We start from the raw sequence: 114,827 nt of genomic DNA, 5'->3' as shown, positions 1-114,827 counted from the left end.
GCCTTTCCCAGCTGATCTGGCACTCGCAGTCCCGCTACTCGTGGCTGCCTCTCCGCACACCGCCACGTGCCACCGGAGCACCACCAGCCCCGAGCTGCCCGCGGCAGGCGAGTGACATTGCCCCAGGAGCTGCCGTCCCGCCATCGCTGCCTGCATGTAACCCCGCCACCCAGCCGCGCTGTACAGGCTTCACCTCTGTGTGTACATACGCAAACCCTTGGCGGGGACGGACCGGCGCTCCTTCCCGCTGCGGCACTGAGCATCGCATGAAGCCCAGGGCACAGCGCTGAGACCGGCCGGGGGATGGACCCACAGCAGCTGCCTGGTGTGCCACTGCCTGGCTCCCAACGGCCCCGCACGCGGCCACGGCTGAGGACCTCTGAGCCACGGGCTGCTCCTGAGCCACGGCCAGCATCCAGCAGGGAAATCAACTATCCAGCATCTTTCCATAGCATGGCAGAGGGTCACCATCCAGGTGTTGGGGCTGTGCTGCCAACGTGCTCCAGCGGCGCTGCAGTTGTGCTCAAAAAGGCGGTGGAGAGCAGCTGCCTGCTGCTGGAGCCATGCGCTGGCCCCACGCGCAGAACGGAGGAGCATGGGGAGGAAGCGGGACACTCCACAGCCACGGGAAGGGGGGTCTGGAGCATCACACCGGAGCCAGTCTTTGGGCCACGCAGGGCTGGGGTGTCTGTCCTGTCACCGCAGCCCTGGTACAGCCGGCCCAGAGCTAGCCCTGCACTGGGGGAGCTGCAGCCACCCCCCAGGACCAAACTGGTGGGAGCCACGGCAGTGAAGGGGGAGCAAAGGCGTTCCCCTCTCCCTGCCTTGAGGCCCAGCTCAGTGCCACCACCCAGAAGGGCTGTGCTTGCCCCCACACACCTGTACCACCAGGGAGAGGGTCCAGGGGCAGCTCACACCAGCTGGAGGCTGCTGGGCACCCACCAGCACCCACCCAGAGCTGGGGACAGGAAGGGGACCACAGCCTCCAGGCTGGCGCATCAAGCTAAAAGAGTGGGGACACCCCAAGCCAGGCTCCCCTCATTCACCTTCTGGAGAACAACAAAACCCCCGGCTTGGGGCCCAGATCTTGCAGCAGCCACAACATCTCTAACGCAGCCCCCAGCAGAGTCCTTTAAATCACCCAGGAAATCGCCACATCCCAGACCTGCCTCCCCCCCAGCTCTGCAGCCCCACAGGCCCAGCCAGGCCCTTTGTGTCCCTGCACAGAGATGCTCCCTTGCCTGTGGGAAATGGCTGTTTCACAAGTGGAGGGGGTGGCCCAGGGCTCCCCCCAGCTTTTCTCCAGGGGAGAGGGGCTCAGGGCTGCCACGCACCGTCCGACAGCCCCGCCAAGCCCTGGGACACGCTCCAGCCTCTCTTCCCGTTGTGACCTCTGAGGACTCCACACCCCAGGCACAGGCCGTGCCGTTTTCGGGCACCGAGTGGCACCCAGTGTTATCCCTCAGACCCAGCCCTGCACGCCTCCGTCTCCATGGTCTCACGTGTTGTACAGGGCCAGGCCTGGGGCCCGCAGGCAGGGGCTGGAGCCCCCCCAGCCCCCGCCGGGCTGCCTCAGCGAACCGAGGGGAACTTCTCATTGTCTCGTTTTTCCGTGTGATGAAATATAGCTGAGCGAGCCAGCGCCACAGCACCACCTGTGTGTCACCTTCCTCCTGTGCGCCTCCTCCCCAGCTCCCCTCCACTGTGCGCGCTGGGGGGCAGCTGGCCCAAACCCAGGGGGTGGAAACGGGGCTGAACACAAACATGGGGCACTGGGGGAGCATGGGGGTGGGTTACACCAACACCCCTCCCTGTGTGACACCCAGCTCTGTGACCACCACCCAAGCTATGCCAAGAGAGCTGCTGCCAGCCAAGCACTGCTCACCTGTCCTTCCCAAATGTGGGGGTGTCACCACTGGCCGCGGTCAAGCCCACCAGGTCTGCGCACACCCAGGAGATCTGCTAAGAGCAGAGATCGCTTTGGGCTGCAGCCCTGCTGCCCAGCGCAGGGGCTGGAGAACCCTGTGCCACACCCGTGGCATTTGTCCCCGAGGGACCCGGGTCAGACAGGGCACAGGAGCGGTTTTGGGCAGGAGACGAGCTGGTTGTATCACAGAGAGAGCTTTTATTGAGTTCAGGAGGCCGAGAACTTCCTCAGCGTGACGACAACCAGGGCAACAAGCACACACGTGCCCAGGAGGGAGGCAATGACAATGGCACCGATCGCTCCGGGCCCCAGTGAGCCTGCAGGGACAGAACAAGGTGCGAGGTCAGAGCTGGTGGGTCCCAGAACAGGAGGGCAACAGGGATCAACCAACTCCCCCCCCCCCCCCCCCCCCCCCAACACCCAGCCCGTGCCCAGCCATCAGCCACACTCCTGCCCCTGAGCTCCCTCCCCGGCCATAGCAGCCTGCTCACTTGTCCCCTCACAGCCACAGCGTGGTCCTGTGCCCAGCAGCATCGAGCCCTTGGGCAGGGGGCCAGAGCCAGCCCCGGCTGCCTTAGCCAGCTCCCGGTGACAGGGATGGCTGCCCCGAAGTGGGACATGGGCACTCAGCTCCCCAGCTCACACCCACAGCTCCAGAGGGGCTTTGCTTGCCACAGAGCCTCTGCCCAGCAGGCGCTGGCTGCGGTTCAGGAGCCAGGGATGGTGCCGACGCTCCCCGCTCAATGGGGCACTGGGTACTTGCTGCAGGTGCCCGCTGTGACATCTTAGCCCTGGGCAGGATGTGCAGCCTTGGCGGAGGCGACAGGCCCACAAGGACCCAGGACATCCCAAGCCACAGCAGCGGTGACCCGCGGTCAGCTTGTCACACAACCACGTACCGTCCCCAGCATCCAGCCGGTGCAGGTGGGTGGTGTCCTCGGGCTCCAGCTCAGAGGTGTACGGGGGGAAGGCGGTGGCGTCCGAAAGCCGAGTCGTGGTGGTGGCGGCGTCGAAGGGGCCGGATCCGGAGGGCAGCTCGGGCGGCTCGTTCCAGAGGGTGGGGATCGGGCCCTGCGGGTACTCTGCTAAGAGATGAACACCCAGAGAGTCACCCACAGGCACAGCGGCCCCGGCTGCTGGTGACAGCCACAGCTTGGCAGGGTCAGGGCTCCAGGGGCCTGCAGAGTATCCCCGGGTAGGTGGAGGGAGCCTGAGAGCAGAGAACCCCAGTGGGGCAGAGCTGGGCTCCCCTTGGCAGGACACCAACACCCAGAGCAGCCACAGGCAGCACCTGCGCCCCGGGCTTTTGCGGCATCGTGGTAGACACGGCACACACGGGACAACAGGGAGGTCCCCAGCACACACACCCTCTGCTCGTGCACAGAGGGGTGCAGTGTGAACACCCACACCTGCAGCCAGTTTGCTGGAGGGCACCGTGGGGAGTGGGCTGGGAGCGGCTGTCACACCCCTGCAACAGGCAGAAATCTACATCTGTGGTCCCCTCTGCCCGGCACCGGCAGCCTGCACAGGGCAGGGTGCTGGAGGCACAGGCCCTGTGCAGGACACGGCTCCCCGGGGCCGGAGCCCCAGAGCCTGGGCTCCCTCTGCCCTCCCTCCCCACCGTGCCAGGGAGATGAAAGCCGGCCTGGGCCCTGTTTGAAGGTTCCGTTCACCTCCTGTTATTTCTTCCCCTGTGGGGTCAGGGACCAACCCAGAGCCCTCCCTGTCTGCGTGCGGCTGAGCCGAGCGCTGCCGGTCAATGCCCGGCTTGTTCAGGTGGGCTCTGGCGGGAGCCGGAGACATTCCACAGCTCCCTGCAGAAACCACTGGGAATGTTGCACTGGGATGGGGGAGGGAGAAAAAAAGGAGGAGGGGAGGAACAAACGAACAGCACCCAGCACCCCCACCCACCTGAACTCACACGAGGGTTATGGGGCATCAGTGGAGCCCGAGCCAGCAGCCCGGGCTCCCTGGGGTGAGGCACAGATGTCCCCACACGCCCCAGTGCTGGCACAGTCTCGGTGTGTACTGTGGGCACTCTGAGGCTCATCCCAGGCTCTCCCTGGCCCAGCAAGAGGCAGCAGCAGCACATCTCAGCAGTGCCAGCCCCAGCTTTAAGGACCCAGAACCCTTCTTGCCTCCCGATCCCAGGGCAGCTGTGACTTTGTGGGAGGAGATTGAGTTGGGATCAGGATCAGTGCACTCACCAGGGAAAGGCGGCCGCTCCCAGGAGCCGTAACCAATGTGGGCACCATCCAGAGAGCCCGTAGGACCAGGGCAGGGTCTCTGCAACTCCCTGTTCTCAAAGGGATGAGGAGGGAGGTGCTTCCCTCTCCAACCATAGCACAAAGGCTCCTGCTGCAACCAGGACCACGGGGCCCAGAAAGTCTCCCCTGTCCCCGGTACATCCAACTCCTGAGGAGATGCTTTGCAGCTCTCGTGGGGCAGGCACAGGGCTCATTTCTGACAGACAAGCCAAGAGGAACCCATGGAATTTAAGCTCTCAGTGATTTTTAAGTCCTGGATAGAGTCCCGGATGGCTTCTGGATACACACCTCATTAATCCCCCTTGTCTGATTAAAGCCCGTGTTCAGCTCACCCTCACAGAGGGGGCAGAGGATGCTGAATATGAGAGGCTGGGGTTTTTTGTCCCGAGTTCTTGAGGTTTTCCCTTAACAGCACTTGGACCAAGGAAACACAACCCCCTCCATCAGTCCCGTGCCCCGCGACTGGGAGCGGCCAGGCCGGGAGCAGCAGAGCCACGCGCCTCTCAGAGCCAGGCTGTGCTGCTGGCCTCCCCTTCAGCTGCTGGAGCAGCTCCAGGAGCCCCACAGCGGGCACAGGGGTGGGGGAAACACAAAGCCAAGGCCAGCACTGTGCCCAGAGCCAGCTGCTGCAGCCTGGGAGAGGGACGGTTGGCAACCTGCACTTGGCTTTCCAAGACCTGCCTCTGATTGCTACCCCGAAACTAAGAGCCCGTGTCCTCACGTGCCCCTGATCCCACACACCGGAGCAGCCCGGCCACCCACCCAAGTAGCCCTGCACAACCAGGCAGAGGAGTCATGCCTGCTCCCCTCAGCAGCCTCTGAGGGACAGCTCCAAACCAGCCCAGCCTTTCGCAGGGAAAGGATGAGTTAGTTACACACAAGTTACACACAAGTTACAGGGGACCCCTCGGCCTTGGGCAGGGCATGGCCATTTTCACTTGTGCAGCCCTGTCTCAAGGGAGGGCACGAGGGAGAGTCACAAACCAAGGGCAAGGCAGCACATGGCTGCCCTGCTCACCCCAGAACTTGGTAAAGAACCACCAAGAAACCCCCTCCAGACACGTCATCCATCACAAGACCAGATGTTTAACATCTGGGAGAGGGCCACACTGAGCCGGCATCACCCTTGGGATCAGCCCTAGGTCTAGGACAACCCGCCTAAGATGCACCAGGCAGGCAGAGGATGGCATCTCTCCTGCCACACGCTGAGGGTACACATCACCCTACCTCAGGGACAGCTACACACTGCCCCACGTGTCCTCCCACCCACCCTCCAGCTCAGGTCGTTACAGCTGCAGCCAGGGAGAGGGAAGAAAACCTCAGGAGTTACGGCGTGGTGAAGTGGTAACACCAGGAGCTCTCCAGGTGAGGAGCCCTGCAAGGCCTGGGAAGGATCACAGGATGTCCCTAGACAAGGTCTCCTCTGATCATTCCCCCTGAGTGCATCTCTTGCTCCCACAGGCAGCCTGACCCTCTGCTCCAGCCCAACCTACTTCCACTGCAGCTCCAAACAAGGAAACTCCCAGCCCCCCATCTAGAGTTTCCATACCAAACGCAAAGGGGATTCAGGAGCCAAGGCCCTGCAGCAGCTGTGACTGACCTCCTGCAGCTCTGGGTTTTCTGGGAGGGGAAAAACTAGACCCAGCTCTTGCAGTGCTGACTGCCACTTGGGTCTGGGGAGAGAGGAAGAAAGGGTTTGGGTGCCCAGAAAGTGCCCAGACAGGCTCCACTGCCTGTGGCACCAAGATCAGGTGGATGAGGAGGGTTCAGGACTGGGTCGTGTCCCTATTTCCGATACTGGGATACTGGGAATTGCTCAGGACCTCTGAGGAGAGATCCATGCTTTCTCCAGTCACAGAGCCCTGACAACACCATCCAGGAGACCAGGCTGGCTGAGGTACATGACCCACTGGCACCCCAAAAGCGCTCTGAGTGCTGCAGCCAGGTGGGAAGCCCAGCGAGTCCCTTCACACCGTGCCCACTGCGGAGCGGATCTGGCACTCGGCAGCTCGGAATCACCAGGGAGCCAAAACCAAACCCAACCAAGGAGGGAGGGCTCAGCCCAGCCCTCGGGCCAGCACAGGTGGCGTCACCTGCAGCCCTGTCTGAGGCAGACTCTGGTGCTGCTCAGCACTGAAGGCTTCGCCACGGCACGGCTGAGGCCTGAGGGCAGGGGCTGGGTGAACCCTGAGGCCAGCAACGGGCTGTCCAGCCCCAGGTAGCCACAGCGGGCGCCGGGCCAGGGCAGGGATGAAAAGAGCCCTTCATGGGGAGCACAAAGGGCAGCCTGTGAGGTGTGAGCACCGGGAGCTCGGGCCCGGAGCGCTGCGGTTCTCCTCAGCGGTAAATCAACTTGTTTACGGAGAGGCCGAGCGGCGTGCGCGGAGCCCAGGGCGGGCGACAGGCTCTTCCCCTCCTTTGTCTGCACAGGGCAGGAAATTTCCTCTTCTAACAGCGTGAAAAGCAGGAAAAAAATTCCACTGTGGGCTGACAGCCCCTGTACTGGGGTGGGAGGGTTGTACTTCTGCAGCTCCTAATGTGGCAGAACATTGTCCCGCTCCGGGGATGGGGTACAGGCAGGTCACCCCAATGCCTGGCTCTGAGGCAGCAAAGAACAAGCATCTTGGAGGCCCCAAGCCTCTAGATGTCACAGAAAAAGGACAGGGCCTCTCAGATGCTGTGGGACCTGCACGTTGCCTTTGTCAGTCCAGAGCTCCTCCAGGGCTGCCGGCCCTGCTGCGTGAGCGCAGCTCGCCCAGGGAAGGGCCACAGTGTAACTTGGGGGATTTCAGGGGAGCAAAGTGACCTGGGGATGCAGTGACAGGGACAAGCTGTAGCTGTACTGCCAAGCCTAGAGCAAGCATGTGGGGAGGTCAGCAAGGTGGGTGGGGGGACAGGGCAAACACAGACCAAGTACTGGAAACTTCAAGTGGCACAGGAGAAGTCCCAGCTCAGAGAGGAAGCAGACCAGATTTTCCACTGGAAACGAGTGAGTCTCTGCAGAGCAAAAGACCATTAATGGCCCAAAGACCTTACCTGGGCCTGGGGAGGAGTGGTGCCGCTGCTCCTGGGAGCACGAGTGAGCCCCATGCTCAGACTGTCCCAAAGCAGCTCCTAGTCTGTACCCAAGAACCAAAGCTCAGGGCTCAAGAAGGGAAACGGCCACTTCCCAGTGCTGCTTCCTAGCTATGGGCTTCCCAGCACCCCCGAAGGTTCCTACAAGGGGAGGGTCTGGGGGGAGACACCAGCTGCAGGAACGCTGCTCTCAGCCCTGTGGATGGCCCGCGGCAGCAGCCTCCCTACATGAAATGGTTCTGCCTGGTGGGCTCAGATCTCATCAGAGGGATGCAGCCACCCAGCCCTGCTTCGGGCCTGGAAGGCAGGAGAAGGCCAGGAAAAGCACTCAGTGGGGAGCTCAGCCTGAGCCATCCCTTCACAGCCTCACCTGCACTAAGGCTTTGAGGGAAGCAGGAGGAGTTTCTCCTGTGTGCTCAGGGCCCGTCTATGGAGTCAGCCCGGCAGCCAGCTCCCCCTCATTCACAAGCCCCTTCTGAGGCCACGCAACCTTGAGGGCTGGCTGTGCCCTCAGAGGCTGGCTGTGCCCTCAGAGGCTGGCTGTGCCACAAGCAGGAGCACGGCAAGGCTGGAACTGGTAACCACCTCCCCAGGAACCAGCGTCTCGCCCGAGCCCAGCCCGGCAGCTCAGGGGACACGAGTGGCAGCTCCAGCCCTGGGCAGCTGCTGCTGGCTGGGCTGTGCCCAGCTCCAGCCAGGAGCTCACCCAGCTCGGGCGCTTCCCGCAGCCCCTGAGCGAGCCAAAGGCCTTCAGAGCCCTCGCTGGTTCTACCTGCGGTGCCGAGTGCCCCCGGGGCAGGGAGCACCGCAGGGAACAGCAACGTGTGCCCGTGCTCCAGCCAGAGAAAACCTCTCCCTTCAACCGCAACGCTTCTCCCTGCCGCTGGAACTGATGGGCGACCGTCCCACCAGCTGCTGAGAGCACCCCCCGTCTGTCAGCCCTAGCACCCAGGGAGCCACCACTGCCCCTCAGCTGGGAGGCTGGAAAGGATCTTCTCTCTTTTCCCCCCACCCAGGAACCCAGTCACAGCATGGAGAATATATTCCTACTCCCCACTGGCCCCAAAGCCTGCTTCTATTACTCAGCTTAACTCGGTAAATACTTAGGGATGGTTATAGGGGAGAGGAGGTGAGTAAAGGCAGGTTAGGAAGAGCTCCCTTTCCCCTGCTTTGGGGCTTTAAATGCAAATAAAGCTCCTTACCTGCCAGCACAGCAGGGAGTAGGATGCTGCAGAGCGTCAGCAGGGCCAGGCGAAGGGCTCTGTGGCAGGGCATGGCTTCCCTCAGGGATTCTCAAAGCTCTTCAAAGCACGAAGCAACGTGGAAGTGCCACTGGGAGAATAAAAACCTCGTCCAGCCAGGTTAAAAAGAGAGTATTTAAAAAAAAAAAGAAAGGAAGAAAGGAAGAAAAAGAAGAGCGGAATTTCCTTCCCAACAGCAAGTGACCAGAGAGCGCAGAGCCGGGCAGGGACTGCCTGGCTTCCCCAGCACACCTCCTCCCAAAAGCAGCTCCACCCACCCGCTCAGAGCTGTGCCCAAAACCCCACAGCAGCCCGGCCTGGGGCATCCCCCACCGGCCAGGCCAGCCCCGCAGCCCCAGGAGCCACGGGGCAGGTAGCTCCAAAAACAAGCTGCCCCCGTCGAGGGCTGGCTCTCCCCTCGGCACGCAGGGCAGCGGTGGCATCGGGCTGCCGGGTGGGCACAGCAGGGCTGAGGGACTCAGGCTTTGGAGGCTGAAGCGCTCGGGAACGGGGCTGGAGCGGCTCCGGGTCACCCCGTGCTGGAGCCTCTGGGCACAGTACTTACTGTGCACGGGCTCTGGGGGCAGCTCAAAGCTCTTCCAGGAGAGGTGCCTTCGCCAGGCTAAGCCAGCACCCTGCTCCTGGGACTGCAGGGACACCACCTCTTCCTGACACCCCTGCCACTCCGGCCCTTCCCTTCCACGTGGGCTCAGGGAGAACTCCACAGGGCACAGACACGGGGTTTGCTTCCCATCAGGCTGGCAGACAGGGCAGAGAAGGGGTGAAAAGGCTGCAAGGGGGAACCACCGCTCCAGCTGGTGTCAGGGGACAGGAGAACTTCGTTAGGGGTAAGGTGATAACGAGGATAAAACAGCCACAGGTCCCAGTCAGAAACGAACCCACCCAACACACCCAGCACCAGGGCTCCGCTCTGCAAACACCAGCAGCCTTGTCTGAGGCCAGGCTTTTCCTGGGAAGGGGACTCTGCCTTTTGCCCTTCCCTGCCAGGCAGGGTCAGTCCTTGCCAGTGGCTCTCTGCTGGGTGAGAGGGGAAACAGGAAAGCCAGAGGTCTGAGCACTGGCCCTGCAGCCACAGGAAGGGTTTGGAAGTTTCTCCAGGTAACAGGCTGGAAAGAACCCCCAGCCATCCCCAGCCACCAGAAGGAGCCCTCAGCCATCCCCAGCCACCAGAAGGAGCCCTCAGCCATCCCCAGCCACCAGAAGGAGCCCTCAGCCATCCCCAGCCACCAGAAGGAACCCTCAGCCATCCCCAACATCACATTTGGCACTCAAATCCCCGTTAGCTTTCCAGATTAATTGCTGCAAGGAGGAGCTGGAAGCACACAGACAGACACACACCCAGCTGCAGGCACAGAGCCGTGGCTCACATTTTTCCCCATCCCTACTGATCCAAATGACCTTTGCTACCCAAACAGGCACCAAACTGGCAGAGAAGGCAGCGGGCAGGCTCCTGAGCACCCCCCCTCACCCCTGTACCCATCACAGAACCCCAAACACTAGACCATTAAGGAACAAGATGCTCCCCACAAGCTCTCAGGAGCAGAGTGGGGCTCTCAGGGTTCAACAGCTCATCACACACCTGCTTGCATCTCTGCACACCGAGGGCTTGTTCCCTTCCCCACGCCCCAGCTGAGCTGGAGATGAACAGGCTTTGGCTTCTCTGTTACATACCACAGAGCAGCCCAAAATCAGCCTGTAGAATTGGATTGTACCACGACAGAACCAGAGAGCACTGGTGAAGCAGAACACCTCACCCACTAATAATAAAAGAGATGGAAGCAAAATGGAATTACCAAGTCTGAACTCTCTGAAACATCAGCTGAACTAAGGCAGAGCTACTCAGTTAGGTCTGAGGATCTGACTGCTCACTCGCCCCGGTCACACAAACAGCAGGAGGACATTTACCAGTCACCTTCACTGGGATTTTTCCACACAGAAACAAGGAAAAGAAGGTTCTGTCTAAAAAGGGAAGCCTACCAGGTGAGGGGAGAAATAAATCCTCTCGTTTTGGGAAGGTAATCCCAGTGGGTGGGTGGATACCAACTGGCAAAAACAAACCCAAAAGGCTCCGTGGCCAAGGGTTTGTACCAACAGAGCCAGCCAGGGCTGGCTGTCTCCTGCATAACCACCACAGGCCTGAACACATGTGTTTCTGGACAGAGAAGGGGGGGAAAATTAAAGCTTTCTTGTCAGAAATACCCAAATCTCAACCCACTGGTGTTTATTTGAACTCTAAAATTAGGAAGGAGAAAAAAAAACCCCACCAGTATTCCTCACCAGGGCAGAAATAAAGCGGTGGTCGTTGTTCCACATCCACATTTGCTGGTTGTTCCTTGATGGAAAGCGATGGGAGTCGAGTTTTGGGTCAGTTCTAGCACCAGGAATTAGCTCAAAACTCAGCTTTGACAAAGGCAAGCAGAAAGTTTTCTCTCAGATATAATACAACCAGGTTTTATTTAAGTTCTCTCTTTCCCCCCCTCCCCCCCCACACTGGCAAAAGTTCCGAGGGAGTTTAAAGTTTTGTAAACATTTGAACTACCCCTCTTCCCCCTTTTATGAATTTACAAAGCAAAGGAGACAGGGAGACCAGATTTGCAACAGTTCCAAGTCTCTCCATGCTATTGGAATCCAAAAACTATATACAAGTCTGCAGCAGTCTCTGTATAGTTACTGTACATGTTGGGGGGGCAGGGGGAAGAGAGAGGAGGAGGAGGAGGAGGAGGAGGGGAAGGTGACCCCAAAAACTGAATAAACCAAACGAAATAAAATCCAAAGCCAAACTGCTCTTGAGCAACTCGAACTGTTTTCTTTAGGCAGTGATGACAGAACAACAGACACCGTTCCACAGCTCCAGCAACGCTGCAGCCGGCTCTTCCTCAGCAGGTTGGAACCCTCTGGGAACAGGAGCTGGGGCCAGGGGGTGGGGACTAAGTGCGTTTGGCAGTTTCCCTTGTCCTTCTCTTGAGGTGCAGGTGGGTGGGTGGGTGGGTGGGTGGAGAAGGGTGCTTATCTTTCAGTGAGGAAGGAAGGTTACGATTCCATAAATACTTAAAGAGATTCTGGATCCCAGTGAAGGTGCTCGATAGTTTTAAGGTGTAGAAGACAAGCAGGGCCGGCATTGCACACACACAGCTTCACCCTCCAGGGTCTCTCTTGGCGACCAAAGGGCATCTCTGCTCGGTAGCCTAAGCGCTGCTTGGAAGGACAGCTGGCTGGGGCTTGGTGGGGACATGTCAGAGCCAGTGTTCACCCCCACCAAAGACTAAAGATCCACATGGGAAAGATCCTACTGCCTCTTAAACGAGACAAATTTGCAGGAAATGAGCTCAAAATGAACTGCTCCTGACCCTCCAAAGGTAGCAGTTAGGGGACAGATTCAGCCTGAAAGAAGAGATGCCACCCCCCTTTTTTTGTCCTCCCCCCCCAGAGCAGAAGTCCCCACTTGTCCAGGAAGGCTGGAGCATGCTGACAGGGAACAACTCCACCAGCTTCAGCATCACCACCTAATGAAGACAGACTCGAGCTTTCCCTCCAAAAACAATGTGCTGAGAAGGGCTGGCAGGGGGGTGTGCAACTTCAAACCAACCCAAGCTAAACTGTGCCCGCCACCGCCCCTTCTCCTGCCGTTGCCAGTTCTAAGGTTAGCTTATGAATGCAACTCCTGGCTGGGGAGAGCACCTCTTGCCCTGATGGAGCATGGAAGTCAGTATCTGTGTGGCATTTCGGTGTTGACCAACATCTGTTAACCACAAACTCTCTCACTCTCTCTCTCTCGCTCTCTCTCCATGACTGCACGTGTTGGATGTGGGAAGAGTAACCAGGAGAGGGAAAGCAATGGTTTGCAGAATCCCAATTGATTATTTTTTTTTCTCTTTTTTTTTTTTTTCTGGGTATGTCAGCAGAAGGAATCACAGCACAGTGAAAGCTCGCTGCCCACATCGGCCTCGCTGGGGACGAATCCTATCTCCCACCCTCCCAGGACTCCGAACAACAGTCCGCTCCACTCTAGGCTGACAGCAGGAACAAGGCCTGTGCAGTCCTGGGCAGACAGGGTTTGCTGGGGCTAGAGGAAGTAGCCTGAGATGATTTGATTCTGTGATTCACTGCGAGGCGAAGAAGAACGCACGGTGGAGAGTACTGTGTCCGGAACGGAGAATCCATGGTTAACAGAGGCAGGAGAAGCCAGCTCGTTTGCACATGCTCAGTAGTCTTCCAAAGTCTCTATTTCTCCCATATTGAGCCGCTCTGATGAAGCATTCACTGAAAACCCTGCAAACCAAACAATAAAAGGCTCCTGTTACATCATTATCCCAGCCCAGGTTTTAAGACAGCAGCAGCACACGTGAGCTAAGGCGAGCAACGCGTGTCGGAAGACTCGGGGGGCAGGTCAGTAAGGCTGCAACACTCCCCAGACCGGCAGCGTTCTTCCCTTCATACACCCAGGGAGATCAGTGGGATCCCCAGGGAAGCAGCAGCACCACCCAGGGAAGCATCACTTGGTCCCTCACAACACCTCAGCACAGGGCTGGTTTCACCCACCGTTCCAGTCGCCACCCACAGGGCTGGTACCAGGCACGGTGACACGCCGGTGACATCCCTGCCACGTCTCTGGAGGGAGCACATCTGAGTTGAGTGGTGCTCAGAAGTGTCAGTCACCACTGTGCTGACATGGTCTGAGAGGCAGCAACGTACAGGGTGTGAATTCAGAGCCTGAGTGTGGACTCATGCTCGACACTCCCGGGGCTGGGAGCAGTCCTGCCCCTTGCTTTAGGGGCTGAGCACAGGTACCTGTGGAATCTGGCAGCAGGGCTGTGTATCTCTGGGCTTTGGCTGGGGGGGTTAACCATCTGTTCCCACAGGGGCACCACACACAATCACACAGGCAGGCAGGATGATGCAGATGGTGCCACGTTTCTGCCCCACCCAACCTTTCCTGAGGGCATGATGTGTGTGAGCAAGTGCAGGGAAAGGCAAAAACCACTCAGGATTTTCCACAAGGACGAAATCTGACTTATCCACAGCTTCCCTACTGGAATTCAATCCTTACAGCTGCACAAAGCCTATGTGGTGTATGAGAAAGGGAAGGGTTCCTGTGCAAGGGCACTGAACACAAACCTGATGCTTCACTGTCCTGAGACTGCTGCACCAGGCTGGCTGGGTGCTAGAAACCAACCCACTTTCACAGTCATGGTACCCTCAAGAGGCTCTGCTCCAGGTTTAAGGACGTTGTTCTGGCTCCCTCCAGTGGCAGCAAGCTACCAGAAAGGTTTGGGAATCCTGTAATAGGAGGGGGCTGGTTTTCAAGCAGCTGTGCCCACCACTTGTGACAGTTGAGCTATTTCTCCCTCAGTTACATGAGCAGGTTCTTAGAACTATTCAGCCCAGGTGTGACTGGCTGGATTGGCACCCAGGGGTGCCAAGTCAGGGTTCCCCAAAAAAAGTTCAGTATACTTCGAAGAAATCATGGTTGAGAAATCCCTGATACCACTGAAGAGAATTGATTTTGTTGAGAACAAAAAGGGAAGATAGAAGACAGAAGGGCTCTTGTTAGAGCCTTAAACCCCAGGCTGCTTTACATGGCACCAGCACCATGAATGCCAGCCCAGTGTGGTGCCCTAGTTCCCTTTTTCCCCATGGCACACACACAGACACCTTTCTCCTGCAGCAGTGCTACAGCAACACGCTGGGTCCCACACCACTCACTGCTGGGGTGCTCACACCAGGCCCTTGGAGCTGAAAGGCCACTTCAGAGAGACCTTTCCAGCTGGGGCTGTTCACCATCCTCACACAAAAATTAAGGTAGAGGAAGAGAAAAAAGCACTACTAATGATGTCATCATCACCACTGCCTCCAGCTAAACATGTGTGACCACTTTTCAGACTCCCTCTCACCCCCCATAAGATGTTTGCCACCCTTCCTGACTGGGGTAGTTGCTGCCTGTACCAAGGCAGGAAGAGAGAGGCACGAGCCTCAGGAAGCTGTTCCTGACCAAGACACAGAAAACAACGCACAGCCAAGCCAGAGGAGAGGCAGTTCAGCTCAACTGAGCCACCTCAAGGTTTCCAGGGAACAGCCAAGGTTTCCAAGAGGCCTTTTCACAAGGGAAACGTTCAACCAAAGTTTTCCATGAGAGAATAGTACTGAAGTACTAAAGACACTGCAACAGCCATGCTGCTTTCTGTTCAAATCCAATATTCCCATTTAAGGTTAACAAGACCCCTGGAGTGCTTCAAGACTTCTCCCAGATGAGACATGAGTCTCTCCCAGTGACACTGACCTAACAAGCTGGGGTCTGCACGAACCATTTTCTGTTTCTTCTTCTTCTTGCCACTCTGCACAGCCTCAAAGTTGGATTGCTGGTTGTTGCTCTGGTTGGTCTGAAAGACCGAATGTAGCGAGCTGTGGTTCATGCCCCACACCGAATCCTAGAAGACAAAGCAGGTGCAAGGTTCTGCAGTGTGGTTACCTCTGGGTTACTTACACAGAAAGCTCTAAGAGCCCCACTGCATGCTGTACATCACCACGTGTGGCAGCACTAGGTCCCACACCACATCTACCTCACCTTCCTACAGCAAGCCCTGGATCAGCACGCCAAGACACTGTTTGATCTACAGTTGTCCTCTACTGTTGGGTATGAAGGTTGGGTATGTGTGGCCAGTAGGTCTGGGGAGGGGATTGTGCCCCTGGACTGGGCACTGGTGAGGCTGCACATCGAGTGCTGGGTCCAGTTCTGGGCTCCTCACCATCAGGAGGACATTGAGGTCCTGGAGCAAGTGCAGAGAAGGGCAGCCAGGCTGGGGAAGGGGCTGGAGGGCAAATCCCATGAGGAGCAGCTGAGGGAGCTGGGGGTCTTCAGCCTGGAGAAGAGGAGGCTGAGGGGAGACCTTCTCCTCCACTGCCCTGCCAGGAGGGTGCAGAGAGGTGGGCGATGGTCTCTTCAGCCAGGGGACAGGAGATGGGACAAGGGGAAATGGCCTCAAGCTGTGCCAGGGCAGGGTCAGCTCAGATGGGAGGGAAAAGTTCTTCCCTGAAAGAGTTGTCAGGGCCTGGCACAGGCTGCCCAGGGAGGGGGCTGAGTCCTCACCCCTGGGTGTGTTTAACAGGCGGGGAGGTGAGGTGCTCATGGATCTGGTTTGGCTTAGGATGGGAATGGTTGGACCTGATGGTCTTTTCCAACCTTGTGATTCTGTGATACTCACTGCAGAATCAAGTATCTGACATCTGCTTTATTCTCTGCCATTCTCAAGCCCTGCTGCTCACCCTCCTGTCAATCCAGCCAAAGCACAGGCTCTTCAGACTCAGACAGGGTCTCTCAGGGACCGTGGGCAGAGAGTTACCTGTTGCTGCTGCTGTTGCCGCTGCTGACTGGCTTTCTGTTTGGCACGGCGCTCAAGAAACTGCTTGGCAAACTCCTTGGCCTCAGGAGTGTCTCCAAGATAGGCTCTGATGTAATCATGGACCTCATAGGGAGACTCCACTTCCTTCAGGAAAGAAACAAACGTGGGAACTGCAAGAAGAAGGCAGACCATGAGGGAATGAGCGCTGAGGTGTGAACAGGTGCACGCAAACAAACAAGCTCTGGATGTGTGTTTCAAATGTCTGCTAATCTGGTAGGAACAGCAAACAGCCCTTCCAACTTCCCCATGGCAAAGCCCTACAATGCAGTGCTCCACCTACTCTGCAGCCAAAGTGAGGTTAGGAAAGCTGATGTGGCAAGGAAAAATAAACTGCTGCTCCTGAAGGTTCGTCAGCCCAACAGCTTTGATGCTCAGATACAACACCAGGCCCAGGCAGGAAACACTCTCCTCAGTGCTGTCATCAGTACAGTCTCTTTTCAGCTGGAGCACACACCAGATCACACTCCACAGTGGCTCAATCCCCACTGATCTGTTAGTGAGCCCCATGAAAAACACACAGAATGTAACACAGCCACTTCTTCAGGCCACTACTTAATGCTGCTGTTCTGCTGACTGCATTAAAAGCATCACTGAGACGTCCTAACCTTCCCTCAGAACTATTTAGTCAGGAAGCAAAGTGGATACAGTTTCTCACAGTGGATCATTTACACCCCTCCCCACCTCTTACCATCTAAGTTGTTGGCTGTGTTGAGTGCATGAAGCATCTGTTCACACCACTGAGTGAATCCATCCTGGGCTTTGTTAACCCCCTGGAACAGTTTCAACAGCTTCTCCTCTTCTTCCACCTTCTTGCTTTGCCTACTTGTAATACCTACAGATTTACTGAGAGAAAGAAAACACATAATTAATGATCAATTACCAGACTCACTGACAATTCAGCATCAGCCCAGCCATTACAGGACTCACTAGTTTACACGATGCAAATGGTGCTGAAGAGCCAGCTCCCTTCCCAAGGAACAAACTGGGAGTGGTCACACCTATTAGCTATTTTTGTCATCAAAACAGATCCCAAGTCACAGGAAAACACACCCAAAGAACACACAAGATGACACTGTAACTGCTGTGTGACCACCTCAGGAGTACTACAGGTAGCCTTTGTTTGCAGAAGGAAGCCTCAGGGTTCCTACCTGAGGCTGGCATTGCTTTTGTTTTTATTGGTCGAGTTACGAGGTCCCACTTCTTTCACTGCATCATCCCAGAAACCCATGTTGGAGTTTTTGGTATCAGCATTACTCCAGATGCTACTGACTAGATCAGATGCCCACTGGTTGCTGGGATTAGTGTTTAGGGAGCCCCACACTGAATTCCCAATGCTGGTGTGCAGGTTAGAGTGCTGTTGAAACACAACAAAGAGATCCTTGGTTATTAGCACCAGAGCTGGCAGAAGAGCAGGGAGCAGTCACAGGACTGCTGCACGCTGCTCCCTCTACACACTGGTGAGGCAAAGACCTGACCTACCGTAGTATTTCTGACTCTGTTGGGCTGCTGGTGCTGCTGCTGCTGCTGTTTCTGCATCTGCCTCGCCTCTTCCTGCTGTATCTCCAGCAGGGACTTGGTGGTGCCTGTTGGTTTGGTGACGTTACCCCAGCCTGACAGCTTTTGCTGCTGTTGCTGCTGCTGTTGCTGGAGGGCCTTCATTAGTTCACGCTGCTGACGCCTTTGCTGTTGCATGCAAGACAAAAATGCTTGGCTGTACTTTCAGGAGACTGGCACTGTGCAGAAGCCTGGCTAGGAAACTGGTTTTAGAGCAATTTCCCTCTCCTCTGGAGGAGTCTGGCTGACCTGGTAACTTTCTGAACCCTTACAGCACCTCTGGGAAAGGGAGATACTAAATAACCAGTAAAAAGTTGCTCGTTAGCCTAGGAGAGCAGCAATGTGCCTAATTATGGCACATCTGCCTAAGCTGCCTCCAGGGTCTTGGAGGAATACTTGCTCTCCTAAACACTACTTGTGTGTCACCCCCCACCCCCCAGTGCCCTGGTCTTGCACAGATCTGCAAGCTAATGACAGCACAGATGTGAAATAATCCTATATGGCTTTGTGAACATGTTACACCCCTACCCAGGGTTGAAAGGAAAGGGTGCAGTTCCCCTCTTCCCAGCTATGCATACTAAGCAGCTATAAAAGCCTTCACACAAGTACTTGCTGAACCTATGCCTGAAAGACATCATTTTACCCAAGTTATGTCAAGAAAGCATCCCTCATCCTCACTGTTCAGTTCCACAGGCCCACAGCTGAGGCCACCCAAACAGGCTGCACTCTGGGGGGTATTTACCTCTTCTCGAAGCTGCCGTTCTCGCTCTTCTTCCAACTTCTGGATCTCTGCCAGTGACAGTGTGGTCTGGGATTGGCAAGCTCCTGAATTTGATTGCTGACCCCATGTTGAAGATGAAGGGAGCTGGGCCAAGAAAACACATCATTAGGCATTACAAAAATGTTTCTGAGACTATTGGTGAAGTACAACCAGGAGAAATCAGCGTGAGCCACAGTGGAAAAGGCAGGCCAGCTTTAACAACACATTGCAAGTCTGATGTGGGGTAATTCAGTATTAAAAGGTCTGCTCCAAGTAGAAACTGTGTGTTTCTCTGAACTGCCCTCTGATGTGTCAGTGTGAAAGATGCAGTGTACCAAGAATGAGGTAACACACAACTGCCTGAAGAACATCACTCGCCTGATTTCAAGCACCTGAGAAGCTCCAGGCTTTAGAGACTGCCCCAGCCCTCGCTCCCTGCAGCAGAACGAACACCTGCACTCATCTGTGAGCCCCATGCCAGCACAGTTCTGTCCTGCCACTCACCCTCCCCTCTTGTTTCTCCCATCACTTCAAGTCAACTACTGACCTTCCTGCCCCTCTCCCGACAGCTCACCCAGCCCAGACACCCCAAACCCAGCTGGGGTTCTCCTCACTACACTGAGCCCAAGGAGGAGCTTCCACCCTGGAAGGACGTTACCTTCATCTGTGCAAGTTGCTGCTGTTGCTGCTGTTGCTGCAGGCGCCGTAAAGCCTCCTGCTGCTGCTGCCTCTGCCTCATGATCTCCTTCTGGCGCTGGAGTTCCAGCTCCTTGCGCTTCCGTTCCTCCTCCTCCAGCCGCTGCCGGGCTGCCTCCTCCTCCATGCGTAGCCGACTCTCCTCCAGCCGCCGCTGCGCTTCCTCCTCTTCACGCGCCCACTTGGCAGCCTCCTCTTCCTTCCCAGCACACAAAGAAGAGTCAAGTCTAAGCAGACTTTGATCTAAATTACTTCTCCTCTGTGGTATTGAGACCCTGACAGGGTGAGAGGGGCCTTTCTCCCTGTACTCCCTGCTGTTGAGGTTGTTTATCCAGCTTCACACTTCTCAGAGCCCAACAACACAGTCTGTAGCCCTTCCAATTCCAAGTTTGCCATTGCTCCACCAAGGGAATGACATGTCCCTAGCTCAGCCTGGCTAATTTCACACCACTCACCTTCTAGGAGTTATGCACCCCTCAAATCTGAGCATCTACCTGCTTATACTACTGGCAGTCAAGCACTGATACACCTTCAGCAGAACAAAACCTGACAGGAATAAAGAGAAGAGGTGTTGGCACGAAAGAAGAAAAGGGATTACAAATAATGTGATGTAACTGCTGATACCTCACACCTGTGTGCTGACAAAGGAGATGGCTGCACGCTGGGACAGAAACCATGGTCAGTGTCTGACCAAGGAGGGTCCCAGAGGGGAATTTTTAACATAGTAACTGGAAATTCTTAACTGGACCTGGAAGTCAATGTGAAGCCAAGCGTGTCTCAAGCTTGATTTAGGGATTGTGACAGCATCAATTAGGGGGCTGGAAGCTCAAGTACCCCACTAGGGCTTCCAAAGCTGACCCCAAGAGAAAGAGTAAGCTAAGGGAAGACACAAAGCTGCAACTCTGATAGCAGGTATAGTCTTGACATAGTAGAGAAAGACTGGAAAAAACAATCGTCCCTGATGATGTTCAAGGTAACAATTCCAGAGTAAAGGCTCAGAGTGACAATTCAAACCCAACTGTTACCCTGGAACCATGCCCTGCCTTTCCTCTGAAGAAAGGATTAACACCTCCATGCTGCAAAGCCACTCTAAAAGGCTCAAGCATGAAGGAGAACACCCATTCATCACAAATCTCTTTTCCAAAGGGCAGATCAGAGGGCTATTGCTTCATCTGAAACCAGGATAGGGCCAAACAGCCCATTAATTCACCTGAGGCTGTCTACAAGCTTTGCCTTCCTCCACCACAACTCAAGTGCCTCTGGCATGGATGCCAGCCTCAAAGCTTGCTCACCCCAGCAGCCTCCTGAGGTCACCGCTCCCTCCTGCCATTTCTCACCTGTTTCCGGATCAACTCCTCTCGCTGCCGCCTCTCCTCCTCCTCTCTCCTCCTCTCTTCCAGTCTCCTAAGTGCTTCCTCCTGCTGTTGCCGCTCCTCTTCCTCCCGCTGCCGCCTTAGTGCAATTTCCTGCTCCCGCTGCCGCCTCAGGGCTTCCTCCTGGGGTTGGGGACAAGGTGTCAGTCCATAAATGCCCTCTGATGGATGCACTGCATCAGATCAATCACATAACTGGCTCCTTAGCTCCAAGCTAAGCACTGCCAAAGCAGCCATATCAAACACCACACACCCAGTTTTTGGATGCAATGGGTATCACATACACAGATTAATTTAATTAGAAACAAATTAACTAATTGCCTGTCTCTGATTTTAAAAATAATGGTGTTGAGAATGAAAGCAAAGGGAGAGACTCCTTTTGCTAGCAGGCACTAAGTGTGCTTGAACATGTATTTGAACGTGACAGCTTCAGGAACTCCTCTGTATTTTGGGTGTCAGTGGTAAGCTGGAAGCTTTCCTACTTACAGGGGTTTCTGAACACTACCTGCTCAGGTGTGCTACAGAGCTCACACCACATCTCCTGGCACCAGGAGGAAGCTGAAGCAGCTCAACACGCTTCAGGACCCTGGAAGTCCCAGAGATGGGGGATTTCCTGACAGGGCTTTGACTGGGTGATGAAAGGTCTGAGGGGCTTTGAGCTCGGGCTATCCCTAAGTTATTAAACAGCTTCCAATCATTTATGGTTTGCTTTTCAAATAGCAGAATGACTGATTCCAAAATAAGCATCAGCACCCTTGGGCAGTTCAAACAGAAACTTTCCCATTCTGCCACTTGCTTTTTGGAAGGCTGGGACAAAGCCAGCCTTCTGCTGGCCTCCTGGGTGTTGGTAAGGAGTCTGTGTGCAGCGTTTCCCCCAGTTCTGACTTCCCCTCACATAAACAGCCCTGCTTTTTGCTGCCTCTTCTTACCCCTGAAGTCCAGCTACTGTGCTGAGGCCATCCTGCTTTTCCCCCCCTCCTATTTCTTCTCTGCTCCTTCTGACTCATCCTACCAGCTCAACCCAGAGACCCTACTTTTTGGACAAGAACTTGTTCATAAGCTTTCATAAATGCATTTTTCTTGCAAGTGATCAATACTGTGCAAACATGCAAGTTGGGGGGTTTTTAGTTACTAAACACCAGGGATATAAAGCTTGAATTCTAGCAAATCAAAGGAAGTTCATTCTGAAATCTGAGACCCTCTGACTGACTCTGCTATCAGACCTGCATGTACAGGCAGCACAAATACACTGCAGTACAGTTCAGGTTTCTCTCTGGCAGTGGCTGATTTCAGGTGTTTACAGTGCAACAGTCCAGGAGTCAGGATAAGAAATCCTCTGGAACTGAAGAGCTGCTGGCTGCAGGCCAGGGAGTAATGCATAGTCCTGTATATCACCTCATGGGTTTAGTGCTGAAGGGAAGTGCTGTAGGTCTTTATTCCTCTGGCTGGACATAAAGCAGTAGCCAGGGCATCATTTTCTCATTAATCAAGTCCTTGATCTGTGATCCTCACAGCAGCTTTAAGCACACCACACCCCACCCAGGCCATTGCCACTTGGGCTGGTAACTGAATTAATTGGACACATGTGGTCAAGTCACAGTGATCAAAGTGTCCCCAGTGCAAGTGCTGAAACATCTCTGGATGTTTCTTTGGCTGAGAATTCTCCTGAGGAGGCTGGAGTGTGCCAGTCTGTTTTGCTGGACCAGAGACCACACACCAGGGGCTCGGCTGGGGGTGTTCAGCACCAGCCCTTGGCATGACACACAGTACCTGAGGGACAGGAACAAAGCCACCAAGGCCTCCTATGTGACAGCAGCTCATTGACATCTCTGGCCTGCTTTCCCTGTGGGAAATGAGGCTAGAATTGCCACTGTTAAAGCTGTAGGGATCTCCTCCTTGCTCAGACATGCCAGGAGAGACACTGTTGAGTGACAGCAGTTTAAAAGGCACACAGCACTCCTCTCCCTGCAGAGCTCCAGAGGAACAGTGTTGTACCAACATGAGGGGAAGAGCCTGCAGGCTGGGAGCAACATGGCTCATGCCATTTTCTTCCCCTCACCTTTACAGCTCCAGCAAAGGGAGCCTCACTGTGTACTTCTCCATCTTACTCAGTGGGTTTGAGCACTGTGACCAACACCACTGACAGCTCTCCAGCCTTCTGCCTCTGACTTGCAGGGGAAACAAGCTCCTTCCTTTGACTCTTCCTGCTCCCACATTCCCAGCTTCCCAGCATCTTCTCTAGTAACTGCTCTCAAACTCACATACTTTCAAAGAGCTGAAATAAGTTGTCTGTACAGCAACATATCTGTACTGCTGCAGAACACCCTGCAGCAGCCAGCCTTGTTTCAGTAGATTCTTAAAGTTACAAAGCCTTTTCCAGCTGGGAACACCTGGAATTCTGCTCGTCTGTGTCACCAGGGCTTACAAATCTTTTAGTTTTGTGGATCTGTCTTTGAACCAGGCACTGTACAGGGAGCATTAAATGTACCATTCAGAGAAAACCATCGTTAGCCAATTATTACACCTCAAATTTTGTTCTTGAGAGCGATGGATCATCACAAAACAGAAGGTATCAGACCAGGAACAAAAGAGAAACACAGGAGCTACACAAGCTGGGCATTACTGTTGGCAATTCTACAGTGCAAGTAATTGATGAAAACTAGGAACAGAACTGGATTCAACATTTGGAATGACATTTCATCCTACAGAATTGAAGTTCTATTAGTTATTTTTTTTTATTTAGAATTCACCATCAACAGCATATTTACTAACCTTATATACTAGTCTTTTATGCAGTATTACATCAAAAGCCTTCCTGAAGTCCAGGCAGATTAAGTCTACTGCTTCACCCCTCTCAGCTCTCACTGTCATCTCCTCAAAAGAAGTTAATCAAATTTGTTAAGCATCATCTCCTCTGTATAAATCCATGCTAATAAATCAGTTCATCCCTGATTCTACAATGCCTTCCAGCACAGAAGTCAGATTCAAATATTAAACCAGTTGTGTTGTGGGTTTTTTTTTTAAATACAGAATACAGTATTATTTTCTCTTTCCAAAGAGGTTAAACTCTCTGTTACCTTTAAGACATTACTGCTCAGAATCAACCATTGTGGCAATTATTTCATTGGTAATGAGCTAAGATAGTTGCTGTTACTACTTTTCAACCCCATTCTGCTCACTCCTTTTAAATAAGGATTTCCTGTAACATCTCAGAAAGGGAGCATCAAACTCTTTACTGTATAAATCCAAAGTGGACAGAAAAATGTTGGAATTTAATGGACATTTCTAAGTAGTTAAACACAGCAGCAAAACTGTTAAGCCTGAAAAGAAACAACCCAAGTCCATTTGAGGCCACCATGGATGAAACACGTTGAGTTACCAGGTGATCAGCTGAAAAACCAGGTATTGTTAGAACATATCTGAAGCAACTGAAGTCAGATGTTAAACCCTGGAGTGTATTATTGCTTTAGCTGCAGCAAAGCTTCAACTCAAGCAGAGGATGCTCTTCCACAAAGCTCTGTACCTTAATGACTTGCTGTACACAAAGTAAATACATGAAAGCAAGGAGCCATCTCTAGACTTGACTCTCTCTGATACCAGGAGGGCTGACTAAACTGCCCATCACACTGCAGGGTGCTGACTGAGCCCCTCAGTGACACAACCCAAAGACAGAGTGAACTGAGGTCTGCGACTCGGAAATAAAACTACAGATTCTAGAGGCTTCCTCAGGCCTGTCTGATCCTTCCCAGCATTTCCAGCTGCCTACCAAAGCACACACAAAGTATTATAAAGAACCAAGCTATTTATTGCTTTCACCTATTATTCATGTGCTGCTTTCCAGGGCATTTATTGACTAACCCCTCCATGAACAAGCTCAGCAATGTGCTTGCCCTTACCCTGCACTTGTGGGGTGCAGACTACCGTCCCCATCCTTCCCTCCTATGACACTTAAGGAGCAACAATCTTTCTTCCCTACGGAATTCAGAAGTAGATGCTAGAAGCATCAAGCTCTTGTCTCCATTTCGTGTCCCTGTATGCTTAAAAACATGCTACAGCTTCCTTCTACTGCAACAGAGATCACATCATTCCTTCTAACAAACCCTCTCATCCAAACTACATCACTCCCTGTCCCAAATACCAACTCAAGAAAATAAAGCTGGCAGACTCTACAACAGAACCCAGATCATCTTTTAGTCAAAAAATTATTTCCTAAGTTAAAAAAAAGGGGGGAAAAATGAAGCTGTTCCATCCACTGCAGCCCTCCACGTTTCATCCACCTGAAACTGCTGCTCAAGCTCTGGTCTACTCCAAGACATCAGCTTATCAAAACACTACACTGCATGAACAGTCAATAAACATTAAACAGACAGTGACTGGGCACCTAACTCCAGTCTAATCCTGACACTAAGAAGCTGGAGGGAATATTCCACGTGGAATAAGGCCTCTCTGCTCACAGACAGGAACCTATCTCTAAGTGAAGCATCAAAGCCCATGTCTCAGGTTGCAGTCTGGGCTCCTCAAACCTCAAATCAAGAACAAAAGAATCATCATTTCATATACTCACATGGAAAAAATATTAGAACTGTCTTCACACACACCTACCAAAGATTAATTAGACCCCACAGGATTCTTAAAGTGAGTTTTATAAAGTATTAAAATTAAAGATGAACTACATTGAGGAAACTCACTTGCTTCCTGCGGGCCAGTTCTTCTTCTTCCCGTCGTTTCCTCTCATCTTCCTGCTGCCTCCTAAGTAGCTCTTCTTGTTGCCTCCGAAGCTCCTCCTGCCTTTTCCTCTCCTCTTCCTCTCGTTTGGCCCTCATTTCCACTTCTCTCCTCTCTTGCTCTAGCTACAATTCACATAAAACTATACTCAGATGCAGGTAACGTACTCCTACACCATTTCTTAGGGCAACTCTGCTGAGATTATAGTGACAAGGTAACAGATGAAGCCTCTGACAGATGCTCTCCCTTAATTGCAGTTTTGCCTAGCTGCTGGCTGCCTACTGGGGTCAGATTCCTGAAAGTCTCCAACCCTTTCTGACAATTTCTGACCTGTAGTGAACACTGGTTCTCCAGTCAGTCTCTACATCAGCTCCCTAAGTACCCTCTGACTGTGCAAGCGAGGAACGAGTTGCGCTGCAGTCGTCATAGACTAATCACTTTCAAGACATGTAGAGGATCATACAGGTTCAAACTGGCTCTGGTATTATTCTTTAAAGTGTGAAGCAACCCCAACAAACAGGAGTCTTATGATTCCCCAAACTAATTCTGGTGAAAGGATGTGAGAATTAAGAGATTGACTACCTGCTCCTAGTCAGGGTTTGGCATGACAGCTCGTTACGATCCCGTTTGACAACAGAGGTGGCTAGTGAAGAATTTATAATCACAACTGTAAGAACACATAACCTCTCCTTCAGAGGTCAGGAGTACCACCACAGCAATGGTTTCCAAACAGGAGTCCACAAGGATTTCATAACTGGTTGCTAGAACCCATACTCTCTTTATGGCATTTTCCACCCAACTGGTACAGAGCAGTCTGAAGATTGAAGAGCTACGAGTCCTCCATGGGCTCAAGGAACAGGGTTACAGTGCAGAACAGCAATCCCAACTTCTTACAGTACAAAACAGTTTCTGACCTTTGCAGCTTTGGCCTTCTCGAGCTGCTGAAGTTGTTCTAGAGCTGGTCCCTGAGCTGCAGTATCAATGGGGAGATCCCAGACACTGCTTCCTTCCCAGACTAGATAGTGAAAAAACAAACATTGACAAGCACAGATAAGAACATCAACAAAACACAGCTGAAAGGGGAAAGGCTTGCATATGCTGTTACTACATTTCATGAACTCAAATAGTGGTAACACATTAGTCAGCAGAGGGCCACCTTATCTTCCTGTAGAACAAGGCTTGTCCATTACTGAACCAACGCTGGGTTTCCTAAAACACCTACACAAGAACCAGCGATTCAAACTCCTCCCATCAGAGCAGAACACTTATTGTGTAACACTCAACCCCTCTGGATCAAGGCTTCCCATAACCACAGGGAACATCCCCACATTCTTCACAGCTCAAATGGCATTTACACTGCAAGGAAAGTAGCATGAACCAGTGAAAAAAAATCTCCCCCAGTGTCAAAATGGAAGTGATCATCTCCAAGATGCTAACCCAGGAAGTTATCTGGCCAGGTGTGACAGGTGCCAAGCCTCTTACCTGTAGGCTGTGAAGCTGACTGTAGTTCCCATATTGAGCCAGTGTCCGGCACTGACACAGACCTCGTTACAGGTGGCATCATGTTCTGCTCAGATATTCTGCAACATCAACAGAAGAGTCAACAGGCCCCTTCCAGGGAGAGGAGTGCTCTGAGCACACCTGAGAGTCAGTAACTTGCAACACACTCTTTCCTTCCACACCTCTCTTCACAACAACAATACAACGTGGGCAATACTAGCTGCTTGCAGAGCTCTTGCTAGTCTCATCCCTGCTGCCAAGTCCAGGGCTAAGACAGCTACTGCTGGGTTTGTGGCTGCTGTTGCTAGACCAGCAGAGGGGAACAAGCACCTGGTATTGCCCAGCTGGCAGAGCCATCTGGTTACCAGCCCCACAGACCTGGCAAAATAGCACGATTTCAACCACCACCTTTTCTCTGTCCTTTCCATAAATAACTCTGAGGCAAAGGCTACATGTACACAACAGCATTTGACACCCTGCAGGGTTTTTATATTCACAATCTTTAAAATACTTAATGCTCAACTGTGAGCAACCTCCAGCAGGACAGAGCACTGACAAGATAGTAACTGTCACTATATATGAGTTAAGAGTGCAGGAAAAAACAGTGTTCAGTTCAAGTCTGGGCGAACTCACCTCATCTTCAGGGCCTGGAACTGTTGCAAGAGAATAGCGAGCTGCTGCTGCTGCTGGGATGAGAGGGCTGCCTTTTGCTGCTGGGCCAGCACCTGTGCATACTGTTGTCTTCAAAAGAGAAGCAGAGAATCACTGGTATTTGTTCACTTGCCTATTTGTTGCACAAGTCATGCACAGGTTCATTCTCCAGGACTAATGCCCACTGACCTACACAAGGTACACACTGAACACTAGAGGAAGCCACAGAACAGGGCCCAGTGTGTTGATTCTTTCCAAGAACATAAACTGGCCAGCATGAGTGGAAACAAACTTCTCTCCACCCCCACCCACGTCAGCTGGTGACTGCTGTCCCCTGTTTGTCTTGTTAGCTGTGCAATGCTACTTCCCTTTTTCTGCAAGTTACATAAAGACTGCTCAAGTTAATCTGGCTTTGGTGACTGCCCACCTCCACAGACCCATCTCCACCCCAGGATGTCAAGGCATCCCTGGTACAGGTCAGGCTCTTCCCTTATCAAATCAGCATGCAAAAATCATCATCACAACACATGGTTTCAGGACCCCCTGGAACTAGCCATCTTATCTGCCTGCTTTCTTTCCTCCAAGCTCCAACTAAACAAGTTGTTAGGAACCGCCCAGAACTGAACATCCAACAACTTTGGCAAAAACAGATGCAAACAGCTTTCTGCAGCAGTTACCATCCGCTGTTCTTCAAAAAGCTGAGCAAGCAGGCCAAAAATAAGCTCTGCCTTCATCTCCAACTGAAAAAAACAGCTGTGCAGCCTTCCCCTGACTGCAAAACATCCCAACTGCATTACAAGGGCAGCTGGGATTTGCTCAGGCAGCTACCTACAGCAGGGCTCACTGAAGCAGCTACACATGACACCACAAAGACTCTGAGAACTGTGCCTGAGGAGGCCACCCTCTGTCCTAATGCTGTTGGCTACTCAGCCTCTGGGGTGCTTGTGGAAGCAGGCTATTGCTGCTGGAGGTGAAGCACTCCCAGCCCCAGTGCCCAAGGAAACAATGCCCCAGGAGCTGAACCCAGCTGATTAAAGCTGCCAAGGGGAGCACAGCCAGGGGGAGATCCCTGGGACACCAGCCTTACTGTATTAGAAGATGCTGATACTGGAGGTGCTGCATTTGGATCAGGGCCAGCTCTTGCTGTCTCGTCAGCCGCTCCTGGTCCAGCTCACCCTGTGTTTCAAAGAGACTATTTTAGTAACATCTATAGAACTCCAGCAGGGTACTGCAAAGGCAAGCAATGCAAGAGCTGTGTTCTGAACTGAAATGACAAAGGCAAGAGAAAAAATAAGATAGAGACCAACAGGTACAAAGCCTGTGGTCAGGGAACTGTGAAATACACAGCGTTTGTACACATGGCAGGACCAAGCCTGCTGCCCCAGGAGAGCCAGAAGAAACACTCATCAACTGTCTCTTCTCCTCTTAGAAAGGTAACTGACCACAGAGACCAGCTGTGGTACCCAGAACCCTGCAGCTCCAAGAGGGAGCAGCTGGCACATAAGTATGTCAGTTCCCATTTGTTACAGGGCTATCAGAATGCTGTAACTGTCCCATCATTACCAGATGTGGAAGCGGTGCTGGACCTGGAGTGAAGGGAACCCTGCCCCACATCTTCATGATGTCCCCGAGCGGCTGGAACGTCTCGTCACAGGCTCTCTTCACCAGCAGCGACATGGTGAAATAGCCAGCCTGGAACCACTCTGCCATCTCCTGATTACTGAAAGGACCTGGAACAACATCAACCCACACACAGGGGGAGGGGGAGCAAGGCCAAGTTGAGCACACTGGAAACAAGGAGCATGGCGCTTGTTAACGTAACGCGGTACCAGGCATCAGGTGTCCTGTCCGTCTCACCCACCTGTCCAGACAGACTGGACACCCAAGGCCAGAGTGTCAGTGCACATAACTAGGTCTTACAGCATTCCCCAGACAGTCTGTAAGTGTGTGATGGCTTTTACCCCACGTTGGAGGGAGATGATCAGCTCCCAGACAGAAGCCAAGCAGACACAGTGGTGTGGAGCCTGGCCCAGCTAATACACACCCTACACCCTCCTTCCAGGGAAGCTCATGCTGACCAGAGGTACAACTTCCAGTTCAGACCTTGGTGGTATCCACTAGCTGACAGTGCTAAAAAAGCACAAGCACTCCTTTCCTCACCCCACACTGATAATCTGTCTTGTTTCACCTCCTGCCTTCAAATCAGAGGGATTCATATGTTTTATAGAAGTTCTGCTGCCTGAACTGAGCAGACCAGCAGACCCATCTCTGAAGGAACAATTACAATTGAGATGAGGAAACCACGTTGTTTCCTTGCTCTAGAAGCTATGCTGCTTCTCCTCCTCTTTCCCCTGAGAAATATTTCCAGTGAGGACACCTGTGATGATTTTACATCTCCAGACAGACACAATGCCAGGATACAAAGAGGAGGAAAGTGAGAATGTGCAGTAATCCTTGCTTTCTCTGTAAGAAAGAAGGCAATTCCTCCTGGAGAATATGAAACCACAAGAGGTATCCCAAGAAAAAAACCTATGTGGGAACATTTCTTTCTGGAGGCCACATTCAAGGAAGTACTTAGTACAGTAAAAAACTGTTAGATCATCACCGAACAATAACCTCAGCAGCAACTAACAGGAGGTTTAAGGCACACTGAGCAACACTTTATGGTTCACATCCTTCAAGGGAGTGAGGAGAAAACCCTCAAGATGTGTAATACCTGCAGACAAGAGACTGGTACAGATGTCACAAGTAACACCCCCAAAAATCCTCTCTAGAGCTCATGGCTGAGGAAGCCATTCACACTAAACAGCGCCAGCAACTGCTGCTCAGTGCAATACAGCAAGGAAATTAACTGCTTAGCTGCATTTCTGGGAGGCAGCTGCTGAAACACAGCCCTGAGCCCTCCAGAAAAGTACTTTCTGAAAGCCAAGATGCAAGGATCTACATGAAATCCCTGTTCCAACCTCCATCAGAAACAAACCAACCCAAACTCTAAGCAAAAGCTGCAGGCCTGGAAAGGAATTATATGAACTAATGCACTAGCTGACACTGCAACCTAAAGTGAGGTTAGGCACAAGCACTGGCTTGTCGAAACGTGTTTCCCCTTTGCTTCAGATTCCAAACAAACCACCCTTCCCTCAACACTCAGTGTCTTCCAGCTGTGACAAGAGGACTGATTTCAGTGGTTCTCACTGAATCCTCACCAAGCTACTGAACGGGCACGTTTCTGTTTTGTTTCCATTTATCTGGACCCTGAGTATCTATTGGATGCAACCCGGGCTCTAGGCTGACCCCAGCTTTCAGAAGCAGGAAGTGGTGGCAAACCCCGGCCACCGAGAGTAACTGTGGACATGAGAGGTGCTGGGCTGACGGGGGCAGTGATGAGCAGCGGATCTGCCTTGGAAACCTAGTTCTAGGGTGGTAAACGAGCTGCTTCTGTATAAACAAACACCGGTATCTGTTGTTGGTCACTTGTGAAGAATTCCTTACAGTTCTGTGTAACAAAAGAGGAAGTGTAAAGGGCACAGACCTACCCTGAATTTCTCCCTGTGGATCTTTGTAGTACCACTTCTGCATGGCTTCATGGAACAGTGGCATAGAGGAACCCTTTGCTCTGTGCTCTTGGATTTTTGCTGCTAGTCTTTCATCATCCAGGGCACTGTCCTGCAGGTATGCCACCATCTTCTCTGCTTGCTGCAGGAGACATCAAAACCAGCAAGGAACACAAGAGTGAGTTGTGTGCTCACAGCTTTGAAAACAAGCACAGCAAATACAACCGCCTCCTACTACCCAGTGCTCAGGAGTACACCAGGAGTTACAGGCAACTCATGGACCTGTGTAACCACATCACAGACCCTGAGCTCAGCCCACCACCTTGGCAGAATTATGAACAAACACTGTTCACCTGCTCAAGTAAAGCTCTGAAACAACCTGCCAAGAAGGCTGGTCACCACAGAAACTGCCTCCAGGTGTCCTGGTGCAAAGGAAAACAGGTATGGGAGCAGCAGTCACTAACTCTCACAGACACAGGCTGCACTTGGTTATGTATTTTTAACATATTGAGCATACTGGTTTATGGTTTCTCAAGGCAAAGAGAAGAGCTCTGTGGAGAAGGACCTGGGGGTCCTGGTTGATAACTTGGCCATGAGCCGGCAGTGTGCCCTGGGGGCTCAGAGAGCCAAGGGGATCCTGGGGGGCATCAAGAGGAGTGTGGCCAGCAGGTCACAGGAGGGGATCCTCCCCCTCTGCTCTGCCCTGGTCAGGCCCCACCTGGAGTGTTGTGGCCAGTTCTGGGCTCCCTGGGATAAAACAGGGATCTCCTAAAGAGTGTCCAGAGGAGGCTACAGAGATGATGAAGGGTCTGGAGCATTTCCCCTGCGAGGAAAGGCTGAGTGAGGTGGGACTGTTCAGCCTGGAGAAAAGAAGACTAAGGGGGGACCTTATGAATGTTTATCAATATCTTCAGTATGGGATGCAGGGGGAAATGGCCAGCCCCTATTCAGGGCTCTGTGGGGACAGGACAAGGGGCAATGGCTACATGTTGGAGCATAGGAAGTTCCACACCAACATATGGAAGAACTTTTCCCCAGTGAGGGTGAGGGAGCCCTGGGACAGGCTGCCCAGGGGGTGTGGAGTCTCCTTCTCTGGAGAGATTCCAGCCCCGTTTGGACACCAGCCTGTGTGCCCTGTCCCAGGGAGCTGCTTTGGCAGGGGGTTGGACCCCATGGGCTCTGGAGGTCCCTTCCAGCCCCTATGGTTCTGTGATTCTATGTAATGTCAAGGCTGCTTGACACCCATGGTAAGCACCAGCCTCTCCAGCTCTGTGACACTGGGTATGGTACCCTTATGCAGAAAACTACTACACAGGCTTGAATTATTCTCCAAAAAAATCCTGGAGAGAAGCAAAGTAGCTTTCAGCACACCTTGTGGAGTATAAAGCTGCAGCTGCAGTTCTGGGTTTATGGGCTTCAAATATTTGTTGCATTCCACATTCCTGCAGTCTCACCATTGTCAACACACCAAAGGAATGTGAGAGGTTGTACCTGCTCTAGGTGTTTGAGGCCCTCTTCATCATCTGGGTCAGCAGGAATGTTGCCCATGCCTGGAGCAGCTGTGACAGGTGTCTGAACTGGCCGCAGAGCGGGATTGGAATTGGAAACAGGAGGAGAAAGATGAGCAGGAGAGGCTGTATCTGCAGAAATCTGTGGCAAAGGTTGAGCAACAGAAGCCAAATCTAAAGGAAAAAAAAACTATAATTAGTTATCTTAAATAGAAATGGAAATGACTTAAGAACTTACTGTAGAAAACATTCAGCACCTCAAAACGAGCTCCAAACCAGAAGTATTCTCAGATCTGCCTGTACATACAACCACACATTGGTACTGTTCACAGCACAGGCACCCAACCAACCTCAAGGGAAAGGTGAATTCTAACAGCACAGACCAGACCTCAGCACAGCTCAGCATGTGTATGTGAAATCCAGACTCAGCCCTACCACAGTGAGGCCCACCCACAACCACCTCACATCTCCAGACCATATCACAGTGTGAAGCACCAGCACACTGCAAGCCTCTGAGATGGCACAGCCAACAGAGCTGGTACTTCCAGCCACGTTGGGGAGTTCTGGCTTTTCGTTGCCAGAATCCAGAGCCCAAGACTAATCACAGCAATTAATGGAAATTGACTGAGTTCATCTATTGAGTTTGTTACCTTCTCTGTTGGACATTTTGGCTGGGGGTGTATTTTCTGTTCGATTCTCTTTATCCTCTGGTTTTTCTGTCCTTTCTGGTGCAGATTCCTCCTTCCTTTCAAACAGGCTCGCCTGCAGCGGGTCCGGGGGCTGGGATTTCGGTGGGGTGTCTGCCCTGGCAGCTGGTGAAGATGTCTGCAGTGCTTCTTCCACTGCTTCTGTAACATTGCACGGTTCTACGTAACCGAATTCAAAATTCTAAGCTTCAGCATAGAAGATATGCAGGAGCAGTCCCCCTTACCTGCTGCTACTCTGTCTGTTTTCTCCCCCTCTTTCTTGGTGGTCTTTTCATGATCTTTGGCTTCTTCATTGTGGCTGCCTTCAGAGTCAGACCTTTCTTCCCCTTCCTCCACCGGTCGGAAGTCCATCTCCTGTTCCTCAGGGATTGGCTCCTTCTGCACCTTCTATCAAGTCAACATCGTCATCCATCACCCACCCACCAGGAGGACACTCGGCTCCAGGGGAACAGAGAGGGCAAGAAAGCTTGTTACCTTTAAAGAGAGAAACGCCCCAGAGGAGTCAAACGTTCCCATTTCCTCCTCTGCATCTTCCAAGCACCACTCAGGGAGGCTGTCCCTGTCGTCGTCCATGCTGCCGCTGCCGCAGCGCACCCGCCGGTAGCCCCGCTCATCGTCTCGCTCCCGGAAATCGAACTCAAACCGGCGCCGCCGCTCCATGTGCTCCCGCCAGCCTGCGGAACGAGGCCCGTCTGAGGCAGGGAAAGCAGCTTTACCACACAGCCCTGGGGCAGCAGCTAACTTGGAGGAGTCAAGGGGTGGGTAAGAGATGACAAATAGGGGCAGAAACGGAGAAGGCCCCAACAGGGTACGATTCCCCCTACGAACAGGCACCAAAGGGCAGGGGAAAGAAAAGGAGCATCTCACCTTTAAGCAAAGGACTTGAAACACTGTCACTGTACATCCCCACATTGCAAGTGACATCAGCAGCATTAAAAGCCATGTAATCTATGGCTATGTAATCTAAAACATGCTGGAGCACCAACATGAGACTAAGCAACACCAGATGCTGGTCAAATTTATGAGCCATCAGCACCCCCCACCTTCCTCATAAGAAATATCAACACATCAGTATCAGGACTTCCTTGGGAATCAGAGGGCTTTTCCCAAGGATTGAGTGTGAGAGGTTGCTGACAACCAGGCTGCATGTCTGACTGAAACCACAGGCAGATATCTCAGTACAGCCAGCAATGTCTGCATCAGGTTTCCTGCCATGTGGGAAAACAGAGCTACAGCCTGAACTTGGCAATGCCGTATCCAACAGGTTGATACACCTGTCTGTGCTCACCCTGGGGCTCACAAACAGCTGAGCCTCTCCTCCTCAGCTCCCTCTTGTAGAAAAGAGGGCAATTTGGTATGAAGAGCTTTCCACACAGCCACCAACGGGCCATCCTGAGACCGTGCACTGAGAAGCACCAAGCTTCTTCCTGCACGGTTCCCATCCCCACGCCAGCAGCATGGTGGCCAGGCAAAAAGAGGAGAAGAGCAGAGCAGGCATCAGCCCTTGTTCCTCAGGAACAAGAGGAGGTTATTAAAAGCCTAGTGAGAGTACAGTGAGCAGCTCAGGCCTGACATACAGGGCTGCCCATCTCTAAAGCAGGCCAAAAGACACATCTTAAATTCTTACCTAAAGCTTTTTAGCCAACAATGCTAAATACCAAACTAAAGAGTCCCAAATACTAGGCAAGAGACAAAGGAGCACTCCACATCCTGCTTTTGGGGCACACACTGGGTATGTATGAACCTCCTCTTTATTTGGCTCAGTGTTAGAGCAAGACTCTCAAATGCACTTTTGCTGCATTAAGGTCTTCAGGAAGCACAATGCCCAAGAGAAGTCTGCTTGCTTCACAGCAGCTGATACTGGAAATTGAGCAAACCAAGATGAATTTAGAAAGCATTTTAAAAAAAGCAGAACCAAGAAAATCTCTGTATGAGATTACTGACTGAGGCCTCTCTAAAGTACTGCTCAGGAAAAAGATCTTCATAGAACTGTTTCAGTGAAGACACAAAACCACATAAGGCAGAAATGTTAGGCAAGAAGAGGTGATTTCTATTCCTGAAGGATGACCTGGTAACCAAATACAAAGCCACCCATACATCATGTTCACTAGTTTCAAGACCAAAAAAGTTTGTGTGTTTCTGATAAGATGGACTTACTCTGCAAATTTAAAGGGCAATGGCTATATGAATGCAAGAACTGGAGCAACAAAAAGAAGGGACTTTCAAGGTAAAAGATCTCTATTATAGTGGCCTTCCAGTCCCTGAAAGGTGCCTATATAGGAAAGCTGGGGCAGAACTGTTCCTGAGGGCATGGAATGATAGGGGTGAGGGTTTTAAACTGGAAAAGGGCAGATTTAGGTTGGATATTAGGAAAAAGTTCTTCCCTCTGAGGATGGTGGATCACTGGCACAAGTTGCCCAGAGAGGTGGTGGAGGCCCCATCCCTGGAGACATTCAAGGTCAGGCTTGATGGGGCTCTGAGCGTCTGGCTCTAGTGAAGATGCACCTACTCACTGCAGGGGTGAGACTAGATGGGCTCTGAAGGTCCCTTCCAACCTAATGCATCCTGTGATTCTTTGATTAAATAGAATTTAAAATTGACTAGATTAAAAAAAAATTATAAAGCAACCAAGCAAGAGAACTTTGAAGCAGCCAGGAATTTAAAGTTCTGGTCACATTCTTCTTACAGATACCTAGCCCAGTCTAAAGACCCTATTTCACATCTACAGTAAGAGCAGTACCACATCTACCCAGAACAACCAGCAAAGCAACCTTCCCATTGCAAAAGCCAAGGGAAGGTGTCTTCCCATTAGGCTTCCAGTCCTAGTGCAAAAGCAGAAACCCCATCAGGTCTGAGAGGAAAAGCCTGGTGAGACAGTCCAGGCAGGTTTCAGGCTGTGAAACCACACACATTCACACCCTTCTGAACTAAGGAGTAGAAGGGGGAAGGAAAAAAAGCATTAGGCTGGTCTATTTTAAGGAGAAGTCTGCCCTATTTGCTGCTTCACTTTAGCCATACTCAGCAGCTCCCACTCTGCATCCAAGGTATGGCCATGGAAGAGGAAAAAGCTTAGACACAGCTCGGACACGTGACGGAGCCTCTCAGCTCACTCAGGGGAGGGAGCTTTGGCTGCCATCAATCAGAACCTGGGAACTATACACAGGGGCAGGAGGCTGCTCCAGCCCATCCTCCTGCTCCTTTGTGCCTACTAAAAAAGCACAAACCCAGCAGATTTAGGTCAGCCATCCTGCAGTAAACACAGCTGAAGGAGCAGGAGGAATTCAAAGGCTGGCCAAAGAAGGGTCTGTGGGAATCACAGAGGATTCCTTGCTTAAGGACAGGAGATGAGAAACTGGAGCCTGACAAGTGACATGTTCTGCTCAGCTGTTCTCACCCAGAAAGAAAACAAAATAATAAGTATCAAGCAGCATACAATCTGGTAGCAAGCACGTGGAGCCAAGCCAAAGGAAGGTCCAGCTAAACAAGTGACGACAATGCTCTGAAGACACCTCTCTATTTTTAGCAGGACACATGATCAGTTCTATTACCTAACAGCAGAGGAAGTACAAAGCAGCACTTTAAGCCATGCCAATTTGAGTTAAACTCATTGTTCAGAGCCAGGATGTGATTAGAATGGTTTTGATGGTCCTGTGGCTAGTAGAAGTCAGATATGGCTCTGAGCAAAGCTGTATCAATTGTTGGCTCTGCCTCAGAGTTAGCTACTCCTCTGCAGAGTGGCACAATCCTTACAACAGTGTTATACCTGCTCTGTCTTCACTGACCAGTGCTAAGCCAGTTGTCTGCTAGAGCAAGAATTCAAATAAGCTGCACTACTTCCTATGATGGAAGCGAAATGAATTTCCAGAAGCCTCCTCAGAACATCTTCCAAAACAGTTCAAGCCAGGAATGAACTCCTGAACTTTGAGGTCTGTGCTTCCTTTTAAGCTAAAGCATGCAGGCTTGTACTTGTAAAACACTCTGCTCTTGAGTAGCATGCTCATCATGAGGTACAGTCGGAGCTGGCCTGATGTCATCTGAGCTGTCTAACAAAGCAGCAGTGTCTAATGAACAATCACCACCAAACACTGGGGAAGAGCAAATTGCATTCTTCCAAACTTGCCCCTCAGCCCTGCTCTAAATAGAAAACAGCTGATAGTAAACCCAGCCCTGGGCTCATTGCTGAGATTTAGTACAAGCTGACAGTTGTGTGAGGGCAGAGTAACACACAGCTGTGGAGAGGGCCAGGGACAGAGGTAATGCAACAGCAGCACACAGCCATCCCAGGGCTGAAAAGCCTTTGGGATACTGACAAGGGTGACAGACCCATTGTGAGAGCAAGTGTGACTCTTCACTGAAGAAAAGTTGTCCACTTCAGCCCTAAAGATGTGCTGAGCTTCCTTTGCTTCCCTACAAAGATGTAGCAGAGTCACCAGGTTGGAAAAGCCCTTTAAGATCGAGTCCAACCGTCCCTGTCCTGTGCTGACCCAGCTCCCTGAGCATCTCATCTACCCCCCTGTTAAACACACCCAGGGGTGGGGACAACCCCCTCCCTAGGCAGCCTGTGCCAGGCCTTGATGACTGTAACAGTGACAGTAGGAGAGCCACAATCTCACCCTGATTTCCCCAGAAGCCTTTTGCAGCCAACAGATAGCCCAGGCCAGGATCTCACAATGGGGATGACTGGCTAGCAGGATCTTCTCCAAGCTGAAGGCTGAAGAGTTTCAGGCACCCTACTCAAACACCAAGCTCCACTCTGTGCTTCTCTGCACCTCTAGCAAAGCACTGGTGGAAAGCTAGTGAACCAGACAGACAGTCAGCCAGGGAAGGGGAAGAGACACTCAGCAGATGCCTAAATTATTGAGACAGGGCATCTTGTAGCTGACTACAGGACACAAGAGCAATGTGTTCTGAGATTTCCCAGGGATGCCTCTTGGCATCACAAACATGTTTGGAACACTACAGAGGCCAACAGCCTGAATGGCTTAGTGTCAGCGTCACTCCATCACTCCACAGCCTTGGTGTGTTACCTGAGGGGGTAATTTCTCCCTCAGCATCACAGCCACAGGGAACAGCACTGGAACACACACCCCCCCACACCCTGATTTTACCAGGAACACAGCACAGGGAAACACACACAACAACACTGTTCCTTTCAGTATGTTAGGGTATCCCACTCTGCTCAACACTGGCCAGGCCACACCTGGAATTCCATGTTCAGTTTCAGGCCTTGCTAAATAAAGAGATGTGGGCAGGCTGGAGAGGGTCCAGAGCAAGGCCACCAGGAAAACTGAAGGACTGGGAAGCCTGCCATATGAGAAAGGCAGAGAGAACTGGGTTTGCTCAGCCCTGGGATAAAAAGGCTTAGGGGAGACCTCATCGCCACTGTCCAGAACTTAAAAGGGTGGCCACTGAGAAGACAGAGACTGGTTCTACAAGGAACCACATGGATAATACAAGGCAAAAAAAGTGCAAGTTACTCCTGAGGACATTCCAACTGGACACAAGAGGAACTTTTTCAAGAGGAGAACGATCAGCCACTGGGATAATCTCCTCAGGGGAGTGGGTGGGTGGTTCCCCATTGGGTGCTGTCAGCATTCAGTTGGTGGGGTACTGAGTCACCCTGTCCAGAGTGAGCTTTGTCTAGGTGGAGCTTTTACCAGGAAAGGTCGGAGCAGGCCATCCCCGAGCTCCCATCCAGCCCGATGTTGTACAACTCTGTGATCAGAACCACATGTACCTTCCCTATTTTTGTCCCAAACTCTATACCACCTCCCACTCCCCTGCTTTCCCCCCCTGCCCTCAGACCCACATTTCTCTCCAGCTCCCCCCTCACCTGGACTGTGAGGCCGCCACCTCTCCCCGTCCCTCCGCGAGCCGGCCAGGCGCCAGCCTCCGTCCTCATCTTCCCCGTTCTGCTCCTCCCTGAAGATGCGCCAGTTCTCGCTCTCAGAGCGGATAAACTCGTGCTTCCTGCCCGCTGCTGCTGTCCCACCTTCCTCAAAGTTTGGTCTCACTGCAAAGAAAACACAGGCCAGTGAACACACATCCTGACTTCGTGAGCCTAGAAGCAAAGGGTTGAACTCTTGCTCCCTTAAGGCACCAGGAGTAAGCGGTGATGGACCTAGGAGAGGAATGGAGTTGCTGGAAGGAAATGTATGAGAGAGCTTTGGGAAATCCCTCCATGTCCCTATGTACCTTGGGATGGAAAGACTGAGGAGAAAAACAGAAGCAAAGCATACAAGGAATCCTGACAGGAAGGAGAGAGAAGGGAAAGATGAGAGTTTAAGAGCCACAGGATGCATAAAAGGAAAGGAGACTGTATTGGCAGAGAGAGAACAAGCTGCTGGATCATGGTGCCTCATGCTAAAGGAAAATGGGAATACAACAAGCCACAACCATTCCACACATTTAAGGTAAAGCAAACACATTGCCTGCTCCTAGAATCAAAGTGAGACCTGCATGTGTAGCCAAACACGACGTGCAGTGTCTTGCCAGGTTTGGGAAAGACTGAAAATTTAAGGTAGGATTAAGGATTAGACAAGAAAAGCAGAGCAGTGTTAACATCCTCCTGTGAATCCACCTTCTGCAGAGCCAAAGTCAGCATTCAGAGCTAGAAGCAACCATGCTTGAGCTCCAGGATGGGTCTACCAGGAATTTAAGTGATAAGAGAGTCTTGTGGTTCCTAATTTACATTACATTTAAAATAAAACCTATAAAATCCTCAAGTAATGAAGAGCAACACTGGCAGGAAAGGATGGTGTGAACCTAGAACCGTGTGGTTACAAACAGTATTCAAGCACTAGAGACAGGTATGCTCCCACTTGCCTTCTGAGAGTGATGAACTCCCAAACCTAAGATAATATTTGGTGATGACTGCACATATATAATGCCTGCTTGCTCAGACAGGAAGACCACAAGAAAGCATGACCATGCACCAAGACTCCTGGTTGGACTAAGCTACTGTTTAAAGGTCCCTTCCAACCTAATGTGTTCTGAGATGTAAGATTTTTGTTTAGGAAGGACAGGAGATGACATTCCCCTGTCCCACATCACACAGCTTCGTCAGTCAGCAAGAACATGAGGAATCACAGCACCCATGGAGAACTCAGAACCTCTTCCTACACAGAGCTGCTGCAGGCTGGAGGCAGGAAGTGCACTGCCTTTGGACCCTGCAGGTATCTTGGAGGAAAATCAACATCCCTCCTCCACCACCTCAATACACTGGAGGGGAAAAAGCTACTTCCTTTCTCTAGCTCAAAATTTTCCACCAGGTATCCTTTTAGGGAGGGGCCAGAGTGAGACAGTATGGGTAGAATCCAAATCAGAGTACAAAATCCTAGTTGAATCCAATTTCCTGAGCTCTGGGTTCACATGAAATGATTTTACCACTGTCAGAGGAACACATTTCCACAAGAACTTTCAGGATGGCAGGGCCCTTGACTGATCAAGATGACAAGAGAGGCAGGAAACACCTCAATTAAGATGCAAAAGATCTTCCAGCCTGATGACTGCTTAAGTGCTAAGTAGAGGCCCTCAGAAAGTTCCCTGGAGTACCTTCCTCTTGTGTTGTTTCTATAGAAAGAGGTGAAGCACTTTGGTTCAAGAACACCATCGCTGTCAAGAGGAAGTCTCAGCTATGAAGCCAAATTAACCCAGACACACACATTTCCTTCCCCCCAAAGACTGCTGCTGTACTTCTGAGAACCAGAAGTATTTTGGGAAGTGGCTGGTGACACTGGCTCCAAGTAAACCAGAAATCACTGGAGACACTCCACTCTCTTCATTTGGCAGGTGCAATGCTGGTGAATTTCCTTACCTGGAATGGGTAAGTCTCTGCAGATGAAGGTCAATCTCACTCTGCTTTACCATGCTTCATGGAAAATAAAGGCAGGCAACAAGCTAGAGGGAAAATCTGAGCCTGGGGCATACAGAGGGGTTGTTTGTTTTAGGCCTCTGAAGAATGCCAGGTAAGAGTGTCCCAGAAGTGCAGGGCAGCCTCTCAGCACTGCTCCTGGGATGAGCTTTGAGCAGTACAAAAGCAGGAGGCAGAGCTGCACAGCCAAGTCAGCTCAAAGTAAAACAGAGAGAGTGGCCCATGACCGAGCTGCACTCCAGAGCAGATGACCCCAAGAGCCAGATGATAAGGAACATGTACCACTCCTCCTGAAGTTATTTTTAAAATGCTACAAAAAAACACAGCTTTTTTTAAAAATTCTGCAGCACAAGAGACTCATTTTTCCTCACCAAAGCAGTCACCAACATAAAATGTTACTCAATTTGCTATTCTGAGACTAGAAAAATAGTCTTTTGAGAGAAGTGGCTCTTTTTTCCATCCAAACTCACAGCTCTTGCCTGACGCTCCTTCAGCAGCGTGTGAGATATTTTACCAATTAAGAAAGAAAGTGTTATTTCCCTCCATTAAGTTCAGATTCCAGAGCCTGCTCTTTAACACCAACAAGCCATTGGGCCACAAGCTTTGTTCTGCTGTTGCAAAACCAGATAAAGAACCTATGAAGTCTGTTTTCCCACTGACTATCCATACATTCTCAGCCCCTCTGCAGATACCTGTAGGCTATGGGCATACCCAAGGCAACTGGGGACTTCTCAGTCCTTAGGACAGACAGCTGGCTTTGCTCCCAAGAACTAAACCACCCCAGTCAGGTTTTACCTTGGGAGCTCCCAGGAAAGGGCATCCCCACTTGCTGCTGTGGGGTTTGAACCACCACGTGCTGCCTGCCACCACCAGGCACAAGTGGGCTCCTGCCCCCTCTCTGAGTGTCAGTTCTGCAGCATCAGCAGTGTAAGAAACAAGAACTGGCTCCAAGGGGCAGGATCCATCACCTGGGGCTCTGAAACCTTTTCTGAGCATGGCAATAGTTCAGGGGACTGTTGTGATGCCCTGAGAAATGCAGCATTTCAGGATACACTGAAGCCTTCTGGAACCTGGACACCACAGCAAGCAATGCTCAAAGGCAGCGAGGTGTGTGTCAGAACACATCTGGAATCAGACAATTCCACATATGAGATGGACCAGCTGAGGAACTCCCTGTTTCCACACACCAACCAGCCCCAGGGTAAAGGAGCAGGAAGCTCCAGCTGCCCAAGTGCCAGAGGCCTGTGACAAAGCCATGTACCAGGATACTCCCACAGCTCCCATACAAACATGTAGCTTCTGAAGCCCCAGCACGGCGTCTCTGCAAACTGCTCCTACACTTGAGCACACTCCCTCCAGCCCAGGAGTCGGGATTTGGCAAGGTTTTAAGGACAAAAAAACTAGAACACAATCTATGGCTTTGCCTTGGACTAATTGACTGGACTTCCTGAAGAGAAGGAGCAGTAAAAGGGCACCTCTGTTCAAGCCTGTCACAAAGCCAGCAGTGGTGTTTACAGAAAACTTCAGACAGAGCCCAGGGGTATCCAGCCAAAAAAGCCTAGAGCTGCACAGTGCTGAGGGGAGGGGAGGCTAGTCCCCATGCACCAGAGTGGGACTCTGGGGTGCAGCCCCGTGGCAACACTTAGGAAGAGGCAAATACCTCCTGCTCTCCCTGCTGCCAGTCCCTGTTTCTAATGACATGCTCACAGTTTGGAGAACAAACAGGGGAGTGATGACTGGCAGCAATCCTGTGTCCTCTGAAGAGGGGAAAACTAGGGAGGGGATATGAAGTGCTCTGACTTGCTCTTCCTGCTGCATGCTACACGCTTCCTCAGGAGCAGGATAAAAGAAAAACCCTTTGCTTCAGCCAGTGTTTGTAAAGGAATGCACATCACTCTGCCCAGGTGTGGAATTTTGTAGCTCATTTCACAGAAGAACAGGACAAGTGGCCTTAAGACAACAGTTCTGGAGGAGGACTACCTTCTCAGGGCAGCACCTGACGTGCTGCAGGGCGACTCACTCCTAACCAAAGGCACTGGCACAGATCAGCCCTGATGCCCATGTCTAGCTTCACATTTCCCTCTGTAAAACCTCAATCTCAACAGCAAGGCTCAAAAACATTCTACACAGTTATCATTCCATGGGGTTTTGCACTGAATTAACATTTAGCCACTGCCACGAGCATGGGGGAAGCAGTAAATTCACAGGAACTAGCAGGAGAGGTTAATTCCCTAACACACACACACCTGGAAAGCAGGTACTGCAGCTATCTCATCTGCTGTACCACTGTGGTAGATCTTCAATCAGATTAGAAAACCTGTGATCAGGCACTATATGCAGTACAAAACATGGTTAGGGAAGAAATCCTGCTTGTGAAGGGGCAAAAAAAAAGAGAGAAATCCTGCTTGTGAATAGAGGAGGCTGTCTGGAGTGGAAGTCTGGAGCTAAGGGCGACAGGCACGTCACGCTGTCCTACAGGCTCGCTGCAGTGGTGGGAGTCCCTCACACTACGTATCTGCCCTGGCTCTGAAGGTCACCCCAGGCCTATCACAGTGTATGGTGCTGTGCCTGAACATGTATTAAAATGTTCCATACTAATGAAGCAGAGAATTAGTGCTTTGCAATTTGGGGTTGGGGGGGAAGGTTAAAGAGGGAGAAAAAAAAAAAATAAAAAGGTAAAACTGAGGGAGGATTTTGTTTGCTAAGCAGGAAAGTCTCCATTAATAATTTTCCCAGCAGGCCTTCAGTAGTTTTACTGCAAACAACCACAGCCTTTGTTTCTCAGATCCTCTTACATGTGAGGCTCGATCAAAGCCCTCACATCAGCAGCTCAGGGAGGTGGGGAGGGGGAAAGGAAAGTGTGAAGTAGTGCTGCTTTACCAAGCTGTCCTCAGAGCTCTGTGCAGGAGTGCAGCAGGCTGACCATGCTGCACACTCACCCAGCTCCAGTATCTTCCCTCAACAGCTCTTCTCATTGAAGAAGTGAGAGAGAAAGTAGCTGCAGTGAAAGAGGTTCCCTTTAACCCAGGGAACAAGCTGATCTGCACTGTTCCATGCTGCGGCTTTAGTGAAATCCTGTGATTAATTCTGGGGTTTCACAAAGGAGCAATGTGGAGGTGGAAGAGAAGAGGCTGGATCTGCAGCTTCTGAGCAGCTTCCAGCTACAGTTCAGCAACACCCTCCAGAGCCTGTACCCTGCGCCCCACCACCGACTGACCGCCAGCACGCGGGACCGAGCGAAGAGGGGGACACAGTGGCACTAGACAAGCACCAGGGAGACACAAGAGTTCCTCTCTTCACCTAAAGAAGCAGTAGTTGACATGGGTTAGGGAGAAGGTACCAGAGAGCAGCGCTGTGGTTTCCAGCAGCAAGCTGGGAACATTCCCCCTTCAGCTTTTTTCCAGGGGAATTTTTGGCCTTTTCAACTTTCATGTAAAAACTTGAAAGATTATACAAACCTCAAAAAATTCTCTTGATTAAGGAGGTGAGAGGGAAGGCACCCCTTCTCCAAGTAAGTGTTTGAGGATTTCTCCTTGGCTGCTAAGGGTTTGTGTTGGGTAAAGAAACCCTCCTAACAAACCAGCATTCTTTTCCACATGATCAGAGCTAACCGGCCCCCCTGCAGGCAAAGTGACCAATCAAATCAGCTTCAGATAAAAACCAGCCCCCCCCCAGCACTATAAACACAGGAGTGAGACACACAAACCCATTTTTTACAGGTTTTTTTTCTTTTTTTTAAAAAAAAAAAAGTCTTTACCAACACTTGTGGGAAGTTTCTTGCCAGTGCTGGGACCAACACACAAGACCAGCCCAGTCCCTCTCCTGGAAACCAGCTCTTCCCCTTCTCCTGCACACAAACCCTTCCTTCCAAGGCTGGTAAGTACAAACCCCTATCTTTTTCTTATTGTAGAATTAGAAATTGATCTAGCATTCTTTTTCCAAAGAAATCAAGGTTGGTTTCAGGGCTCAGGGGTTTATTTCTAAAGCTTGCTAAACTGAGTATCACCAGAAAGGGAAGCCCTTTCTGATTTAGCCCTTCAAGGAGAAGAAAATGCTTTTCTCAGATAACCACTGCCCTAACAGCAAAACCAAAGGCATCATGCCATGTTTTTCCAGAAAGTTTGAGAGATAAACAGTGCTGGAAAGACTCTGCAATGCCCTGCAGACAGGGAGTATTTGCAAGCCTCCTGCTAAGGTAGCTGGGTACAACCCAACCTGAGTGCTGGGAGAAAATCCCCCTCATCTTCCTGATGCTTTCATCCCAACTGGGCATCTAACTGCAGATCTGGCACAGAGTAAGAGTGAGCTTCACCTCCTCAAGCTCTAACCATCTGTAATTATCTCCCATGCCTTCAATCCTTCTCAAGCAATGCATTCTCTTTGTTTATGGACACACTGTGAGCCACCACAAACTGCCCAGGAAACCACAAAGTGGGAACTCCAGAGTCCTAGAAAACCCAGTTGTTCCAGACACACCATCAGGGGTTGTATCACACAGGGCAGGGAGGCTTTCAAAGCCACACATTTCACCAGAAAACCCCAAGGGATGGCAGCTGACTCCTATCACTACAGCCTCAGAGCAAATAAAACCCTCCCTCTGAACTCTAAATTTCCTCCTCCAGTAGCAATACTTCATTTTGCAGTTCAGTTTCTCTGGGAGGATTTAATAGGTACCAGCATATTTAAAAGCCAAGCCCTGGTAAAGCTTTTCTGCCAGAGTAGTTGGCTCACTTTGTAATCATCAATTAGGGTTCATATGGACCCTCACAGCATTGTCAGCAATGCTGTGCTATATGAAAATGCATTATACAGAAACTGGAACACTACAGATGCCCCCCCCAAATCAAGTACACAGGCAGCCTTGCTTTCTGTACGATAAACCACCCCAAACACACACCCCCATTTCACCAAAATTTGAGGGAGACTGGGTTTTTTCCTCTTGGAAGTGTTGTAAACCATCACAGGTGGTCAGAAGTCTGAACTCCTGTGTGCTCACCTTTGTGTTTCTTGCTTTGAAAAACGGGACTTGGGCTCAACAAATTAAAATTCCCAGCTTGACTACTTACTGATGTACATAACGAGCCCTGAGAACAGGTATCTTAATTCCACAGGCTGCTCAGAAGCAGCAGCTCTGTCACACACTCCTCCTGCTCACCTCAATGAGGTACAAGCTACAAGGTCAGCCATAGTGGGACACTTAACATTTCAAACTGCAGCAAAAGAGTAATTGCTTTGGGTGAAAGCTAACTGAATTACTCCCTATATTTCTAAGACTTTAATGTAAGTTATATGGTTCAGTCATGTCATTGATACTAAAAAAACTCTACATATCCTGCTATGAATGGCAGAACATCTCCAGGATTGCCATTCAATGTAAAAATAACACTAGTCAGACTTTTCTAGCATAAAAGGGCCTTTTCAAGAGAATGATCAGCTTAGGTTGTTCTTGCTGCAAAGTGTGGAAGCAGCAGCAGGGCTGGGTGATGGCACTACAAAGCTGATGCTAAACTCTCAAACTACAACAAGACTATGCAGACCTAGGTGAAGGGAAGAGGAAATGGACACATTCCCAGGGGACATGGCAGCACCTCCTGGCTTCTAATAAACCTTCACATTGTGCTGCAGCTGTGAGCAGGTTTTGCAGTTGCTCCCAGCAAGCAGCAGGTCCTCTCAGCTGCTCTGCTGTGTTCATGCAGCAGCACCCTGCAGACTGCCCCAGATCCCACCCAAGGGCAGCCACAGACTCTGTTAAGAGCAGGAGTTGGGCAGCACAGCACAAACCTCCCCTGAACGCAGCTCCACGTGCAGGTGTTCAGGCTCCTGAAATGCTGCAGGTGCATCAGTGCACCAAGCTGAACACAGGCTGGAAGTGTCACACTAAGTGCCTTCACCTGAGCAGGTGAACAGCACTGAACATCGAGATCCTGCTTCAAATGAACCTCCCTGCACACCCATCAGAGCTTTAACAGCTCGGCTGCTGGCAAGGGAAAGGCTGGGCAAGAGCAAAGCAACACACAATCACAGGGGCTGGAAGGGACCTCCAGAACCCATGGGGTCCAACCCCCTGCCAAAGCAGCTCCCTGGGGCAGAGCACACAGGCCGGTGTCCAGACGGGGCTGGAATCTCTCCAGAGAAGGAGACTCCACACCCCCTGGGCAGCCTGTCCCAGGGCTCCTTCACCCTCACTGGGTACAAGATCTTCCCCATGTTGGTGCAGAACTTCCTATGCTCCAACTTGCAGCCATTGCCCCTTGTCCTGTCCCCACAGACACTGACCATGGTGGCAGGAAGCAGCAGGTACCCAAAGGCAGCTCCAACTCAAGGCAGGCCAGGGTGGGAAAGCAGCATGCTGGCCCATGAATCTCAGACATGCACACACTATCTGCAGGGTTAGGCAAGGGTTTATTGCACACAAATCATTAGCAGAACAGGGTAGTTTAGAACCTGTCCAGCTACTAGGGAAAAGCAAACTGGGCCTTTCATTTAAAAAGGCAGCACTCACCTCAGCTTGTCACAGAAAGGCATGTAGAAGATGCCAGAAGGAGGGACAGTGATGGCAGAGAGATTAGAAAAGCTAACATGCACACTGGGGCTGGAGATAATTCTCAACGACTGGAAACAGGAAGGATTAGCCACACTGAATGCATGATAAAAGACTGGTAACTGCCAGAATAGGTTTAGAGAAGTCATTTCTGACAGTTCCTGTCTTTCCAGTCAGGGGCTGGGGGGTGGAGGGTGAAGGATACCCCAAAGCTACAACAGTTTCCAAGTCAGGAACTAGGAAAAGCAAAACCAAAGCAAAGAGATGACATCAGACAAACCTGGATTAGAAGCACAGTTTGTATTCAGCAGTGAGACAAGACTTCAACCAACATGCATATGACTCCTTGTCAAGTCAAAGCTGGATGTCTTGCCTAAAACACATTGTTTAAAACTGGGATTGACACAGGGACATCAGGGACCATGTTGGGGACCAGATGGGATGGTCCAAGCCAGACTTTGCCCTGTCATTAGTCTATCATCCCAAGGCAAGGTGGTATTCATGGGTTTATCATGGTGGGTAAGGAAAGGAGCAGACAGAAAGCAGTGATCCCTTTCAAATTCAAAATCACACCTACTCTTAAATTGACTCTGCTTTTGAGAGCAGATGGGACCGATCCTCCAGCCTGAGTAAACTACTTCTCACAGGGCAGTTCTTCCACAGCTTATTGAAAACCAGCTACACTGCTCTCAGAGCCTATTTGCAGCATTTTACCCATCTTTCCCAGCCCAAAATATTGAGAATTAACAGCTCAAAGCCTTCAATAGCTTTAAACCCCACCCCCCCCAACCCAGAAACACATTTGGAACTCAAGCTTACACACTTCCAGTGCCATCACTGCCATCAAATTAGGTACCCAGTATTTTAAATAGTCCTAGAGAAGGAAAATCAGGTCTGCAGCAACTGAGATCACAGCATCAACCTGGTTAATCTCAACAAATCCCCCTGCTAGAAGTCTCAAGGAGCTGAGGCACAGGACTGTTTTGAAAGATGCTGCTGGGGGCTAGTGGAGGTTCTTCATCACAAGTTACCTTACAAACTTCTCTGTAACAGATCCTTCCCCACAGAAAAGATTCCAAACAATCTGGCAGTCAACACTGACTACATTTTTTCAGAGCTTTAAATCAACATTAAGTGATTCCTCCCCATCCTCAAAAGCTCTGTAACCACCAAAATCAAGACTCCACAATAAGCATTATGCTCAGAGTAAGGTCTGTGGTGCCCAAGCAGGGCACCTTGCCATTGCCACGTGCAAGATCTCAAGCACAGCCAAGAAAAATACACATTAAAGACACGTTTTCCTCTCCATGTATGTAACACCACGGGAACAGCTTGTCACCCGTCAGTCGCTATCAGATGCGCTCTCACAGCATCCCTTTGGTTTTACAAACCCAAATGACTTGGAGGTTATGAAGCAGATGCTGCCCTCAAAGTACCATAAGGATTTACAAACATGCTCGTTTGGGGGTTGTATTTTGTTGTTGGTTTGGGTTTTTCCCCACAGTTTACACCCAAAGGTGTGCTTGGGAGTATGGCTTATTCTAAGATGATAAACCCAAAGTGTTTGTCCACAGCCTATTTTCCCCCCCATCATCCTTCCTATTCAGAGACACCCCTTTTCAAGCTCCCTCAAGGCACCCCAAAGAGCCCTTTTCAACCTTAGCACAAGGACTCTGCTTTACAGATAAGTCACTAGTCAGCAGGTTCCTGGAGCATTTAGAATTGTACTCAGGTTATGGGAAATTCCCCAACTCTGCAGCAAGACTGAAAACTGGCATTTAGAGAGTGCTACAGCAGAGCAAAGAGCAGCTCAGCTGAAGGCAGGGGTCACACTGTGGGCTATGATCAGAATCCTCCAAGAAGTCACTGGTACTACTGACTAGGAGCATCTGAGTAAGCCCACTATTCTTTAGCACTGTGAAGGGCTGCAAACTGTCCTTCTAGGAGATGTGAATTGTAAAACAAAAACAAGGGAATAACCACCAAATTCCACTCAGGTCATCATCTACTCTACCTCCTTTGACTACAGCACGGAGCTGGGTGGTTTGGGGAACCTACAGAAGGAAGAAAAGGGAAAGTTTATCCAGACATTTGCTGAGATGTTGAGCCTCACACTTCAGCATGCATTAAGCACAAGAGAATGTTCTGTAACTGCTCTAAAATTTGGTATCACCGTGAAGTCAGTCATAAAACTGCTGGTTTACAGGATCAGAGTTTTGCCTTTGACAAATGCATTCTGAAGCTCAGGACCCTTAGATCTAATGCACTTCAAGGTACAGCTCAGACTGGCATTCTTTGGGGCAATCCAGTTCCTGTAGCCTGTTTGCATGCTTGTATTACACACTGAAACAGCCACCATTCAGAGAAAGGCAACACTGATAGAAAACTAATAAACCTGACCCAATACACCATGTACAACTAGGATTTGCAGCATCTAGATGTGTTTAAATCTCCTGATTAAACCCTCTCCAAAAGGCTGTAAACATTATGAAGTCTCTATTTCACATGAACCTGTATTTCATTTTAATCCACCCAGGTGAATTTAAACACACAGTATTTATTAAATGTATGGATTTGAGTGGCCAGTGCCTTTTCAAAAGCATCTCTGAAAGTTTAAAAGTGAAGGGAGGAACCTAACCCAGCATCACCCCTACAAGCAGCCGTTCTGCTTCCTGCATTGGCAATTGCCCCTTCTTCTCCTGACCCCAGCCACATGTTGTCCTGCTTTCTTATGTGATTACTGAAAACATAAAATACAATACACTGCTTAGGCAGAGGAGACTTCAAGTGATGTGACAATGTATCTTCATGTTTTCAGCACTGCTCTTCTGCCCTCTTTTTACCTGATCCTTACATAAACAGACTCGGCCTCCCAGAAGCAGCTCTGCCCTGAATACTCTAATTCTGCTTAACTGGGCATGGTGGGTGCAAACAGCAGTGATTTCCTGAGCTAGGAAAAGTCTGGAAGGGCTACTAGGAAAACTACAGAATTCCCTTAAATGCATAAAGCTGTTAGAGAAGCAACATAATAAACTCTAATTCCATACTACTGGTTAACAGTATTCATAATGCCATCGGTGAGCTATTCTACTCTGCTAAAAAGAAGTCATAAAGTCAGACAAAATTCAGTTTCTTTTCAGACACCCTGTGCCTGATATCCCATCCCACTCAGCCCTAAAGAATTAAAGCACATGACTCAAACGTAAATTTAGGCAGGTAAAGTCTGAGAGTTCTATTTAAACAACTAAGCAAGGAAAGTTTGAGAAGTACTCAGATTTTTCAACTTAATCTTTTCTAGCAAAGCATTACCACAAACAGTGGTAAATTCCTCTCCAGGCTCCTGACTTAATCTTCTCTGGATTGCAATGTATAAGCCCTCCTTTGTTGGCTGCAGTATTTCAACCCCTGCTGATGTGTCAAGAACTGTGAACGTTAGGGAAAATACAGATCTGCTGTGTTGTAGCCCATTCTTTCCTCCTTTTTTTTCTCCCCTTTTCTAGAAGATGACAACAGATATGCTGGAGAGCAACAACACCAAATCTAGTGCTCCCCTCCTGACCCAAAGATACCTGAGGCTGGTGACCAAGGATGGCCACAGCACGTTCCAGCTGGATGGTGCCCAAGGCAAAGGTCTGGCATACCTGCGAGACGCGTGGGGAATGCTGATGGAGATGCGCTGGAGGTGGATGATGCTGGTCTTCTCCGCTTCCTTTGTCATTCACTGGCTGGTCTTTGCAGTGCTTTGGTATTTACTGGCTGAGATGAATGGGGACCTGGAGCTGGACCACGATGCTCCCCCTGACAACCACACTATATGTGTCAAGTACATCACCAGTTTCACAGCTGCGTTCTCCTTCTCTCTGGAGACGCAGCTCACCATCGGATACGGCACCATGTTCCCCAGCGGGGACTGTCCCAGCGCGATCGCGCTGCTCGCCATACAGATGGTCCTGGGGCTCATGCTGGAAGCCTTCATCACAGGTAACCCTTCATATTTAATTGTGAAATACAACTGGGGTAGCAATCAGATTTAAGAAACAGAGCTAGAAATAACCAGTGGTCATAGCGATACCTGGAAGAGCAATTACATCTGGCACTACAAGGATGGTGCCGTTTCAGCTGTGTTAGAAGTTCAACACCTTTTGTTGACAAGACATAAAGAAGGTGGTAGTGAGCTCTGAAATCTGAGTTCCACTAGTCACTGGATGATACTTTTGGCAGACCCACACCTGCCAGTCTCAATCTGTTCTTTCTTCTACCATTATCTCTCCAAGTTTTTATCATGGAATTACAATACTTACAACAAATCTGTTTTCTATTTTAAGGTTCACCTTTGTCTACCTGAAGTACTTTTGTTACCTGTCACTCAGTGTTTAAGTGTTACTCAGAACCCAGTGTAATGAAAACTTTTATGTCACAGCTATTTTGAGCTATTTTAAATTACCTGAAGTAATTTACAGGTTTAAAGCACATCAAAACACTTGGAAAATACACAGGGGGCAAGCTAGCAATGGCTCTGCTTCCCTACAGTCCACACTCCAAACATTCAGTAGGCACAGGAAAAGCAGCATTTGGGAAAGCTGTACTTTCCTTTCAACAAAAAGGGGTCAGCGTGATGCCAGCCTGGCAGTTTCCAGCCATGAAGGCTGAGGCTAGAAAGACCACATCCACCCACGCCTGCTGCTGTTCCTTGGGCCCGCTCCAGAGCTCAGCAGCTCTGGGGATCAAACCCAGCACAGGGCTCGTGTTCAGCTTGTCCTTCTCTGTGGTGCAGGTGCTTTCGTGGCCAAGATCGCGCGGCCGAAGAACCGGGCGTTCTCCATCCGCTTCACGCGCTCCGCCGTGGTGACGCACAGCGAGGGGAAGCCCCACCTCACCTTCCAGGTGGCCAACACGCGCTCCAGCCCGCTGACCAGCGTCCACATCTCTGCCCTGCTCTACCAAGAGCAGGAGAACGGGCAGCTGCACCAAACCAGTGTTGACTTCCACCTAGACAGCGTCACCTCGGATGAGTGTCCTTTCTTCATCTTCCCCCTGACCTACTACCACTCCATCAGCCCGTCCAGCCCCCTGGCCGCTCTCCTCCAAAGGGAGACCGCTCACCACTTCGAGCTGGTCATCTTTCTGTCGGCGGTGCAGGAGGGCACAGGAGAAACATGTCAGAGGAGAACGTCCTACCTCCCCTCAGAGATCCTGCTGTACCACCGCTTCGCCCCCGTGCTGGCCCGCAACGCCAAGGGCCAGTATCAGATCAAGATGGAGAACTTTGACAAGACTATTCCTGAGCTCCCAGCTGCTGCCGACCCCAAGAGCCCAACAAGGACTGACAAGGAGATCCGCATCAACGGGCAGCATGCCGACACCTTCCAGCTCTGCGAGCCTGGCCTCACAGGATAGAGAGAGCAGACTCTGAACTTTGGGCTTTTGTTTTAATTATTATCACACCAAACTTTCAGGTTCCCTTTACAACCTTCCTTCCCTGCCTGCCCTGCCATCTTCTAGTGATCTCTCTCTTGTTCTCCTATCCTTTTGATTACAACTGGACACATTGAGTACAGAGATCCAGTGTTCTGTAAACTGAGGAGAGGCTGGATGAACCACCCAGGACGAAGTCAGGTACAGGAATCCCAGTCCTAAACTCTTGGAAATCAAAAGAGCTACCTGCTGAATTCACCAGACTACCATTAAAGCTGCACCCACTCTGAAAGAAGTGACCTTCAAAATTCCCAAGGCTGAGCAAAGTTGGGGTTAACCAGCTCGTGACAAAACAGACACCACCACAGAACACCTCAGCTAAATATGGGCTTGTTCAGCAAAGGTGTTACTACTGCTGGGATAAGCAACTCTGTTCTGTTCTCTTCACTCTCTGGGGATACAGAGCTCTGTCAGTCTGCAGCTGGCTGAATTCCCTGGTACAAAGCACTGCCAGTCTCCCATGGCAGTGAAAGAACTCCTGCTGTGCTTATGAAGCCAACCTGGAAATACTAACTGCAGTCCTTCCTTCTGCCAGGGAAGGAGAACATCTCATTCCACAACAGCCCTATGAAGACACTACCAAAACAACCTTGCTGGATATGACAAATGCTGCAGTGGGAGTTTCTCATATTTGGAAACACCCAATAAATTATTCAGCTGTGGGAAACAGACTATTCTACATGAAACCATGGGCTTTTTTTAAAGAGGACCATACATTCCACATGTTCTCACCTTTGCCCTGCTTGTCTCAAGTAGACCTGACCCAGAAGGACATGCTAGATACATGAGAAGTAGAACTGCATCCATTTATATTTTATTCTTTAGGATCAATATTTGCCTGTACACACAGCACAAATATTTAGAGACACTTGAATCAATTTTAAAATAAAAGATTTAAACAAACCATCCATGAGACTTCTGTATTTGAGTGCCTCATAAACTTACTGCAATTAAGCTGCTGCTCTGAAGTTCTTCAATTAAGCAGCTCAAGGATAAACAGGATGATGGATAATCATTCCAAGGAAAGCAGTGCCTATTGTGTGTTTGTACAAGTATCACAGTAAGAGTTACCTTGCAAAGGTAACTTTTTCCCACAAACCAAGAAGCCATAAATAGCAACTCTGACTGACAACAGCCTAACAGGCTACCAAAGATGCTTCCTTCCACTGAGCAGTCAGCAGCAGGAAGAACAGTCTCAAACCATCTGATCAGACCCTGTTTAACTGAATTCTTCTCAACCCCCTAGGCTGTTCACTGAGGTTGTTCACAAATCCACAGAGGTTAGCAAAAAGCTTCTTTGGTTTAGGCAGCAGCCCCACAGCAGCGTTTCACACAGGGAAGGAAAAGGAGTAAGGCCCATGGTTATGTTGTGATTCAGCTCTCCTTCCAAAACCACTCCTGTGTGCTGCCTCCCTACACTGCAGGCCTTGGGCAGACTGGGGTTTAGAACAGACCCTCACAGAGTTTATTTTCAAATTTAACTTTCTGAAAAAGCATTCATCAATATTGTGGAGCCTGGAGAGCAAATTACATTGCCTTCATCCCTGCTGCTCTTAAGCTGCTGACCCATACACAGCCTAGAGACAGATCCCTTCCCTTACCCTCCTATCAGTACCAAGCAGTTTTAAGTATTTCTTCCAAGTGTTATTTCCATGTTCTCTACCAATGTCAGACACTGAGTGCTACACATTAAGAACCAGGGCAAGAGCAGTACAACAGATTCCTGTGTCAAGTCTGAAATCATAATTTAGGAGAAAGTACTGGTTTTTGTGTGAGGTATTGTTTCTCTTGTCTAAAAACATGCTACAGGCTGAAACCCATCTGTTCTAAACATTCAGCTGCATAATCCCAACAGGACAGAGTTATAACCTCACCTTTTAGAGCCAAAGCTACAAGAAGTTACTTCCAATTTCAAGTAACAGCTAATGAATGTGAGAGATGCAGAGTTTGGTGTCTACATGACATCACAGCTTCACAGCTGTCCTGTCCTGTAAGATCACTTTCTGTCTAGAGATTTGGTTTAAAAGGCAGCACAGCAGCAAGCAGAAAGAAAAATATATGTTGTGCATCCAGTAAATGCAACCCTCAGATATTCTTTAGGAATATAAAGCTGAAGACTCCCACCAAGGCAAATCAGACAAACACAACTGTGTAGTTACTGCAGGACAGCTGAAGGGGTACACACAACACCCCTACTGCTTTTACAGCTCCAAAGAACTGGTGAACCATGTCCACCTGATAGTTCTAGAAACAGGCCATGGCCCAAACTGGAATGCAAGCCTAGAAACACTGACAGGCAACACAACTGCACTCTACCCTTTGACTAACACTGCAAGAGCAAGCTGGTGATGGACCTTCTTTGGGTGCACTTCTTGCTAGTGAGGTTGAGGAGAAACACAAGCCAGGCAGAGTAAGGGAAAGTAACTCAGAAATCCAACATCCTCTTTAAAGTCACTTTAACACCCCTTTCATAGTCAAATCTTTTTAACCTAACCAAAAATACAAGTTAACAGAACTCAATCAGGTTCCACAACTGACTGACTAAATGTCTGGTTCAATCTACATTACAGTTATTTACTACCAGGGTATAATTGCTGGGAACTAGTGAAATCCCCTCAGTTACTAAGCTGGTATTAGTCAAGAGCCTACACAGAAAATGATTAAGCAGCTTTTGTGCAGTTCTAAAAGCCAGCCATGATCAAGAAAACAGCTTGCTCATTTTCTCTGCTAATGGCCTCAGCCTTCCAGAAGGGATTTGGGTTCTCAATGAAGCCTGTCAGAGGTGCCACAGGCTGCAACAAGGAACCTGCAAGTCCTCTGTGCATCTTCAGTCTGCATGCTGACACCAGGAGCAGATACTGTCTGTGTTGGGAATGAGTCAAAGGTGAACTTGCAAACTGTTGGGAGCACATTACAGTTTTAAGAACAGCATTTGATCATCTCTGAGCAGTAATTCTTTGCTGAAGGTTCAATCTCATGCCAGTCAGTGGAGGGGTTCCTGCATTGTCATCCATTATGGATGCCCACAAGAGTTGAATTTTTGATCTCTTATTAATTCTGCAACGTCATCACCCAGAACAAAGACTGTGCAAAAAGCTGGCAGCTCAGTAAATTATGTAATCTGGGGCTAATTGAAGGCCCTATGAAAGAACAGTGAAAAACTGAAGCACAATGAAATTAAGAGATTAAATCCTAAACTCGAGAGTTTAAGCAGGGTAACAGAAAGCAATACACACACACCTGCTAAAGCACACTGGTCTGAATCCAAAAGTGCAGGACAATCCACTCAATCTTTCTGCTTCCACTGTTCTGTGTAGTATGTCAGTACTTCATATTGACCTAGGACAGCTTCTGGCATATCTGTATCCCCACCTCACACTAAGTACTTTGTCACTGGAAAGCCTTCATGTAGCAATAATTATCTGTTCATTAATCAAGGCTTGAGTCAAAAGAGACCAACACCTTCTGTTACCATTTTGTGCTCTCCCCCCTCATTTCTCTTTGAAGGTAAAGGGGAGAGAAGTGGTCCTCTCACATGTTGGGACATTAACCTCTAACACAGCAATACCCAAACTTGTAAATCACTCTTGTTAAAAGTGTTTTTCATATTAAAACTTCAGAGAGCTTGCAGGTCTCCTGCCTCTATCATACTGCGCTACAGAGCATTCAGCCAACAAAGATCAAACTAGAAGAGAAATAGAAGAAGAGACTCCAGAAAGCTTCCTGATTTGAGGATAATATCCTGATATTCCCTCAGGATAAAGCACATGGGACCCCATCTTCCCTAGGAAATGGCACACAGAAGAAGGGTTCCACAGCCCTGGTCACCAGCAGCTGCCACCAACCCCACCCTCTCTGTCCTGGCTGAAGACAGACACAGAAGCCTGAGGTTTCACTACTGGCTTAAGATGGACAATCTCAGACCTCAAGCTGATTTTAGAAGTAGTCCTTTGTTAAGGAAAAATAATGAGGAAAACGAGCTGCATCTTAGTTGTGTGTTAACTTTCAATTTAAAAAGCACCCTAAAAATATGAAGTTCAGTTCCTCCATGGAGGGAGGATCAGGAGGCCTTTGAGAGCAAATAGGGCAATTTAAGGCTCTGAAGCCATGTGCCACCATTCACATCTACAAAATTCCCACAATGGCACTTCACACTACTGTAGCAAAAACCCCAACTACAAAACCAACCCAAAACCAAACCAAACTTACCCCAAAAATCCCGACATTGACAGCTAAGCAGAGAGTAAAATACATTCCTGCCAAGTTTAAATCCCAATTGCATCTCTCCAGGCTTGTCTGTCTTGAAATTGTATTTTCTGAACTATGCTTTATCAGTATGTTCACCAAGAAGGATATTTACCCAAGACTCCTTCAACAAAGCCCAAAAGAAAGATCTTCTGGGTCCTTTTTAGGACAAGACTTGTTGTCAGCAAGGTTTTACTAGTACAAAACCTCTCACTAAGCCCAGCTGTGATACAGCCACATGGAAACATGCCACAGAGAAAGAGCAAGGCCATGGCAGAGAAGGGTCAATGCATGATCCCACACAGCAGAAAAGTCAGTGCACTTTTACTGTATCACCAGTTGATGGGGGAGAACTTCCCTGAAGGTACTCAGATTTTAGCACAGTGGGTGTGTTCCATCTCCAAGGTGACAACCTACCCCAATTCAAGTTCAGCTGAACAGGCAGACGTACTGGTTAACAGGTAAGGATCCAGTTTTCTGCCTGAATGTGGCCAGTGTGAAGCATGTAAGAAACCCAACAGGAGAGTAATGGCAGAGGGGGCCCAGGTGATACCCTGAATGAACAGAAGATTTATGAGACAACCTAAGGTAGTCAGACAAGACAGTAAATCCATCAGCATGGGAACCTCAGACCATTGCTGTTGGGATCTGCCTCACACTAACAAGCATTCAAAAAAAATTAGCAGTGCACATGGCCCAAAGTCCTACAAACCAAACCAGCCTTTGGCAGGGACGTTGAAATGCTGCCCTGAGAGGGCCAATTGCCACAGCACCCCTGGGAATGGGTACAGACTCCTTCCCCAGAGGTACAGGAATGGAGTTTCACCACATCTTCATTGAACCTACTCAACAGCACCTACTCACTGCAGATTTTCCTTAGCTAAGACATGAATAGTGAAAAAGAACAGCAAGAAAAACACCCCATTGAGAACATATTTAGGTGACCTGGCACAGGTATTGTGTATCAGTAACATACCTGGAACAGGAAAAGAAAGGTTTATGTGCATATCAGTCCCTTCCCCAGAACACCCCCTGCTCCTCCCTCCCATTGCCTGCCCAGACAGTAACAAAGCCATACCTGGATCTTTTCGCCCTGGTTTTTCAAAGCGTCTGTCTCCCCTAGAAAGGCAGAATACAAGTTTCAAAGAAGGTTTTGGAACTGCTCCACTCACTTTAGGTAGGGATTTTTGGGGGATTTTTAAAGTTGGTAGGGTTTTTTTAAAAAAAAAAAAAAAATCAGAGCTTGGTGGGTATTATCTTTAAAGGTCCAAGTGACAACTGAAATGTTCAGGAACACTGATACACACACAGCCTTTGGCAACAAGGTATGTTTTGAAACATGACTCTGAGTACTGTCATCGGTGCTGAGACTAAAATTGAAGCAAATCCTTTTGCAATCCACATTTTCACCTATCATTTCCACTGCAATTGTCATAATTTATATTCTCTTAGAGTAGTTCCTTCTTCCCAGGAACTTTGGCAAAGAAATTCTTTGCAAAAAAATGCTCTTATTTGCTCCTGAGTTTCTAGAGATGTCACTGTGTTGACTCCATCTCAGAAATTCAGACGCTCCAGTCACAGATACACCCATCACCTTTCCTAAAGTGCTTTTATGAAGTCAAAAAGGCACAAATGGAAGCTGAGCACACATATGTAAAGAATTTGAAGGGCTAGAGTTCTGTTACCTTTCCTCCCAACTCTGTGATCTGTGCATTTCCCTGCCCCCTCCTCGCCCAAATCCACCCTCCACTTCATCAAAACTTCTTTGGTAGAAACCGCTTTCTCCTCGGCCTCTGCCTGAAAAGACAAAAAACACAAGTGTTTGTAAAAATGATCAGCAAAATAGAAAGAATCAGGTAGGTTTCCCCTCTCCTGGTGTCCCTGGGAACTAATCTGGCAGTCTTAAACCCCAGAGAAACGATCTGGGGCAAAGGGAAGAAAAGAACAAAGACTGAAGAAAGAGTCTTAGGTAGGAATTCTTATCAAGGACCACAAGATCAGACAGAACAGGCAAACAGTCCTGAAATCAATCCTATGCAGAAAGACACAGAACACACATACTTACCACACAGGGATGCATTGTTCACACCACATCCCCTGGGCACACATGTGCTTTACACCCACAACAAGCAGATTGCATTTAGCAGTGGGATCCAGCGGAACGGTTCTGCACTGCAGATGTGCTCAGAACTGCTGCTGTCAAAGTTCATGAAGGAGAAGGAAGATTCACCACTGTTAAGTTCTAGTGACTCCCAACAGCCAGGGAGAAAAGAAGGATCACAGGATGGGCACAGGGACAGCAGCAGGAAGAACCCCAACAGCTACAGAATACAACTTTTCCTCCACACTTTTTAAAATATCTTCTCTGTAGGAGGCTCCCAACTATCACATCTCCAGCCAAAGAGTTACAGGCACATCCTCCAGTAAAGTATCACAAAGCACATCTTCAGTGTTTGGGTAGGTGTGGGATGTTGGGTTAAAAAAAAAAAACCCACCCCAACCCAAACAAAACACCACAACAGAAAACACACCACCCACACACACCCCCAGACCTTCCCCATCGCTGCCAGCACTGGGCAGATTCATGGCTGGGGTGAAGTTTCCAGCCTGACAGAAGATAAACACTGCTTCATAAAGTGCTCCAGAAGAAATGGAAGGGGTTTTTATCAGCTAACTTAACATTTCAAGGGTCTTGGGGAAAGAAGATGAATAAGTGAAAGATGTCAATCAGCTGGTTGCTGGGATAATGCTTTTCCTACACATACATGCAGTCTCTATAGTCAAGTCCAAGAACCTAAAAAGCACCTGATAAAGGAATTCCTGGCTGTGGAACTATTACAAAACTCAATCAGTTCCTATTTGCCTCTTCCTGGCTTCAAGAATGTGGAGGAGTAAGACAGAATGGCCAAACTCAACAGGAAATAAACACCCTGAGAATGGACTCCAACTCCTGCAGTCTTCTGAAGTAATGGCAACAAGCCTCATACATCTAAAACCTACAGACCTCTGGATGCATCAAGGAATTGTACCACATGTCAGTGTCTTATGAAAAGAGGCTCCAAAAAAGCAACCAGCTGAAAACCCACCAAGGCAGTTACAGCAGTTTCCCTAGTGGTCTGTACTGGGCTATATGAGAAGAACAAACTTAACATCTGTATGGGTTCTCCTTCTGCCTCAAAAGTGGGATTTAAACACTCCAGGGACAAACCTGGCCTGTTCCTAGCACCAGCAAAGCAGCTCAGGGGCAAATCTCCCAGTCAGATGCAGACTTCATTACCACAGAGTTTTGAGGATCCTTCAGTTCAGGCAGGGAAAAGATAAATACCACTGAGATCTTAAACACAGAGACCACACCTGGCTCAGGACTGAGCTGCAATGTCTGGAAGCTGATCATGTATGTGATGTTTCTTCCCCTTTGTATTCTTACACAGCCCTTACTCCCTTGCCAAGGGGTTGTCTTTTGGCTGTTGCTAGAGATAGAGGTTTGAGTTAAACAAGCCCCTGGCCGATGCAGCTGTAGCTGTTCTCACACCAGCTCAGATGGAGACAGAGGAGTCGACTGACCACTCAAGGCAAGAGAGGAGAGATTATTATCCCAACTACAACTAGAAACATGGACACCTTGACTGTAACAAGCTTCATAGCACAAGGCTGACCACATTCACAAGTGCAAAGTAAGTTACAAAGACAAGACATGCTGAAGAGGTGATACAGCATCACAAGTAGCACAGTGTGTAGCCAGTTCAGGCAATATGGGTCCCCCAAGGTCCTGGAAAAGAACTCCAAGCTGCTGTTCTTCACAAATAAAGCCCAAGAAAGTTGAAGCATCTCATGCAGTGGTGGTGTTTGCCTAGTTCCTTCCACTACACAAAAGCTCTACTCCTTCCTTTCACAGGAGATAAAGCAAAAGCAGTTCACAAGAGAAAGCCCCAGGCAGGCAGTCAAACCAGAACAAAGGCATTGACCCATCTCCTGACTGAGGCAGCAGAGGTGGAGTTACACACACTTTTACAACTGGCTGTCCTCTTCTTGTTTCTCTACAGTGAGTGACACAAGGCCTGTAGGGCTCCCCTTGCAATGTGAGCAAGCATGAGTGCACACTGATTGGTGATAGCAGACACAGCCAGCAGTGCCAGAAGGCCAGAGATATGGGAGATTGCATCAGTGAATAAAGCAAATGTCCCATGTAAGGGGACAACCAGAAGCAAGAGTTGTTTTAAGAGCAGCTTTAAAAGCATGTGAAACAGCTGCCTGAGAAACCTCTCTCCTCTTACCCCCCTCTGTGCCACGGTTCATCAGTATTTCAGTTATGCTTCATCACCAAAACGGTCTGAATTAAGAGATAACCTTGCAAAAGCTCCAAACAAACGACCCCAGCGATTCAATTCCAGGCTGCCTGTGGTGCCCCAGGAGTCAGCCCCCAGCCATACCAATACCACAGGGACAGGACCCAGTCAAGCTGCCCCCCTGACCCCAGCTGAGGCACCCACCCAGCTGCAGCAGCACCACAGGCACATTTGGCAGCACCCAGCAGAAGCCAAGCAGAGCACTGGGAGAAGCACGCTGCACTAAACAGATCCCACCAAGCTACAGCAGCTGGTTAAGGCAGAGTATGCTCTACAAAGTCAGTTACTCTGCTAGTGTTGCTAAGATGAGTCTGCCTCAAAGCACAGCCAGCACCCAGCCAGCACCCACAGCAGAACAGACCAAAGATGCTCCCAGAGAGAAGGCCACACACATGGACACTGCTCCTCCTTCTGGTTTTGCACTTCTTGGCTTTTTGTGCAGCTAACATCTCCAGACTGACATGCTGGGTTTAAAGAGTGTGCCACCTCTGGAAACACATCTGGCACACAAGGAGCAGACTTTCTAAATGCAAATGTTGCACAAAGTATTGAATGCTAAGTTGGAGATGTCAATAAACCCTTCACTTGAGAACTGAATGGAGCAGCCGACTATCGTTTTAGTTTAGTAATTCCTTAAAAACCTAAGAATGAGGAACTCAATCCACTGAATATTCTAATTAAACAGCCTGAAAACTCAGTCTAAGTAAAAAATACAAGACACAAGCAAGAGGGCAAGCAACAGCACACACTGTCCCTCTAATTGTCATTACAAAAGTCCCCAACACAGGGCAACAAATTCTTGAAATGCCAGCATGACAGCAGTTCAGGATCTATGATCATAGCCATAATGCTGTGTGGGAAGAGCAGGGTGACCACAGTTCTTCAACTACTGGTGTTTGGGTAGGAGAACTTTCTGCTGTGGCACCATTTACACACCCCCCCACCAACAAGGAAGACAGATCACAAAGAGGAAAAAGGGTGGGAGGGGAATGAGATCTAATGGGAAGCATTACCCTTCCTAAGGGTCTTAACCAAAAAGGAGAACAGCTACAAAACAAGGTGTCTGTGTAAGCTTACAGCCCCTTCCAGGGACTATTTAAATCTCTCCTGTCTGAGGCTCTTATTCCTGAATGTTGACATTCCAGTCCTGCCAGCACAAAGCACAGGGCTTAACCACACACCACAGGGAGCTCCCAGGAAAACAAGTCAATTAGAAAAAAGGTCACGTGCAAGTAGTTGGTTTCTTTAGAGAACTTCAGAACTCAGGCAAAAGGGCTGGATGTCTGTGTCCACACCAGGCACACAGTGTCAGCCATGGCAGCTGCAGGTGGTTTATCAGTAACAAACAGCATTACTTCACTGCCATCACAAGCATTTCAAACAAAAATCAGAGCAACTTTGACAGCAGCTAAACCTCAATGTTGTCAGGAAGCCTTGGGGTGACTACTGAGAAAATCCTTCCTGAGTGCCATGCTGCAGTTCTGAATACCAGCAGGGGAAGTCACAGAGTTGTAACAATGCCCTTCCTTTACTGGCTCCTCCCTTTGCCAGTCTGCCACCCGTTCCCTCACACCCTCCTAAACACTGGAAAACAATTTGGTGCCTCAGTGAGGAATCTTCATTAACAAATCTAATCATAGATGCAAATTCTTCCCTGAAGATACTGTTGTGCAAGTCACTTCAAGACAAGCATCTCGTTTTGCTAAAGCTGAAGCTGATATTGGATCACTGATGGAAAGCTTGTGAAAACCCCAGATAACCTTTTGACCCCAGGCAATCTCCCAATGCAAGAAAGAAAAATGTTCTCCCACTGTTAAGTAAAGCTGGTCCTTCAGTGAACAGACTGAATTCCAAGTCCTTTTCACTGCAGCTTGAAAAGCAGAGCTGCATTTAAAGCTCACTACTCACCAACATGTGTGTTTCCAAAGTGGCACCAGTGCTACACTGAGCTTTTCATGAATACCAGAGAGTAAATCCTTAATTACTAGAACATCATATGGATAATTAGGGAAAAAGAGTACAATTTTGTCCTGGCAGAAGCCCACACTTGCTTGCTGAGATACAGAATCCTTGGGAAGCCTCATTGTGCTGAAGACCAGAGACTAATTGCTCACAGAAAGAAAAGGGGAGGGAAGAGTGGAAGCAGCAACCAGGATCAGTGACCGAGGGAAACTCGGTGATTTACAACTTCAAACTGGATCCAGAATGAAAAATGAATGGGGGAAGGTGGAGAAATGTGCCCTTTAGAGCTCAGCAGAAGATAAGAATGACAGAGTAGCCTAACAAGCACAGCAGGCAATGATTCATACAAAATATGAGGAAAAGATCAAATGAGGATGAAAACAAAAGTAAGCCAGAAGAACTTTTGCAGCACAGTTCTTAAACCAGTATTTCTTAAGATACCTTAACAGTGAAGTGTGGGAAACAGGAAGAGATGCAGTGGAAGCTTTCAGCCTTTATACTGCATAGACTTTAAGCTCTGTCCACTAACATGTAAAGAATCCAACATTACTGCCAAGCAAGATTTCAGGGCATACTAATGGAATCAGTAACAGCACCACTGGATTAAGGAGCCACATTCTGCTGCATTTAACCCCACGACCTCACTGAAACCAGTGGAGGCAATTAAAGAGCAGCCCACTGCTCAGTGCATAAGGATGACATTCCTTGTGGATGGTACAGCAGCTTAAGGAAGGAAAGCCTGACTAGAGGAAAAACCCAAAAGGTTTGGCAAATTACAGGAGGCCAAGGTACCTTGATATTGAAGCTAGAGAGCACACTAGTGGTCACACAGTATCAAATCCACACATTCTAAGCAGCAATCATTAAATTTGAAAAATTAAACCTTAGTGCAGCTTAGAAAAAGCCAACCTGTATTCCTAGCAACATGGAACATGGGTGCAATACACACATTGAAAGCATACAGCAAAAAAGCAACAGCCTTCAAATGTACTACTGAAACATAACAAGGTTCACATAAGTAAGTGTCACTCCCCCCATCCATACATGCACACGTGCTGCGTTAGTCTGGCTGGGGTTTGTTAATTAAGCCCTGAGCTCAGGACAAAGACAATGCTGGGTAAAGAAGGTGAAGGGATGGAAACCCAGGGAGAGCCTTGAGAAAGTGTAAGTGTCTACACCTCAGCTGGGAAGCAGCCACAAGAGGACAGATGACAATCTACAAAAACCTGGAAGATGTAAGGGAAGGAGAAAGAAGGATTAAGGAATGAGAACAGAAATAAGAGAATAAATTGAGTTGGAGCAGAATTCTGGCCAGGCATTTAATTATGTATGGAACTGACTTCTGAAGAGGTTATTGAAAGTGTCTCCAGTTCAGGACATTCAGGATTACATTGCAAAGGACTCTAAGAGAAACTCACCTAAGCACGTGCAAAGGCAGAGGTTACATGATTAATTATTCCTGATATTTCCAAGTTATTAGCTTCTTAGTATTCTAAATAAAACCCACTGTATATATAAGCCCCCCAAAACAGTGTTCACAGCAGCATGCATATTGAAGGGAGCTGCTAAGATAAATTCTGGATCTAACAATTTGTTTGGAATCTGGCAATGCAGCTTGAAGACATTTTCTCAATTCACCTGCAAATGTTTGAAATGATGCAGGGTGACACATCACCTGTAGTGATGCCCTGAAGTTGGCAGGATTCAGATTTCTCCCAAATTTAATTATGCCTTTCCATTAACCTTCTGTCTATTCTCAGGATGTTAATAAATAAACTCTTTTCAGAACACTGAACACCACCTACTGTAATCTTACTGTTTTCACTATGTTTGTGGATTCTTCTCCCTTTCCCCTGTAATTTTTATACCTTTAATAAATTTATTTCTAACAATTCTGAACCAAAATCTCCTGTTCCACCTCAAAATTCTTTTCCCTTTTGCTACCCACACCCACTAATCTAACAGAGGTGTGTGATGCAGGTACCAGACAGGCACTAAGACGTGCATAGCAATCATTAAACACAATACTCCTCTAGCACCACAAGTTGGACAGGATTCAAAGCTTTAAGGGAGAAGAAACCAGGCATTGGAAAATCTGGCTCTAACCAAGCTCCAGCTAACAGTTTCCAGAAGCTTCAGCCCAGGTCAGCAGGATATATTGCAGCACAGTCCACTAACTGCTCACCTCGACCTCTAGAGGAACTTCGACCTCGAGGAGCCCCTACCACCGTTCCTCCTCCACGTCCCGTCAACCGCAGGACAGCAGCACTGTTTACAGACATGGAGAAATTTCTCTGCCAAGAAGAAGAGAGAGCCAAGGTGAGATTCTACTGTAAAAGACAAAACCACAAACACTTACCATCACTCTCTATGTAGCTTAACACCATCCTTTACTTTCCTTATGTTCGTTACAAATTCTAACACTCATAAGGAAGGGGATTCCTTGTAGACAGGAGGAGCTGAAGGATCTTGGTATCAGTGCTTCCAAGTTACTTACCTGAAATTGCCATGCTCTAACAGCAGCAGGTGAGCACCTACTCCTTTATCAGATGATAACAGCACAGAAGTCATTTGAACATCAGCAGCTTTAAACACAGCCATTCAGTTCCCAAAAGAGACTGGCACCTGCCTATTCTTGACACCATTAATTAATAGTAATTCTAAACTGATTTCTTAAAGCAGAAACATGTAAAGAGTAACAGTACTTGAATAAAATTATATTAACCAATCTCATTAGCAGAAATAAGGTGCCTTTTTTCCTTTAAATGTATCATAGGAGTAAGATGCTTTAGGGAAAACTAAGTGTATTTAAGACTTCTGAAATATAAGTGCTACTCATTTTAATATGATAAACACCAGTAAAATAAAGATTAATTTTAATATGAAGTAACTCCTAGAGGAAAAGCTATTTTGATAAAGAAAGGATAAATATAACCAACTCTGGCCCCATTCTCTGAGCACAAATAGTTGGCAAACTGGGCCAGAGAATCCAGGAACGTGATGGGAAACATCAACAAGCAAACCTGAGTTCACACACTCTGAATGCAAAGAACCCCAAACAGCTCTTGTCTTCTCAACAGGACTTTAAAGGAGTCAAATTGCTTATGTGAACCCATCTGAATTACTCTGACTTCCCAGGCCTTCAGAGAACAAGACAAGCAATTAGATACTACTTAATCTGAATGGCTAACATGAAAGCCAAGGGACAGCTGAAGGATTTTAAACCCGTTTCAGATACAAGCCAAACTGCTTGATATGTTCTTACAAAGCAGATCTTCCTTCAAGAGAGAATTTGTAATTAAGTAGACTTGAGGGGAAAAAAAATTCTGTCATGCCTGGCAAAAGAGCAAGGTCAGCCTCCAGTGAACCTGATTCTACTCCCCCAGCTAGTGCTTCAAGCTCAGAGCCACCCTTCCAGCAGCGAGTCCAAATGACCCACTTCCATTTGCCTGCAAGCAGATCACCACCTTTCCTGCAGGTGATACCTCTGCTTTGTTGTGATGTGGTGAAATATTTTGTACAGAAACAACCTTTAGCTACTGATCAGATCCAATGTCTTGGTATGAGATTCCTTCCCCATTTGTATATGGCTTGTTTGCCTGAACTCTGATCAAACCCTCCTTCCCCTCCGTAGAGCTTGCTGTGGTGAGCATACAGTCCTTACAAGGTGCACAGTGACAACAATCCAGATGGCACCATCCCAACAGCTAACAAAAACAGCAAAAAACCACCCTGCTGATTAGCCCATCACTTCAGTGTCCATTCCTGCCAATGCACACCAAAGAGCAAAGCCATCCCAAAACAGGGGCTTAATTCAGTAGCAAACGGAAGGCATCCCAAGGAACAGATGTCAAATATAATCAATGATAACCCAATGTCAATTATATTCAGCAAGGGCTCAAGAGAGAAGATTAAGACAAGTGAATTCTTTCCTAATGTAAACAGGAATAAAGGTGGGAGGCAAAGAAACATATGGTGCAGTTGGTGGTGGAAACCTCTGTTAAAGCTATTTACAGAAACCTTTTCTTCCACGGACAGTTCCTTCAGCATTCAGAGAGGGGGCACAAAGGTGTTTGTTCTAAACCCTCTTATCAACTTCAGTTAAGAGAGTTCTCCTGCACCACAATTAGCAGCAAAGCCATTAATATTCATCAAGCTCATTTCAGAAATGGTTCTTGATGATAGACAATGTTTATTATGTCATGGGAACAAACACCAGGAATTTCTGGTACCTGAAGTAATGCCATTCTCTTGGTATCTCAAATCAGTCATGAAGGTGGAAAAGATCTTCAGACAAGAAAACAGATTGCTCACATCCTCTGGGTTCCCAGAAAGCATTAAAGGAGGGACTTTCTTACAAAGGCAGTACAGACCTCTTCCAGATTCAGATTTTTGTGGAGATTGCAGAGGCCTGCTAACCCAACCATGAAGATTCCTGTGACTACAGGTGAAAGAGCAGGGAAAAACCCACTCAAATCACAGCAACACAGGGCACACCAACTGCTCAGATGTTTTCAAGACTGATGAAACACTGGGCACTGCAGCACAGGACCACCAACCCCTGAAGGTCAACAGCACTTATCTTGTCTGTACCAAAAGGCTCCCCTGCACACTGTCAATACACCACAGCTTTGAACTCCTGTTATTCCTCCTGAAGAGAATCTTGACAACCACCAGAAGTCAACATCCCCTTTAACTGGCAAGGGCTTAGAACTCAAAGGATTCCACTACATGTCAGCAAAAAAATGTGTCCAAGGGTATTTTACACCAAGGTTTAATATTTTGGTTTGCTACTGTGTGTCTGGTTGACCATTTCCTGGGCTTGCTGCCTGAATCACTCCTGTTCCCACTGGAGAATGGGAGCTAGGCTAAGATTTCCTCATAAAAGCATATTCTTAGTCCCAGTTGCCTTTTAAGGCTAATAACTAAGAGACAAAGTGCCTGCAGCATATTCACACTAACTGAAATGAATGATGCTACTGATGAAAAGCTCAACTAGCAGCACCTTATGTCAAAGGACAGCATCCTAAAAAGACACAGGAAACATGAATTACCTCTGAAGAAGAAGGAATTGCAGAAGAGGTGAGAGGGTATGCCACAACACTGAGGCACAAAGATGATGAGAAATTCAAAACCAGAGTAGCACAAAGTAAGGAGGGTGCCTTGAAACCTTGAGAAACTAACACCCTACCCCCCAAAAATCAAATCACATCAGGATAAATAAAAAAATTTAAAAAACAAACAAAAACTCAACCCCCAGTACTCTCAAGTAAGAGAAGTGCTAAGAAACATGACAAACCAGAGAGCAACTGCAAACTCACAACTTCTGACAGCCATCAAGAAGCAACTGATTTGGAGTCAAAAGTCAGAGGCATTTATCCAAGGGGGCAGTTCCCTCTGCTAGGAATCAGATTGGGCTTTCAAACTATTGATTCCTCACCCTTGAAATGGAATCTCTGTGGACTACCTGCTCTCACTCTTACTTTGTTCACACATTTATTATATACCTATGAAGACCAAACAAGGAAATCATCAAGCAGCTGCTTATATCCCAAGTAGTTAGGAGTGCTACAGCTCCCTAGGAAATGTCAGCAGTCAAAACTTCAGCACTTCTCTGAAGACCACAAAGCCAAGTTTACAGAGCTGAGACACTCCTAGAACAAAGAAGGTGGTCCAAAAACTGTACAAAGTATTTCACCAACCTGAAATGCTGTGTGCTTAAAAAACAGTTAACAATTCTCAGATGATGACCCTGGATTTAACAAGCTGATGTCTCAACAGGCCATTGTATGACAAATATTTGTTCAAATTTAAGATAATAATTGAGTGTGAATGTATAACCTGTATGCTAACACAGTAAGTTGTCATGGTTTCTATCCCTGGAATCTCCTCATCTCAAGTGTTATGGTTTTTTAATGGAGACATACTGTTTATTTTGCCTTTACACTAATGACAATCTAAAGATAACAACAAGGATACAAACCTGTTCTTCTTCTGTAAAAGGTACAAGTGCCAGTGGTGGCAGGGGCTCCTCTTGTAAAATAGGCAGAAACTCCTTATCCAGAAGGTCTGAAGGTATCTGTATGAAAGGAAGACAGCACACAAACACACTCAAGTATTTCCATTCCAGGGATGATGCCACATACTTTGATTTACAAAAAAAATGTGACCCTGCCAACTCTGTCTCAACCTATCCAGTACACCAGTACTTTCAGTAACACTGGTGTGGGTGGGTGTAATTCCACTGCAGGTTTACAGCCCCCAGAAAAACAGCATTTTTACAGACAAAACATTCCAAGCATCCACCAGCCACAACTGTGGTATGAAAAGTCACATCATACACACCAGCATTCAACCTTCCACACCACTGCAGTTCAAACCACATGCAATTTCATCTAATGAATTAAAGAGAGTTCTGCTTTAACTTCAGTGCCTTTTCATAGCAAGATTTTCATTTACATCATCACAGAGCTACCATATATAGAGCAGAAGCTGTGCTTGAGTCAAGTCAGCATTTCCAGTTCATAAGCAGCAAGGAGAGGAAAACAAAAAAGTTGCAGCAAAATGATAGGTATGGAGTTATTCAGTAGAGAACACTCATGGTTTAAATGAAGCTGAATTCTAACACTTGTTTTTAATCAGTGCAACATCAGATGGAAGCTCCATCAGCAGGTGTGACCTTAAGTATTTGGATGAGAAGGTCCAGTTACAGCCAAGAGGGTCCTAACTATACCAACAGAGAACTGTTTCAAAAACACCTAGTTCACAGTATTAGATACTTCTCCCAATTTTAACAGAAGCAAAGCAACTCAGGGTTTGGTTTTTTTTTTCCCATTTGGGTGTACAGTAACAGAAGTCTTACAGAATCTCTAACTGAAAGCAGGAAAACAGAGATGAACCTTTGCCTAACCTTCAGGTAGCAAAGACTGAAGACGACAGTGACAAAGGAGCATGGTACAAGATACAGCTTTAAAGCACTGCATCTAGTAGCTAACTGTCAAGAATCCCTCCAGTCTCCATAACTAGAACTACTTGATGCCGTGGTAACACGTGCAAGACTCCAATAATAATGCCCTTCTGGCAAACTGGGGTGCAAACCCTCTTTTGGACCATCCATAAGCACTGGAGAGCTTCCTGTAACATGGTGTTATTAACAGGTTCTCCTGAACCACCCACAAGAGCAGAGGGAGGAAGTGCAAAGGAAGGAAGGTTTAGATGAGATATTAGGGGGAAGCTCTTCACAGAGAGAGTGGTGAGGGGCTGGAACAGGCTGCCCAGAGAGGGGGTGGATGCCCCATCCCTGGGGGTGTTCAAGGCCAGGTTGGATGGGGCCCTGGGCAACCTTGTGTAGCTCTAGGCCTGGAGGTTGGTGGCCCTGCCTGTGGCAGGGGGGTTGGAGCTCTGTGATCCTTGGGGTCCCTCCCAACCCAGACCAGTCTGGGATTCTGTGATGATCTGATCCAACACACACTAATTGCAAACAACCAGTGACCTCTTGACAGGTTCACTTATTCAAGCATAGCATCAAGATTGAAATCCTAACTTCCCAGAGCAGAGCAGGGTAATTCTGCATGTTAAAGCACAGCTTTAAGCTATCACACACTGAGCTTCAGAAGAACCTCTGACATTCAGTGCCCTTGGATCAGTGTATGTGCAATGCAGGGCTCCCAGCACCTCATGCAAATGTCAGGGCAGGGTAGGAACTCGGAGGTAACGTACAGGCAGAGCTAGAGGCACGGCCTGGCCAGTTCCTGGCTGTCCCCAACTCCAGGGGACGGCTCTCGGAGGGATTCAGACCCCCAAGTCACTGAGCCAGCTGCAACTATAAATCAACCTCTGTCCCCATCTACAGAAAACCCTGATGGTTACAAATGCAGGAGGTGTGAATCACTCCCCTGAAACGTTCTCCAAAATAGGACTTTTGCACCACTAAGAACCTTTGTTTGAAATGACACCAGGGGAAGTTCTTGGCTTTCTATGCTGCTCCTCTGCATTGCACATGGGAGGCTGAATTACACCCCAAGTCCCAGAGAAGTGAACTTGAGGACTGCTCTCACTGGGCTGGGTACCTGCTAGAGTAAACAGCCTTAAGCAGGGCTAAGCATGGAGCTCTTGCCTTTTTTTGCTGATCAGTTAATATGATTTATTGCCTGGCTTACAAGCTGAATCAAGTAACTATTTTACACTCTATGAAATAAAAATCCTCCTGAGGCAAGCAAATCTCCATAGCTGCAAGGAGACTTTAACCCTCAGTGCCAGCCTGACTGGATATGGCAATCGGGGGGGGGGGTTTGTTCTCAGGGGTACAGGAAGTTGTGCCTAAAGTGGCAAAAAGAATCAAACATGATGAAAGCAGTAAGAGCATCAAGTAAGTGCACACACAAAACTCATCACAAGCTTTTTAGTTCTTTGCCGAAGGACACACCATTTCTTTGTTCACCATCTCAAAATACAAGTAACTACTGCTAAGGACAAGACTGCCATTAGGAGTAAGCACATCAGGCCTTCTTCCTCTTCCTACTCACCTTATTATCCTTTAGGAAAAGTGCCAGCATTTCTTCTCTCCCATAGCGATAGTCTGCTAGTTTGTACTTTGGCAAAGCCGGAGACAGAGGAGGGGATGTCACGCTCCCGCCGCTGGACAAAGCTCGCAGCCTGAAAGAAAGCAAGGGAAGCTGAAGTGGGGAGGATGTGTCATCACCCATCTACCCTCCCTCTGCACAGCTGCACATTTGACACTAATGAAGCCAATCCAGTACTGAAAGTTAAGGAAAAGACTTTAACAGTCTAGCTTCCAAACTCTAAAACTTGGAGCTTCAGCAGGAAGAGTGAAAGAGCTTCCCTCATTTTCCCCACAGCCAGGAGAAAGAAAGAAGAACAATATTCCCAACAAGTACATCAAGGAATTCATCTCATCCCCTGGAGAACTCTTATGCTACCTGTATCTCAAGCTAGGTACACTCCCCTAAAGCCTTGACTAAGCTATTGAGACTGGCTGCACAAAACTAAGTTGTAAACTTCCACAGATATTGACGACAACTTTTTGACAAGAAAAATTCTGACCACACTAGGGACTGTGTGGCAAACATTAACCTAAGGGAAAAGTTTATTCACATGTTTAATGAAGTTTTAAAAAACCATACAGGACAGTAAATTTTGCAGTGAGGTTTCTTCTTCTGTCTCTGGAATCCTACTCCACTCCAAATTCCTTTTCTAGAATTTAAAATTAATAGCATTTTCCAGAGCTCACATATATCATTTAGCTTAGCATCTCCATAAAAAAAAAGATGTACAGCATAGAGTCACTCTTAATAGTAATTTAACACACAGGACCAGCCAAATCTGCTACTGGAGTTTGGCCCCATCTCACACAGGTAAGCTACTCAAGCTCCTCCAGGTAACATCTCACAGTTGCATGGCATTGTTTCCACTCTGCAGGCTGACTGATCTCATTCTACACAGTCATCTCCTCAGCTACCCAAACGTCCTGTATTTTTAAGCTTGAGGAATGCTTTACATAAGGACACGTGCCAAGAAACTAAACCCAGAGCCTTTCCCTACGTTCTCCTTGCTGTGCATCATGAAACAATTTCAACAATGAAAAGTCTTCTCAATCACAAAGTCCTTGGAAAGGAAGGTGCTCTAAACTAAATCACTGATTCGGAGGCTACCTTTCACCTAATTATTGAAGCATGCTTTGATTTGCTTTATTGTTCTTTAAACAGAAAGGAAGAAGTAATTTGCAAGTCAAATGTTTACCTTCTTTTTTTACTTTGGTGCCACCCTGTGGCAGTTTCCTTACATACCACTTCCAAACAAAAACTGCCTGGGGAGGCATTATTCAAAGGATTAGGTGGCTCAGTGCAATGTTCAACTCCAATCCCGATGACACTTGCCCGAGTGTTTCACTATTAAGTGACACAACAGCACACATGACAGACATGACTATACTGCAACCCAAAAGAATAATTAGAAATCGTAACACTTTATTCCATCATTTCTGTAAAAAAAAAAAATCTTGTAACTCACTGAACTAGAATATTGATTTTCATACATGATCTAATCTGTTTTTTAAACTAAATGGAGACTCCAGTCCCCTCACTATGACACAGCAATCAAGTTATTAAAATATGTGCTTTTTTTAGATTTGCTTCCCCCCCCCTTTTCTTTTTTTAATATAACTTTGGCTTCCATCCATCAATGAATCTAATCATGTCTGTCTCTCACACTGAGGAACACTCCAGCATAAGATATCTGCCTGGTGGGTTTATTTATAGATACTGATAAAGTAATTCTTTAACCTTCTTTCATTCTAGCAAAACAGCTGAGCTTTCATTGTGTTCCAGGCCACAAATCAGATTTTACTTTTGTTGAATGCTCTCCAGCTTGTGTATAAAAACGTGTCAGCAGAAGGGACTATGTTATTCCACCAACACTCACACCACCTGCTCTGCAGCAACTCTATCTCCTACATCCACTTCAGGCTCCCAGCTACACACTGAAGGATCACAGCACTCTTCAGGAGCCACCTACTTCATCCACAGTTTGTGTTTGTAACCACAGACACCAACACTTTTAACAAGAAATTGGACCAGATACAGAACAGTAATCACACCTGTGCAACAACTCTTCAGCAAAAGCCAGGACAATGTATGTCTGACAAGCTAAAAACTAACAGCTGACAAGATGATACATCACCATGTAATTCTCTTGAGCACAAAAGCTCATTTCTCCTGACACTTCACAGCACAAGTACACAGGAAACTGTGACATGGAAACCATATTCCACACAGATTTTCATTTGTTTAATACTGGGGGAGGAAGCTTGCTTTGCTACAGCCTCAAGTTCAGTAAGGAGGGTGGGTACAAGAACTTCCTCACTAACAGGTATCACATGGAAACAGCAAAGGAGGAAGCTGTCTGCACGTTGTGTGTGCCCCCAGGATGTTGAACGCTACTCCTCCCTCATCACAGCAATGAGGAGAACATTATGCCTCACCACAGCATGAACCCCAGCCCATGTCATACCCAATGTCAAGCTACAGAGGGAAGACTCATTTTTTAATACTGCTTTCAAGCCACACACCATGGAACAACCTAAGACATTAGATCCTGTTCAGCAACTGGATCCCAAGGGACAGAAATTTGTAACATTTGCCTTAGAATTTTAAACAAGGCTCCAGAGCCTCACAAAACAGGAAAAAAAAAACTTACCATTCAGGCCCAAAGTTAAGTGTCTGAGTCTCTGTTGCCATTGTTTCCTGTTATATTCCTCTTTTTTAAAAAGTGTGAACCTGAAAAAGAAAAAACATTGACTATGAAAACAACTGGATTCATCCAGTCCTACATACACTCCTTTTCCCAAGGCAAAAGCACGCCTGCCCATGTAAAGTACTGACAAAAAATGACTAGATTTTTAAGGATTTTTTTTTTAAGGAATTCATTTCAGCCCCAAACACAACTTCATTTACTGATATTGTAGTAGCCACATCAGGATCTTTTCTCTAAACTCCTCTTTGTAACAGCCCCAACAGGACACTGGCTCAGGGTGTCTGCAGACCCAATCTGTACAAACAGTCCCTCTTCAGATCAGTGATTACCACAACACTGAGAATTTCATGCACTATCCCCCCCTGTAAGAACAGGAATGCTTCATTAACAGAATTGCAGCTCCCTGACAATTACAAGAGCATTAAAAAACCCAAACCCACCAGAATTACAGCAAGAAAGATTTGCCAGTTGAGTGGCAGAGTATTCCAAGAAATTTCCACTGCTCATTCTTGTAAAATAAGCCTGCTAAAGATGTGGTATTTCCAATGCTGTGACATCCTCCTATCTGCAAGCAGATAACAGTATTCCTCTCATTCTTGGCTTTATGAAAAAAAAAAAAACAAAACCCCAACAAAACCAACCCACCAACCAAAACAAATATGCAGAATTTAAGACTTCAGCTACTTTCACTCCTGAGCCAAGGTCCTGCAGAGACCAGTGAAGGTCACGTCAATACATATCAAGAGCGTAGGAGCAACGGCAGATGAAGCCACACTTGAGGGAAACAAGAAGACTAAGGGCCAAGGCTGTGAAGTTTTCTCTCTCTCAGAGCCAAGTCCAGCCCAGCCAGTTCTGGAGAAGTGTCTCTCCACTCTGTAAGAAAATACAGCTCCCCTCTCCTTCCAGCAATGGCAGAATCCAAATCGGCAGAGGAAGGTGCTTTGGTGTTGTTGGGTTTGTAGGGGGTTTCTAAGAAGAACCTCTGTTCCTTAATGGACCCAAGAACTAAATAAGGAACTTCCTAGATTTAACCCTACTTTGCAGGGAGAGAGGATTGAAAAGCAAATGAAGGCAGGATTGGAACAGGCATGAGTTACTGAAGACCACACCAAACAAAGGAAACATTTTTTTCTCATCTACATGTGAGTGAAGTAATGATATCAACATTTAGAAAAAGCAACAAGGAAATGCCAAAAAAACCCTCCAGTTTGAGCAGATTTTACCCAAACCTTTTGGGTGTAAGATTACAAAAAGTTGTAAAGCTCCCTGCAGTCTAAACCTACCAACCAACATTTGGCTCATGTATTTTTACTACATGCCATATTAGCCACCTTTTTCCTCACATATCACCTACATACATATCATAATATCATTTTTTTCCTAATAATCCTCTATATTGAAATGGGATTATCTCCACTATATGCACTAGAAACTAATAGAAAAATATCCAGCTATTCTCACAGGCCTAGCTTGAGATGATTTTTGGTTTGAGTTTTTGAAAGAGCCAACAGCTCAGTAGGACATTATAGCAGCTCCATTAATCATTCTGCAAATCAAAATACAAGGTTAGGTACCTAGAGAAAACATACTACAGGCACATGTGGAAATACTGCAGGGCAATCTGGGCAAACTCCCTGCACACCTTGGCAGAGAAAAGCCTCTAACACAATACCTAGTAGCCTTAATTGGCTGGCCACCCCTTCGGTTCCTGTGACACCTGTAAACCTTCTGCTGGGGGTGGGGGGAGCTTTCAGATCAGCCCCTGTGGATCACCAGGGACCCTGGGCCCTTCAGCTCAGAACATCAGCTAGCTCAGTACCAGGAATACCAAAAAGACTGGCACTGAATGCTAAACAGCCATGGAACACACAGCTGAAAAGCATCAGATCCAAGGATAAAGCCCTAGAAAACAGTCAGGATCGACTAGTTTACTCGTTTTGGACCCACTGGCACCACCCTCTTCAGTCTGTTTCCTTCCCAAAAAACAAAGCTGCTGTCTTCTTTCTCTACTAGGCTCCTGAGCACTTCAGTATCTACAAAGCCTGCTAATCTTATCCCACTGAGCTGCAAAACATCTTTCTTTCCCCTTATTTTGGCTACCACACTTTGTTTTGGGAACTCTGTCTTCCTCCTCTGTGTTGCACTGAAGGAAGTTTCTTCCTCCCTAAAAGTTTTAAGTGTAGGAATTTTGAATTGAAAGCAAGACACCAGGATGATACTGTAGCTGAACGGGGGGGGGGGAAACCCAACAAAAACCCTGGTATAAAAAAAGTGCAAATGATTTCAGTAGGTGTAAGAGGTGAATTTATTCCAAACAGCAACATTACCCAGAAATAAAACACACAGGAAAAAAATTGCAGGCAGAGCTGAGAGAAAACCCTTGGAAAGGAGGCACTCTGGAAACAGGTAACGATCTGGGAGGAAAAGGGCAAAGGAACAGCAAGAAGAAAAGCTAAGACAGCAAGTGCACAAGAGGAACACACTTAGCTATGTCAGAGCAGACAAGACAGGGAAAGCCAAAACCACGTGCTGTTTCTGCTGGTTCACAAGGCAACAGCCAAAAGGTGAGAGCACTGAAGCCAGGCTGGAGAGGAACCTCTGACAGGGAGAGCATAAAGAAGCTGTACCAACTGGAAAGGCAAGTTGGGGTGGACTACAAAGCTCTCTGGTGCTAGCATCACAACAGGAAAGAGTCAGGGTGGAGCAAGAAGAGGGTGAGGAATTAAGGGAAGGAATGATCAGGTCCTAAATTTAACTCTTTTGGCCAAGGAAAAGGTAACTAACTTCTTAGGTTCTAAGCTTCAATATTAACAAAACCCAAAACTAACACTTCAATTATCTACGCTGCCTCCTTATTAATCAAGCATGACAAATCACAAAAGTTATCTCTACCAAGTATTTCTTCCTGGATACAATTTGAGGAGGGAAAAGCCCCTTTCTGAACTACTGAAGTTTCACAAATGAGGATTTTCTACAAATTCATGGCTGTGGACTGAGGAACCTGCACAGCCCCAGATTTTATATGGGCAAAGAGCACACAAGGCCAGCCTCAAGTTCAAGCAAGAAACTGAGGCCAGATGTTGATAGTGCCCAGCCAGCATCAATGCTTGGGCAAGAAGGGTACCCAATGATGCCCCACCAGCCCTTCAAAGGGGAAACTCTTCTCCAAGGGTTTCTCCAAATGAGGTCAATCCTTGACCAAGGTGCCAGTGCAAACCTACAAACAGTCACTGTTTTCCTGTGTATCTGGGGAAGTTTCCTGCAATGCTTCACAAGCTTGAACTGGGAAACCATTTTGACAGGGGGTATACAGCAGCCCCCAACCCACTATCAGCACGCAGGACTGAGGAGAATCAAAGCCTTGTGGGCTGGCAAGGGAGAAAAACGGCCTATTTTGTCAGCAGTTTAGTACTTTGGAAGTCAGAAGTCCATCCTCTGAGCAGACACAAAATGTAATCCAATAACTTTAAGCCCTTAAGTGGCTTTCACTCCCAATTAACAAATTAATGTTACAGGTACAGAAGTTATCAGCCCCACAAGCTGTTTCATTCACTTGCTGGAGGGACAAGGGTGTTTTACCCAGCTCATGGCTCTTCCCATGAGTTTCCCAACTTGCTATTTAGTGCCTGACAAAACCATTCAAGGTCTCAGACACATCTGCTTCAGACACAAGTTGAAACTTGATTCTACTGGCTAGATTCACACGTTACAATGCAGGTGATGATGATGTTTCAGTTAATCTGAGGAAGGTCTACAATGACTGTGGCACTATCTAATAACTATCTAGGCAAAAAGCTGGTTTGCAGAGATTTTGAAAGATCTACACTTCAGCCTTCACTTAGCTTCAGGATTTCCAGGAAATTGCCGTTTTAAGGTTTGTCCCTTGCTCAGGGCACTTGAATTTAAGGTTTTCAGGGATGTGAAATTCCTGCATTTCCATTACAGAACTCTTGTCAGCTTGTACCACCTGGCAATCTGTCTCACCAAGATGTTTTGGTGGTTTGGAGAGAGACAAAGTGATTCTTAGCATCCCAAGTCAAGTCTAAGCAAGGATTGCATTCGGGTCTTAACTACAAATTAAAGATTCAGACCATCACTGCCATTTCCAGCTCTGGGACTAGTGCTTGCTTAGACTTTTTTAACAACTTTGGAAACCTAAACCTTGTAAAAAAAGATACCCCACTAATCCTTCCCAGACACAACTTTTATTTGTTAATGGTCAACTGTTTGATCAGAGATGTTTAGGAAGTATCCTTTCTTTTCAAGGTAGCTCTGTTGCTACTGTGAAACTGCTTTTTTAACCTAGAAATTGGCTGAAAACCTTGAGAACCAAAGAACACAACCTAAGTTTAACACAAGCAGATTTAAGTGGAAAAAGTTAGGTTCTCCTTAAATAAATCTGGCAGGGGGATGTAACAGCAGTGCTCCACCAAGCAACAGCAACATCACATCAAGAGGACAAAACTTCACCTTCCACAAGCATGGAAACATTCCACAGGCAGCTACTAGAGCTAATTTCAGTGCAAGTAACTTGTGTTTTTAAAGAAAATTAACAGGTTGACTGAATAATTAATGCTGATTTTCTCTTGATTCTTGAAATATTAAAGAAGATTCAGAAGAGTATTCAAGGTACCTTTTAAGTACAGTGGTAAACAGGATGACTCAGGTGGCTACACTACCAAGTCTGTTTGATATTAATCACTGGCTAAAGCAGACACCACTGATTAAAGGCCACTGACATAATTAAGGCCAGCCAGCATGGGTTTATGGAAGACATTCAACCAAAATGTACTTCTGGAAGATTAGAAACTGCATCACTCAAGCAAGTAGGTTAAATAAATTTTAACTTTTGTAGGACATTTCCATTAAGTAGAACACTAAAAAGGACAAAATAATTCAGAACCACAAAGAAAGTCCCAAATAGCACAACTTTTTTTTTTCCTTTTAACCTTCCCCTCTAAAGAACCTACAACAACCCACCTCAAAAGGCAAAATATTCTCAAAACAGAGGAAGAGCTAAGCAGGTATACTCTACTTTCTATAGGATCTGTAACACTGGCCTACATGACTTCTAAAACCTGGGGATGACAAGTGTGGATATGGTGAATAATGGAAATGGCACCTCATCAATACCAGCGTTATGAATTATTCACTGGCTCAGTCCAGTATAGCAGGCAGCATTTAATAAGGCCAAGCACACAATCAAAAGGCTCACAAGCAGAACACACAGGCAACAGATGCAAGACTCTTCTGGAAAAACAAGAGTCCTGAAACCAACCTGAGATTTATGACATTAATCAGCTGAAACATAAGATACAACACTGCCTAGGAGAGCCAACAGAAAACACTGACTGCAGAAATAAGGAAATACAGAGTGAATATGGAGGGGGTTTTATCACTGCAGGGATACTGTGTCTTGTTCTGCTGTCCACAAAGCAAGAAAGTTGATAAATCAGGTGTTCAAAAACTGAAAGAACATGACAGCTACGTCTCTCAGTGAGGAAAAACAGCACACCAAAGCTCTAGTTATTGAGCTTTGAAAAAAATTAAGTGTCTTGCTCAGTCTGTACATGATCAGGAAGATAAAAAAAGGCTGAAGACCCAAGTTTATTCAGTGAAGGGCCTGAAGCAAGACTTATTCAGAGATAAACAGTGTAAGCTGTTTTCAGGTCAACACTAAATGATTGTCTAAAAGGTATGTTCTAGTTTAAACAGAAAATTAATCAGGAAAAAAAATCCATTAGTCACATTACACATGATGCCAGGTGAGTCACAGTAGCCCCTTCTGGCTTGCCAAGACTTTATCCTGAGAAAGGCAGTGAATTTTTCACAGCCTATCTACAGCAAATTTTATCCTACAAGAACAATGTCTACACCAGTCACTTCTCCAGAAGCTATGCCTGTATTATTACAGTTAGGTTTTTACATCTCCTGAAGCCTTACAACTGTTCTGCCTCAAATCACTGCAGAAGGGTTTCAAGCTCTCAGCAGCTTCCAGCCAAAACAAATGGTCATGACACTCTGAAGAAGCAAGACTGAACTGACCACCCACCCCCCTCACTTCACCCAGATCCATCTAAGACTTCATGGAGTGCTACAGCCTGCATGTGTCACACCACGGTTAAGAATGACAAGCACAAGTAGGCACTGAAGCTCTTCTGGGATAGAAGACAGACTAAAGAGACCTGTGCAGTTAATAAAATACAAGAAAAATAAAGGAAAATTAAATATCACCATTCCAGATATATTCCCCTTTCCTACCACTGTGAACTTGGTGGTTAGAGGCAGGTGAGATAGCTATCCCCTTCTTGCTTCACCTGAACACCACCACACATGAAAGCTTTTCCCAGTTTCTCAGCCAGAAAGCAGTGTGACCTCCACCTTTATTACAAGACTCCCAGCCAAAGGCAGAGAGCAGTGATTAAGCTCCAAGCAGAGTCAGGGACCACACCCTTGGCTCTGCCATTAGCTGGAGCACAACCCACTTCTCACTCCAAATCCCCAAACCCTGCCAGCACTCTTGTTTTCCAGCTGAAGAAAAAAAAAAAATCACTTCCACATCTGTCTCTACTTTGTATGTGGAAACTTTGCTGGTAGGTAAATATTCTGCCTGTGCCATTCCACAAGACTTTACAGGTCAGGATGCTGAGTCTACCTGCTCCTCAACAAGGCCAGCAGCCACCTGAATGCATCCAAACCCAGAGGCCAGCAGCTCTTTCCCACCCAGCACACACATGACACTGCCCACACGGACATTCCCATCGGCAGCACAAAGCTCCAGACAGCATCCACTGAAACCACTCATGGAATTAACAGATCTGGGGCGCTGTAGATGGGTTTGTTCTTGGTTTTAAATGCTATTTCCATAAACAGCTGCTTTGGGCTTTGTAGGAATTCCCTCCCCACCCCAGGTTTCCTATTCATGCAGAGCTGGTATCTCCTATACTTCAGGAAGCCAATACTCATCAGCAGCAAAGTGCCTAGTGAGAAGTCCCAACACAGACAGATATCATGTGTATCAGACTACATACATTCATCAGCCAGGAAGTCAGAAAGTAACTTGCAACTACAGATGAATTACAACACTTTTTAAGAGAGTATCATTTTTCTTTTACGTTAACATTGCTGGAGATAGACACTTGTTTTAAGAATCACCTCTCTAAGCTGACTTGTGATGCTATCCTGATCCTGCCTTGGCACTATTAAAGCCTAGTATGACATAAATGGAGAAAAAAACAGAGATACCAATGATTCAGCATGAGCTACACCTAATGTAAAACCCTCCACTAGCTGAACTGGGCCTCTGATTTATTAGATCAGGTTGTTAGATACTTTTACTTAAAAACCTTGTCATATGCTATTTCCACAGCCAGCCTCACTCCCTTTCTATCCCACACGTTATTCAGTCTGACGCTGATGCCAGGGCTGCTTTGGGCAGGAGGCTGGAGCCTCTTCCAACCTAAATCATGCTCCAAAAAGGCATCACCTTCTACATCTGTTACTCCCCGCCATACCAACTCCTTACCACGTGACATTCTGAGTCTGAAGGTACATCAATTCAGCTATCCATCCCTCAGCATCATCACCCAAAGGAAAGAAATCTCCACCATGTGCAAAGTGCACCTTTTCCTTGTGTTTCTTCCAACCTGATCTGACACGCTACCACAGAGAGACGGCAAATCTTTGCATCCAATCTCATCTACACATGGACACCTGTAACCTCTGGATCTCCCAGAGACACAAACAGCTATAGCTTGATCATAAAATACTATCAGCAAAATGCAAAGTATTTCAATTTGTTGTCAGTGACAGGAGGGAGGCAGAGGGGGGGAGGAAAGTAGTGTTTCATAATAACCACAACGTGGGACACACGTTTCTCTACTGGATGGGGACCGTACACCCAGCACACAAGCAGTACCTTCAGAGTGACCTACACTGCCATCCCAGACACCACACTCAAAACTCTCACCCATTCCTTCCCCAGCATGATTTATGAAAGCTCATTTATCTGTTTATAATGACAAACTACACATACAAGAGCTGCTGCTGAAGGCATCAAGTAATCATTCTATTTTGCCTAAATTTTTGGAGGTATATGGCCAAAAAAACCAGAAGATCACAACCCACAGCTTTAATAATCACCTGAGGGAAGGAAAAAACAATACATGAGCCAAAAGGATTGTCAACAAGGCAAGTTTTCTAAATGTCCATTGAAATTTCATCTGTGGACAGAGCTGGTATCCCTCCTGCTTTCCCCCACAATCCTGAGGTCTAGATAACCAGCTTCTATATACTGCAAGCTTTAAGGATGACAGGGGAGGGTCATTCCTGAAAACACACACTTGGATTTCCCACTTGCCAAAAAGCTCAAACACATAAAAACAACCTTCTGCATCCTTTCCACAAAACCAAATAAATGTAAAAAAAAATACAAGAGGGACATAAAACTTTCAACAGCAGCCTAGCTCCCCTCAGAGACATCAAACCATCCCTGGGCTTTCTATACTCAAGCAGTGATTAACCACCTTTGGAGGGAAGGGGCTGACCTCCCTCCCTCTGCCAAAAGAGAAGTGGGCCCATTCTGCAATGGCCAGACTGTGGCCATCTCAGCTAACAAAGCAATGCAAAGGGCTCAGGCTGCTATAGTTCTTTGCTACCACCTGAGCTAAGGCTGGGAAAATAATGGTATTAAACATCATTTTGATGAACCCCATGGATATCTATGTATATCCACACAGACACACTGACACCAACCACCAGAGGGCCAATGGTACACAGACCTTATCATTTAAGGCACTTAATTCTTCTTAGCTCCACACCACCTCCATGCACCACAACCAACCTAAGTTTCCTCAGCTCTGACAAGGCTCAAGCCAGCACCTCTGTGCAACCAAAACACATTCAGGAATTAACAGTGGGGAAAGCTGGGCTGATAACTGACTTCACTCCTGTAAATATACAACTCCCCCACCAGCGTTTCACACACCAGGTTTTGCAACATCACTCAATGAATTCAAATAAACTGATGAGGAAACCACACAAAGAAACTGAAATACTTCTTCAGTAACAAAGAGATGGGCTTCTCCTGACCAAAGCATCCCACAGAGCAGGCCTGGGCTTTACACACTGCTGAGTGGAAATTCTATTGCTCTGCCTACCTATAATCATGAATTAAATATAGCTTATTTCTACTTGTATTTGAGCAGAAGCACTGAGAGGAAGGAAAAAAGTAAACACAGAAAACGAGGAGGAAAGCTAGGAATGTTAAACTATGAGAGGAGTTAACATCATACCTTAAAAAGCCCTAAAAAGGAATTTTGAAGGCATTAATGCAATAAGAAACACACATTTGACTGTTCCTTGAACTGAAACGAGCAGACAAGAGTAGCAGGATCAGATTTCATATTCTTGGGATTTCAAACAAAACAAAAAAAACCCTAAAGAGCTGGAGGTCTGAACTACAGGGACACAGGGGAAGGAAACACCCATGGTCCAGGTGCCTAGATCACCTTCATTAATTAGTGTGAATCAATGTTTCCTTTGTATGCTTAAATAATTGGAAAGATCCCTCAGTAGAGGCATGCAGTGGCAAGCCATCCCTTCAGCCAGCCAGGTGCACAGTGAGATGCTCTTCCACATCTCAGTTTGGTTTTAAATGAGGCATCTTACAGGAGCTGCCAACTTGTTTCTTGCAGTCAGATATAAGACACTCTAGTTTATCACAGAGCTCTAGAACCACTCAGAAAACTGGCCTTGGGGGACAGCACATGTTTAAAAGATACAATGGTGCTTAGTCTGAATTCCTTAAAAAAAAAAAAGCAAACTGAAAAATACACCCCCAAAAACCCCCTTCTCTGCACTCCCCTTTTACACACAAAGTCCTTTCCTCAATCAAGAAGTCAAACAGGTGGGCAGAGTGAGTTGCAAAGCCCTCAACTCTCTATTTACAAGCATTTTTTCCCCTACTAACATCAGCATAAAAGCCATAACTTAGAAAAGCAAGAAAAACCACTAAAACACTGTCAGAGTATTTTACCAACCTCAGTATCAACGTATGTCATGAAAAGGGGATCTGCAAGAGTCCAGGTTTTCGCTCTGGGGTCAGACTGTTTTTGTAAGCACCCTGTGAAACACATCACTGCTCTAAGGTGACTGCTTTGCAGTTGAGTTCTATGCACTTACTCTGAGAGACAGGCTCAAGAAACCATTCAGAAGAGGTCCTGAACGAGCAAGCAAGTACCTCCCTGCACCTTCCTGCATCCAGGGACTGGGAACACCTGAGCACATCTTGCTATCGTTTAGAAAACCCAGTACCCATTCACAGCACTGTCAGCTATTGAAAGGGGCTATCAAAAGTCTCAACACCAGCAGCAGGTCTTGGTGAGAACTGACATTCAACCAGCATGGACAAGCCTCTACCTTCTGTTTAATGCAGCTGAGTGTTTTTTAACAAAGCCACATAAGCAGTGAGGAGTGAACCCCAACACACCTGACCTTTAACATCAGCTGGTAGAACTTGTGTCTCTATGAGCCTGGGGGGGGAAGAAGGCAAAGGAGGTGCAGAGGGGCTTGCCAACATTTCTGTTGATATGCTCAAAGACAGAGGAGGGCACATATTTTTACCTCAGCATCAGCTAACCCTTCAAAAGACACTTTACCCAAGTGAATGGCAACAATCCTAATGCCTCCTAATGCTAGCACTCTTCTCTCCTGGAAGCAACACCCAGTAACAGCACAAAAATACCAGAACAAAGCTTCTGTTGGTGACAACTGCAACTCATCTTGTTTACAAAGGTTCTCAATTATCCCCCTGACCATCTACCAAACATTCTATTCACAAAGCAACAAGTTAATTTGTGTTTATTAAGAAGTTTCTTAAGAACAAAAGTAACCAGCAGATTTATGGCAAAGGGGAGGGGAGGTAATTCACACGTACTTTCCAGGAACTTGCCCCAGTCAGCTCCTGAAGCAAGAAAATAGAATGAGCAGCAAGAAGTTAGAACATCATCAGTACTGAGAAGGTTGTTCCCCTCCCACCCCAAAAACCCCAGATGCTCAAGAATTACAGTAAGAGGTAGAGCATGACAACAGCAAAACAAGAACGTTGAGCTGAAGGTTACTAGGGAAAATGTAGGTTTTATTCCAGACGTGCCACTTGGCAACATCTCTCTTTGGCCTACAGCTTGTCCCACTTCAAAGTGCAATTACGCAGAGTTGAAAGAGCGGAGGCTGCTTTGTTGACACTGAAACTACTTGTCTTGGATCAATACCAAACGTACACAATCCTGATCGATGTTCTCTTCAGCCTGCCAAGGCCTCTCCAGTCAAACACTGCTGGTCATTGCTGCTCCCGACACCCTGCTGCCTGGGAGGGGGGGGGGAGGAAAGGCCCGAGTGCTCGATGAGCTCCCTCCTTCCTCGGCCTGTGTAACCTGACAGGGCTGGGCGTGCTCGGAGCGGGACACACACACACACACACACAGAGGCTTCAATCAGGGCGCACCTGCCCGCGGCGCTGCCGGAACCCAGGCCTAGTCCCACCGGGCTGGGAGGGGACGAGCGAGTTCACAAGGGGTCAGCGTGACGGGAGACGGCGCCGGGGCCCGCAGCTGACAGCCCCCGAGGGCGTGAGGAGCCCTCGGGCGCCCCGCCATCGCCTGACAGGGCCCGTCTCCCCCTGCCGGGACCCGCTGCCGAGAAGCCGCATGGAGAGGGCAAGGCCCGCACCCCTGAGGCCCGGCGAGCTCTGTGAAAACACAGCGCCGACAGCGCCAAAGCGGCTCTCCGGGCGCGCCCCTCACCCCCGGGCCGGGGAGGCCTCGCCTCCCGGTAGGCCGCAGGGCGCGCCGGGGCTGCGGCACCCGCGGCGGAGAGGAGCCGCCGGCGAGGCCGGTGCTCAGCGCGGGGCCTAGGCCCGCTTCTGCGGGCAGGGAGCGCGACGGCGGCGGGAAGGCGGCGTCGGGGAGGCGGTGGCGGGCGGCCGAAGCGGTGGCGGGGGGCCGGGAGCCGGCGGGACGGCGTTACCTGCGCTCCCGGACGGAGAGTCCCTCACGGCCACAGCGACTCCTCAGCCCCAACAACACAAGATGGCGGTTGCGCCGCCACGCAACGTCACGTGAGGCTACGCCCCGCCCTCTGCCTCCGCCGCGGGACCCGGATGGGAGGCGGGGACAAGCGACGATCCCCCCACCCCTTCCCCCCCCACACCTCGCGGAGGCACCGCCCACGTGACGACACCACGAGGCGGGCCCCCAGCAGCGGCGCGCGCATGGCCCCCCCCTATACGCACACGCTCCCTCCTCCTCCCCCCCCCACCCCCGCCCACCAGCCGGAGGCGGCGCGAGCGCCCCCTGCTGGAAGGACGCGCCAGCTGCAGCCCGCCCCGCGCAGCCCTGAGGCACGGGGCTGCGGGCGGGAAGGCGGCGTCAAGGGGCTGCCGAGCCGCGCCCGCCGCTCTCCCGCTCAGCCTCCTCTCACGGAGCAGCGCTCCACCCCCTATCCCCCCCATACCCCCTTCAGCCACCTTGGGCACCCCGGCAATTAAGTTCGGGTCTCGCCTTCCTGCCGCTGCCTCCCGCCCGGGCAGGTTGGGGGCCTCAGGCGGCTGAGGCAAATGGCCGCCGGGCTCCTGCACCCAGGCGTCAGCAAGGCGCGATACTTATATCCCCCACCAGCCTGAGCCCTTCCCTCGCCTTCTAGGTTAGGCGTAGGTTATTCAGCTTTATTGGTGGCACTACAAGCCCACAAGGTAGAGGCTGAGAAACAACCGTGTTTTATCCACACAGATCGCCTGTCATGTCAGGCACCGACCCTCCCAAGGGCACCAGGGGAGGCTGCTGCTGCTTGCAAACCGTGGTGTTAGATGCTTCATATCTCAACTCCAGATTCCCTGATGGAAGAAAAAAAAATCAGGAGCCGGAGACAAACTTTTTCAGCTGAAAATACTGTTTTATTTTTAGCTCTAACCCGCTGTATCAGTGCGTGATGTGCAGTGACCGCTGTGTGGTTCCTTTGGCCTGAAAAACTCAGCTGTTAGACATGGCAATTTTCAGCTGAAACAGTGCCACTTCAACCCTGTTTACAGCCACAACCCTCACAGCCTTCTCCCTCCTCTTCTAGGTGAATAAATACTTGTCATCGCACACTGAACCCCAGCCAACAGTGATGCAACATTGAACACAAGAGATTCTTGTGAGCTAATGGGTCGAAAGCCTGTAATTCTTACGACATATTTTCAGCTGAGAGCAACATCAGGCCAGACTATTGCACCTGAGAATGCTTAGAATGAAATTTCTCCTTTAGGAGGCTGGTATGTAAAAGCAAAGGGCCAGCTCTGATGAGCTACATCTGATCCCCGCCGTTGCTGTCACACAGCTAGAGCCAGTGCTGGTAACGTATGGGGGCAGGAGAGAGGCAGCACTGCATTTCAAGCTGCCAGAGCTTCCAACCTGACTGCGGCTTGTTAGTCTATTCTACTTCTCAAACTTGAGTTTGAGCACACAAAAAGTTTCACATGCTTTAAGGCAAGCTTTATCCGAGACAGGAGAAGTTTAGCACTTAGGGTTTGGGGTTTTCCTCCCAGTTAACACAAATATTTTATCATTGAGCCAAAAAATTCCAGAAGAAAGCACTGGAGACATGCCTCATCTGCAGGAGTTGGCATTCTTGTAAAACAGCTCAAGAAAACTCAGATTACTTTTTCTTTCTACTTGCTGAAACCCTCCACAACAGTCATCATTCAAGCAAAGCAGGGAGGCTGGCATGAACAGTCAAGACTCTACCTGTGTGGTTAAATTCCTACGTGGTTCAATAACAGGACTTCAGTGGATGTTGTCTAGGCATCAAATTACCCCAGCAGCAGCCTGACATTCACTGGGGTACTGCAGCCATGGGGAACCTCAGAACTCTCTGGATTACCACACCGAGTCACCCGCCCCATTAAAAATCCAGACACGGGGAAAGAGCGTCCTTAAAAAGAACCCCAAAACCCTCCTTATTGAGCAGTTTTTCACTCGTCCTGGCTTGGAAGGCAGGGCCTGCCTCCCTTGGTAGAGCAGAGGAGCTACAAACACAGAACACAGCTTTGCAGTGGTAAACAACAGTCACAAACCAACCCAGAAACGGTGGCAGAGCCTGTCACGTCTCCCCTCGCCACCCCCGCTTCTTTGTGATTTGGGAAAGCGGCGCTCTCCTGTTTCTCAGAATACCAGGGAGTTTGTCCCAGAAGTCGATGTCTTGTCAGCAGTGTCTGTTTTCCACAGGTGCAGAGAACCATCCTCATTTATCCCATCCCTAAAAATAATAAAAGCAACAGGCGAGGCGGGCAGGTGAGCATCCGACTGTAGTTTGTGAAGCCGGTCACCTCAACAGACCTATCACCTCAGATGGCTGATGCTGAAAGACTACCACAAATACAGCCCTACTTCTGCAACGCCCAATTGTTTTAGGATCTCCTTCCCACACATGGCATGGAGAGTTTGAAAGGCAACAATAAAGCACTCTGGTTATTCCAAACCATCCTGCAAGGGATTTGTTTGGACACTCCCATAGAGGTTAAAATTCGATTTAGTCTGCTTAATCCTCACAGCTAAAGCCTGAGCCTTAAGCCAGGAAGAACCTGATCATGCTGTTTCCTTTTCTCTCTTGATTATGTTCACACTGAGCTTTTTAGGTAAGACTTCCTGCCAACAACAGCAACTGTGATAGGACCATCAGTGAGAAACACCCTGCAATCTGAGCATCCAGTCAGGCTGAACCCTTCCTCAGTGCTGGCTGAAGCATTAGTGACTCCTCGTCCATACATCTCTGGCTCTGGGAAACTTTAAACAAAAAACTTCCAGAGATCGAGGACTACCTGGAGCTTCTGTTCGAGATGAGTGACTTGAGGCGAGTCTTCATCCCACAGAATCCCTAGGTTGGAAAAGACCTTTGAGATCATCAAGTCCAACCATACCCGTCCTCTACTAACCCAGATCCCTGAGCACTTCATCTCCCCGCCTGTTAAACACACCCAGGGGTGGGGACTCAGCCCCCGCCCTGGGCAGCCTGTGCCAGGCCCTGACAACTCCTGCAGGGAAGAACTTTTCCCTCCCATCTGAGCTGACCCTGCCCTGGCACAGCTTGAGCCCATTGCCCCTTGTCCCATCTCCTGTCCCCTGGCTGAAGAGACCATCGCCCACCTCTCTGCACCCTCCTGGCAGGGCAGTGGAGGTGGGGAGAAGGTCTCCCCTCAGCCTCCTCTTCTCCAGGCTGAACACCCCCAGCTCCCTCAGCCACTCCTCAGAGGATTTGCCCTCCAGCCCCTTCCCCAGCCTGGCTGCCCTTCTCTGGATTCGCTCCAGGACCTCAATGTCCTTCTTGTAGTGAGTGGCCCAAAACTGAACACAGTATTCTCACCAGTGCCAAGTTCAGGGGCACAATCACTTTCCTGTCTGGGAAAGATCCATAACCACAACAGGCCTTTCCTCAAACATCTCTACTGGCCATCACAGAGTCACTTGGGGCTCATCAGAAGTGCCAGGCCAGCAGGTATCAGGTAAAGAGAGTTGGGATTGCCAGGACCTCTAAGAGTCACCTGTGGTGACATCAGGCATGAAAAGAGGACAGCGTCAAAGACTGCAATATATTAATTACAGGCAAATAAAACTAAGTATTGTCAGCTGCCATTAGATGGGAGATTTAGCTGGACAAATTTCTTTTTGTAGTCCCTCTGTGTAACCTAATGACATTGTTACTCATTCCTATAGGTGCCAGCACAACAGAACAATTTAGAAAGCAATTCATTTCCCAATCTCAGTTTTTGCAAAGCTAATTTCAAAACTCACGTTGCTGCAACTCCCAAATCCAAAAGGCACTTACCCTTCTCTGCCCCAAATAAAGGCCCCAGCAAAGAGCACCCACTTCAGCTGAACACAACTGCCACGGGCACCTTGCTCCTATTGTTACTGAAACTTGGCAGCTGGAGCTGACCCAGAGCTATTCAAAGCCCCAGGAGCCCCTTTGAGCCCTCTCCTCCTGCCGCCCCGGGCTCCTCACCCCACTGCAAACACATGGCAGCACGACTCAGCAGCACTCACTGGGGGGGAAAGAGCAAAATCAAGATGGGCAGAGTTGCAATTTTCCCCTGGAAATAGAGACTGGGGAACTTCCACCGTGGTTTTACCTGACCTCAGAAGCCCGAAAGGCTCACAGGGGGGACTGCCAGCAGCACGCAGGGCAGAGCTGTGCTGGGTAAAATACATCCCTCCCCGCCCCAAACTGGCCACACCAGCAAAACTTCACAGATCAGCAACAGCAGAAACAAGATGCTTGGACACCTTTTCAGATGTTCATTCCCCCTCCCCTGCCCCCCCAACCTCTCCCCATCCTACAAAGGCAGAGAGAGGAAACACAGGGGGGAACAGAGCTGAAGCATCGTGCCTGTCCCAGCTGGGGCACTGCTGGGGAGGAGGAACAGCAGCTATTTTAAGCTAAGGAAAGGCTGACAACCTTCAGATGACAAGATGTGGCAGTGGACAGTCTTTCAAATACTGACACAGCCGTGGCCCCCTCTGAGGAACTCCAAACTGCATGACTTTTTAGAGCAGAACTGCTGTCCAGGAGGGGAAGTGCTGTCAAGGAGGAGCTGAAACACTTCCCTTGCTCATCCAAGCTTTGGGGATGGGGACTGTAATTTGTGAACAAAATGGTGTATGGACCTAAAATAAACCACAGGCAAGGCCAGAGATAACAATGCTTTATTTGTACAGTTCAGCAACAGGAGAAATAATTGAAGATGAAATTATCTGCTTTGTTGTAAAGTATAAAAACATTTAATTATAAATATTTAGCTAAAAAAGCGTGATTTATAAAATATAATCTGTGAAGATATATACACACAGTTTAATTGTTTAGCAATCCTTTCACCTGACATTAAAGAGGAGAGGTTTTTCTATTTATTATTCCACGCTCACAGTTTAGTGCTCACAGTTTAAGAAGCAAGACAGACAAGTGAAAAAGATGACTGGTGAGTTTTGTTCTGGAAAGAGGAAAAAATAACCCATAAAAATGCACAACCTGGGGTAAGAGCAGAGGCAGAACTTGAGCAAATCCACCTTTCAAGAGAGGTCTCAGAGGGAACACAGCTCCCTGCCACAACTTACAGCATTATATATCCAGACAAGCAGCGGGCATTTTAACATCTGTGGGCAAGTTTCCCATGATCACACCCCCCCACACACCCCCCAATAAACAGCTAATAGTCTAGTGCAAGCCCTCTGAATCGAGCTAAACCTGCTCTCCTCACTGCTCCTCCCTTCTGCAGCAGGGATGGCTGGTGATACCCGTCACGGCGCTACCGAAACCCAACCCAGTCACCTTCATGATTCAGGATGTGAGCAAAGTTCCAAACAGAACCCCCAGTGTGCCACCTGACTGCATTGTCCAGCTGGGAAATACCCCTTAGAAACAGATACAGCTGCCAAAGGCTGGAAAATACAGTGAAGCTGTACAGTACACACTACGTGTGATGGAATGTGAATGGATACATGGTCAGGCAACTCAGTTTTATGTTCCTTGGTTCAGAGAGTGCCAGCTTCCTCCCTTCCCAGTCTCAGGGCTTCTCACCTCTTATGGAAAGGTTTATGACTATGGCACTTCAGAGAAGAAAATCTGGAAGACTCTCCCAACATGCTGGGTGGCAGAAAATGCTACAGAAAACAATTAATTAATTTGATCTGTGTCCTAGTAACTATTTTTCTCTCTTCACAGTGTTTTCACAGTGCCTGTGGCACTGAGCATTGAGGACGAAGGAAAGGGATAGTCAAGGATGTGTGACAACACCCAACAGCAGTACAAACGTACAGGGAGGCAGAGCTGTACCTCGTACGCCGATTTACACGAGGCCCAACTACTTGCCTGTAAGCAAGGAATGGATTACTAAGGAGTTAAGAGAAGAAGGATGGCTAAGGAAAGAGGAACGGAGTCGTCGAGCACGACGCTTGTCAGTGCTGCCCGTGATCTGCTACCTGATGCTGCTGCTTCAGGGCTCCGTGGTCCTGGCGGCTCCGAGCGAGCAGCGTGCGCGCGTCGCCTCGAACTGCAGGAGCTGTGCCCCTAGGAACTCAGGAGGATCTTCAGGAGAGGAAGGCTAGCAAAGCTGTAAGGAGTTTTAGGCAGGATCCAGGCAGTTCTCTCCAAGGTAGAGCCCTGATCTGGGGAACGTACCAAGTCGTGTGCAGTCTCGGAGTTGGTGCTGGCTGGTGGGTTACTGGGTGAACGCTGACTTTAGCTCCCTGAACGCCGCCCGGCGGTGCTTCCTCTCCTCCTCTTCCCGCTTCCGCTCGTCCTGCTCGGCTTTTATCTCTGCTTCAAACTTACTGGCTGAAGAGAGGGCTTGAACCTTTCCCAGGAGAGAAAATAAGAGAGGGTCAGGCTTTCCATCAGAGCCAGAACAGCTCCTGCATCAGCAACACAGAGCTCTGTGCCGCATCCTGAAGCTCTGTCAGGATGGGTCAAGTACTAATTACACAGCAGCACCTGGGCACGTACTCCTAATACTCGTCAGGTCACTTGACTTCACCATTGATAAAAGAAAGGCCATTTATTAATAAGCCACCACCAAGTGACCAAACCACTGCTGTCAGTACCGGGTCACATCCATCCCTTCTGTGAGCAGGCAGCAGAGCACCACTTGTGAGGATACAGTGGGAAGAAAGTGCTGCAGAAAACAGCTCTGAATCACAGCCAGATCTGGGAACATCAGACTACACCACGGCTAAGCTGCAGATCAAAGAGACATTGTTTATTTGCTGGCTATTTTTCCAAGCTTTCATCTCAGTACATCTGCTGTGCAATAGCCCTGTTCTGCTCTTGGGAAAAAACCTTCTTATATAAACAAGCAGGATTATTTTCTCTCCAGGAGAGCTCTCAAAAAGGGTGCTTTGTCAGCTTGGAATGGGGCAAATCTCTGTCTGCCAAGCCCGGGACCCTGCAGAACAGCTTCCATTCCAAAGGTTACAGAGAGCTGCTCAAGAAAGAGGTCCGAAACCCTATACTCCAAAAAGCCCCATTCACCACTGAGCTCAGCATTCAGGTTGAGGGAGGTTTTGCAAAATGGACAGCAAACTCAGCCCCTTCAGTTTCCAGGAGCTTTTGTCTCTAGAAGCAGCCAGCCAGCTAGCCACATAGAGCTCCCAGCCACAGGGCCACAGGTCAGCCAGTCAGCTCTTCCAGGGAAAAACTCCCCTCAGAGACAGTGAATGAAGCCATTCTGGCATCAACAGATCATCTTTGCTAAGTCCTGGGAAAGGGGAGAGGTGCCTGAGGGCTGGAGGAAAGCAAATGGTACTCCAGTCTTCAAACAGGGCAAGAAGGACCTGGTCAGCCTCACTCCCATCCCTGGAAAGGTGATGGAATGACTTATTCTTCGAGCTGTCTCTAGGCACATCAAGGATAAGAGGGTCATTAGGAGCAGTCAGCATGGCTTTACCAGGGGGAAGTCATGTCTGAGTCATCTAATAGCCTCTCATGAGGATGTAACCAGGTGGATAGATGATGGTAGGGCAGTGGATGTGGTCTACCTTGACCTCACTAAAGCATCTGACACCATCTCCCACAGCATCCTGGTGGCTAAACGGAGGAAGTGTGGGCTGGAAGGTCGAGTAGGGAGAGCTGGTCGAAGGGAAGAAGCCAGCAAGTTTTGGTCAAAGGGACAGAGTCTGGCTGGAGGCCTCTATATAGTGGAGTCCCTCAGGGGATGGTACTGGGACCTGTACTATTCAATATACTCACTGGTGACCTGGATGGGGGAATAGAGTGTACAATCAGCAAGTCTGCTGCTGACACAGAACTGGGAGGGGTGGCTGCCACCCCAGGGGCTGTGCTGCCATTCAGCAAGACTCAGACAGGCTGGAGAGTTGGGCAGGGAGAAGTTGAATGAGGTTTCACAAGGGCAAGTGTAGGGTCTTGTATTTAGGGAAGAACAACCCCAGGTACCAGTATAGACTGGGGACTGGCCTGTTGGAGAGCAGTGTGAGAGGGACCTGAGGGTCCTGGGGGACAGCAGGATGACCATGACCAGCAATGTGCCCTTGTGGCTACAAAGGCCAACGGCATCCTGGGGTGTATTAGAAGGGGGGTGGTTAGTAGCTCAAGAGAGGTCCTTCTACCCCATTGCTCTACCCTGGTGACACCACACCTGGAGTATTGTATCCAGTTCTGGTCCACACAGTTCAAGAAGGACACAGAACTCCTTGGAAGAGCCCAGCACAGGGCTGATAAAGGGAGTGGAACACCTTCCTTGTGAGGACAGGCTGAGGGAGCTGGGCCTCTTTAGCTTGCAGGAGACCAGGGGGACACACCTTAATAATGTTTATCAATATGTAAAGGGCGAGAGTCAGGAGGCTGGAGCCAGGCTCTGCTCAGGGATGGCAGTGACAGGACAAGGGGCAGCAGATGCAGCTGGAGCAGAGAAAGTTCCTTGTGAATGTGAGGAGGAACTTTTACACTGTGAGGGTGACGGAGCTCTGGGTCAGGCTGCCCAAAGAGGCTGGGGAGTCCAGCTCTGGAGACATTCAAACCCACCTGGACCTGCTACTGTATGACTTAGTCTGGGTGATCCTGCTCTGGCAGGGGGGTTGGACTAGATGATCTTTCGAGGTCCCTTCCAGCTCCTAACATTCTGTGAGTCTGTGATCTGCAGATCACAGGGGAAAGCTGTAGCTAGAGCCCAGCACAAAGTCTGAAGGGAAAAGCTACAGCTGAGTTTAGGGGTGGGGCATGAAATCTGCATCTTTTTAGCTAGGGAGAAATCTGGCCGAACCCTCTATCAGACAGCAAGCAGGGGCAGTGTCACAGCATCACAGGGGCAGGTAAGCCAGCATGCAGAGCTTTGTCACACTCCTCCATACCATACCTTAGCTTCAAAGAAGTTCTTGGCTCCTTTGACTCCCTCAATGGAGACATCTATCTCAGAGAGCTTCGCAAGAGTCAACAGGCCGCTGTCCTCCTCGAGCTCCCCAGCTGCAGCCTTATGGAAAATCAGCAGGAACTAGCAAGACAGAGAGGAAACAGTCAGGTTCTTCACTGAGGCTCACACAGGGTGGACACTTACTGGGGGGGAGCTGGAATGAACGTTGCTGAGGGAAGGAAGCCAGGTCTATGGAAAAGAAGTGGCACCAGGCAAGTGCACTCCAGTGCCCTGTCTCTAGGTCTCCACATCCTCATGGTGCATTCGAGCCCCCCACCAGCTTCCCCAGTGTCCTGGGGGCTCAGCTCACATCCCATGACACTGAAAGCAGGGCAGAGGTGGCCCTGGCTCACACCTGAAGCCCAGGCTCTCCGGACCAAGGCACCACACGCTCCTGTTGAAGGGGATCAGCAGCCCAAGCACATGGACTCATAAGGAATCCGGGCACTGCCTGGCTGCTCGGAACCCTGCCCAAGCATCACCATCAAGGTAGTACAGGAAGAGGCAGGGGGATATAAAGGTCAAACACACCAGTACAACAGAACATCAATACTTCAGCTGGTCCCTTGTCCAGGGCATGGGAAAAGTGACTCAGAGCAATCCATCCTCAGAGCCATGCCTCAGGGTGTCCCAGGGAAGCCCAGGTGCTTTCACTGAGGTGCACAAAGCCTACATGTTCTGTAGCATACATTGAATAGCATACAGGAGAGCTTCCCTAAGGCCCATCACAGCTCAGGACAGAGGCATGCCCTTGTGACCAAGTGACTTGAAAGGAGCGTCCACTGGCTTTAAAACCTTTGTCCTGCGCTGGATGTGGATATTGAACAGCTCCAGAGTGGCTGGAGCAGAGTGCCCACTGGCCTGTGAACTGCCAAGGGAAGGCCACAGAAAGCGAGATGTACTACCCACCTTTTCCTTTCTGAACACAGAGGGGACAGGACCTGCCTGCTCAGATCTAGAGACCTCTGTACCCCCTTCCACCTGCCAACCCGACGCCAGGTTAAGCTGTGGCTGCTCTGCACAAGGTGAGAGGCCCTGTCGCTCCCTGCTACGCCCCAGGAGGCACCTCAATGCTTGGCCCAGTGCTGAAAGAACAGAGACCGAAACAAGGCACCTGGGTACAGGAAGAGCACAAGCGACAAAAGCTGTGCCACCGCTTCAGCCCCAGCACCCGGGGCTGCCCCAAGTCCCTTTCCCACGGGGCCATCGGGTCCCTCTGGTGCTGCCGCCCTCGGGAATGGCCCGCGGGGGACTTTGCTGCTGCCTGCAGAGGTGTCCCGGAGGAGGGCAGCAGAGCCCCGGCACCCGTGCTGAGCCAGCCTCTCCCGCCTGCTCCCCGCTGCTCGCAGCGGCTGGTGGAGACGCAGGAATTTGGGAGGGCGTCCCGTGGGGAAGGGTGGGGAGATGACAGCAGCGCTGGCTGCCCTCTCGCACAGGCAGCGTCACCCAACCTGGCTTCATCCAGCTGCCTCGTAAGCGGCGTACGGAGCAGCTGGAGAGCAGCAGCGCTTGGGAGGGACCTCTTCCCCCTCCAAACACATGTGAGAGATCTGGTGATTCTCTGCTGAATGGGCAGAACATCCTGCTCAGAAAGAAACCAAAACCCTCCCCCAGATCTCCTCTGCTGGGATCCACAAGGTTTGGGCTAGTTCCTCTCTCCTTCCCCTCCCACCCCACCAGGGACACGAAGGGCTGGCAGGCAGGCTGGCATTACTCATGGTTCCTCCTCAAGAGTTTCTGCTCCACCCTGTGAGTCTTCCTGGCACTGGAAAAGGGCAGCAGAGTCCTGAGGTCTGGTAGGGCTCTCAACCAGGGAGGAACTGGAAACTCCCAGTCACAAGTACAAGTGCACATGAGTCATCCTGAAAACTAGGGAATGGAGCAGCAATTCTCCCAGGGGATGCAGCCTGCCACCACCAGCAAGCTGAGCTCAGGGAAGCCATGGACAGTCACTGGCTGGGGTGGACACAGCATTAACATCAGCCCCAGGGACCCAGCAAGGCAGACCACGGGGTCTCGTGCTGCCTTCCACTGCAGCAATCCTTCCTCCTGCAGCACACCTCCTGCTGCCCACCTCAGCACTCACCCCCCTCTGGGCACCTGTCCTTGCTAACTAGAGGAGCACATGGAATCTGCATCCAGCTTCCCAATGAGGCCCCATTCCCAGCCCTTCTCACACACCTGCTGTGTCCAGGGCACGCTGCACACAGCTGAGCCTCAGGAAGAGGGCAAAGCCCTGCTCTCAAGGAGGGCAGAACACACACTTTGCACCCCACTACCCTCACAAGGGGTAAGAGATATCTGCTCTCCCATCCATCCTGATCCAAGTCCTGTCCCCACCTATGGCAGGTCTCCGTGATGCTGGAGCTACGAGGTCCCACCGGGCACCACGCTGGCCTCAGGGATGAGAGTGAAGGTCGGGGACCGACTGAACGGCGGCGTGCCAGGACAGCAGTGCCACCAGAGGCTGGGGCTTGCACTAGCCCTGCCAGCAAACACATGACATGTGTCAACATTGAAGCTGGTGTAGGGGACAGTGGGTGGATTTTTGTGGGTTCTAGATAGCAGCCACAATTAGACATTATTATTATAGCAATTAACTCTGGTTTCCTGTGGTAATGCCAGAGCTAGGCAGTCAGAGGTAGTTTCCTCCCCAGCTACACCTCATCTTTTAAGCCTAATTCTTTGCTTGAGTCAGGAGACACCTTATACGGGTAATGGCTGATGTACTGACAGGCACTGGAAGCTCAGTGGTGGAAGGCAGCTTTCCTAACAGGGCCAGCAGCAAGCCAGAGCCACACAAGTCAGTTTTCCAGGCAGCAGCTAACATGGGAAGGAAGGACACAACACTACTCAAAGCACCAACAAACAGTGGAAGAGGAACTCTCTGGCCAGGCCACAAGAAACATGCCTTCAGCAGGGACGTGAGGACTTTATATTCTCTGGAGAGGCAGACAGGAGCCCTCCTGTGCTCACGTTACACCCTGCAGAGCTCAGGACTCATTTCAAGCAGGGCTTCTCCTTGCCTTGCCAGAGTGCCTCAAGTCAGCCTGGTCACCCACCATGTGCTTGCGTGTAACCACCCCGCAGCAGCAGAGCGGGACAGGGCTACAGGCTGGTTCAGACCTCCTCACTGTGCCAAGAAACCTGCCTCCCTGCCAGTCCTCCACCTGAGCACAGCAGCCAGGCACAGTGCATCTGCAGGCAGCACCCCTCTCCTGTCCTACAGGAAGCTTCTGAGTACAAGCCAAAGCCACTGGGCGATTTGTCCCCAGAGCTGTGCCAGTGACACTCCTTCATTCCAGCCTGGCAGTTGCTTGACCATCGCTTTGCATCTGGCAAGAAGCTACAGCAGCCCCAGCTGCCACACGCTGCCTGCCAAGGGCTGGCAGCACAGGCAGCCCCTGACAGCCGGCGGGCGGCTGTACAGGGTGCTGTGCTCCAAACAGGCGGCAGCAGAAGAGGGGCCGCTCTGCCACTTGTGCTGCACCGCTGGTGCCAGCACATCATGATATCTTCCAGGGCCCTGGGGACAAAGACACTTCTCTTTCACAGGAGGGACCCCCTGCAGCAAGACAGAGGCTGTCCCCAGCACTGGCTGGGGTGAAGGGTGGCCCCAGGGGCACACGCAGAGGCAGAGGGCTCCTCCAGCCCCACACTGATTTGGCAGTTGCAGTCTAACTGGGGCTCAAGGGCACAGGGCTCTTCCTACTCTGCTCTATTCTTTGCTACCCCTGGTTCACCTCCAACCAGGTGCTTGCCCGGAGGAGCTGCCAGCTTAGGGCTTTGCTGGTGTGATCTGCCTGGTTCTTTGGACTCTCTTCTACTGCTGTCCTCTTGCAGCAACAGAAACACACCAAAAGCCTCGGGGGACAAAAGTGAGGAGAGATGGCATGGCCTGCCAGAACAGAGAGATGGTGCAGAAGCTCTGCCAGCTGCCAGTCACCCCTCACACCCCCACGGGCCACAGGCCCTGGCTGCTCATCCTCCTCCCTCCCAGGCATTGCTAAAGGTCCCAGCACTTCCCAGATGAACAACTTGCCACCCTGAGCTGTGAAGAGCTCTGCACCTCATCTCCACAACCAAGCTCCACGCTGCAAGGGACAGAGCGAGAGCGCAGCTGCTTGGGGCCCACTGCAGCTGTCCCCTGGGGCGGGAGGAAGCAGGGCAGCAGCACAGCCCCACTGCTGTGGGACAGGAGCAGCACTGGCCCTCCCACTGCCTGAGGGGCTGGCATGTAACTCAAAGCCACAGTGTGACATGAGGCAGCAATCAAAGCCAGGGAGGATGGAACAGAAGGTTTTGATATCCGGGCTCCCACTTCCTGCTGAGTTGGGTACCCTTGTGTGCATGCAAGGCACTGCTCAAATCTCCCCTCTCTCTTCCTCCACCCAGCAGCAGATCCTGGCCTGCCCACACTGCTCCCAGCTGTCCCAGCAGCAGATCCTGGCCTGCCCACACTGCTCCCAGCTGTCCCAGCAGCAGATCCTGGCCTGCCCACACTGCTGTCCCTGCTGAGCCAGCATGCAGGACTGCTGCATCGCCCCTCTGCTCCTGGCTGCAGGGAGGGGAGCACCCCTGTGCAGCTCGCTGTGGCTGCCACTGCATCACACAGAGGAGGACCCAATACAAGCTGGGAGAGGAAACCTTCTGCATCCCATGAGCCCTTTTTCCCTGCGCTTGAAGCAAGGCCTGAGGCGCTGGGCTGTGGGAGCCCTGAGGCAAGACCTTGTGACTGAAGGGATGTGCCACCTCCAGCTACAGCAAGGAGCGGTGTCAGCATTCACAGGCAGCTGCAGCAGGACACAGCTGCACTCCCAAAGCAGGCAGAGAGACTGGAGAGCTTTGCCATTAGGTACCACTACTGCATTTGGGGATGGATGCTGGCAGTGGTCCACACCTCAAGCTCCCCACAGCATGGAGGAGCTCACCTGCTTCTCCACAGCACCCTACAGCTGCAGAAACAGAGGGGACAGTGGTACCTACAGCCGGAGTACAGGGCCTGGCTGCCTCCTCCCTTCACCCCACAGCCACATCAATGTCCTCTCTTGCAGCCACCCTCACCTCACGGAAGCTGAGCTTCCCATCAAAGTCTTCATCCACCTCCTTGATCATGTTCTTCAGCCCCAGGTGAGTCTGGGGGGCTCCCAGCTTTTCCATCATCAGCTTCAGCTCCATCAGGTCGATGTAGCCATCCCGTCCAGAGTCATACCTGCAGGGTGCAAAGGGGAAGGTGTCAGCCCCCATCATCCCCCAGGCCCATCTTCCCAGAAGAGGAACCGTGCAAATGGATCAAGTCACAGGGTGACTCAAAGCTGGGGGGAGAGGGGAAGCTGCGCAACACGGCCAGTGCTGAGATATATTAAGCTTGGGGAAGTGGCAGACAGCTTTCAGATCTGTCTCGCCAGAGGCAGAACTGCTCAGCAGAGGTTGGACCAAACCACCCACACAGAAGGAGCATGGAGGAGCTCAGCTTATCTCAGCAGGATTTCCATCTCGCCCACTCGCTGTCCGGTGCAAAGGTTACTTACACACAGCTTGCACCAGCACGGTGAGGCACAGCCACGCCAGATCCAGCTGCTGCCAGGCTCCTGCTCATTCAGAGGGGAAAACCACAGAGCAGAGACCAGCCAGAACCTCCCAGCAGTAGTAGTTATCTTTCTTTGCAAGTAAAACACACCCCCTCGAGCTGTTCATATCTCTCCTCTCCAAAATGGCTCTGTGCTACAGAAGCAGTGTGCTTCAGGGCAGCTGTTTGTTCAGTGTCCCCAGGCAGAGCACAAAGGCAGCCCTTGGGGGGAGCCCAACAATCCAGGCTGCACCAGCAGAGGAAACCCAGCACCCACCTCCAGGAACAAGCCTGGAGTGGGACCACGCTCCCAACGGAGCACAATGGACAGCAAGGGATCTGCAGGAGCAAGGGGCAGAGTGCTTTGGGGACGGAGAGGCAGCGACCTGCCACCCTCAGCCTGGGACCACGCACAGCTTCTTGCCCTGAGAGGTGTGAGTAAGCCACCCGGCCCGCTCAGCAGCCACGCTTCACACCCAGCAGGGCCATCACCAGGGTTCAAAATCCAAAGGCTGGAGGGATGGGCACTGTGCTATCAACAGCCTGCCAGCAGCCCTCCCTTCCCCCACTCCTGCCATCACAGAGCTGGGGGCTTACATGGGAAGATGGGTCAGGGTCTGCCAGGCTGGGCTCAGCACCAGCACCCAGTTTGCCACTGTCCCCCCCACCACCACCTCAACCCAGACAGAACTAAACCCTGTCAGCTGTTCAGAAAGGACAGCCTAGGCACGGCACTGAAGCTCTGGCAGGGCAGTGAGATCCTCCTGCCTATCATCTTTCCTTGCCTGCTAGCTCTCTTCCAAAGAAACCAGGGCTGTGGCCATCCCAGCCCGAGCCCTGCACAGCTGTGGTCAGGCTGGAAGAAAGCCCTTTCCAGCTGGGAAACCTCCGAGCCGCAGAGGAAGCTGTGGCAGAGGAAGGCACGAACAAAGCTGCTGCTGGCCCCGAGCTGCACCCTGCCTTGTGCTGCCCACACAAGAGCTCTGCTCCTACCTTCACAGGCACAGGGTGCTTCTCCCCCCAAACCAGGGCAGCCTCTGTGGCTTTCCAGAGTCCCACCACCTCCACAACCCTCTTTTATACTCCACCTCTCCGTTTCCATGGGTGCCAGACCCCAGAGACCCCAAATGACAGGGACATCTCCACCGGGCAGGTGCACAGCCTCTGCTACCAATCCACCTACATGCTCTGAACCCAGCAAATCCACAAGCCCCCAGGACAGAGAGCTTTCTGGAAAACCCAGCAAGAAGCCTCCAGCAGAGCAGAAACCAGGGCACAGACCTGAGACATCCCAGGGAGCAGAGGCAGCAGGTTCATCACAGCAAGGCACTGGTTAATTAAGACACATGCTCCCAGCGTTACCCAGCCCAGCTCTGCAACACACTCTCAAGCCCTCACAGGGCTGTAATAATTGCAATGTTTAATTGCCAATTTGCTTTTCCTTTAAGCTTGGGAGAAAGGGTGTGGAGCCGTTCCTCTGGAGTGAGATGGCCAGAGAGAGAGAGAGAGAGGCAGCCCAGCGCATCGCAGAGGCCCTGGGTCCAGGAAGGCAGAAGGAGGGTGCGGGCTCAGCCTGCCCCTGCCAGGCTTTCCTCACCCTTCTGCTACCCCCAGGCAAACACAGGCCCTCGGTGCCTGCCGGGGCGCTGAGCCTAGGGCCCAACAGCCCGAAAGGGTTAAGCGTGAGGCACGGCTTCGGGGCGTCATCCCTGCCGAGAGGCAGCACAAAGCCAGGATTGTGAGGAATGGGGTCTTGCCAGCAGCAGGCCTGGCTGCGGAGCCCCACGCTGTGCCAGCCACACAATGGGTGTGGGGAGCACCAGGCCAGGGTACAGCCAGAAACCAGGTTACCCGCCCCTTGTGCCTGGGGATGGGCAGACAGTGGGACGCTGAAGCCCCCAGACACTCAGAGAAACCGGCAGCACCCTGCAAACTGCTGCATTCCCTCCCCACCCCCCTCACCTCCCAAAACAGCCGGAGTATTTTAGGAGCTGGGTACAGCCGCTCGGCTGCCACAGAGCTGCAGCCAGACTATTTAGGGAGACACATATTTATAGGGCATGAGAGACACGTAATTCATCCCCTCCTGCCTCCCCCAGGGCACAGACCTGAGACATCCCAGGGAGCACAGGGCACAGGGCTCAATGGGGCACGGTGCAGGCTGCACCTTGCTGGCACACCTCAGCCCTGCCAAAAACCCCACTGCCCACCCCTCGGGGGCTCCCAAAGCCCCCACCACCCACCCCTTGGGGGCTCCCAAAGCCCATTGAGCTCCCCTTCAGGGCCCAGGGTTCCAGCCAGCCCTAGATACCTCTCGCCCATCTCGCTGCCTACGGAGCAGCCTTGTCTGTGACGGACACTGGTCAGCCCTCACAGGCAGCACTGGCAGAGCTGGAGGACAGCAGGGCAAGTTTGGTCCCTAAATGCACCCCAGGGAGGCATCCTGTCCCATAGGCCAGAACTGGCTCCTGGCCCCACCGTCACCCACTGTCCTGCCATGACACGGGAGCTTTGCTTCAGGCTCAGAGCTCCCCGGGCTGCCAGCCAAGCCTCAGCCCAGTGACGCGCAGGCATTACGGGCAGAGGGGCTGTCGTGCTGACAGGCAGAGGCGGCTCACGTGGCCGGCAGGCAGTGGCACAGCCATGGCGGGGCCCAGCGCTGCACCACGGCCTGGCAGCACCGCTGCAGCAGCGCTCCTGGCAGCGGAGGAGACACAGGCAGCAGCTGCCAAAGTCTGCTGCAAGAAGGATGCGCCCAGCTCCCCAGGCTGGCTCGCTTCCACCCCGGCTGCCGAGGCACCGGCGGAGGCAAGCAGGAGGAGAAACTGTGGCAGGAAAGAGGGAAGAGCTGCTGGACAGACCTGCTGAAGAGCAAGAGGTGCCTCACACGCCGTCAGAGCCCATGTGCAAGCACAGCACTGGTGTTACCCAGTGCAGCTGAGGGGTCATGCCACAGAAGGAGGGTCAGGAAGCGAGGGGAGGTGCTGAGGACTGACTGCATCACCTGTACCGACCCAGCCGTTGCCTCCCCAGAGCCTTTAACAACAAATCCAAGGGGAAGAAGGAAAAGGATCGTGGCACGAGCAGTCCCAAATGCGGAAGGATCAACGAGCACTTCTTAAACATTCAGTGCTCAGAGAAAGGCTGGAAGGAAACCTGCCCACCCTGTACACACCCACCGTACCTGAGCTTGCTCCACCTGAGCTTCTCTCTGCAGCCCCTGTGCACTACAACAGCCCGATACAGACTTTGGAATAAGCAGTTGGTGCTGAAGCAGTAGTAATATCTTCCTAAATGTTTCAAAACCCTTTCTAAGTAGTATTTTATTCCCTCTGAGCATTGTGCTTCACTTTACATGGAGAGGGAGGGACTGATCTCTTCTCCCTGGGATCCGGTGATGGGATGCACAGGAATGGTTCAGAGCTGCCACAGGGAGAATCAGGCTGGACATGATGAAGCAATTCCTTACCCCAAGGGGGATCAGAGACTGGAACAGGCTTCCTGGAGAGGCAGCCGATGCCCCAAGCCTGTTGGTAAGAGGTGTTTGGACAGTGCCCTTAACACACCTGAACTTCTAGGTCAGCCCTGAAGCAGTCAGGGAGGTGGACTGGACTGGTCTGTTCCAACCAGAACATTCCTGCTGTTGTCAAGAGCTTTGGAAACAATTCCTCCTCACTGGGGTGAGGACAGGAACAGGTTCTGGCCTCCCCAGCCAGGGCAGCAGCAGCTCCCTGGCTCTTGGAGGGATGGGAAACCAAGATGCCAGTCACCTCCAGCAAGATCTCCTGACATGCAGGGTGAGACCCTGAGGCACTGAAGCGTCCATGCTGGGAGTGTGGCACCTGGGGGTGGCCAAGTCCCCACAGAGATGATCTTCCTGCCTGCTGGGACTCCAGAGACACACACCAGAGAGCTGGTCACACCAGGAGCACGGCAGTCTTGGAACAAGCAGCTCTGCTGCAGCGTGTCAGGCAGGTCCTGTGGCACAAAGGCACCTGGCAAGGGGCTCCCCAGCAGCCCCAGGAGGGCAGGGGGACGTCCCAACCAGAAGCCACTCGTGAGATGCACAGGAATTCCCTGAGCACAGCAGCAACAGCGAGGCTGGAATTCCTCCACTCCCTCGCACCCCACGGAGGAAGCTGGTGGCTGTGTTCCTCCCCTCCACATGCCTCTGAAAGGTCACTGGTGTCAGGCACAGCCTCCCAGCACGCCTTTCCCACCCCCTCTCCACCATCTTCCTGGGCAAGAGGGCACCAAGAGGAGCTGGGAGGCTCCAGAGCTCCTGGGGGTTTGCTCAAAAGACTTGGTGAGGGAGGTTATCATGGTTACCACAGTCCCCACACATTGTCAGAATAGTGAGCTAATTAGGTCATATTATAATTAGACTTAACTGCAGACTTCCTGGTCCCTCTGCCAAAAAGAGAGACACCCACCCTGAGAGCTGCCTGCACCCAGCGGTCCCCACACGCCCCAGCACCCACACCCCATCTCTGGGAGAACGGGGCCAAACCTGGAGGGTTCTACCAAGAGGCAGCTCGGACAAGAGGGAGGAAAGAGACTGGCAGCAGCAGCAGGGACCATCGCTTCGGTGTCGGAGCAGCACTCGGATGAAACCCTGGATCAGGAGGTCCCATGTTCAGACAGGCTCTTCGCTCCCACCCCAGCACACTTGGGGCCACCAGCTGTCCCACTGGGACACACTGACAGACACCACCACCAGAGCTCTCTCTTCACAGCCAAAGTGCCCTGAACCAGCCCACACCTCACCAGGGTCTCACAAACTCAAGTTTAACCCCGATTACAGATTTACAGGAGCCACTAAAGTGGTAAGAAACCTTCTGGATGCAAAGCCTGACAGCAGAAACCTGGCACCCTTCAGCAGCGTGCAGATACAGCCCCGACTGTCACAGGCTTATGTTTTAACCCTTAGCAAGAAAGACCCAGGGCCAATAAGCCACAGAGGGAATAAAAACCTTAATCACATTAACTCAAGCTCTGAGTGGCAGGAATTAAGGGGAACATTTCCTCTCCTCCTGGAGCACGTGGTGTGAGCCAGTACTTGAAGCGGGTCACTCAGAGCAGATGGAGCAAAGACCAGCTCCTCCACCACCACCCACACCAGGTTCCTGTCACAGTGAGACCCGGGCTGGGGGTTTCTCTCCACCTGCCTGGGGGGCACAGGGGAGCAACGCAGCCCCTCTTCTTTCCCTTTGGGCACAGGCAGCACTCAGCTGCAATACTCCTCACCGGGCTTCCCAGCTACACTGACCAGCTGATTAGCATTCAACTGCAAAGCCGAGGTTTCCCGCTTACAAGGCCAGCATCTAATGAGCTCATTGTTGAAAAATTCGGCTGCAGTTCAGCTCTTCCACTTTTTGTTTCCCAAATCGCTGCTGTTCCTTTCCTCACCCCCACCCAGGGAGCGCCGGGACTCTCCCGCTGTTTGTCCTCCTGCCCTCACGGCACCACATCTCAGCCCTCTGGCAGGGCAGGACCCCCCTCTGGCAGCTATCGAGAGGGGCGCCGGGATGAGCAGGAGTCTCGCTGGGATGAGGAGTCTCTCCCGAACCACCTCCCTCTTCCTGCACCCAACCGCTGCCGCGGCGCTGCCCGCGCAACAAAGAGCTCCAGGGAGCCTGGGTGCCCACCGCACAGCCCTGGCTGGGGCCACCCAACACCCCGCCGTGCCAGGGGTTGGGAGCGTTCAACCGACACTCTTGGTGTCCTTCTCACGACCCCAACCCCCACAGTAGCCCAGGCAGCCTTCAGCTGGGAGGACCTAACCCTGCTCCGCTGGGGTCACCTCTAGCAGCTGAAGTAGGTCTCTGCACCTCGCCGTGCCTGCCTGCCGAGCTCCTCTGCGTCCTGCCTCCTCCTGCCCGGCAGCCAGCCGGACACCCCCCCTCCTCCTCGGGGCCGAGGGGACACCGCTCCTCTAGAGCGCGGGGGCTTGGAGTTGTGGAGGGGAACACCTACAGCCCACCCGCACAAGCCAAGCCAGGGAGGAGAGGAGCTGGCAGGGTGGTAGCCCTGGGAAGGGTCAAACCTTCCTGCTTCCAGCAGCTCGCTCTCCGCATCGCCGCCCGCAGCTCCGGTTGAATACAAAGCTCCCTGCCGGGAGCGGATCCCCCTCGCAGCCCCCTGGCAGGGTGGGACGAGAGGTGGGGCTCGGGCATCCTTGGGGTGCGCGGCCGGGAGCACAAAGCCCGGCAAAGGGCTCGGCGAGCAGAGCTACAGCCCGGCGGGGCAGCCAGCGCCGCTGCGGGGTCCCGGGACACGGAGTGCGGGGCAGCGGCGCCTGGACTCACCCCCCACCCCCTCCACCCCCTTTCCGCGCAGAGCATCCCCCAAAGCCACAGCCGCCGTCCCAAACTCAGGTAGAGCAGAGGCTGAGCTCCAACCCCCCCCCACCCCAAATCTCACAGGGGCAACAGGGGGATGGGCCGGCGCCGGTAACGCGCCGCAGCTTCCTTCGGCCCCACCGCAAAGCCGCGGCAAAACGCAAAGGCAAACATCTCGCCGAGAGCCGGCAGCCTCCCGGCCTGCCTGCCTGCCGCCAGATGTGCCCCCGGGGACGAGCCCGGGAAGGGCTGCGGAGGGAAAGACAGAGCCCCAAACCCGACGGCAGCGCCCGCAGGTCCGGGCAGGCGAGACCCTCCCTCCCCGCTGGGCGTGTGTCCGTGTCCCGTCCCCCCGCCCCATCACCCCGCTCCACTCACAGGCGGAACATGCGCTCCATGTCCTTGATTTGGCGGCGGCTGAACTCCTTGAACTCGGTGTAGGGGTTGAAGACGGCGGCCCGGCGGGGCTGCGCCGCCCCCTCGTTGATGTCCTGCCTCCGGCACAGCTTAGCGCTCAGCTCCGCGTCCGCGCTGGCCGTCAGGCTGCTCCTCTCCGCCTCGTCCCCGGCCGCCGCATCCTCCCCGGCCGCCTCCTCGCCCTTGCCCTCCGCGTCCCCCTCAGCGGCCGCCCCGCTCGCCTCCAGCTGCAGCCGCCGCTGCAGCTTCTGCGCCAGCTCCTCCGAGGCCATGGCCGGGCCCCCGCGCTCCCCGCACGGCTCCGCTCCGCTCCGCTCGGCTCCGGCGGGGCCCGCCCGCCCCGGCCCGCAACTTTATTCCCTCACTTGGAGGGAGCGGGGCGGAGCGGGGCGGGGGGAGGCCGGGCCGGGGCGGGGGGACGCCAGGACGGGGCGGGCGCTTAAGGAGGCGCGGAGGCTGCCGCGGCGGGGGTGTGGGGTGGGCGCGCTGCTGCCCCTCTCCCCGCCCCACCAACTCCCCCCCCTCGCCGGGGGGTGCCCTTTCCATGCAGCCCCACAGGCGGGTGGCACCCCAGAGGCTGACGGCCTCGGGTGAAGGTTCATCCCTTCGCAGGACTCGCCCCCGCTCAGGACCCCCGCGCGGGTACCCCCCTCCCCAGGCAGGGTGACCCCGCACTCGGGTACAACCTCACGGTTACCCTTCCCAAGCAACCCCCCCGCCGCGGGTAGGGACCCCTAGGGAGCCCCGTGCGCCCCCCACACCAGGGCGCCGGCCGGCCCTGGGATACAGGGGCCGGGTCCAGCCCCTCCGTGGGGTGAGTCCCCAGCCCGGGCGGGAGCTCCCATGGCTTGGGGGAGCAGACGGGCCTCCCCAGGCCCCCCACAGCCCACCCCACGCCTGCAGGGACGGCCGAGGACAGGCCCGCACCGTGCCGGGGCAGAGGGACCCCTTAAGCCCCGCCATGCGCCTCCCCTCTCTTATCTCCTTGGGCTAAAATTAACTCAGGACAAAGCTCAGCTCGGGCCGCGCTCCCCCTCCTTCTCCTGCATGAAAAACACGGGCAGCCCCTTCCCACCATCCCACTCCCCTTACTGGGCCAGCCCTCGGTGCCGTCCCTGCTGTGTCCTGGCCTCACAGGGGGCTGGGGGACTGGCCTGACCATCCCGACTATCCCAGGCTGATAGAAGGCCGTTTGCATCCCCCAAGATGGGATTAGGGCTGGCGTGGGGCGGTTTAGGGTGGCTGCTGATGGGATTTACCCACCCGGGAGGAGGGGGAGAAGAAAGCCCTGACTGAGACAAGCCACCTGCTTACAAAGCTCCCCCGTGGCTGAGCCTGTGTGTCACAGGGAACCTGTGCTGGCGGCTGTTCTCTGCCTGTTTCACACATGCAGACAGGCAGGCAGGAGCTCTCTGACTACCTGCCGTGCTGTGGTGACATACACTCGATCCTTTTGGGTGAGCTCAGTCCCACCAAACTGCTTGAGGCAATGCCTGGAGGGCTGGGGTGCAGAAACTCCCCCTGCCCTGTGCGGTGCCCAGCGGGGCTCCGGCTGGCTGCAGGGACAGGGCACCATGCCCAACGGAAAGGCCACTGCAGGAGGTTCACACCTGGAGAGGAAGGGGTACCCTGGGCATCTGCTTTGCCCTCGGGCAGTGCCACATCCAAGGTGGCAAGTCCCTCCTTTTCCCAAAGGGGCAGGGAGACCAGGTGGAACCTGTTGCAGGGTGGGTGACAGGCCAAACTGGAGACTAATGGATTGTGAGCGGCTTGTACAGCACCGGGGTGTCCAGATACCTGAGGGGAACGGGGTGAAACCCACAACAACACAGCCAGGTTGCCCTGTGATGAAAGGAAAACCCCAAGTGCTGGGGTAGGACCCGGCTGCTGAATCTAATGCTGATCCTCATGGGGGACTTCGATTCCCCAGGTATTTTCTGGGCAAGCAGCAGGGCCAGTCTGCAGTCCAGGCAACTTGTGCAACCTGTAGAGGACAATTTCCTGCTACAGACAGTGCAGGAACCTATGAGGGGAGGGCGGGTGCTGGGCCTTGTTTTTACCAACAAGGAGGGACTCGCTGGGGAAGTGAAGGTCAAAGTGGGGGAAGCTTGGGACAAAGTGACCATGAAATGGTCAAGTTCAAGATCCTGAGTGGAAGAAGCCAGCCAAAAAGTAGGATAGCTACCCTGAATTTTAGAAGAGCAAACTTTGATCTCCTCCACAACCTAACAGGAGCTGTCCTGTGGGCTATGCTGCTAGAAGGAATGGGAGCCTGTGGGAGCTGGCTGGCATTCACACAGCACTTCTTCCAAGCACAGGAATGATGCATCCCTTTGAGTAAGAGATGGGGAGAGAGAGGCAAAAGACCTGCATGGATGAGCAGGGAGCTAATGAGTAAACTCAAAGGGAAGCAGAAGGTCTATGAATTGTGGAAAAAGGGTCTGAGCACCTGGGAAGAATATAGGAATGTTGCTAGGGCCTGTAGGGATGCAACTAGGAAGCTAAAGCCCACTTGGAATTGAAACTGGCAAGGGACATAAAGGATAATAAAAAGGGGTTTTTTTAGATATGTGAATAGTAAGAGGATGACCAGGGATAATGTGGGTCCCTTGCTGAACGAGGCAGGTGTCCTGGTAACAGGGACCTTGCTTCAGTCTTCACTTCATAGGCCCCTCAGGACCCACAGACCTGGAAGAAAGAAATAGAGTTTGGGAAATGAAAAGCTTCCCTCTGGTTAAGATGGGGTTGGTCCAGGAGCATCTCAAATGGATTAACACACACAAACCCATGGGCCCGGATGGGATGCATCCATGTGTCCTGAAGGAGCTGGCGGAAGTGATTGCTGAGCCGCTCTCTATCATCTTCAACAGGTCTTTGAGAACAGGAGAAGTGCGTGAGGACTGGAGGATAGCCAATGTCACTCTGGGCTTTAAAAAGGGCAAGAAACAAGATCCCAGCACGTGTAGGCCTCTCAGCCTCACTTCTGTCCCTGGAAAGTACCACGACCTCCCGGTGACCAACAAGCCAAGTGAACAGCGGCCCTGACAACACCAACAGCCACAGCCCCTCTGCAGCTCCACCCCAAAAAAGGCCACGTAACAAGAGAGGTGCGGGGCGGAGGACGGCCCAGCTCAGCCCTCAAATCCCAGCCCGAGCAGCCAAAAGCAAAAGCCTACAGCACCTGGTATTCACAGGCAGTCTCCCATCCAAGTACTAAGCGGGCCCGACCCTGCTTAGCTTCCAAGATCAGACGAGATCGGGCATTCTCAGGGTGGTATGGCCATAGGCACCCCACTCACCGCAAACAGCCTACTCCAAGGACTGACAACAACCCTGGGACAGCAAAGGCTACAGCCCCATTCTTTCTCACAGGCTGCCCGGTGACCACCAAGCGCACAGCCGCACGGGCAACACCAACGGCCACAGCCCCTCTGCAGCTGCAACCCCACAGGACCCATAACAATAGGGGTGCGGGGCAAGGGAGACCCTGAATAGCCCCCAGCCCGAGCAGCGAAACACAAAAGCCTACAGCACCCGGTATTCCCAGGCGGTCTCCCATCCAAGTACTAACCGGGCCCGACCCTGCTTAGCTTCCGAGATCAGACGAGATCGGGCGTTCTCAGGGTGGTATGGCCGTAGGCACCCCCCTCACCGCAAACAGCCTACTCCAAGGACTGACAACCACCCCAGGACAGCAAAGGCTACAGCCCCATTCTTGCACCACAGGCTGCCCGGTGACCACCAAGCGCACAGCCGCACCGGCAACACCAGCGGCCACAGCCCCTCTACAGCTGCATCCCCACAGGACCCATAACAATAGGGGTGCGGGGCAGGGGAGACCCCGCACAGCCCGAGGACCCCAGCCCCAGCAGCCAAACGCAAAAGCCTACAGCACCCGGTATTCCCAGGCGGTCTCCCATCCAAGTACTAACCGGGCCCGACCCTGCTTAGCTTCCGAGATCAGACGAGATCGGGCGTTCTCAGGGTGGTATGGCCGTAGGCACCCCACTCACCGCAAACAGCCTACTCCAAGGACTGACAACCACCCCAGGACAGCAAAGGCTACAGCCCCATTCTTGCACCACAGGCTGCCCGGTGACCACCAAGCGCACAGCCGCACGGGCAACACCAACGGCCACAGCCCCTCTGCAGCTGCAACCCCACAGGACTCATAGCAATAGGGGTGCGGGGCAGGGGAGACCCCGCACAGCCCGCGGACCCCAGCCCGAGCAGCCAAACGCAAAAGCCTACAGCACCCGGTATTCCCAGGCGGTCTCCCATCCAAGTACTAACCGGGCCCAACCCTGCTTAGCTTCCGAGATCAGACGAGATCGGGCGTTCTCAGGGTGGTATGGCCGTAGGCACCCCACTCACCGCAAACAGCCTACTCCAAGGACTGACAACAACCCTGGGACAGCAAAGGCTACAGCCCCATTCTTTCTCACAGGCTGCCCGGTGACCACCAAGCGCACAGCCGCACCGGCAACACCAGCGGCCACAGCCCCTCTGCAGCTGCAACCCCACAGGACCCATAACAATAGGGGTGCGGGGCAAGGGAGACCCCGCACAGCCCGAGGACCCCAGCCCGAGCAGCCAAACGCAAAAGCCTACAGCACCCGGTATTCCCAGGCGGTCTCCCATCCAAGTACTAACCGGGCCCGACCCTGCTTAGCTTCCGAGATCAGACGAGATCGGGCGTTCTCAGGGTGGTATGGCCGTAGGCACCCCACTCACCGCAAACAGCCTACTCCAAGGACTGACAACAACCCTGGGACAGCAATGGCTACAGCTCCATGCTCGAAACACAGGCTGCCCGGTGACCACCAAGCGCACAGCCGCACGGGCAACACCAACGGCCACAGCCCCTCCACAGTTCCACCCCAAAAAAGGCCACGTAACAAGAGGGGTGCGGGGCAGGGGAGACCCTGAGGAGCCCCCAGCCCGAGCAGCCAAACGCAAAAGCCTACAGCACCCGGTATTCCCAGGCGGTCTCCCATCCAAGTACTAACCGGGCCCGACCCTGCTTAGCTTCCGAGATCAGACGAGATCGGGCGTTCTCAGGGTGGTATGGCCGTAGGCACCCCACTCACCGCAAACAGCCTACTCCAAGGACTGACAACCACCCCAGGACAGCAAAGGCTACAGCCCCATGCTCGAAACACGGGCTGCCCGGTGACCACCAAGCGCACAGCCGCACGGGCAACACCAACGGCCACAGCCCCTCCGCAGTTCCACCCCAAAAAAGGCCACGTAACAAGAGGGGTGCGGGGCAGGGGAGACCCTGAGTAGCCCCCAGCCCGAGCAGCCAAACGCAAAAGCCTACAGCACCCGGTATTCCCAGGCGGTCTCCCATCCAAGTACTAACCGGGCCCGACCCTGCTTAGCTTCCGAGATCAGATGAGATCGGGTGTTCTCAGGGTGGTATGGCCGTAGGCACCCCACTCACCGCAAACAGCCTACTCCAAGGACTGACAACCACCCCAGGACAGCAAAGGCTACAGCCCCATGCTCGAAACACGGGCTGCCCGGTGACCACCAAGCGCACAGCCGCACCGGCAACACGAACGGCCACAGCCCCTCCGCAGTTCCACCCCAAAAAAGGCCACGTAACAAGAGGGGTGCGGGGCAGGGGAGACCCTGAGGAGCCCCCAGCCCGAGCAGCCAAACGCAAAAGCCTACAGCACCCGGTATTCCCAGGCGGTCTCCCATCCAAGTACTAACCGGGCCCGACCCTGCTTAGCTTCCGAGATCAGACGAGATCGGGCGTTCTCAGGGTGGTATGGCCGTAGGCACCCCACTCACCGCAAACAGCCTACTCCAAGGACTGACAACCACCCCAGGACAGCAAAGGCTACAGCCCCATTCTTGCACCACAGGCTGCCCGGTGACCACCAAGCGCACAGCCGCACGGGCAACACCAACGGCCACAGCCCCTCCGCAGTTCCACCCCAAAAACGGCCACGTAACAAGAGGGGTGCGGGGCAGGGGAGACCCTGAGGAGCCCCCAGCCCGAGCAGCCAAACGCAAAAGCCTACAGCACCCGGTATTCCCAGGCGGTCTCCCATCCAAGTACTAACCGGGCCCGACCCTGCTTAGCTTCCGAGATCAGACGAGATCGGGCGTTCTCAGGGTGGTATGGCCATAGGCACCCCACTCACCGCAAACAGCCTACTCCAAGGACTGACAACCACCCCAGGACAGCAAAGGCTACAGCCCCATTCTTGCACCACAGGCTGCCCGGTGACCACCAAGCGCACAGCCGCACGGGCAACACCAACGGCCACAGCCCCTCCACAGTTCCACCCCAAAAAAGGCCACGTAACAAGAGGGGTGCGGGGCAGGGGAGACCCTGAGGAGCCCCCAGCCCGAGCAGCCAAACGCAAAAGCCTACAGCACCCGGTATTCCCAGGCGGTCTCCCATCCAAGTACTAACCGGGCCCGACCCTGCTTAGCTTCCGAGATCAGACGAGATCGGGTGTTCTCAGGGTGGTATGGCCGTAGGCACCCCACTCACCGCAAACAGCCTACTCCAAGGACTGACAACCACCCCAGGACAGCAAAGGCTACAGCCCCATTCTTGCACCACAGGCTGCCCGGTGACCACCAAGCGCACAGCCGCACGGGCAACACCAACGGCCACAGCCCCTCTGCAGCTGCAACCCCACAGGACCCATAACAATAGGGGTGCGGGGCAGGGGAGACCCCGCACAGCCCGAGGACCCCAGCCCGAGCAGCCAAACGCAAAAGCCTACAGCACCCGGTATTCCCAGGCGGTCTCCCATCCAAGTACTAACCGGGCCCGACCCTGCTTAGCTTCCGAGATCAGACGAGATCGGGCGTTCTCAGGGTGGTATGGCCGTAGGCACCCCACTCACCGCAAACAGCCT

At 50.6% G+C, this 114,827-nt stretch overlaps 4 protein-coding genes across 4 annotated transcripts; 1 reads left to right on the top strand and 3 right to left on the bottom strand.

Annotated features, from left to right (window-relative positions):
• Window positions 1-2,134: 2,134 nt before the first annotated feature.
• Window positions 2,135-10,864, bottom strand: SNORC (secondary ossification center associated regulator of chondrocyte maturation; the record flags this gene model as incomplete). The annotated part of the gene is made up of 4 exons (XM_084267290.1): window positions 10,809-10,864; window positions 8,472-8,617; window positions 2,827-3,012; window positions 2,135-2,244 (listed from the first exon to the last, which is right to left on the bottom strand). Exons 2-4 carry the CDS (start codon window positions 8,542-8,544, stop codon window positions 2,135-2,137), a joined length of 369 nt encoding a protein of 122 aa, XP_084123416.1. The 5' UTR covers window positions 8,545-8,617; window positions 10,809-10,864.
• Window positions 10,865-12,388: 1,524 nt separating this feature from the next.
• GIGYF2 (GRB10 interacting GYF protein 2) lies at window positions 12,389-86,320 on the bottom strand (the record flags this gene model as incomplete). Its single annotated transcript, XM_084267173.1, has 28 exons — window positions 12,389-12,800; window positions 14,809-14,956; window positions 15,869-16,038; window positions 16,617-16,771; window positions 17,077-17,282; window positions 17,408-17,611; window positions 18,225-18,347; window positions 18,901-19,137; window positions 20,276-20,434; window positions 23,084-23,185; window positions 25,000-25,161; window positions 25,951-26,051; window positions 26,519-26,616; window positions 27,170-27,277; window positions 28,275-28,363; window positions 28,751-28,917; window positions 30,721-30,880; window positions 32,230-32,420; window positions 32,897-33,094; window positions 33,178-33,340; window positions 33,428-33,627; window positions 38,787-38,966; window positions 58,166-58,206; window positions 58,773-58,884; window positions 65,581-65,689; window positions 69,379-69,474; window positions 71,921-72,050; window positions 86,208-86,320. 28 exons carry the CDS (start codon window positions 86,318-86,320, stop codon window positions 12,733-12,735), a joined length of 3,990 nt encoding a protein of 1,329 aa, XP_084123299.1. The 3' UTR covers window positions 12,389-12,732.
• KCNJ13 (potassium inwardly rectifying channel subfamily J member 13) lies at window positions 50,871-52,764 on the top strand (the record flags this gene model as incomplete). The annotated part of the gene is made up of 2 exons (XM_084267158.1): window positions 50,871-51,348; window positions 52,142-52,764. The coding sequence occupies 2 exons, from the start codon at window positions 50,871-50,873 to the stop codon at window positions 52,762-52,764; spliced, it is 1,101 nt and encodes a 366-aa protein (XP_084123284.1).
• Window positions 86,321-92,715: 6,395 nt separating the features above from the next.
• EFHD1 (EF-hand domain family member D1) lies at window positions 92,716-108,212 on the bottom strand (the record flags this gene model as incomplete). Its single annotated transcript, XM_084267663.1, has 4 exons — window positions 92,716-93,045; window positions 95,560-95,694; window positions 100,678-100,825; window positions 107,902-108,212. 4 exons carry the CDS (start codon window positions 108,210-108,212, stop codon window positions 92,911-92,913), a joined length of 729 nt encoding a protein of 242 aa, XP_084123789.1. The 3' UTR covers window positions 92,716-92,910.
• Between the last annotated feature and the right edge of the window lie 6,615 nt (window positions 108,213-114,827).

Source organism: Gallinula chloropus, assembly GCF_964237585.1.
Source record: "Gallinula chloropus genome assembly, chromosome: 8".
Taxonomy (NCBI): domain Eukaryota; kingdom Metazoa; phylum Chordata; class Aves; order Gruiformes; family Rallidae; genus Gallinula; species Gallinula chloropus.
The sequence above is the reverse complement of the archived record's forward strand: the minus strand, read 5'-3'. Positions and strand labels throughout refer to the sequence as shown.